Here is a 144,179-nt window from a genome sequence, read left to right as displayed (position 1 = left end):
GACCTATCCACGGAGGCGGTGACAGAAATATTGCGTTTATTGGGCAAAGTATTCCTTCTAGTGTACGATCGAAAACAAACAAACACAACTTTGCTTCTTTAACAAGATCACAAGAAAGGGTCTTACCGTTTTCATCAGACCTTCTGTGTATTAGACCTAAAAAGGATGAAATGTTTTGACATGTTTGAGAGCAAGTTAAGTTCTACTTTCTTAATACTAAAGAATACTGAATCATTTCGACTGTACATTTGCATGACAAAATTGTGACTACATTGAAATAGTATCAGTCACAGACAGGCATTCTTGAGAACGTTATATACACACATGCATACACATTGTATCAGATACTGTAAAGTGTTGCATTAATCTCCAACTTCTTTACTATGAATATACACTGAACCGCAAACGTCACCATGGATAGATATATGAGAAACATTATTTGTCCAAACACTGTTAACATACTTTGAGACATATTAAAAAGGTGAAACTTGGCAAAACTGATCATCAAAGTTGAAATTAAAGTGTCAAATGTTCTTAAAGTGAAAAACAACACTAGTCTCTGAGAAAATGGAATCACAAGTCAGTATCTAGTGTGTCCGCCATGTGCATTGATGACTGCCGTGCAACGTCGATACATGGAATGGATGAGGCGGTTGATAAGGGCAAAGGCACTTGAGCCCACACTCAGGAACGCAGCTCAGCTGCAGTTGTCGGCCTTGGTCGGACGTCATTCAGCCGTCTTTGAATCTCGTCCCACAGGCGCCCCTATTGGATTTAAATTGGGACTGAGGGCAGGCCACTGCATGGTTCTGATGCCATTCTGCTGTTGGGAAGCCTTTTGTTGCTCTCGCAGTGTGGGCACGGGCGTTATCATGCTGAAATTCGTGGTTGCAGCGACGTGTCAAATGAGGTATGGCGTGTGGTCTCAAGATTTGATCAATGAACCGAGCTGTGACACCATTGCCTTTCCCAGGACCGATGTTCTGGAAGACCACAGGGCCGACTCTCTGTGCAAGACCAATGATGCTTGGACGTTGCCGTGATGCGTTTGGGCGATCGGTTTTATTGTCATCTGCTTTGGGTTTTTTATCATCAATTTTCATTTTTCCGGACAAGTTAATGTTATTTTTTAGAAACTTTGACAAAAATTTCCCAGATATTTAAATGACAACTTTTCATTCAATGTTTCTTGGGGTGACGTTTCTTTTGCGGTTCAGTATATTAAGCTAAGTCCTTGTCCCTTCACCAGGTGAATGAATGACAAGAAAAGGAATGTGTCATTCGAACGACCAAGTCGTGTTGTAGTTTTGAAGTACCGTCAATTTTATCCTTCAGCTCGAACATTCTTTCCGCCGTTCTTGCGTTCTCATCTGTTGTTTTTAAAGACCATGAATCAGTTACAGAACCAGAGGTAGTCATGTTACTTTGCATATTCAAGGATCATTTGAAATGCATAAAGACCATTTATACAATTGGTTATGAAACATACTAGATAAACACATTTTTGCCAAAATTGTTCGTTGTAGATGATGATGATGATGATCATCATCATCATCATCATCGTTGACCGTGTTTCGGGGTTGTTTTATGGGAACGAGGCCAAAGTGTTCAGTCAATTATTTCAATCAAGCACATTATTCATAACTACTTTATGGCGAATACATCAAACCTGAATGAATCAAGGTAAATAAGCCTTATAGCTACACATTGTGCAACGTTAGTAACTCACCACTAAATTTTTTCTTCATCGATGCCATTCTTTTGTGGTGCCTTTCCTTCATTCCTGGAACATCCATATTGAATGAAAATTAGTGGCCTGCTCGAAGCAGCACTCACTTACATTAGTGTGCAGTCAGCAATATTTCGGCTATACCCTAGCCCTGTTGAGTAGAGATTGATGATATACAGTACTTAAGTAATACACAAATATCTTGCACGCTTTTTCAGCCCAAAGAAAATAAATTTCAAAAGACAGTTTACGTGAAGACCCGGATTAGGATTGGTCTTCAGCAACCCATGCCTGTAGTAAGGGGCGACCAACGGGATTGGATGGTCAGGCTCGTTAAGTTGGTTGATGCATGTCAATCACTGTATTGTCAACGTCAGAGAATAACTAGTCTCGACTATCCACGGTAACAGATTCCATTGGGCGTAAAATGCAAAATAGTGGTGAAAATTATATGAATGGATCACTGAAAGCTGATGAAGTACCAGCGATGTACCAATATGAATCCGGACTATCTGAATGACGAGTAACTGTTCTGCCAAGAAGGCCACCCAATCAACTTGGTTCAGAGATTATAAACGTACCCTGAAATATCTTCTTTGGAGATCTTTTCACTGATTTCCCCTTGTCTTTTTCCTCGCCCAAATCCAACACCTCTTCATCAACCTTACCAGCTTCTATGTCCTCAGCAGATCCGTAGTCACCACCGTCATATTCCAAATCTGAATAGATAAAATTGGAATCGCCACTTTAACATTTTTATATGCTAGAAGTATTCAAATCGTCGTCTCAAAATCAAATATGAAATGACTGAGTGACCGATGCTTTATAGTCGGCGCTACTCCAGCTGTAAGCCATACAAACAAGTGGATGACAGCTGGAGCAAAGATCCATGCCGCCGGGGTAAAAGGACGCATTATTAGACAAGTCAATCATCGGGTACTGGAGACATATTCTGAACTTCAGAACCTCCACTGAGAAAACAAGATAACAAAACTGTAGTGATGTATTTTCTTTCATCACGTCTCAGTATTGTTGCTTTTTCACTTCATGTCCCAGATCAATCCGTTAAAAGTCATTGAATGAATGGTAGGAAAACATTTAACCTTCTACATGAACGTACATTTCTGTGTTTATAAACTTTTAATTGAAATCCTTCCATGTAAATTCATATTACGTCAACGCCAGAGAGCAAACAGATATTTTTAGGCGTGAAAGGCAAAATAGTAATGACAATTATATGAATGGATCACTTGAAATAGTAATGACAATTATATGAATGGATCACTTGAAATAGTGATGACACCTGGTGTCCAAAAAGAGAGACAGAAAGTACCGCTCTACTTGTAGCACCCTCCACTCACAATTTTCCTTGATAAGAGTAAGTGGTAGTGACTAGGAGGTGGGAAGACTCCATGTAAAAGTCAACATTCGCGCATGGCGGATCATGTTGACAAAAAACAAATATCCATGTATTTGATGGATTACAAATGTAAGTACCACAACAACGCATGCACAAGGTAAAGCGTTCATTATGGTTTCCTTAGTAATTGGTGGCCAGTGTTTACTTCCGGTGGAGAAAAACAACACATGTCATGACAGCGAGATTAGGTGATGTGAAATGGTGTTCAAGGTTATTGCGCTTACATAGCGACGTGCATGCACGTGTGTGCATGTGCCTGATTGTACTTGTCCGGACTAATGCTGGTATTATAGTATACTGAGTTTACATACCGCAGTTTATCATGAATACCCAACTCAGACACAGAATACTGACAGTCCTTGTTTTATCCCCTTAATGCCGCGCGCCAAGCAGGGTAACAACAAGTAACGTCTTTTGGTTTGATGCAACCGGATCTCGAACCACAGACCTTCCACTCTCCGGGCAGGCGCCCTATCCACTAGATCACGGAGGCGGTGACAGAAAGATTGCGTTTATTGGGCAAAGTATTCCTTCTAGTGTACGCTCGAAAACAAACAAACACAACTTTGCTTCTTTAACAAGATCACAAGAAAGGGTCTTACCGTTTTCATCAGACCTTCTGTGTATTAGACCTAAAAAGGATGAAATGTTTTGACATGTTTGAGAGCAAGTTAAGTTCTACTTTCTTAATACTAAAGAATACTGAATCATTTCGACTGTACATTTGCATGACAAAATTGTGACTACATTGAAATAGTATCAGTCACAGACAGGCATTCTTGAGAACGTTATATACACACATGCATACACATTGTATCAGATACTGTAAAGTGTTGCATTAAACTCCAACTTCTTTACTATGAATATACACTGAACCGCAAACGTCACCATGGATAGATATATGAGAAACATTATTTGTCCAAACACTGTTAACATACTTTGAGACATATTAAAATGGTGAAACTTGGCAAAACTGATCATCAAAGTTGAAATTAAAGTGTCAAATGTTCTTAAAGTGAAAAACAACACTAGTCTCTGAGAAAATGAAATCACAAGTCAGTATCTAGTGTGTCCGCCATGTGCATTGATGACTGCCGTGCAACGTCGATACATGGAATGGATGAGGCGGTTGATAAGGGCAAAGGCACTTGAGCCCACACTCAGGAACGCAGCTCAGCTGCAGTTGTCGGCCTTGGTCGGACGTCATTCAGCCGTCTTTGAATCTCGTCCCACAGGCGCCCCTATTGGATTTAAATTGGGACTGAGGGCAGGCCACTGCATGGTTCTGATGCCATTCTGCTGTTGGGAAGCCTTTTGTTGCTCTCGCAGTGTGGGCACGGGCATTATCATGCTGAAATTCGTGGTTGCAGCGACGTGTCAAATGAGGTATGGCGTGTGGTCTCAAGATTTGATCAATAAACCGAGCTGTGACACCATTGCCTTTCCCAGGACCGATGTTCTGGAAGACCACAGGGCCGACTCTCTGTGCAAGACCAATGATGCTTGGACGTTGCCGTGATGCGTTTGGGCGATCGGTTTTATTGTCATCTGCTTTAGGGTTTTTTATCATCAATTTTCATTTTTCCGGACAAGGTAATGTTATTTTTTAGAAACTTTGACAAAAATTTCCCAGATATTTAAATGACAACTTTTCATGCAATGTTACTTGGGGTGACGTTTCTTTTGCGCTTCAGTATATTAATTAAGCTAAGTCCTTGTCCCTTCACCAGGTGAATGAATGACAAGTAAAGCAATGTGCCATTCGAATGACCAAGGCGTGTTGTAGTTTTGAAGTACCGTCAATTTTATCCTTCAGCTCCAACATTCTTTCCGCCGTCCTTGCGTTCTCATCTGTGGTTTATAATGACCATGAATCAGTTACAGAACCAGAGGTAGTCATGTTACTTTGCATATTCAAGGATCATTTGAAATGCGTTTGGGGATAGTAAATATCCTGCATTAGGAATAAACATTGTATTTAGCGATCCTTGGCGAGCTAAATACATAGTGTTTATTTCTAATACAGGATATTTACCATCCCCAAACACACAAGCGTGATAAACTCTTTATCATATAATGTCATTATTTAATTCTATGCTTCAAAATCGCTTTCCCTCTCTCACTTACATTACCGAAACATTGCAAGTTTTCCTGGAAAACGCGCATTGATATTAATTACGTCACAGGGTAAGTGATGTGTCAGTCGGACAGTGACAGTAGCCAGTATAGTTCGAACTGAAATCTGTTTCTTATACAGTGATGAAGCAACATATACGCAAAACAACAATAGTTTTTAATTGCCTTTCGCGGCAATCCATCGATCTGTCCGCTAGAGTAACTGCCCTTTGTCAAAGGGAAGCTACTCTAACCCTAGTCTATGAGACGTCACACGGCCACCGTCAGACGTTGTTGACAGTCGGTCTGTCCTGTCATAGCGTTAAGAAGTGTAGTCAGATGTACACAAAGCGACTAAGGGAAACAAGGTAGCAATTCAAACATATTTCGGCCAAATCCAACTATTTTAATTTTTGGAGAAAGTTTCAAGCCGCAGAGGTCTACAAGCACAGATATAGGGCTACTGATCCCGCTTGGCTAGGCCTCGTGCCCTCGCAAAATTGTTTCGAAATTTATATCTCTAAAGTTGCCCAAACTTATAAAATGCCTTAGCTACGTCACAGTTAGACACTGATTTTCAGTATATTAGACTGTTGTTTGATAATGATAGCAATTATCCCTGTAGTTTATCCAGATTCCCGATGGTTAATTCTGACTCGATCGCCGAATGACAAGGGCGACGCCATGTTTGTTTATAAACACTGAAAGTAGTCCCTACTTGACCTTTGATATTTGCATCTCTATCCGCATATGACCCCAACGGATATCGTTTTTATCCGTTGGCTTTATCCTGCCGAGAAACCTACCCATTATATGATAAAGACCATTTATACAATTATTAAACATACTAGACATAACACTAGATAACACATTTTTGCCAAAATCGTTCGATATTTTCATGAAGTTTAAGGACAATTTACCATCCTTTCACCAAAACATTTTGGTTCCAAAGACGTCTGAAGACTTCATCACACACACGTTCATCGAATTAGGTGTACAATATTCTCCAAAGATAAGGTATTTCTTTTCAATGTTCGGTCGACAAGAAAATACATACAAAAAAATAGAATTCTGAAAATATTTTATGCGATTTCTGAAAAGAAAATGAAGTGGAAGATTATCTGAACACAATATGAAAATGTGTTTTTGGTAATGACAATTCGAAGGGTTTAAACATTATTGATCTGCTTATTTTGAAATTAGTTAACCGATTCATATATATATTAATTGTATTCCACATTCGCTAAATTTTGGGTCCTTTTGAAAAAAATCGAAATAAACATGTCTAATTATATTGTCCATAAATACTGCAACCCCAGTATGATATCTTTGGGAATTACAAATAATTACTGTTTTAACATACCCTCAATCTTTTCTTTTAACTTCGACATTCTGTTTGCTGTCCTTGCGTTCATCTCTAGGAAGTGATAAGATATGATATGATATGATATTGTATGGTGTGGTATGATGTGATATGATGTGATGTGATGTGATATGATGCTTAAGATTATTTATAAAGATCATTATGGTTTAAGAGAAAGGAGAGATACGAGTTTATGAACATTAAAACAATACATATGATGAAATCACAATAATTTTCCAAGTGTAAAAACCCTTTGTTTGTTTACTCAAGTTGTGGCTCGCCAAAGCGTTATCGTAATTTTGCCACCGTAGTGATAATAAAAAGCGACAAAGCCGGTTCCGTAATCTTAAGAAATTTCCACTGAAAGTCCTTCGTGAGACTGCGACCATGTCATACTGGTGTGTTTATGAATCACTTCAAATAGTGATGATACCAGGTGTTTACGAAAAGGCGAACGTTTATATCCTGCCCCACCGATAGTACCTGCCACAAACACATGTAAAAGTTTGTCAGTTTTTAAACCTTGTTTGCATTTTATTTTCAAGAACGAAACACGATAGAACCGCTTAATTTTCTTGCACTACAAGGTAGTTTTCAGTATATTCAAATTTGTTTCGGCTATAACAGTATACCTATAGTCATGTATATTCTTCTGCAATTTCTTGTTCACACCTATGTAAACATTTTTGTGGCTTGATGAGATATCTCTTGTACATGATGCTAAATTAAGTTCATACAGATTCAAAACAATAATTTACAACTGTATCTCGATGTCTTTTTAAAAATAAATAAATTAAGTTGACATTATAAGTTATAGCACTATCACCAGGGGTACACGTGGTTTTATGCGCACCGATTAGGTTTTATACCACGAGCCAAACGTATCAAGCAGGAAATAAGCAGTTTAAAACCTAACGATGGACGCAGGAAATCTCGAGTGATACTGCTACAACGAAATTATCTTACCGACCTATTTTAACATCCCTTTGTAAAACAATTGAAGCGAATTAAAAAATATAGAAAACAGCTGTTCGATTGATGGTTGATTGGTTGATTTGTTGATTTGTTGTTTTACGCCGCACTCAGCAATATTCCAGCTATATGACGGCTGTCAGTAAATAATCGAGTCTGGACAAGACAATCCAGTGATTGACATCATGAGCATCGATCAAAGCAATTTGGATCGATGACATGCTTCAACCAAGTCAGCGAGCCTGATCACCCGATCCCGTTAGTCGCCTCTTGCGACAAGCATAGTCGCCTTTTACGAAAAGCATGGGTTGCTGAAGAGCTATTGTGCCCCGGATCTTCACGGATCCTGTTCGATTGAGCTGAGGTTAACTTGTGGTATGTCACGTGACTATCACTAACTCGAAAATAACCGTACAGCTTTTGGCTTCGAAGCTGGGTAAAATGGATTTATTCCACCTCTCAGAAATCCACGTTCAGCCTGTTTTCTCCGTGGCAGGGTATAAGAGATTTATTCTCTCGCTGAGAAATTTATTTCCCTCCAAGGCGGGATACATCGTATTTTATCATGGTTTTGTGAACCAATCAGGCCCCGGGATCATGAAAGTCGTCTTAGCGCAAAGTTTGCTCAGCACGAATTTTGTCTTAAGTTTTGAATATTTTGCTTAGCTAAGATAAGGTCTAAAACTGAATCTTGAAACGGTCTTAGCAAAATCTGAGCTAAGTCTAAGACCGTCGTCATAGGGATACGCACACGTAATATCGTACTGCGTAAAATCATTGGATGCCTAGGTTATTTTTCTGACGCACATTTTCCTAAGATCGGAAAAGTGAAGGTTGTGCGAGAATTGCTCACTCAGCACTGGATCTACCTCCGGCTATAAAATTACGCAGTGATGTAGAATATTAAATTTCCTATCTGATGGTGTAAATTTAACTGTAAATATTAAACCGGTTTAAAAGAGACACTACTAAGATAATGAAACTATACTATTAGGCATAAAAAAACCCATCAGAAATGATGAAATTGTTCTTCATAAAAAAATAAGTAATAGCGAAATGGATGGCCTTATCTAAACCATAAATTAGTCCTTATATTCCTGATTGTGCAACTGTAATTTGACTAATGTTGCACATTTATAATTGGAGCACTATCGGTATCATAAAATGTAATGAGTTACTAAAAAAATGACACAATTCCATTTGACGTCATGGCTGCTTGTATGTCTTCGATAACCTCGGAGAAAGACGACACTGGTATTTCGATTGATTTATATCTCCCCTAATTTTTGTTCAAGGTATGGAAAAACTCGACGTGGAAAACGGAATTTGACGCTTTTCCGACACAACATAAAAAGAGTGTGTTTATCGTGTAGATAATGTCTTGAATAGATAGTTTATAGTGTATCTTAATTGGACAAGACACGCACCTGTTTGGCATCAATTTTACGTAATCATGTTCTCAAAAGAATATTTCAAAACAAACAAAATTATATTAAATATTGGAAATGTATTTGTTCATTATTATGTAATTATTTCTCATCATCTTGTCTCAGTATTATACAATAAAAGATGCAAAGAGAGCTCTATTGGTATAGAATTATCAGGATAATCATACAAGGGTAATCGTCCACTAACGGGGTACATGTCAGGGGTTATATTTTAAGGTAACAGTTTAATATCATGTGGTCACAATATTAAAAAAGGATGAACCCATTGATTATATAACGCAAAACGAGAGGAATAATTCGTAATTCGTTTGTGTCTAACGCGCGCCTGGCGAATCGTTAAAAAATATATCTTTCAAAGGGCTCTTCGTCGTTGTCCATATCAAGAGAATTGAACCGGTCTCGAAATGTCCGCTGAATTGGTATTTTTTTCCTTTTTAGCCCCTAGGCGACACATGAGGCGAATAGCCTCCGCCATCTTTCTTGCAACAAATTTTGTCTTGAGTCTACTCAGGGGCAGTCTTAGGACTAAAGATCAAATTTTGTCTTTGACTTATGATATTCTCTTAGATTGAGCTTCATGATCCATGATTTCAGACAAAATTTGGTCTTAAGTTAGTTTCATGATCCCGGGGCCAGATCTCATCATTCTGACATGGTGGTAAGACAATGCATCTGTTCAAGATCACGTGAACCAATCAGATCTCATCATTCTGACATTATGGTTTGACAAAGTAGTTATCAAGATCACGTGAACCAATCAGATCTCATCATTCAGACATGGAGGTAGGACAAAGTATTTGTTCAAAATCACGTGAACCAATCAGATCTCATTATTCTGACATGGAGGTAGAACAAAGTATTTTTCAAGATCACGTGAACCAATGAGATCTCATCATTCTGTCATGGTGGTAGGACAATGTATCTCTTCAAGATCATGTGAACCAATCAGATCTCATCATTCTGATAAAATGGTTGGACAAAGTATTTTTCAAGATCACGTGAACCAATCAGATCTCATTATTCTGACATGGAGGTAGGACAAAGTTTTTGTTCAAGATCACGTGAACCAATCAGATCCCATCATTCAGACATGGAGGTAGGACAAAGTATTTGTTCAAAATCACGTGAACCAATCAGATCTCATCATTCTGACATTATGGTTTGACAAAATAGTTATCAAGATCACGTGAACCAATCAGATCTCATCATTCAGACATGGAGGTAGGACAAAGTATTTGTTCAAAATCACGTGAACCAATCAGATCTCATTATTCTGACATGGCGGTAGAACAAAGTATTTTTCAAGATCACATGAACCGATCAGATCTCATCATTCTGTCATGGTGGTAGGACAATGTATCTCTTCAAGATCATGTGAACCAATCAGATCTCATCATTCTGATAAAATGGTTGGACAAAGTATTTTTCAAGATCACGTGAACCAATCAGATCTCATTATTCTGACATGGAGGTAGGACAAAGTTTTTGTTCAAGATCACGTGAAGCAATCAGATCTCATCATTCTGAAATGGTGGTAGGACAAAGTCTTTTTCAAGATCAGGTGAACCAATCAGATATCATCATTCTGACATGGAGGTATGAAAAGTATTTGTTCAAAATCACGTGAACCAATCAGATCTCATCATTCAGACATGGAGGTATGACAAAGTATTTGTTCAAAATCACGTGAACCATTAAGATCTCATCATTCTGTCATGGTGGTAGGACAATGTATCTGTTCAAGATCATGTGAACCAATCAGATCTCATCATTCCGATAAAATGGTTGGACAAAGTATTTTTCAAGATCACGTGAACCAATGAGATCTCATTATTCTGACATGGAGGTAGGACAAAGTTTCTGTTCAAGTTCACCTGAACCAATCAGATCTCATCATTCTGAAATGGTGGTAGGACAAAGTACTTTCCAAGATCACGTGAACCAATCAGATATCATCATTCTGACATGGAGGTATGAAAAGTATTTTTCAGGATCACGTGAACCAATCAGATCTCATCATTCTGAAATGGTGGTATGGTAATTCATAATATCCTTCACTGCATTGAAAAATGTGATCCTTTGCAGAATAACCATGTCTAAAGCCACGAGAAACAGGAAAACGTTATATTTATGTTTTGATAAGATTGATTCACATAGAAATTCGGGGTCAAACTCCCTTTGATATTTACGAATAGGGCAAATACGTCGTTCACTCCAGAACATGTAACAACTGACTTGCACTTTATTTCGGAGTGTTATTTGACAACAAAACAGAAACAAACCTATCCCTTCATAATCGGTTTTATGTTCCAATTTCGTCAAAGATCACACTCCTTGTAGTCTCGAGTCAGAGCCTCTGAAAGGACGTTGTTCGTTCTCCCGCCTTTACTGTTGCCCTTTCTAAGATTCAGAATCTATTTTTACACAGATTGTCGCTAACTGTCTATTCATTCCCGATCTGACTCAGAACACCTACATTTCCCTGCATATCATCATCATCATCATCATCATCATCGCTGACCGTGTCTCGGGGTGGTTTTATGGAACCAGGCCAAAGAGTTCAGTCAATTATTTCAATTAAGCACATTATTCATTACTACTCTATTGCGAATACATCAAACCTGCATGGCCCAAGGTAAAAGTCGACCTGAGGACATCGTTATCTGTTCCCGGAAAGTGAAAGATTGTGAGCACCATTGACAGGATCGCACACTTGTTTATGATTAATAAACGACAAATGGGATTTACGCAGAAGCCTAATAGCTGATTAAAACACATTGTGCAACGTTAGTAACTCACCACTAAGTCTTTTCTTCATCGATGCCATTCTTTCCTGGTGCCTTTTCTTCATCACTGGAACATTCAATTTGGACGAAAATTAGTGGACTGCTCGAAGCAGCACTAATGTAAGTGAAGATCCGGGGTAGAATAGGTCTTCAGCAACCTATTCTTGCCGTAAAAGGAGACTATGCTAGTCGTAACGGGCGGCTAACGGGACTCACTGACTTGGTTGACGCATATCATCGCATCCCAAATGTGGAGATCGATGCTTATGATATCATTCACGGGGGTGGCTCTTCCAGACCCGATTATTTACAGACCGCCGTCATATAGCTGGAATATTGCTGAGTGCGGAGTTAAACAACAAACAAACACGAAACAAATATCAATGCGCAGTCAGCAATATTTCGGCTATGCCTCAGGCCTGTCGTTAAAGTTCATGTACATGCAGGTAATTAGGCCGCTTACCTGTATAACAGATAAGTATGTCAGTGATCGATGATAATGTACAGTACTTAAGTAAGACGCAAATATCTTGCACGCTTTTTCAACCTTTAGAAAATAAATTTCAAAAGTTATAAGAGTTATATGTACTGAACAACTTGTACTCTTGAAGATCCGGGTTAGAATTGGAATTCAGCAACCGATGCTTTTCGAACGAGGCGACTAACGGGATCGGGTGGTCAGGCATGTCAATCACTTTATTGTGTTGTCTAGATGTGATTACATACAGACCGCCGCCATATAGCTTGAATATTGCTGAGTGTGGCGTTAAACAAAACAAAAACCCATCCAAACCAACATGTCCATTTTCTGCTGTGACGGAGATGTACAGTTGTAAGTGATATTTACGTTATGTACAGCTTCTTTAAGGTGGTTAAAATAATAAGCTTTAAAAATATTTACCTTTATGTTGATAAATGGTGACTCCCTCAATACATTCCGATCGCGGCATTTCTGACACGTCCATTTCATGAACAGGGGGGTAAGTTTGGTATTTCCAGAATATTGTCATAAACACAAACAAGTGAAGGCCATTTTCTGTACCTCGGCCTTTGCGTTTATCTGCGTTGCCTAACCTACATCTAAGAGGAACAAAACACTCTCAAAATAGCCTTGTACAATTGACTACGTCATCAAGTTGCGAGCGTGTGTTCGAATCAAGAAATGACTTCATGACAGGACAATGAAATCGTGAAATAAACCCAGTCTCGTTCTTCATTGTAGTTTGCCAGATTTCGCGTAGCTATCTTATATATGATGGTACAATAGTAGTTTACGGGCCTGTAGTTGTTGTCGTTAATGGCAACACCCTTAACAGCCGGGTAAAAGAAAGTAGACACTTGAAAACTGGATTTGACCAAAACATTACTGGGCTGAAAACAGTCGCCGAAACACTGCAAACTTAAGGTCAAAAACACAACTATGATACCCGTATAAATTACATCATCATCGAATAAACATTTCTTGTTTGTTTCATGTTTAGCCACCATCAAATATGGGGGCATACATTCTTTTACCCGCCTGTTTTAAAATTCCGATCGACTCCTGCGAAAAACATGGCGTTCCAATTCCGGAACCAAAAAGAAACAGCGAAGTTTGAGGGTAATTAACTTTGCATATTTCAGTCATCTCAGATAGATGGGTTTTTAATGCCGCACTCAGCAATATTCCAGCTGTGTTTCGACGGCCTGTAAATAATCTGGACCAGACAATCCAGTGACTGATATGATGAACAGCACCCGACGTTGTCGGGGTACGATGACACCCGATCAATCCATTTCGTCACCTCTTACAACAAGCATAGGTTGCTGGGGATCAATTTTTACACGGGATCTCATTATGGACACCTTCAGACAAGAGTGAGTGAGTGAGTGTGGTTTTACGCCGCTTTTAGCAATATTCCAGCAATATCACGGCGAGGGGACACCAGAAATGGGCTTCAGAAATTGTACCCATGTCGGGAATCGAGCCCGGGTCTTCGACGTGACGAGCGAACGCTTTAACCACTAAGCTACCCGACCGCCCCCTTTCGGACAAGCGCACAAACATGACAAAAAACTAAATTTATATTAATTACATTTGTGCAGTGATCTTTTGTAAAGACATTTCTTTCACCTACTTAAAGCAAAGCACATACGTTTTTTTACTTATAATATGTCTAGAGTAATCTGAAACTATCGTCGTTCTATGTTAGTGTAGGGGTAAGCGTCTTTGTGCACGTTTTAAGGCAATTATACTGAGTCAAATCAAAAACTTCAAGTTTTAAAAGTAATCCCATATATGATATACAACGGACAAATGTATCAGAGAAGGTTATTTTTAATCATTAATGTCCAAAGAAGGATTTTAATTAACGGTGGTAACCATAATTTGTTCCAAGCACCTACGGTATTCGGTAATAAACAGTTTAAATCATTAGTCCCAAGCACGAGAATCTGATGGCACACAAGTTCAGTAGCGTATATGGCCACCATGTGCGTTGACAACTGCCACACAACGCCTCCCCATGGACCCTGCGATGCTTGTGAACACAGGATTGGGAAGACGACGCCATTGTTGCTGCAAAATGGTGCCAAGATCTTGCAAATTCTGTGGTTGGTTCTGGAGAGTGCACAGACTTCTGCCAAGAGCATCCCAGACGTGTTCGATGGGATTGAGGTCGGGAGACCTTTACGGCCAGTCCATGACGTTGACTCCACAATTCAAAAGGAAATTCCTCGTCAAAATTGCTGTGTGGGGTCTGGCATTGCCGTGTTGGAAGATCAAACCTGACAAGAAGCCTGGAACGTGCATTGCCACAGAAAGCACCCCACACCATTACACTTCCGCCTCGAAATCTGTCAACTTCCTGTACACAGCACTGGGCGTAACGTTCATGACGGCGCCTCCACACCCTCGCCCTACCATCAGGAAATCAAAGATTAAATCGGGATTCATCACAGAAGACGATTTGATTCCAATTCCATCGTAAGTGTTGCTGTGCCCACAATTGACGTTGACGTTGACGTTGACGTTGAGTCAGAATCGGCCCGCAGTATGGCCGTCGTGCTTGAAGGTGGGCAGTTCTCAGACAGTTTGCGCACTCAGTCTACCCCTAAGCAGTTCATTTCTGGTTGATGTAGCCGTCAAAAATCGGTTACGGAGGTGACGTAAGACAATCTGACGATCCTCTGCATGTGACGTCACACGTGGTCGGCCTGGCCGAGGGCGATCAGCGGTGGTACCCGTTTGCTGTAGACGCGTCTGTAAATCATAAACAGTCCGTCGACTACAACCCATCGTCCTTGCGACTTCAGCTACGGACGTTTCCGTCTGCAACATGCCGATGGCACGTTCACGTTGCAAATTCGAAAGGCGTGGCATGACAAATGGCCGTAAAAACTTTTGTTTTCTTGTGTTTTTCTTTTTTTTGTTAATGACTGCTAACAAGTATGGCTGAAAACACGTGGGGTATTATGGCCACGTGACCAGCTGCACGTGAAAAAACACTTTTGCCACTATAGTGCTGTGCACATGATTTTGATCGATTCACCTGCACAAAAACGGGTGTTATCTGAAGACAATACGTGTCCATTACTGTTTAAATACACAATAAGGGCCCACAATGATAACTGGTCAAAATGTTAAAATTTTAGGATTGTGAAGTTTTTATTTTGGTTCAGTAAGCGTTGGGCGGATCAAGAAGATCAGGGTTTTAAAAACCCTCGCACCGGTTTTATTGCATGTGTTGGTCCATATGATTTTACAAGCAGGGTCATATTTTGCCCTTTGTGATGAATGAGAGAGTGAGTTTTACGCCATTTTAAGAAGTATTCCAGCAAATCCATGGCGGGGGCAACACAAATGGGCTTTACACATTGCAACAATGTAGGGAATAGAGCCCGAGCCTTCGGCGTGATGATCGAACGCTTTATCTACGAGGCTACCCCACCGCTCTCCTTTTGAATGAATATTTTTAACGTGTACAACGTATACAATAACATTAGAGGAGATACGGTAGAATACTTTTCAGTTCATTACTGAACTCTTCTCCTTGGTTCCATGCTTAACGCTTTCTCCACCACCAGTAACTCACCACTAAACTTTAGTTTCATCGATTCCCCGATCTTGTGATGGTTCTTGAACAATCCTGGAATTAAATATATCTCATTGTGTAAATCGGACGGACACGTTTTAAACCATGACGACCAACGAGTGAGATACAAATTTATCCGTCACACACTAGAAACTATTATCAATGACAATGGCTTATCATACGTAGCGTACGTCATACTACACTTGCCCATACGGATGATGCCCACTTTAAGTATTCTACCGTGATGAACCTTTCTCCCAGAGAATTTTTCGGCGAAATTAATTACATTGACCTTACAATTGGCTACAACTGACTTGAATACACCCTGATCTTGAACATACATGTATGGCTTTCACTTTTGTCGGGGGAAACAGAAGAGGGGCAGGATATTTGGAAGAACATGGAGAAATGCGTTGACAGAACTTGGAGAAGAAAGTTGAAAGAACAGTGTTGACAGAACATATTGAACAGTGTTGACAGAACATATGGAACAGTGTTGACAGAACATATGAAACAGTGTTGACAGAACATATAGAACAGTGTTGACAGAACATATGGAACAGTGTTGACAGAACATATAAAACAGTGTTGACAGAACATATGGAACAGTGTTGACAGAACATATGGAACAGTGTTGACAGAACATATTGAACAGTGTTGACAGAACACATGGAACAGTGTTGACAGAACATATGGAACAGTGTTGACAGAACATATGGAACAGTGTTGACAGAACATATTGAACAGTGTTGACAGAACATATGGAACAGTGTTGACAGAACATATGAAACAGTGTTGAAAGAACATATGGAACAGTACTGACAGAACATATGGAACAGTGTTGACAGAGCATATGGAACAGTGTTGACAGAACATATGGAACAGTGTTGACATAACATATGAAACAGAGTTGACAGAACATATGGAACAGTGTTGACAGAACATATGGAACAGTGTTGACAGAACATATGGAACAGTGTTGACAGAACATAGGAAGTGTTTGGACGGACATGGAGAAGACATTTGACAGAACATGGCGAAGAGATTTGACAGATCATGGGGAAGGGTGTTAACTGTAAAGGGAAAAGGCTCCTTTGAAGACAGAAGGTTTCGTGAAATTATGTTGATAAACATCAGTATATGCTAACTTAAGTCTTTAATAATTATATTTTCTGTTTCAAAGTCCGTATTCTATTACTGTATATTTAGATACATAGAGTACAGCTACACTGTACAACATGGCGGCCTGTAAATCACCTGGCTGACCAATGACTGAAAGCATGAACAACAGGCCAGTACCAGCGAATCTTTATTAGTCGACTCTCGCCATAAGCATAGCTTATTTGGAGTCCGTTCTGATCACGCCATACCAACGCAGTATTCAGAGAAGTAAGGTGTTTTTGAGTTGGTGTGCTCCAGTGAATAAGAATTACCATTGCAAAACTATTAAATGTTAAATGAAGAACTGAATAAATACATGAATATAAATCTTTAAAATGATTGTATGAACAAATAAATGAATAATCATGTTGTTTTATCTCTTCTCACTCAAACTACAAACTCACCTTTTCCCCCGAGTAGTGATCGCCTCTTCCGGGGGAGTACATCTGAAACATGCGGGTTTCTCATCAGGCTTTTTCGGAACTTCGCCACACCTACATGTTCATTTTATTTTAAAATAAGAACACTAAGCGGAGGGTGTGATTCTACATGTAGTCGGAGCATGATTTGTGCAAGAAATTCTAGATTGATGGTGTATATAATATAATAGGACAGATTGTAAATTGTTCCAAAGTTTATTGATCTGGTCTCTTCCATCTTCCCGAGGCAAGAGAGTTAGCTGACTTTAAAAGTCCAGTTTCCACCCTTGCCGAACTAGGCTGATATTATGGAGTTTTGGCTTGGCTAACGAGTCTATGCATAGTCCAATCAAAATCGCTCACCGAAATCGAAATACGGTTCGTAAACTGTCGTGCAGATTTCGATCGATTGCAGGATTTGCAAAGCATGAGCACCGCCAACTCGCTGTCAGCAGATATTTTCCAAATCTTTTCATGTTTTTAATCAAGGTGCTCACGTGCGTTGATGCAATTCGCAATGTAAGACCTGATTATCGTCAGGCCGTCTTGACTGGGCGCCGCCATTTTGTTTGAAGCAAATGCAAGTTATACGATAGGTCAAAAGGTGAGGCTACGAAGGGACATAACTGGTAATAGCCACTGGTGGCGCTACGATCGTGGTCAGTAATTCAAGCCTAGTTCGGCAAGGGTGGAAACTGGATTTTTGAAGTCAGTTAACTCTTTCGAAGTCTAGCATTCCGGAAATACATTTGCAATGACTATAGATGAATGATGAAAGAACCATGACCTATGACAGTGGGTTCGAATTCCGGTTCGCCCCAAATATATTTTTCTAGGGTTGTCAACACCATACCCGTGCTCGTGGGTTTCACCGAAGAGGTAAACGTCTGAGACCTGCATCACTTCGGGCTTTGCTCCCAGATTAAGCTGACACGCCGCGATATAACTGTAACACTGTTAAAAGCGGCGTTAAACCCAACTCACTCACTGTAAACCGTTGAAGCCGAGAATAAAAGAATAACAGTCAAATAATCAAATACAAGAAATGTTGAATTTGACTTTTTAATATATCTCACTGATTAATTATACTTCAATGCTAAACTGTTGAGACTGTGAGGGATTTCTCGATATCCCTCTTTAGTAATGTTGAAATTTGGCGCGGTAGCTAACATGTGCACCTTTCTCCAATATGTCTTTATTTGGATATTGCAAAGTTTAGAAAAAACGTGTAACAGAAACATTAAATACTCTCAATACAGACCAGCGGACAATCTACTCGATAAAAAGTCAGAGTTGATGTTCCTCGTTGTGGATGTAGCTTTGGATACTCGTTTGTGGATACTTATAGTGCCACAAGCGTCATGTGAAAGGACATATGTCATCTCCTCGGTATGTCATGGATGCCAATACTGCGTTTGTGACGCTGTTTAACGTTACCATTATAGGCTGCTTAGTATGTCGAATTCACCTGATGCATTTAGTCACCTCTAATGACTTCCTCGTTATCCCCACAACTGTGTGTGTGTCTGTGTGAATGTGCTTTGACCAGCCCAGACTAATGCCATATGAATATTGCTAGCACATTCAGATAGCATACGACAGTTTTTGCTTTACCTGTATGAGGAACAGTTGTGCCTTTAGCTTTCGCAGATTTTGGCTTGGCCTGTCTTGCTTGAGCAGCTTTGTCCTTTGCCAATAGTTTTCCTTTTATCCTGACCCCAAGAATAGAGGTGGCTTCAGACGTGGCGCTTTCTTTTGCAATGGTGGCTTTCTTTAGTTCTTTAACAAACGGATGAAAATAATACATACCAAAACACCTCATCATCAATGTTCGAAATATATTATCCATTTTTAATTAAATCAAAGAAATCAACTAAAGTGTTGAATATGTAATGATGGCTAACGTGCCAGATTGAATCCTATAATAGTATTAAAGACAAAGAGTAAATAAGAACAACATGCACATTGTCACAGTGTAACCCTCGTTATAAAACATCCATCGAGCATGAGTGAGCAATGTGAATGTATATAGGTTTCTCTATCTCTTTTCTTTCCTTTCTGACATTTAATTTAGTAACTGTAAATAAGCATACATGTAAATCTATGGGAGGGGGCGCTCTAAGTTGTGATAACTTGTGGTCAATCCCTTTTTCATGAGAATAAAATATGTTTAAACTAAACTAAAACGTCCATCTACTATACGAACAGTGTACAAATCTATGTCTAAACATACCTGCAATGCACACAGTGCATACCTCTATGTATAAATGTATCTACAGTACATACAGTGAATATTCAACATTGAACTGCATCCTACAATACACACACGATTTGGTGAAAGTAGTCTACAATACACACAGTGAATACCCTATGTTGAAATGCATCTACAATACACACAGTGAATACCCTATGTTGAAATGTATCTACAATACACACAGTGAATGTCCTATGTTGAAATGCATCTACAATACACACAGTGAATACCCTATGTTGAAATGTATCTACAATACACACAGTGAATACCCTATGTTGAAATGTATCTACAATACACACAGTGAATACCCTATGTTGAAATGTATCTACAATACACACAGTGAATACCCTATGTTGAAATGTATCTACAATACACACAGTAAATACCCTATGTTGAAATGTATCTACAATACACACAGTGAATACCCTATGTTGAAATGTATCTACAATACACACAGTGAATGTCCTATGTTGAAATGTATCTACAATACACACAGTGAATACCCTATGTTGAAATGTATCTACAATACACACAGTGAATACCCTATGTTGAAATGTATCTACAATACACACAGTGAATACCCTATGTTGAAATGTATCTACAATACACACAGTGAATACCCTATGTTGAAATGTATCTACAATACACACAGTAAATACCCTATGTTGAAATGTATCTACAATACACACAGTGAATACCCTATGTTGAAATGTATCTACAATACACACATTGAATACCCCATGTTGAAATGTATCTACAATACACACAGTGAATACCCCATGTTGAAATGTATCTACAATACACGCAGTGAATACCCTATGTTAAAATGTATCTACAATACACACACTGAATACGATTTGTTTGAATTAATCTACAATACACACACCGAATGTCCTTTGTTGACATGCATCTACAATACACACATTGAATACCCATTGTTGAAAAAGATATACTGTTAGTCTGTCTAAAATTCGACCATCTAAGAAGTAAATATATAGAAATGCCTTTTTATGTACATCCCACTGAACAAAAATTTATATCGATTATGGCGACAACTGATAAAGATACCCGTATAAAACTATCAATGTTCATTTGTCACGCTATGTTAATTAGAATATGACCCGTTAAACATATCTGCAACCATTCTCGAAAACAGAATTGTACTGTGGGCCTGAGGCCTTTTAGTGCGGAATAAAACTCATCCTTAATTAATGTACAATACACACACTGAATACCCTATGTTAAAATTAATTCACAATACACACACAGATAGAATACCCCATGTTGACATTAATCTACAATATACACACCGAATGCCCTATGCTGAAATGCATCTACAAATTAATATCTCACTGAATACCCAATGTTGAAAAGTGTCTGCAATTCACATACCGAATACCCTATGTTAAAATTAATCTACATGCAATGCAAACAGTGTATAAATCTATCTCCAGTATAAACAGTGAATATCCAACATTGAACTGCATCTACCATACACACAGTGAAATGTTTCTGCAATACACATACCGCATACCCTATGTTGAAATTAAAATACGATGCACACACTGAATACCCTAAGCTGACACAGTGAAATATCTATATCAAATGCATCTACAATACACACAAATCATACCTCTGTACACCGAGTCTACACCTTGCACGTGTGTGTGTGTGTATTCACTGTGCTTTTCCTTTTATTCTCTTAATTCATCTATGTACAAGTACTTCCAAGTGCAATAAATCACAAAATGAAGCAGGCAAGACCCCCCATCCCCATGTCAGAAGGCATGTGAATGGGGCTCTTAGTCTATATCATTGCCTGGTTGTGTTGCTTGTTATTCTTCTGCCATAAACCTACCTTTTATCTTTGCCGCTCTGGAAATACCTGGAAGAAGGTGAAGAGGATGATTTTCAGTTTGGAAACTCAACAGGTACAAGCCGAGTTTTAACATTCAAATCACAACAATAACGAAGAAGGAACACGGGTGATGCACAGGAATAAATGTACATCTTTACTTACACCTAAATGTATCTAAATATCGTTTTCACAAGCATAAACAATTGTAAATATAACAAGTCAAACTTAAATATGGCTTGTTAACCAGTTTAAGCAAATTTACGTAAATTTATGTTTCAGTTTCCAGGCGATATTTTCTTTTGGTGATGGATTAACGTTGTGTTTACAATCCTGTGAAGTATTGAAGATGAAATATTGAATTTCCAAGAATAAATTAGATAGTATCTTGTAAAATTGTATACGTTTAGACATTAATCCATCTCCCTAAATTATGTAATATGTAGGCCGTTGATATATACGTCATAGCCCGTCTGATATGGTCGTTCTCGATCAGGGTACCATCAACATGGACAATGTGGTGTGAAGCTCATTGCTGGTGTCCCTTCGGTGATGTTGCTGGAATATTTCTAAAAGCGGTGTTAAACCATATTCACTCAACTGCATAATCCAGGATGCCTTGATTATAATTACTCATGTCATCATTTATTGAAGTAAATGAGGTCATATTTCATAATGATTTAAACATAACTTTATTCAAAAAGAATATGGATCGGTAAACAATTGCAAGCCGGAGCAATACATCTTCATTCACAAAATGTTTCTATTTTCTATATTTCTTTTTAAATGGAATCATAATGGGGAAAGACGTAAATATGGGGGTGTAAATACCTCTAAACATTTTACATTTTACTGATCATGTCAAGATACAATTAAGTATTGAATGTGTGGACTGATTGTAAAATTTTAGAATCCTGATGAACCCTTGGTCGACAGTATACCGATCGACACTGAAATTCTGTACATAAAGCCCAAGTCCAAGGGAATCTGGTTAGCGGCAATGGATTTGTGGCAAATGTAATTTTACTCAATACATGTACACGTACTACTGTCAAAATCAAATAAGTGTTAATGTGTCGAGCTATATTTGAAATGTCAAATTGACATTTCACATTAAGCCGCATAGAGTGATCGAGTGAGTATGCATGTTCCAGCCATATCACAGCGGGGGACAAGAGAAATGTGGGGATGTGGGGGATAATTGTTCAGCTACAGCTACAAAACCATATTAAAATATTTAAAACCATGAGCCTGAATTCTTAAACAGAAAACTACTTTGCAACAATATTAATTTTCTAGCAAGCAATTTCATTATTTGGCTGCAGTCTGAGGCATAACTATTGTTTTCACGAATTTTGGTTCATAATGCGCCTGACTCCAAATGTGTCAATATATGTGCAACACGTAAAGGAAGACGCAGCGTGCTTTTTATTATTTTCTTTCTACACCTACTCGTGGGTAAGTTTAGATCCAGAAAAATGTCATTAACCCTGGCATAATTTATCCTCGCGCATTCCCGATGTTAGACGATCGTGGCGAAACAAAATTCTTTCAGATTTGAATTGTATTTATTCTTGGCGAACTTTGCAACTTATATTAATCTTATTGTCCATTTCTAAGCAATTGATATATAAATGGATATGCACAGAGTCACAGTTCATTTTCATCCATTTATCAAACACCATTAACCTAAGTGACGAAGATAAACTATATAAAGATTAATGCTCTACAGTACCGTGCGATATGGAATGGTATACGATAGAAGTGTTATCATTCATTACTTATTCCCACTAAAGAATTCTTTATTTAGCCATAGAAGCTTTATTATTTCTCACGCATTTGTATCATTTATCTCTGACTATGTTACACGTCCGAATTGATAAACGAATAAAATCTGTCCATAAACAACAATTAACATTCTGCTTGGATCATAGCTTTACAAAATCTTACTTAAGTAATAAATCAAATTACAAGAGTCGAATTACATTGAGACAGAGTTTTACTGTTATCAGGGGTCACACAGATCGGATCTAATTGCACATTGACCCTGGTCGAGATATGCCCCCAGTAACTCATGTTTGTCATACAAGGTGACTAATAAGATTGGGTGGTGAGGCTTGGTGACTTGGTTGGTTCCATGTCATTATATCTATCAATGGTTGACGGATTCTGACTATTTACAGGCCGCTCTCGTATAGCTGGAACATTGGTGGGTGCGGCGTTAAACAACGAACAAACAAAGATGTTTACGATTTTGCTTGTTTGTTTCTTTGGTGTTTAACAGTATTCAAGCAATATAACGGCGGTGTGTAAATAATCGAGTCTGAGCCAGACAATCTAGTGATTGATATCATAAGCATCGGTTCACGAAATTGGGATACATGACAAGCATCAACCATGTTAGCGAGCCTGACCACCTGGTCCCGTTAGTCGCCTCTTACGGCAAGCATAGTCGCCTTTTACGGCAAGTATGGGTTGCTGAAGATCTATTCTACCCCGGAGTTATCTGTTGATAAAACAGTAATCAAGAGGCAGTTCACTACCCTACTCAAGGGTCTCAACCCAAATTCGCTACGATGATGAGCTGGTTTAACCAAAGAATGGTTTTACCAACGCGTATGCAACCAATCCCACCCCAACCAAACTCCAGCCCGATCACCACCCGATGAGAGGCAACGTGTTATCTCATCGACAATGTGCCTTTATTTAAAGACTTTGAAATCAAAAGTTGCTGCTCACTCTTTTCAGATGTACACTGCCCAATAAGAATTTCTCAAGATCAATCAAAATGTTCAGAAAATCAAAACCGCACGACAGAAATGGGGAAAATAACTCGGGTTGTGAACTTAAGCCCTAACCTTTTGAGAATACTAAAAGCCAGATATGTTTTGATATATCTGAAGAAACCGTGTCTTGTCTAACTAGCAAGGTCATCGCGTTTGGGAGTCACCATGAATGAGATAGCAAACGAAATCACACATATGCTTGTCGACGCTGCACGTGCAACATTCGGAGGGAGACGTTGTTACTGCCGTGATGCGGAAGCTCCAACAAAAGGAAAGCAAAAACCTTGGTTCGGTCACGAATGTAAAAAACAAGGAATTACTTCTAGGCCCAAAAGAAATTTAAGAAAACTTAAAATTCAAAGCTTTTCCGAGGGATATAGGAAATGCTCACACAAACATACAAAGAAACAAAGAAGCGATTTGTCCAATATATTTAGAGCCACTCGAAAACATAGTCCACGTGAAGTTTGGAACGATCTTAACAAGAATAAGAGTATTTTTTACATTTTATGAACAGTAAAAGATATAAACTAATCATGAATACAATTGATGAAATGTCCGAGTTTTCGCAAGCCTTTAGGGAGTTAGACAAGGAGAAAGTTTATCCTTATTACTATTTTCATTGTATATGGATGACCTGGAGCAATCTCTATTGGAACACAAGAGTCACGATGTTAATGTTGATTACGATCCTGAGGATGATGCAACCTTATTTTTACAATTTATGTATTACGTGTGGTGATGATACAGTCTTATTAAGTATATGCCCCACCAATTTTCAGAAAACCCTTGATTCGTGTAGAATATTCTGCACTTAATGGAAATCAGATGTTAACATTTGGAAAACAAAAATATTATGTTTGTCAGTGGCCCTGCTTAACGAAGTAAACCCCAGTTTGTGTTTGGTGGAAAACATCTGGAGATAGTAGATAGCTATGTTTTCCTGGGCATAACATTCCATAGAAATCGAAGGATGCTAAGTGCAAATAAATATATTGCCTCTAATGCCAGTAAAGCCATATACTGTCTCCTTTAGAGAGCAGGAAATATTTATTTTCCTCTCGATTGCCTTATTTTAATTCTATGGTATCACCTGTCTTGTTATATGGTTCAGAAATATGGGGATACGAAAATTACATATTACTGAGCGAGCTCTTTTTAAATTTCTAATATTTGGTTCTGGCTAAAAAGCATTAACTCCAAATTGTATGGTTTATCGGGAAGTATGCAGGGAACCTCTACACATAACTATCTCAAAACGTGAAATAAAATCATGTAAGAACATCGTAAAAACTCTGTGTGAAAAGAAACTTTCACAGATGATTTATCACCCTTTTAAACGGAATCATGATTAAAACTTTATCAAATAACTGTAGACTAACACACATATTCTACAACCCTGTTACGTGTATTACCACATGGCTGGTTGCTATTGTAGGCGAGGTACAACAGGAACAATTCGTTCAAGAATGGAGATGCAACATGGCATTGAGAAGTAAAGGTTACATTTGTCAGTATCTGACAGAAAAACCAAAATTTGAAAGCTATCTTTAAATGACACAAATATGTATATTCCAATCTTAAAGTTCAGCACAGGCAACCATAATTTACCAATTGAAACCGGTCTTTGGAAAAATGTAAAGAAAGAAGATCATGTTTTTCAACTGTGCAACTCCCTTTCAGTTGCAGACGAATTTCATCAACTGTTCAGATGCCAGGCTCTATTGAAACATAGACTTGTACACTTACCACTTGCTGATCGGAATAAATGATCTAATTTGTATACATTTAAGAGGTTACTGTCACAAACGCTGGGATCTTAAGATCCTATCGAGATTTATCGATGAAATATTTAAAGCAGTACGAAAACACAAAACAGAAAAGATATCATATATCCATACATGACATTCTGTCTTCGTGTCACATATTAATATTTTTTTGTGTACATGATAATTCTTTTGTACTGTTTTGTACCTGTTTGTTTCTGTTTCACAATGCTTTCCATTTAAATAGCACTGCTATATAAATAAAGCAGTTTGTGTAACGATGATTTGTTTCATAGACTTTGTTTTCATAGAACAAACCACCTCTGATTCACAATGCTTTCAATTTAATTAGCACTGCGTGGTTCATGACATTTTTGAATGATTTGGAAAAAAGTAACTCACCTTTAAGCTTGTTTTCCAACTTATCAGCACGTTTAGTCATATTCTTTTGGCTTTTCCCTAAGGCTTTCATTCCACCTTGAAGAGTCTTAACTGCAAATAAGAAATAGCATATAAGAAAGCTCCTCCACACCGCGTTAAAGGCATAATAGCACATTAATAGCACATTCTACAACAAAGAAATCGTACATATATATGACAAGGATGATCCAGCCCTGACATAAGTTAGGACCAGAACAGATGGCTAAGTTGGTGGACAAAAATGGTTTCATTCTCAAACATGACTGAATTATTTCATCATAATTTAAAACAGTCGAATCAGTTAACTCAACTGGGTTGACAATTACTTCTTAATATTTATATATGCATAATAAATACACATTTGCCACTGGGCCAAACACAGTGCTAGTCGAAACAAATGTTACTTGGATCAAGACCCTTGCAAAGTATTTCAGGACATGAGTCGATTGGTCAGGATACGGACAGGACACGATGTTGTATTTTTCAAGTCTCTATCACGATTTGATATGATCGCGTTGAGGTCTCTTTCCGGTTGCGCGTCGGATGGATGTCATCTTGTGAGGATACGGTCATTAAAGATTACTCTAGTATTTGGGAGCATAATGTATCAAGTCTTATTACTTGCCCGTGAAGAGATCACCCGTTTAATAAACATACAGCTGTATTACACATTGTGTAATACCAAAACGCGTGCTTATGTACTCTCGGAACACGTTTCACGAACAAATATTGAAAGCTCTCAACATCCCTTGGCTTATTCAACGACATTGCGTGTGGAGATGATAGATCAATGAGAGGAGCTTATGCACACTCGATGACCCCAGCAACCTTGTTGCTAGGTTGACGTCACATGGCATTGTTTCGCCGAAGGATCTTGCAACACAAATCCACAAATTACGTCATCGGTATTGTGACGTCATTGTAAACTTTGAGGTGCAAGGCCCCGTTCCACAAGGCGATCGTACGGTAGCGCAACGACAGTCGGTCTAAGTTAAAGTATATGAGTTGCGATAACCTTAACGCTACGATAATTTTGTGGAACGGACGCCTGAATTCTAAAGGTGGACCGTTGGATGGTATTAAAGTCATACGTTTCAACTTTTGACGTATTTGAAGTATTACTGTGTTAAACTCAGTTGGATTATGCCGTGGATCGTGTAGGTGTCAGCCTGTTTACACTCAACAGTATAATTCTAAAAACGTTATAAATAGCAAGTAATAAATAAAATACTAAACTCGCTCCCGTGTAAAACCAATTTTATGAAACTCGTGAATAGCTGTGGTATCTGACTCGCTTTCGCTCGTCAGATTCCAGAACTATTCACTCGTTTCATAAAATTGGTATTACACGGGAGCTCGTTTAGTATTCTATATTTATCGAACATAAGAGAAGGTGTTGACAGGTATTGTTTCTATCGCTATTTAATAACAAGGTTTTGTCGCTTTTGTTTGCACATTTTGAACTGTAGCTTCTCATGTGTGGTGGCTTCATGGTCTGATATTATCGCGGCCCAGTCGCGTTCCGGTTGCTCTCCGTTTGCATTTGCGCCGCGATTTGGTCGGTACATGCCATTTAGGGGATGTTTCTTTCGAAGAGTAGTGTATTTACTTACAAGTTATGGTCAAGGTTGTTGTTCGTGCAACAAATGTCCATTGGTCAATAAGAATCATTCCCGTGCTTTGGGGTTTTACCAAAGTGGTAAACGTCGACGACTCACGTCATACTATAGTCATGCTCTCCTCGAACTTGCCACGCCGTGACTAGAATGCTGTTTCAAAGTATTTCGCCGTTCATCCAAGAACTTAAAGGCGTACCATGTGTAAAACAGGAAGCTTTTGTGTATCATGGTTGTCATGAGTGTCATGGTTGTCCTGGTTGTCATGGCTAGCATGGCTGGCATGATCGTCATGGTCGTCATTGTTGTTATGGTTGTCAAGGTTGTCATGGTTGTCTGGGCTGCCATGGTTGTCACGTCTGCCATGTTCGTCATGGTCAGGATTGTCATGGTTGTCATGGTTGTCATGTTTGTCATGGTTGTCATGGCTGGCATGGTCGTCATGGTTGTCATGGTTGTAATGGTTGTCATGGTTGTCATGTCTGTCATGTTCGTCATGTTCGTCATGGTTGTCATGGTCAGGATTGTCATGGTTGTCAATATTATCACGATTGTCAGGATTGTCATGTCTGTCATGGTTGTCATGGTTGTCAGGGCTGTTGTGGTTGTCATGGTTGTCATGGCTGTCATGGTCGTCATGGTTGTCATGGCTGTCATTGTCGTCATGGTTGTCATGGTCAATATTATCATGGTTGTCAGGGCTGTCATGGTCATGGTTGTCATGGTTGTCATGGCTGTCGTGGTTGTCATGTCTATCATGTTCGTCATAGTTGTCATGGTTGTCATGGTCGTCATGGTTGTCATGGTTGTCATGGTCAGGATTGTCATGGTTGTCAGGGCTGTCATGTTCATGGTTGTCATGGCTGTCGTGGTTGTCATGTCTATCATGTTCGTCATAGTTGTCATGGTCGTCATGGTTGTCATGGTTGTCATGGTCAGGATTGTCATGGTTTTCATGGTTGTCATGGTTGTAAAGTATGCGGACAACACACTTATGTAAATGATGTAGGAGGAAGTAGTAGCATACATTTTTCCAACTTTTTTGTTCCCCCTTTCATTTGCTCTTGTAGTTTCTTTTGTGATGAAGCAAGTTTTTTCTCATCTTTGTCTCCTGAAATAAAACGTTTATCACTAATGAGCTACATAAATAGTTATTCTTATTTTCGATGCTCATGATCGATGCTCATGATCACTGGATTGTCGTGTCCAGAATCGATTATTTACAGGCCGACGTCATAGCTGGAATATTGCTGACTGTGGCGAAAGAAAGAAAGAAACAAACAAACAACCGCCTCCTTGGTGTAATGAATACAACCTTTGTTCGGGGAGCAAGAGGTTCATTCCCGCGTCATACAAATACTGCGATTCAAATACGGCCATGGTAGAACTTGATATTTTTTACAAAAATTTTAATATACTACAATATATTAACATCAACACCGACACCCACCAAGACGAACTCACACACACACACGCACGCACGCACGCACGCACGCACGCACGCGCGCAAGCACAAGCACATCCACAAGCACAAAGACACCCACATACACACACATACTCATCCACACACATCCACACACACAGTTCTCTCCCCACACACATTCCCTAACACACCCAGATCAAACACTAGTGGACACACCCACCTACATACACATACAAATATTAATACGAATTAATCACACATACCTTAATAACCTTACCTTAAACAAACACATGTTGGGCGACAACAATCTTACTTACCCTCTTTTGCGTTGACGTCCTGGGACGAACCCAACTGAGCCAGAACGACCACCAAGAGGACAAGAGCAGCCACACGAGCCATGGTAAAGTTCTCAAGAAACTGCTGCTACACCCTCTACTGTGAAGCTTATTGTCGTGAAAGTATGAAAACACATTTCACAAAGGCATTAATAGTCGTCAATACATTTTAGGGACCACTGTTAGGTATTTGCTAAGTCTATATTGAAGTGCACAGTAAGCTGAAAAAGGATATTGTTTTGACACCAAGGGTGAATTATGTTCATAAAAAGCAAATCTCTCTCAGAGACGGAGAGGAAAGCATATTCAGCCTGTCAGATGTGTTGATTTGTGAATTTATTGAATATATCTCTACGATTAATCATTTGGAAATATGCTGAAACCATAAAAGTAAAATAAATTGATTGTGTCGGTCTTGCAGTGTGAGAATTGGGCCACCGGTAGCTCAGTCTATATTAGTCTCACAACCTGGGGAACATGGGTATTGCATGGGTCTTTAAGTATAGATGTGAGTGAACAGTGAGTGGACTGTGTTAGAGAGTGGGTGGGTGGGCGTATGGGTGGGTATTTGAGTGCGTGTGTGAGTGGTTTATTTTAACTCCTCTTTGATCTGTATTTCAGTTATATTGCGCTTAATGTGGAGGGGGATCCCTGAGTGATGCTAATAAAAGGCTATGTTTTCACAGTGGCATACGACTCTTGCTCAAAAGGTGTTTGATCAGGGTTAAAACTATCAAGGCCTTTGTCAACCTTTCAAAGGGTTTTATGGCAGACATTTTGAGTACCTTTCCAAATTTGTGATAATCAGTGATAATGTGATGCAATTCCCTATCTTGCTTTGTACCATGTTTTCGTGTTTTAGGTGTGTAATTTAAATGCCTTTGCATGTGTTTGTGACGGGTGCTACCGGTGGGGTAGGATACGCTTATCTTTTCAAGAACATCTGATATCATCACTATTTAATAGTGATTCATAAATACAAATTCGTGGTCACGATACAGTTGGAATTGTACAATGAACTTTGCTTTTAACACTTTTATTTCCGTTGAATGAATATTTACTGCTCTAGTAGTATAGTCAATTATAGGTTCAAATGAAGTACCCGTGCATATAAAGTGACAAGTATTTTACTCTTAGATATAGCGAAATATCGGCCAATGCTATTTCAGATAGGTGCCATCATCATATTGACAATTCAAGAAATATCATTGACAAGCTTACACAGCTTGCATAATATTTCTATAATTACATAACCAAATATGTAGTTGTTTCAAAGATGAAATGTAAGGTAACTTCTATATTTTCACGTGAAAGCGTGCCAAAGGATACACGCCATAGGGCCCGCTGACACGCAAACGACCAAGTCACCAAGCCTGACAAACCAACACCAGTTAAATAGGTTCCTTCAACAAGCTCCGTTTTGCGAACACCCCGTACATTTCGGGTCTCATAACCCCAAGAATATTACTAACGGTAATGATCTAAACGTATTACACAAAGACATCACACCATTCTCTGATAAAATAAGGAAATCATTACAGGAAAAATCATCAGACGCTGGGGTGCGAATTTTCATTCGTGACGGCGCGCGTTACCTCCCGTTACGAGCAAAGGCTCATGGGAGTTTCATGAAACGGGATCCTGGGTCCTGATCCAGAACTGAGGTGCTGGATAGTTATGTTTCTTGTTATATATATTTTGTAAAAGGTCACAACTGAACATTGACTGCCGCATTTTAACTGTTTTTTTGTTCACATGATCATAGGTAACCGGGGTTACGGGTGACCAAGCCGTCCATGGCCGTCCATGGCGCCGTCCCTTATGCATACCATACACACCAGTGGTCGTCGATGTGATCACATGACTACCAGGTTCGATTTGACTAAGGAGGCACGGGTGGCCCAGTCGTCTAAGGCGCCGCGATTCGCTGTACAGAGTTGCGTCCCTTGGGCACGCCAAAAACCTATGATTGTGGGTTCGAATCCTGGTTTGCCCCGATTATGTTTCTAGGTTTGTCAGCACCATACCCGTGCTACCGAAGTGGTAAACGTCTGAGACCTGCATCACTTCGGGCTTTCCTCCCACATTAAGCTGACACTCAGTGATATAAGAGGAATACCGTTTAAAGTGGCGTTAACCCCAACTCACTCACTCACTCGATTTGACCATGGTTCTGTCAATACCATGATGCTCGTTGGCGTTCCCACAGGGAACCTGCATAAATCTGGGCTTTACTCAAATACCGTACAACTGAAACATTGATCAAAGCGGCGTTAAGATCAACTCAGTCACTCACATCCAACTGTGTGCTCAGTTATTGTCATACAGTCATGCAGGACGACTGTGGTTGATCTCTCAATGTTTCGTTAGAAAGTGAGTTAGTTGGGTTGGACTTTGCGATGAACAATGGTTCGGTTGTGCAGTGACGCCTCAACTTGAGTGAGTTAGTGAGTTTGGTTTTACGACACTTTTAGCAATTTTCCAGCAAAATCATAGAATAGGGCTACACACATTGTACCCATGTGGTGAAAAAACCCGGTCCTTCGACGTGAATAGCGAACGCTTTAACCATAGACTTCCCCACCTCCCCTGTCAGGTCGATGTCAGGGGAAAGTCGAAACTGGTATAAGCCTCAGGCGCTATCCATATGGTGAAGCCCATGATCTCCCATTCCTATGATAAGGGCCTGCGTGAAGGCATCCCTCGGGGGTACCATGAATGGTCAAGGACGATGCTGAAAGATTTTCTACATCCTGTGACGACACAGCTTGAGATAAACAACTTCTTCAGCTGCGACTTTAGCATCGGTCAGTTAGACTTCACATTGCAGGATGCCACACAATTGGTGAGGTGAGGTGAAATTGGGTTAACGTCGCGTCCAAGATTATTTTACTTATATAGCGACGTGCACGCACGTGTGTGTGTGTGTGTGTGCGTGTGTGTGTGTGCGTGCGTGTGTGCGTGCGTGCGTGCGTGTGTGTGTGTGTGTGTGTGTGTGTGTGTGTGTGTGTGTGTGTGTGTGTGTGTGTGTGTGTGTGTGTGTGTGTGTGTGTGTGTGTGTGTGTGCTTGTACTAGTCCGGACTGATACCGATTTATAGTGCTAGCTGACTGAGATACCATGCCGCAGTTTAACATGAATACCGGGTGGACGTTCTAGCACTAGCAATTGCATGTGTGCGTGTGTATGTTGAATCCCAGACTCACACGTTTCTGATATAGTCGGGAATCGTACAATGGACTCTGCGTTCACCATAGATTTCTTTTCATTGTGGAAACGGTTTTGACGCTTATTTTTACTGTACCTGTACATTGTCAATAATTTTCACTGAGCATTATAATGTTGCTTCTTGCTGATTTTCTAGCTCGTTGCAGCTGTTTTCATTATAATGCAAACGCATTGGCGACTTATGAAGGCATTGACGTAATTTTGAAGACGTCATCATTGTTCATGGCGTTGTTCAAACAAAAGGCAACAGAGCTGGTGTTTCCTGCGTGCGTGCGTGCGTGTGTGTGTTTGTGTGTGTGTGTGCTTGTACTAGTCCGGACTGATGCCGATTTATAGTGCTAGCTCACTGAGATACCATGCCGTAGTTTAACATGAATACCCCACTCAGACACAGTATACTGACTCCGAGCCGAACAGTCCTTGTTTTTGCCCCTTAATGCCGAGCGCCAGACAGGGAAACAACAAGGACAATCTTTTAACGTCTTTTGGTATGACGCGGCCTGGGATTAAACCCCGGACCGGGCTCTCCGGGCGGACACTCTACGACTAGACAACGCGACACAATTAAGTGAAATACATATTTAAGAGAATATATACACTTTATTCAAACTTCTTTACTATATACAATACACAAACAAATTAATTTAACTTTAATTTTTCAGCTAGTTCAGCTAAAATGGTTGTAGACACTCAAATAATTATCCATCAATGCTGTCTTATTAAAAAGTATTAAATTAAACTCGAGTCGTTTTTTAATATTTTTTTATGAAAAAGCTATGAACATGACTATCAGTCAGACAGGTGTCTTCATGCCGTTACCCTGATCACAGCCTGCAAGGAACTTCATACACTTTTGTGATGATAACGTTACTTAATAGTTATAATTTCAATTAGGAAATAATGTATTTTGTTGATATAACGATAGCACAGGACAAATACAGTTGAACGTTTTGCACGAACAACTTTATATTCACATCATAGTTAAACGAAAACTGAATCGACACCAATATATAAACACAATCATCATTTTCACTGTCCGTAGCATATTTTCATGATGTTGGTTTTTTCCTACACTATCATTTCAGTATTATTCGATACGTAATACATTTTGAGACACATAAATTAAAACCCTGTTTGAAAATTCGTGTGTTCAACGAAATAGACTCGCAGAAAACAACATGGCTGCCGAAACGAGAATGCCCGAGACCGTAATGGCGGCACTTCCGCCTTTTACACTGCTGACACCTTGAGTTTCCTTAGTGACAATATGGGGTTTCTCGGGGGTAGTGACAGCTGGTCTGGGCGTGGTCTGCATTGTGGGTGGTGTAGTGGCAGCCTGGCACATTTGTCGGAGTCCTGCCTGGAATGATGGCTCCTGGAGGCAAGGCTGGGGGAGAATGGTGCACTCGGCCTGGTGCCTCAGATGTGTCTGGGAAGCATCACATGTTCCTCTAAAGGCTTGGAGCTCACAGTTCACCTGGTTCAGTCGCACTCTGTAAAAGGGAGGTCATAATGCAGTGAAAATGTAAAGAGAGCGGTTTTTGTTTTTTCAGATTATTCTTTCCAGACACGTATAAATATAACACGAGGAACACAATATTTCTTTTACAAATATCCGACAGTCTATTTTAGGCACGCACAAATCAATTTTTTAAGTGTGGTCAGAATTTGTAACCCCCTCGCTCCACCCGTTTGAGTGAGTGAGTTTGGCTTAACGCCGCTTTTAACAAGTGTTCCAGTTATATCGCGGCGTGTCAGCTTAATGTGGGAGGAAAGCCCGAAGTGATGCAGGTCTCAGACGTTTACCACTTCGGTGAAACCCACGAGCACGGGTAAGAAGCATTTGGGTTATGTTAAGTTTCTGACTTGCCTTTGCATGTCTTGTGAGGAGGCTCACATTTTTGTAAACACCTGTATCATCACTATTTGATATGTACACATGCTTATGATAAAGTCGGATTATGGAAATGGTTTGTCATTTCATTGCAATTTGGACGCTATAGGGAAATTACGGTAACGTATATATTTGCAGCCTATTTCAATATTCTAGCTATCAGGTTACAGCCTCAGATTGAGAGTATGTTAGTTGTTAGTCATGTATGTCTATGTACACTCACCCGCAGAGTCTGACAACAAATTGCGATGGAGTCACAGATCCTGTTTCCATTCGACCAATCACAACCTCTCTGAGCTGAGTGAAGGTCTGCTGTGCGCATGTCGCAATACCTTGGTTTCGGGTGAAGAAACACTGGAAGGCCCCCAGATAGGCTGAAAAACACAGATGACATTCAGGGTCATTATACATGAAGTCACACATGTATCGTATTTGCTTCACATAACATGCGATGATATTTCCACACATACAAATGTAACTTTAATGCTGTCGAGTGTTCAAAGCCCATTCGTGATGTCTCCCGCTGTAAAATTTCTGCTTTAAGCGGAGTAAGACCTTTAGACTCGCTCAATCAACTCGAACACTCACTTTAACAATCACTCAAACATCCAAACATTTAGCACATTGATAAAAAAATATTTGCAAGGGTAAATCTATACACTTCGATTCATACACTAAACCGTTATTTTATTTTTTCGCGGTGTTATTTCACGGATATTCAAGAGATTCAAACGGTTCCCATTACAATTAAATGCCACGCAGCATTTTGAAATAATGTTCAAAGCGGCATTAAAATCAATTCATTGGCTTACTCGGTGACATTCAACGTCAGTTAAAAACTTACAAGGCCAAGATCGAGTGTAATTATTTTCCGATATTGTGTTCAAGTGTATGTCAGCGATTTCGAATGCGGATTAGCCAGGTCAAGCTAAATGACGTCACATTGCATCATTGCCAATATTTAGGACGTCTCAAATCAATAATGTCACGTACGGTGTTTGAACAATATTTTGACTTCTGACACCTTTCTCTGATGGTTTTTCATACGATTTTTGTGCTGTTTTTCTTAAATGACAAAGTGTGAAAATTAGAATAACCTACTCAATAATCGATATTGTTCCTCGTGAATGAATGTTTGTTTTGAGTTTGATTCGGTGACGTTGTTGTTTTGTTTGTTTGTTGTTTAACGCCGCACTCAGCAATACCCCAGCGATATGACGGCGGTCTGTAAATAATCGAGTCTGGACCAGACAATCCAGTGGTTAATATCATGAGCATCGATCCATGCAATTGGGATCGATGACATGCATCAACCAAGTCAGCGAGCCTGACCACCCGATGCCGTTAGTCGCCTCTTACGACAAGCATAGTCGCCTTTCACGGCAAGCATGGGTTGCTGAAGACCTATTCTACCCCGGAATCTTCACGGGTCCGGTGACGTTGTGCTAATAATAAAACATTCAACTCACTTTCTCTCTCTCGGCACAGGAGATCGGCGGTCCTCTGCATGGCAACGATGTCAATCCCCATTTCGTACAGTCTGGGTAGAGTTGTAGGGCAGCTCTGTCCGACTTGCCTCAGACACGTAAATAACTGCTCGCGCACACTGAGAAATACAAATTCATTGAACATAGTCTTTACTCGAATAAATCGCAATTTTAAAGAGCAAGCAACCAGATCTTATCATTTTGGTACCTATCGTTATGTGCAATGGATATATTTATCGAAGTGTGTGAGTGTTTGGTGAAAGAATATTGAGAACATTGACTCATATACTCTCTCTAATCTGAAATATGCATAATTTGACATTCTCTCTGGACCGGCCCCTCTATAATCCGAACCATATCTAAACAGACCTGTCAATAATATCTCAACAAACCCTATATATTGACATCTCCCTCTGTAATCCGACGCTAAACACAACCCTCCATAACCCAAAACTGTGTTTGTTATTTTACTTCCCGAGTCGGCAGGAGAGATTAAATCATCATGTTGAAGGATGTGTGCTTGTTTGTTTTGTTTGTTGTTTAACGCCGCACTCAGCAATATTCCAGCTATATGACGGCGGACTGTAAGTAATCGAGTCTTGACCAGACAATCCAGTGATTGACATCATGAGCATCGACCCACGAAAAATCGGATACGATGATATGTATCAACCAATTCAGCGAGCCTGACAACCCGATCCCGTTGGTCGCCTTTTTTTGGACAGTAATAGTCGCCTTTAACGGCAAGCATGGGTTGCTGAATACCTATTCTACCCTGGAACTTCCGGGTCTTGACGGATGTCAAAGATACGTACTTGCAAAAACGCTCTGTGTCGGCGCTGGTGTTGCCAATGAAGGAGAACTTGTCTCCTGTCATGGACGTGTTCAAGGATCTGTCGGGGTTGATCTGAGCTGACACGAAGCACTGGGACAGACTCTGCATGGCGTTCCGTTCACAAGCTGAAGCAGGACATATTAATTTCTCATTAGTTCAAACACCAGTCAGTCAATGTACTTGTGAGCATACTTTGTTTTGTTTGTAGTTGTTTAACGCCAAACACCGCAATATTCCAGCTGTATGACGGCGGTCTGTAAATAATCGAGTATGGACCAGATAATCCAGTGATTGATACCAAGCAATTTGGATACGATGACATGCATCAACCAAATCAGCAACCTGATCACCCGATCCCGTTAGTCGCCTCTTTCGACAAACATGGGTTGCTGAAGATCTGTTCAAACCTAGATCTTCACATGCAGTCAAATTTGAAATATATGTCGTTTCATGGACATTAAACTGTATATTAGTGTTGAATGTTTGACTGAAATATGAAAATACTAAGTTCATATTTATAATACATAATTTTGATGTTGCATAAGATATAATTCAATCACTATAACATTCAAAAAATAAATTGACAAAACCTTTCCCATATTCCTAAGAAATGGCTGCCAAAAGCAGAGTCGACTGTACCATTCCGACTATATCATGAGTATGTGTTTATGAATCACTATCAAATTTTGATTTGAAAGATTTCAAACCAAGGATGACAAACAAATTCAAATTATGACCGAAATATTAACACGTAAGAGTCCGTTACTTACGCTCCATGCACAGTTGTTCCAGGATCATCAGTAGTGATCTCCCGCTTGTGTCGATCATGGTGACCTCATCCGCAGTACATGTAGCATTCGTGAACTGTGCCTTCAGTTGCAATACGCAGGGAATTATAAAATCCAACTCGGCGGGTCTGCAAACAAAACGCTTCAGTATAACCATAATGTCAAAATCTAGCATCGTAAATGGTAAATATAAAAACGACAGAAAATGACCAGTCTCGATTATCCACCGAAATAGATTTGGACGCAAAAGGGCAAAAAGCGGCGAAAATGATATGTATGGATCACTGAAAAGCAGTGATGACAACAGGTGTTTGCGAAACAATGCTTGTTTAATTGATACAAAATCATATGCGATTCGCTACACAGTATTTTTACTTAGGAACTGCCCACTTGTCGAGTTCTAAACGATGTTATTGGTACTATGTGTGAAACTGAGAAACAATATTTGTGCTATTATGGTTACAAGTAACATTAAATTTGATATTCATCATCATGATAAATAGATGATGCTTCAACAACATGTGTTTGGGATGTCAATTGACCCGAGGTGGTCTCCCTTTAAATTGTAATCAGAAAAGGATCTGTTCCAATTGCTCCATGTTGAAACATGCGTTTCTTTTGTCCCTTCCTGGAGACAAAATCAGGAACCTAACGGAATGGAACATTATGGGTTTGTGTCTTCACAGTTGCTTTTCTCGTGGGTTGGAATTCAGGGAAAATATGAAGAGAAATCTTCGAGTTTGGTTCACAAAAAATCGTGCTTCCAATCCTTACGATTCCTGGTCAATCTGAGCACTATATTAATTGGTATGTATCTGTTGTAGAGCGTGGGTTGTTACATACCTGCACACTTTCTGCCTATAGGAAGGGACAGTTTCCCCTGGGGGTAGGCTCCCGGACACGTTCTGGGTGATGAGGAACAACACCCCCTGGAAGTCCAGTCCCCTGGGGTCAAAGCACCGTGGACTGAGTTGCTGGTCAAAGCTCTGCATGCACTGACCGCCCTGGGGCGGTTGTTGCTGGGCCAGTGTGACAGACACCAGGGAGATGGCGACTGAAAAAGAAATTGAATTAAAAAATAACTTGATATTTTATAACTGAAAGCACCTTCTGTGGGGCTTTCCTTGACGTTAAAGAAAATATTGTTGTGAAAGTGTATCAGCTTGTGAAAAAAAGAAACATCTGTCATTCATTCAAACCTTGGATGTCAGGTGACCAAACACCATCCGCCATGTTTGATTTCGTTTCAAATATCCCTTCTTTTTAGATTGTTCAAGGATTGACTAAACCAATGTCAATGGTAGGACACAAGACACACATTGTTGAGTCAAAGTCCTTGGTTCTGATGTATTAAATACATAAATCGCTCTGAGGGTTTGGTTGAAGCTGTAACATGAGGGACTCCGAGAGTTTTTAACCAAATCCGAGCTAAAATGTTTTATCTCTCTTATAAAATGAAAGAAAAAACTCATGCAAACAGTCGTAAAATGTCTTTTGTTTTCAAGCATTGTGGTTTATCAGCACCTACGAAAATTGAAAGTTCGATCTCACTGAACTATATGGATCGATTTTCGGCATTCCGCACATTTCGTTAAGTTAACAATGTAACGTGTGAGTAGACTGTATTCCGATGCAAAATATATCTCAAATAAAAGACATTCCTCAGAATATTCCTTGGACAAATTCTTCTCGAAACAAATAATAAGAAATGACATCAAATACGCGGATATATTTGAAGATATGTATGTTGGTGCAAAGTACGACATTAGTAATTTCTTTCCCTTATTTAATCCTGTGTTTTCGTATTGTCCGGCGAAGCTAATTCCAAAGTAAATAACTTTACTTATAAATCGTCAAGTGTTTTTCCGATTCATTTTGAATGTCTTGTAATCATTATGTCGTAAATTAAGTATTGTTTGTGCAATCTATTCCGGGTTTTCATCAGGAAAATATATTTATGTCAACATCTGACCATTTTACAAGTAGCAAAAAGATGTGTTACAAAATATGGGTATCGATGACCGACCCTCGGGAAGGGCATCTCTATCGCGTGAATCAATTTGTTCACTCCCTATTAATTACGTGTGTAATTATGCCCATGGGCAGGATATCAACATGATCAACGATGTTGCCCCTGGCCACTTAACCCGGTAGTACGTTCAAGGTGGAAGGGTGTCGTGTTGTAGGTATTATCGGATAAGCTATGAGAAAGCATGTTTTTTACTTTTGATTATTTTTAAATGTTTCTTTTTCAACATACTCAAAAAAGGTCTTAAAATGAGACACAGTGGTTGCTTTGTTGGACAAGGAGACCATGAACACGACTGAGTTAGTGAGTGACTTACAAAATTGTTTTTTACGCAACTTTGAACGATATTTCGCTTAAAACACGATGTGTCAGCTAAATGTGAATGGAAATCCCAAAGTGATGCAGGTCTGAGATGTTTATGTGTGAAGCCCATTTCTGGTGTCCCCCACCGTGTTATTGCTAGAGTGTTGCCAAAAGCGGCGTAAAACTCACTCACTTCATTAGCAAGAGATTTGTGATGTCAGAAAGCAAAATCAGGAGGAATGTGGCAAACCAGCCCCAAGATCATTGGATCCTGGCTCGCCCATGGGACCAAACTCTGCAGAGGGAATGGCGGCCACCCATTCCACGACAAGATCACAAACGGGAAGGGGAACATTAACAAACACGTGAACATGAGCGTGGATATTGAAATATGTTCGCCAGAATACATGACAACCAAGATTGTCTTTTGTCCAGATATTTTTCATTTTATATTCTTTGAATGTCCCTGAAAATTCACTTAAGCTCACATGTACCCCCATGTCCGATACTACTTTCATCTTGATTGTACGTAATGATAACATTTTCTGTTGAATTCCATATTCTCTATATTTCAGTAGGCGTTTAGCATACTTTTGATCTCACCATTCAGATACCTGACACAAGCTCAGATTCTCGGTAATCAATCCCACACAGCTAAGCAAGCCCTACTGGTCACTGTTTATAAGTAAATGCGAGGTATACGACTAAGAAATACATGTAAACAACAAGTATAATTCTAGGAGACATATTAAAGTGAGTGAGAATGGTCTTACGCCGCTTTTAGCAATATTCCAGAATATCATGGCGGGAGACACCGGAAATGGGCTTCACACATTGTACCCATGTGGGGAATCGAACACAGCCTTCGGCGTGACGAGCGAACGCTTTAACCACTGGGCTACCACAAGGGCCGGAGATATTAAAAGAATTATGGTATCCCGTGATTTTATATATCAATGTATTTCATCCGCCTGGCATAAACTTTTGAATGAACTTTGCCTATAATATAGCAGCATCCGGGCATAAAATCTGTATATGTCACAGTCAATGTGTAAAATGGCTAAAATATTTCCACTCAGGCAATTTACAATAATTTTTCAATTTATTATATTATGATAACAAATTTCAAACATTTTAATTCCAAAACAAATATAACTAAGAGTAATAAGATCACTAACATGATAAACAGGTTCTCATTGCCGAGCTGGTGGTAAATCTGGGGGAAAGGATTCCTAGTTTTAATGTAATTACGTCGTAATAAACATTCTGAACCTATTTGAAGCTTATTTCTTCAAAGATGTACAACACGAACATTTGGAGATCGTAATCGCTGAGGCAAGACCTTTAATTACGACTGGAAGTGGATTCTTGGGGCAAAGTGTTCTTAATGCCAATTTTCATGACATTGTTTAACTAAAATTACTTTTCAAACGTAAAGCTGTCGGTAAGAAATTACGACGGCATGACGCGAAAACTTGATTAGACTTTCAAACGCTGATAATTTTCACTCATGACAACTGAGTAGATCAGGCAATTCCACTTCTTGTAGCAGACATTACATCTTTGTTATACAGAAGGAAATTCAAAACTAAAGCAGATTGTTGATGTTAACGACATTTGAGAAACCTACGAGGACAGATCTTGTTGACAGGTCAGTCAAACGATATCACACTCTTAAAAATGAACATATTTTCACATTCCAAATCCCAGTATAGGACTAAACAATAACAACAATCCAGTATAAATACATTGGGTACAAAAGCAACATCAACTCGCTGTACTTACCAAGTGCAAATCCAAGAAATCCTATCGTGGTCTTCATGATGATGTATGTTTGTTACCGTTGCGATACAAGTAAACCGTATTCTACTGTTACACCGGCTAAATGACTCGGCATATATAGTCCGGGACCATTTTGACTTAAAGCGCTGACGTTATTACTCATGTCTGTGACGGTGTGCTGATGGGTGCAGTCACGTGATGTCAGAGGAAGAATACAAGATGGCCGCTGGGTAAATGATTGATTGACGAGTTGTCAAACAGAGAAGCTCCGATCTATATGAATTGAAAACCGATCGTCCCGGAGGGAGTTAGGCTTGTACGGTCAGTCCCAAAACAAGGAAATTTTCCTCAGGGTGTACTTGATTTGTTTCGGTAATGCCTTAAACTTTCTTTATCAGCTTGAAGGTGTGTCCTGCAAAGGGGTTAATCAATGTAGTTTTGCGTAATTAGTTGTTTAGTCTCACTGACCACCCTTTGATGTAAAAGATAAAGTGTTAAATTGCTTCCTTATTTAGTACGGCGGGGCATCAATGATGGAAGCATCTTTAGGTTGGTTCCCGTCAATCTACTGCATGTGTGTAAGTGATATCATATCTGTTATGTTCGTATTACTTCCGGAATTTACCTGACCTTGGAAGGCTTATTTTTCGGGTTGCTGTACCAATATAACTGTTGTTCTTATGACTGTTTCATTAATTAATGACAAACTGTAGATACAATAAACACAAATATAAATAATAGTGTGTAATGAATCCCCGACAGTAAATATATTATTACAGCAAAGAAAATGTGCAAATCGCGTGGAAAAAGCATCAGTAAGTAACTCATGAACAAAATAAATAACGGAAGGCGTCATCAGACAGTGGATTAAACTTCTGCATTCTGGCGCAACAGTAATACATTTTGTGTTTCAGTCGGACTTCCTGTCACATTCTTGAAGCAAATACTTGTACCAAAGATGTTTTTCCACAAATTCAGCTGACAGTGCAAAGATTACAGGTGCAGATTAATTGTATCAGTGATTTCTGGAGGTTTACCTGCACCTTCAGTAACGAAAATGTTTGATACAATGATTCTACCAATTTTAACCCACGGTTCAGAATTATAGGAACTACAGTACTGTGAACACGTAGAAGGGATACAGACTAAATACTTCAAACTTATACTGCAGTTGCCAAACAATGACGATGCCGTACTAGGTGAATGTGGAAGACATAGACTGTATGTACACTATATCATTAGGTGTATTCCAGACCCGTGAAGATCCGGGGTAGAATAGGTCTTCAGCAACCCATGCTTGCCGTAAAAGGTGACTATGCTTGTCGTAAGAGGCGACTAACGGAATCGGGTGGTCAGGCTCGCTGACTTGGTTGATGCATGTCATCGATCCCCATTGCGTGGATCGATGCTCATGATATTAATCACTGGATTGTCTGGTCCAGACTCGATTATTTACAGACCGCCGTTATATAGCTGGAATATTGCTGAGTGCGGCGTTAAACAACAAACCAAACCAAAGTGTATTACATAAACTACTTGCTATGAAATCAAATCGATTACCTAAGCAAACGTATCTAATGTTGTATGGACTGGATGAAGTTGATCATATACCTTGGGCTACTTACGTCAAGAACATTGTTTTCAAATACGGTTTTGGACATTGATAACAACTTAAACAAAGAGTTCTGGACTGTGACTTTCAAGAATCAAGAACTTATAATCAACCATTGAACCGGAACTCAACTTAAAGTACATTGACTGTAAACCTTACAGGATATCTTTAACTCGTTTCCGTTGTGGTTGTCATAAGCTAAGAATGGAGACCTGTCCCACCTAGAGTTTATTGTAAGCTATTTGATGCCCAAATACAATTTATCCTTTTATACGGCTCAGAACTTTGGGGTTTTAAAAATTATGAACCAATAGAGAAAATACATTCATATGTATGTAAAACGTTTTTGAAGACAGGAATAAACACTCCAAACTGTATGGTTTATGGCAAATGTGGAAGATATCCGATGTACATTAAAGCATATATCCGTTGTTTAAATATTGACAATCGTGGGTACACAACATCGGCATCAAATATTCGTTATATGCTATGTTATCACGGTTTCGGTTATGTGTGGTTGTATCAAGGTGTCGGTAATAAACATGATTTTTTAAGATTATTCCATAGAAAGTCACTAGATATGTTTCAGCCGGATTGAAGATCGACTCTTGAAAATAATTCAAGATATGTCATGTATAGATCTTTTAAATCGTTGATTGAACCTGAATTGTATTTAAATGTTATAACACACAAATCTCTTCGCAAAATTGTATAGAGGATGAACTTCATATACTGCTTGTTTGTACTGCTTGTTTGTACTGTTTATACTAAGGGAAGCATATATTCCACAGAAATACCTGTATTCATGTAAATCTCTGTTGAATTCTAATGATAGAAAAACAATTCTAAGGTTAGCACTTTTTGTTCATCATGCACTTTCTCGGCGCAAGATTCTTAATTTTATCGTGAAGTCACTTCGTAAAATAATTGTATACATTCACTTTGTAACATTGTCTCCACATGTGTATTGTATGCAGCAGTTGTACTCACGGTTATTATCTCTTTGTTCTTGTTTTGTATATGGGCCGGAGGCCTTAAGTACAATAAAACCACTTGAACTTGACATGAAGACTGTTAAGGCCAGTGTTAAATTTAAACATACATTTTCTGAAATGTTTCAGTGTCCAAGAGGAGTACGTCAGGGTTGTGTATTAAGCCCCCTTTTATTCTCGATGTTTATTAACGAACTAGCTGCTGAAGTTGAACATAATTCTGGACCAGGAATACAACTTCATCCTGATATTACAGAGATATTCCTGTTATTATTTGCAGACGATATTATTTTAAACGCAGATACTATAGGTGGACTTCAGAAGCGTATTAATGTTCTAGAAAAATATTGTAATGATTATGATTTAGATGTCGATTTGGATAAAACCAAGGTGGTTGTTTTTAAGAAAGGTGGAGTGTTGTCAAGAAAAGAGATTTGGTACTATAAAGGTCTAAAGATGGAGTGTGTGTCTTCCTATAAATATTTGGGCGTTACTTTTACGAGAAGCCTGTCCTGGTCAAGTCATTTTTCTAATGCTGGTCTACAGGAGAAAAAAGCAATGTTTGGAATTTTAAAGTCATTGATAAAATTACATCCTCTTCGATATGACTTTAGAATATTTGATATGAAAATAGTCCCAATTTTGCTCTGTGGTTCCGAAGTCTGGGGTCTACACCAGAATGATGAAATGGAAGCTATACATACATTGGCATGCAAGCGCTTTTTAGGTGTCAAATCGTCAACACCCAACAACATGGTTCGAGGTGAATGTGGGCGGTATCCATTATATCTTTATGCATACAAAAGAGTTACTGGTTATTGGATAAGGTTATTGAGTATGTCCGATTGTCGTTTTCCAAAGAAATGTTATTATATGATGCTTCGGGCAGAAAGTAATGGTAAAACTAATTGGGTCTCAAAATGTAAATCTTTATTGTTCGGTTTGGGTTTTGGCTTTGTATCCTCATTCGTTTTTGACAGAATGTACGTCGCGTCTGAAATGTAGTTATAAACAGGATTGACATAGTCTTCTGGTAAAGGGTAGTAAATCTTTCTCTTATTCTCAATTCAAGGTATCGTTTGGTACAGAGTTGTATCTTAGCTGTGTGACCATCAGTAAATTGAGAGTGGCGCTAGCTCGGTTTAGATGTTTTTCGCATCAGCTGTGTGTTGAAACTGGGAGATATGCTGATACCCCACGTAACAGAAGACTATGTTGTGTTTGTAATGCTGGTTATGTGGAGGACGAGTATCATTTTTTGTTAGTTTGCTCCGGTTATAACAAGCTACGCGTGGATCACTTACCACAATTTTTTTTATGAATATCCGACCATACAAAAATTTAATATCATTATGTCTACAACTGATTGTAAATCAATTGAACGTCTAGCTATCTATATCTATCAAGCGATGTCACTTCGCAGTACATTATTGTCACAACAATAACAGCTGTGTACATCACGTCCATAGTAATACAAATGTAACTATGGGCCGATGGCCTACACTTACGAAAATAAACCGAATTGAGTGTCAAATTGATTGAGTGACATGAACACATTATGGTGAAGACAATGAAGACAATTTGGATTGGACTATGTCGAAAATGAATACCATTTCTTGTTAGTATGCCAACAATATTTAGAATTACGAACTCGCTATCTTGATGGGCATTATTTCACTAATCCATATTTAAGCAAGTTTGTAAATCTTTTGTCTTCAAATCGTTAACGTACAATGAATCAATAGTGTCAACATATATATCACGCTATGAATATAAATTGTCGCTCCACGTGCAATGTTTATTAAGAAGAAGAAGAAGAAAAGAGAAGAAGAAAATTGTTTTATTAAAGTGTCACATGCTGCATTACTAAATATATGGACATATAAACATTTCATTAAAAAACAGCACGGCCTACGAGACACTAATTACATAATGGTACATTTAAAATATATAAAAAAAAGAAAGGAAAAATTAGTTGCAACTTTGTATATTACTACACCCACACCCACACCCACACCCACACCCACACCCACACCGTTACACCCACACACACATCCGCATTAAAATCCCGCTCAAAGCATTCAAACAGGTAAGCATACAAACAGGTAAGCATACAGGACGCTCACAGCAGTCTCATACAGGACACTAACAGCAGTCTCATACAGAACACTCACAGCAATCTCATTCAGAACACTCACAACAATTTCATACAGAACACTCACAACAATCTCATTCAGAACACTCGCAGCAATCTCATACAAAACACTCACGGCAATCTCATACATGTCATACATCTATACACATATGCGTCCATATACACACAACTTAATTCATCAATCGTGTATACTAACCTACATGTATAACCAGCATACATACTAACATACCAACCTACATACATACCTATATCCATCAAACATAAATCAATCCGTATTATACATACACAGGTCCATCCATACCTAAGTCCGTTCAAACACACCTCAATCCAAATATACTAACACACATCCATACCTATATCCATTCAAACACACCTCAATCAAAATATACTAACACACATACACACATACAACCATACCTATATCCATCCATTCACACCTCAGTCCATATATACATACACCCATACAACCATACAAGTGTCGTACTGAATACAGTATGAACATACATTAAATACAACAGATGATATAAATGAGAGGCACTGTGTACTAACGTACATAAACACACACCCCTACACACCTACGTGCATATATAAGACAATGCATAACATTATGGATGGGATAAAAAGTAATTAAAATAAAAGCTAACAGTTTATATAAAGTTTACGGCGCCTGTACATTCTGTAGACAAGGGAGGCTAGGGATTTACTTATACATGTAGTATTCATTAGATAACAGGTCTGTTGCAGTGGAGAAAAGGTCGGGAAGGAGGGCTCCAAGGAGGTAATATAATTCCATAAATCATATCTTAAATCAGAATAAAAGGTACATTCAGTTAGAAAGTGGATTTCATCTTCGATTGCTTCAGAGTCACACATTTTACATATCCTTTCTTCCAAGGGGACAGTCGGTCGTGAAAATCTCCCGGTCTCTATTTCAAGAGTTAAAGTTCCTGTACGTATTTTGGCGAGTGTACTTCGATAAGATCGGTCCTTTATAAGTTGAACATATGGTTCAGTGTTAAGCGAGCCCTTAAAGAGTCTATATGTTCTAAGTTTGTTACCGTTTATAAGCCCTCGATCGTTCCACAGCTGACGTAGCCAGTCGTGGTAATCATTGGATATAAGCCAAGTCTTTATGTAGTCCATGTCAGGAGGTGTTAAATTAAATATATCCAAAATAGGTAGTTGCCACGACTTGATAAGTGTAAAAACCTTATTAGTCCATGATTTACGATAATTACGTGACCATAGATGGACTTTACTACTCACTCGAATGTTGTCACAGTTTTGTAGACGATACCATAGTTGTAAAATTTCTAACTTTTGCTTGGTATAAGGCGAAGTCCAACCCATATCCCCTCGAACTGACAAGTTTGGTGACTTACAGCCCACTCCGAGAAAGAATCTACATGCTCGATTTTGTACAGCATTGATACAACTGAACTGACGTGTGCCCCACACAGCAGCTCCGTATGAGAGAATCGGTTGCACAAGGTTTTCATATAACTTATTAAATACATCGTAAGCCATTCCTCCACTGGCTTTGAATTTACACACAATCACACCCAAGGCACGCTGAGCAGACTTGGCTATTTCCTTGGCTGTGGCATTAAGTTATGTGTATATATTCATTGCTATGCCAAATGTTATGCCAAATGTCTATAGGCCTGTGGCCTAAGAATTTCTGAATACACTCTCTCGCAGTAAGTATGTTTGAACAATCCAACTGATTTCGACCATTTAACTGTTTTGTAATAGCAATGTAATACAGTATTCGAAAACGTCCTTATTTAAAAACGATTAGTTTTATGTCACATGTGTTAGGAGACTATGTGAGAATGAGGCGCTTTTATAGGTTTCTAATAAATAATAGCGACATATAACAATTTCCATAATAATGAGACATCTCTGCTGAAAACGACAGCCTCCGTGGTCTAGTGCTGGAGCGTCCGCCCGGAGAGTGGGAGTCCGGGGTACGATCCCCGTCTGCATCATACCAAAAGACGTTAAAAGATGGTACTTGTTGTTAACCTGTCTAGCGCTCAGCATTAAGGGGCTAAAACAAGGACTGGTCGTCTCGGAGTCAGTATACTGTGTCTGTGTTGTGTCTAAATGGCGGCATGGTGTTTCAGTGAGTTTGCACAATAAAATTGGCATTAGTCCGGACTAGCACACACACGCACGCACGCACGCACGCACGCACGCACGCACGCACGCACACACACACGCAAGCACGCACACACACGCACGCACGCACGTACGCACACACGCAAGCACACACACACACACACACACACACACACACATATATATATATATATATATATATATCACAAGATAAAGAGTTTGCCAGTCTGATTTCTCACAGCTCAAAGATGTTATCGATGAGGAAGTCCAGCATTTCACATATTGTTTTCTCAGTAAACTTTAGATGACAATCGCTTTCATTTGAGACAAGTTGTCCCAAACCCATGACGACTGATATATTACTCCATCTGTGGTTTTCCCTGACGTTTGTCGTGTGGAATAGGGGTGTACAAAGTTGAAGAGATTGGAAAAATTCAAGCAAATCCTTTGACCTTTTGAGAATCCACATGACATTAATTCCACACGTCTCAAATACTTTCGGTGAATATGAAGGGAGTCCTTCCTTGATTGTATTAACGGCTATGTTTTCTCTTTGAAACAGTGATTTCGTCATACATTTGCTGGATCCAGCAATATATCTCTTTGTGCGGATTCTTATGGAGCTTTGCAAATCCAGTACAAAAGAGAATGGGAAAACTTTCAGGTTTTAGAGTTGGTAGTACTGATGCTTGGTTTTGACATATTACTTCCTCAGTTAACGAACTGGCATTATTTGACACGTTGCTTGTTTTATCAAACAAAAAATATGGTATTGCTTACAAATAATATGTTATTGGAGGCATTGTCAGTGGCATGGACTACACACTTTTCAGGTAGGGGGTATTCCAATTCTGTTTCGTTTTTTTTTTCAGTTTTTGCATTCTACCAATGATATCACGCAATGGCCCACTATGAATGACATTTAACAGGTTCCTCTTTTGGCCCATTTTGAGCATATACTTCGACAGCATCCATAATGATTTTAAAGTTGAGATTTTAAGAGAGTCTGGTTCTTATTTTGTGCAGTCCCAACAGTTTTCAGCAATCAAGTCTGGACCAGACAATCCGGTGTTCAGCATCATGAGCAATGATCCACGACGTCGTGGTACGACGTCACGGTGTCAACCCAGTTACCAAGTCTTACCAGTCAACCCATTAAAGTAAGTGTGTAAGGAGGTGTGGAACTCCTATTGACGGTCACGGTATGGGACAGCGCCGCGCATCGCATTGACAAGCAACGTATCACATTTGGTAAACTACTCTGAATGTCTATTAAAAAAAATGAAAATCTTTACCAGGTTTTGGATAAAAAAAACTCAATTGAGAACCAAGCTGTTGGCAAAATCTGTCCATGAGATATGAATAATAAATTATGTCCCAAAAGGACTGGGAAACGTTGACGCCATAACCTGGAGCTGATGGTATATTGGCCGACATGAAGCGGATATTTGCGATGCAGAAATCGAAATCATCCCTCTTGTCATACGGGTTGTCATCATCATTATTTCTTTATGAATATGCAAAGGGATTTGTCGCTCTTAGGTGCATAGATGCGGACACGACACTGAATATGGTTTCTTATTTCTCTGGTGGATAGGCGACTTGAAGATACTCATTTTTCTTGGCTTTATTGAAAGAGATGAGGTCATTTTTAAAAATATATTGAAATAGCGAACCGTATTTATTAGGCACTTTTTGTCTGCAAAAAAGGGCTCATTATGTTTTGTCTATAATGAGCGGCACGGGTTAACAATTTTCAGTAAAACAATGACTTGATTATGTTTTCAGAGCCACCACACTCCCTCAAACCATCACCCACCCAAAAGCTAATGGTTCTTCCTAAAGTTGCAATGGATCTATACTCAGATGTTCTAACTATTCCACAAATACTATAAAAATAATCATGTTCCCTTTTCTGACAAATGATCGGCTTACCCTTTTGGCGAACCCCTTGTGTCATCACTAATCTTCAGTGTTCCATTCATATGATTATCGGTTGAGAGAAAAGGTCCCCAGCAACCTATGCATGTTGTAAGAGGCGACTAATGGGATCGGGTGGTCAGGCTCGCTGACTTGGTTGATGGCATGCCTTTGCATCCCAATTGTATGGACAGCGTTCATGATGTCGATCACTGAATTGTCTGTTCCAGACTCGATTATTGACAGACCGCCCTCATATAGATGGAGTGCGGCGTTAAACAAACAAACAAAATCATATAATTTCACCACTATTTTGGCTTAAACACCCAGTGTAATCTGTTACGGCAGAGGACAGAGATTATCGCCTAGCTTTGACGTTTTGAATCTGTATGTTGGATAAGTTCCCATAATGCTGTTTACAAATGAAATTTTAGTCTCTGGTGTTATGAGTGAGTATGGTTCTTCGCCGTTTTTAGCAATATTCCAGCAATATTACGGCGGGGGACACCAGAAATGGGCTTCACACATTGTACCCGTGTCGGGATTCGAACACAGGTCTTCGACATGACGACCGAACGCTTTTACCACAAGGCTACCCGACCGCCCCCAGTTTTGAAGTTGCGGGAGTTGCGAGCAATGTATCAGTGATGTCATTAGCAAGACAGTTTGGCTACAACGACCAAAATGCACGTGCAGTACGAATATACGGGTTAGCACGGACATTGATGCACGAAGTGAGTGAGAGTGAGTTGGGTTTCACGCCGCTTTTAACAGTATTCCAGTTATATCGCGGCGTGTCAGCTTAATGTGGGAGGAAAGCCCGAAGTGATGCAGGTCTTAGACGTTTACCACTTCGGTTAATCCCATGAGCACGGGTATGGTAGTGACAAACCTAGAAACATAGTCGGGGCGAACCTGGATTCGAACCCACAATCATTGGTTTCTGGCGCGAGTTGTTTTATTTAACTTTTGTAACTTACAAGCTGTATTTTAAATGCGAATGTAGTCAGAATCATACATTAATGTTTGCTCTCAGCAGAAATTATTATGTTTATGGAAAGCGTTTTGTCGTGTTTATTAACACTATCACGATAATATTATAATAGCGAATCAACTGCTGCAATATTATCCCAGAAGTTCACGATATTATTGCAATAGTGGCTCAGCCATTACAATATTATCATAGTGGTGAGTAAGTATGGTTTTTCGCCGTTTTTAGCAATATTCCAGCAAGAAATGGGCTTCACACATTGTACCCACGTCGGGAATCGAACCCGGGTTTTCGGCGTGACGGGCGAACGCTTTAACCACTAGGCTACCCGACCGCCCCCTTAATCTAATTGAGTTTCAAACAATCATGATATTATTACAATAGTGATTCAACTAAGCAATACCATATATCCCAATAGTGATTTACACAATCACGATACTATTGATATAAGGGTACAGCCATTGCAATGTTATCTTTTTTGGTGTTTCACGCTATCATGATATTATTACAATAGTGATTTAACTTTAGCAATACTGTCACGCACAATACCTTTGCAATAATAAAATGTCCCAAATAGTCACCCAAATCGAGCGATAAATAGATATTCTACAATGAATTTGGAAAAGTACTCGATTCTGATTGGTCAATCAGAGGTGTCAAATCACAATGAACCCCTATTTGATTGAAACAGCCGTTTTGACGCCCGCATCACCACGGAAGCTAATGTTTTTAGTATAGTACTTCTATTACAGTCATGTCGGTAGGCATATGTAAATAATAAATCTACAATCGTTGGCTACAAAATGCAAAGTTACGGTTACTATAATATTCAGAGGATTTGTGGCAAAACACAAAGAACAGATAACACGTTGAGGACAACAGAGAGCTTACTATTTGGTGATTTTCTATACACCACTGTGACGTCATAACCTTAGCGTCATAATGAGCGATATCTCCTAATAAACATTGAAAAAAGACAACATATGTGAAATATATTTATTTTCTTGAGTTATAAATTTACAAAAACTAAATATTCTATCATATGAATGCAATACATTCAACATCGTCCTGCAATGCTACAAAGGAAGTGAACAATGGGAGCTGTTGAATGATAACATTCAGTTCCCCCGACAACAAAACAACCTTGACCAATGGTCTCAACACAAACATACACATCTATTTATGAGACAGTTCTCCCAGCATTTAAGAAAGCAAAAATAATGAAATGAGACGATGTGATGAATATGAAGTGACGTTGAAGTGCAAACGTTACTGGTGTTTGCAAAGTACAGTCCTACACCATTGAGAAAAAATATATAACTCAAATATCAGTGTGAGAGAAAGGCAGGAATCACGGCCGACATGATGGATACTGAATGGTGTACAGTGAAACCTTGTTAATCCAGACCCCGTTAATCCGGACACCCCATCTTCTGGACGATTACCCTTTGGACTGTGTCGGTGTCGTGTTACGCCGCTTTTAGCAACAGTCCAGCAATATCACGACGGGGGACACCGGAAAATGGGCTTCACACATTGAACCCATGTGGGGAATCGAACCCGGGTCTTCGGCGTGACGAGCCATAGCTTTACCCACAAGGCTACCCCGCCGCACCTACTCTTTGGAACGCTACCATGTGTCCAACAGGATGTTACCTCGTATACATGACTAGTTTATCTGGTCATTCGCCACTTCGGTCATTTTCAAATTGATCGTATAATCATATTTCCTTCGTTCAAAACTTCCATTTGTCATGTCTTAAAAGTGTTCAATTTGAAGTCTTATGGCCGAATCATGATTAATATTACAGTGAAACTCTCACTGAATTCGTCAGGATTAACGGATCACAATGAAAGAGTAAAACCTTTAATTTGATGTTGGCGCTCCTAACCAAATTGTCCGACTAACAAAGGGGGTCCGGATTAACGAGATTTCGCTGTAACTTTCGACTCTGTGGTTCATTATTCGTTATGATGCCAGTTGTATACAACAGGATAGTTCCAAATCTATATACAATGTCACACTAAGTTGGTCAAGGATGAAAGCGTAATCCACGTGAGCACTATATACAAAATGGAACTAGTTGTACATCTGGTGGTACCGTTGCCATAGTTATCCCTATGTTTGGTGTTAAATTTATCATCAGCACACACCATTTGATACTGATCTTCTAACGCCATTTTACATTCTGCCGGCATGAGTTTACAGTCCAGCTCCGTCTTCATACCTATAACCGCTGGGTTGCAGGTATCTAGGGTATGCTTCCTCCACGCATCTAGGTCGCACTTGACATGCTCCAGACGAATTCTGTTGAAAAAAATCATTCTTAGTCAGGCGGATGACTTCAATCTATTGAAATACCCATGATATTGTCATGTGACCAACCTCACCCTCAATTTCATAAACATTTAAAACGTGAATTGGTTCTGGTTTCAATGTGTCTGTTGACCTTTTGAGAGTGTACTACCATCTTGCTTCAATGTGGATGAGATGGCGCTTTCCTTCTGGCGTCAGTGTATACTGATTTGTATGACTGCACCTTCTGTCCGGCTTCAAAGTGTATATAGATTTGTGTGATGGTACCTACCATCTGGCTTTAATGTATCAATTGATTTGTGTGATGGTACCTACCATCTGGCTTAATTGTATCGATTGATTTGTGTGATGGTACCTACCATCTGGCTTAATTGTATCAATTGATTTGTGTGATGGTACCTACCATCTGGCTTTAATGTATCAATTGATTTGTGTGATGGTACCTACCATCTGGCTTTAATGTATCAATTGATTTGTGTGATGGTACCTACCATCTGGCTTAATTGTATCAATTGATTTGTGTTAAGGTACCTACCATCAGGCTTAATTGTATCAATTGATTTGTGTGATGGTACCTACCATCTGGCTTTAATGTAGCAATTTATTTGTGTGATAGTACCTACCATCTGGCTTAAATGTATCAATTGATTTGTGTGATAGTACCTACCATCTGGCTTTAATGTATCAATTGATTTGTGTGATGGTACCTACCATCTGGCTTAAATGTATCAATTGATTTGTGTTAAGGTACCAACCATCTGTCTTCAAAGTGTCGGTAGACTTGAGAGATTTGCCTACCATCTGGTTTCAATGTTTCTGTTAATTTGCGTGATAGTACGTGTACCATTTGGCTCTGCAGTGACCAATGAGTTGTGTCCATTAGTCATTGAGATTGAACCTACCGACAGAAGTTGACGAGGAACTCATTCTGGGGCATCTTCTGCTGCTCTGCCGTCAGACCCAGCTCCACCACCTTCTGGTTCTGACTCTGCATGCACATCTGGACATCCCGGGTTGGGGATGAGAAACACTCGAGACTGTCCAGGTACACTGAAAGACAAGAGAACCATTCCTGGGGTTACGTTCTGTAAATCTAGAAGGTTTGTGATCAGGAAAATAGTGCTAAAACTGCGAGTGACACAAACTCGCAATAGTTTCACGAGGCAGTTAGTATTGCAGACTAACAAAAGTATGGCAGGATAATTTAAGACAAGAGAACCAGTTCAGTGGTTAAGTATAATGAGACGTGAGTGAGTGAGTGGGTATGGTTTTACGCCGCTTTTAGCAATAGTCCATCAATATCACACAAGAAATGGACTCCACACCCATGTCGGGAATCGAACCCTGGCCTTCGGCGTGACGAGCGAACGCTTTAACCACAGGGCTACCCGATCGCCACTATAATAAGGGAGGCAATAGAACCATGTCAGCGGTTAAGTGCAGGGACACTGATAGACAATAGAACCATTTCTGAGGGCTTACGGGAACGACCAGTTGATATTCTTTGGGGTTAGGGTGGGGGTATGGTAGCGATACTGGAAGAGAATGGAACCATTCTGGGATAAAGAGTAAGGAAACTGTTAGAAAATGTCGGTTAATTTCACAAAACACTCAAACTACAATGCTCAGCAAGAGACACTGGCAGTGGAAACCAGAATGTAGGGGATTATAGTACAGCGACACAAAGATGACCGACTGACATGAAGGCAGACCACTGATGGAGAGATGCACGCGAACCCTATTCGCCCAGATATTTATTCCTGCTTTGTCCTACCCTGGCCGGTGTCACCAAAGTGGTACACGGCTAAGACCTGCATCACTGAGGGCTTTCGCCCAACGTCAAGCTGACAAGCCGTTGTGTCATTCAATTACAGTCCAAAGCGGCGTTAAACGAAACTCACAATCATGGGTCAGTAACACGGGAGTTTCAAGTCAGTTGATTGATTGTACAGTATGATAGTACACACCTTCATTATGTATAAACTTAATGTGGAGAATACCGAATGAAAGTCTCCTGAATCCCGATGATTTCAACATTAATCATTTAACTTGTATCATTCATTCACTTTACCTTTTGGGTGGAGGCAAAGGACGTTGACAGTTTTATCGAGAGAATCAAGGTCAAGGCCGATGTTGCGCATGACAATTGGAGATTCAGGACATACTCTTTGTTCTCTCTTCATACACTGAACAAGCGGGTTTCGCATTCTGTGAAAGAAAGAACTCTCAAGCATATATCCTGACAAATGATAGTTTTGGAAGATCAGTGTCAAGTTTATGGACATAAAGTCAAATGTAAATATATGTTAATACATATAAATTTTAAATTTTAAATTTCTACAGAGGGGAGCAACTCGTTGAATAAGCATGTACTTTTTTGCAACCCCCTCAGTGTTAATTTAAATTGTGCACACCTCCTAGTACCTTATGAAATATTAACATTTTTGGTATGATTTTACTTAAATGATTGTTCAAGATTTGAGTCCGGGCAGTTGGAATTCAAATGCCACTTTGTTTAACTTGAATGTTTTCACTCAAATTGTATGATGTACTTTAGTCTATAAGTTAATGATGACAGAAAACAAGAATTATCACGTCGATAATGAGGTAGGAACAGATCACCAGACCTTTGAGCACATTTTTCTTTGATACACTACAACTTGCCTTTTTTGCGTCCATGTTTAGTTATTCTGATAAAGTCAGTTTGTCCTTACTTGCAAAACGCATCCACTTCCACCAAAGTATCTCCCATCATGTTGCCCCCGGGCCGAGAGTTGTTGGGCATAAACAGATCCGCATCCAGATCGGATTCGGAATAACACCCCCTCAGTTTGTCCACGAGTGAAAACCGGCATGCTGCACAAGATGAGATATCATTGAGCCATTTAGGTTTGTTGTCCTAACCATGCACTGGTCGAACTAATTCAGCGTTCAGCTTTTTAAACTTCTAGAGTATAATACACAAGTTTTGTTATATACTATTTTTACAAAACATGTCTTTCTTTGGCGAAAGTGAAAGTCTTATTCCGACTGAAGACATGTAATCGTTTTAGCGCCTTATGTTTATAATGCACCTCACTGGTATCAAATCTCCGTTTGATACCCTAAATAAAAAATAAACACATTCAGTTTACATCCGTCATGAATATAATGGTAATTCAATTTGCTACCCTAATAAAGACAGGAACATAATATCTTCCTTTAGTGAACGATGTCAGCTTGAGCCTCGTGATGTTGAGAGCTCTCTGATTTGCCTCATGGTACTAAATACTTACGGTGGGCACAGAGAATGTCGTACGGCTGGAATATACTACCGAAGAAGTTGGTTATGGAACTTTTCTCCGCCAGGGGGCAGGCTGAGTTATTGAGTAAAGTATCCCTGACTCTGAGGGAACAGTTGAAAATGTTTGACTGATGACTGAAACACAAGCATATTTAATTGGAAAGTTATTTGATGTAACATTTCATTTAAATGGAATGTTGATCATGAGACGACGAGAGAATGGGTGTTATTTTTGCGGTATAAATTGAAGTCTGAAACAGGCGAACCAGTGGTTGATAACATGAGCAACGATCCAGGTAGGCACACGGTGACCTAGAGTCATTCAGGTCATGCATGACCGCCTGATCCCATCAGTTGACTCTTACAAGTCGTTACAGTAAACTACGGTTATAACGAACTCAAAGGGGCCACTAATATAAGTTCGTAATAACCGTAGGTCGTTATATGCATATATGCATCATATATTTAACAAATGGCCGGGACTAAAAAATAAGTTCGTCATATCGGTCAGTTCGTTATAAGCGTGTTCGTTATAAACGTAGTTTACTGTATATCCCTATGCTTCACATTGTCGCCTTCTGTATGACTTGTGCCAGCTTGCACAAAACGATCTTAGCGCTGCGGCTGTCGTATCTTTCTTAAAGTATAGGAGTTACTGTCGTGGAAGCGCTAAGATAGCTTTGTGCAAGTTGAAAGTATGTTGATGCTTATGCTGCTATGCAATTAATTTTCTGTGTTCAGTGGTCTCTGTGATATATGTTAAATATTGCTGACCGAGCCGAAAACAACATTTAATTGCAGCCTCTCTAAAAGGACATAGAATAAAAATGCGCACGCACCTGCAAGCTTGGTCCTGAAATACAGCCATGTCTGGTGGTTGAGTGCCAACTGTCCCGTTTCTTGTGAAGTAGAGTAGATGTTGTGGGTTGAGCGTGACGTTCTGTATACACTGGTAGAACTGGGTTAGGAAAACTGTCTGACATTGTTGCTGAGACTGGGCTACCACAAGGTTAAACGCGGACACTGCCGCTATCACTGTTGAGAGAAGAAGGTATTTAAATAACAATCGTTACGCTTGGCACGGTTAGTCTTTCATACCAAAGTCTTGCATTAAGAGCTTTTTATGACTTGCTTGTTATAAGTAATCTTTTTTCGTGATATATATATATATATGTTATAATTCGGGAAAGATGCGTCCCTTATGCGTTCCTGTTTTCGTGGGTTCGAATCCCTGATTGGCCCTGATAATGATGATCAATTTATCAGCACCAACAAGTGTTTGAGGGATTTTCCAACATGGCAAAGTCGAATAACTGCTTCACGTCATGCTTTCGTCTCACACTGGTTTGACACGCTGTGATAATGTAACTATTATACTGTTTAAGTCTGCGTTAAACCCAACTCACTCACTTACCCACTTAGCACTACATCTGATGTTAATTCTACAAGTTGTGGGGGGCACGGGTGGCCCAGTCGTCTAAGGCGCTGCGATTCGCTGTGCAGAGTTGCGTCCCTTGGGCACGCCAGAAACCTTTGATTGTGGGTTCGAATCTTGGTTCGCCCCGATTATGTTTCTAGGTTTGTCAGCACCATACCGTGCTCGTGGGTTTCACCGAAGTGGTAAACGTCTGAGACCTGTATCACTTCGGGCTTTCCTCCCACATTAAGCTGACACGCCGCGATATAACTGGAATACTGTTAAAAGCGGCGTTAAACCCAACTCACTCACTCACTCGCTCACTCACTCACTCTACAAGTTGTGTTAAATCCAACCTTCTCTGCTATTAATTTCGCTTAAAACAGAATATTAAAGGAAATCAAGTTGTTTAACAGGATATATATTGGTGGAAATTAGTATGCGAGACGATACTTTGGTGCTTCATGAGATAAAAGCGCAAAACATTTTTTAGTTCACATAATGTAGTCAATTACGAAAAGTTGCAACAACAGAACACAGTCTCCACTTGAACACATGGACAGGAACATCGGTTCTCCACATCCCAATAGGACCATCACCAGGACATTTGTATCACAAGAACAGACACTTGTTGATACAGTCAACAGTTTTATGCATTGTGTATAGGTCTTTGTTTGTGAAAATAAAAAAAATAAAAATTTCACCACCAATTCCTTCTTAAGTAATTTTGGTACAGTAAGTTACAGACCGGTAGTTCTGAGTTAGTGAGTGTGGCGTATATTCCAGCAATAGTACGGTGGGGAAGACCAGAAATAGGCTATACTTATTGTACCTTGTTTTTAGATAAAATAGTGACATAAAAAAGACGAAAAATATGAACATGAACCCTTTGCAAAAATGTCGTCAAAATAATAACTTAAGAGGCTAGGCGGAATTTTGTTGTTGTGATTGTTATGTCCATTTTGGCCCCCAAAAAGTCCTGCTCGAAGTTTTTATCTGACTTCTGTATTTACTGGTCTTATCGCCTTAACAAAATACACTCAGACTTGACACATATATATATATATAGCGCAATAAGGGTGCGGTATGTGTAATAAAGAAACAATTAATTTCCAATACATTTAACGTACTTACCAATTAGCACCCGCAGCATGTTGATGACCATGAAATGTGTGTACGTGATCAAGATTTACAACCTCAGTTCTGATTCAGGCTATTTATGTTTTCCATAGATTAGCATTATGATTCGTATCTGAACACGAAACGTCACATCTTGTGAACCAATGAAACTTAAAAGATTTTTAACTCCAGGGCCTGTCATGTAACGTGTATGATTGAATAGAAAAATGGGGTTGCTGTCGGGTTAATGTATTGATTTCTTCCGCATTAGATAATAGCCTTGAGGAAAATATCATCTGGTCACGCCAAGGACTAGGCGCCCGTCTTATGTACATGGCTGTAGGTATCAATGATTGTTGAAGCTGAACGCTTGCGATGCAGAGAAATAAAAAAAAAATTGCGTGCTTTTTATAGAGAGTGTTATTGGACAAGGTTATAACGCTATAAGGTTATCATGAATCATAGTTTAATATTTTTTAGATGTCAGAGTATATGATGATATGTATTTCTGTAATACATTCCTGAAGATTTAAGATAGTAGAACCATGTTGCGGGTTTGCTGTTGTCTATGCATTGTTGTGAGTGAGTGAGTGAGTGAGTGAGTGAGTGAGTGTGGTTTTACCCGCTTTTAGAAATATTCGAGCAATATCACGACGGGGGAGACCAGAAATGGGTTTCACACATAGTACCCATGTTGTGAATCAAACCCGGGACGGCGGCGCCAAGAGCGAACGCTTTAATCACTTGGCTACACTAGACCCCAAATGTATTGTATGATCTAAATGACCGCTTGGCATTGCAGGACTATTTGGCAATATACCAGTTCCACTTCGCATCAACCATGTACAATGGATCAAACAGATGAACAGGGATATGTCGAAATGACTTGCATACAACGTCGTCCAACACAGTATTTAGTTTTTCTAGTACCAAACATCCACTGATTAACGAAAATATTATGTTAGCCTACCACTTATATGTCGTGCGATTGTAAGTTATGACTCTTTTGTTAAACTTGTTTCAACAGCAGATGTTGACCTGTCAAAGTGTTTATCTGATTTCATATATCATGCCTTTTTTAACATGAAAAAGACTGTTCTTGATGAGGGGGTAGGCAGTTCACGAATGGTATAATCAACGAGCAATTTCCATAATCATAAGAAATCTCTATTTTACGATCCCGACTTAATCATTTATTAGTCATTATCAAATCATGATAAGACCAGGTGAGGAAATGTTGAGGCTATCCTGTCCCACTGTTGGCACCCGTCAAAAACACATGGAAAGCCAAGTCAATTGTTCGTCTGAAGAAAAAGTCATAATAGTGAATTGCATTAGAATCATGTTTGTCAATTATACGTTAAATTTAGAAATGTCCTCCACATGTCTACCATAATTTTTTTTTGAAGCTTTACTGAGGCATTGAATGTTGTTACCCTGATCAAACAAGTTTTGAGTAGTGTCGTATTACGCTTTTTTTAAATCTTGGAAGAAAGAGCATGTTCAAACAAAGGGTAATCAGGGTGACTGTTGAAATCAAATCGCACCCTGTCACAGCAAAGGGAAGCAACTTCACATAGAAGACGAGACCAATGGTTCCCGGATCATGTTAGATAACTTAAACGATAGAAAATGATTCATGTCCATGATTATGTTATAACTGAAGGTCGTAGAAGTTAATAGTTTCTCATTCCTGCGCCAGTGAAGTACTACATCACCTTACATTCAGACCTTGAAGCCATGACCCCAGCCACAGGAAATAATGTCTATTTAAGTGAACATTACCGGAAATTTTATGATGCACAGAGTGGATTTCGCAATAAACATGATAAAGAGTCAAGAGTGATGTGTTTTAGTTTGCCATCATCTACATTTTAATGGGTTTGCTTTTCCTATCAGCGACGATTATTGATAGGAGTTTGGTATCACGATAGTGTTTGATATCCTAAGAGACACTATAGACATATCTAACCTAACTTAAGAACATTAATTGATGAAGAAGTAAGCATATGCTCCAAAATGCTGTGTTCCTTATAATAAAGAAGTTGACATCCATAAATTCTCCTCCGTATGTGTATCACTTCTAAATGCCTTTCAAAACCTGGAACATCAATTGAGATAATATAACGTAAATGAATGTTGAATCTATTTGTGGGAGATATGAGGCAAGTGGAGATTTTGACAGGTACAGTTTCGCTTCACTTAAAATCATAAAACCAAACAAAATACGTCTTTGGTAGGCATTTAGAAGTTGGGAGAACATGAAGACGCGGAACCTTCCATGGATAACACCTTCAGTAAGCTTTGAAACGACGTTTCGTGGCTACCTTTTGCCCCTTCATCGGATGAATACTGAGTGAGCTGTCGAGTACAATACTATTACTCAGTATCCACCTTCATCGGGTGAATACTGAGTGAGCTGTTGAGTACAATACTATTACTCAGTATCCACCTTCATCGGATGAATACTGAGTGAGCTGTCGAGTACAATACTATTACTCAGTATCCACCTTCATCGGATGAATACTGAGTGAGCTGTTGAGTACAATACTATTACTCAGTATCCACCTTCATCGGGTGAATACTGAGTGAGCTGTTGAGTACAATATTTCTACTCAGTATCCACCCGATGAAGGGGCAACCACTAGCCATGAGCCGTCGTTACAAAGAATAAAGAAGCTGATTAAATACGTATTTTCATTGTGCAGTTTTTCTTCTGGTGTGGAGCATTCAAACTGACCATGTGTTCGCGAAAAAGGTAGGCATATCCTGCTCTACTGTTAGCACCAACCACTCACATAGTTCGCACAACAAAGTGGCCATAAACATTCGACACCCGATTTAAAAAGCATTTAGTTACAAAACTCGAATAGTGAGTGTGTGAGTGAGTGAGTTGGGTTTAACGCCGCTATTAACATTATTCCAGTTATATCACGGTATGTCAGCCTAATGTGGGAGGAAAGCCCGAAGTGATGCAGGTCTAAGACGTTTACCACTTCGGTGAAACCCACGAGCAGGGGTATGGTGCTGACAAACCTTGAAACATAATCGGGGTGAACCGGGATTCGAACCGACAATCACAGGTTTCTGGCGTGCCCAAGGGACGCAACTCTGCACTGCGAATTGCGGCGTCTTAGACGACTGGGCCACCCGTGCCCCCACAAAACTCGAATAGGTCATGGGACATGTACGTATATGACTGACAAATACCTTATATCATTCTATCACCCGACTTTTGGGATTGCTGGTGGAACATAATCTAATCATGGTGAAGGCTGTTACCCAAAAGGAATTTTCTGGATATGTTTATATCCTTTTCCTACACATATTGGGAAAGATCAAAGACTTGGTGATGTTATAATCCATTACATGAAGTCTTAAAAAGAAGAAACGCCCATCTTCTTTCTTATGAACACATCCAATAATCTTCACAAAGAGTTCTAAAAGTTCATTTATTTCTAATTATGCAGCTTTGAATAAAATATGACACACTGTCCTATATAAAGGTCATCAATCGATGCACGGAATATTTCTGCACAAAGCAAAAACCAATACCGTTTCGAAACCATGAAGGAAAAATGAGGTGTAGAGAGGATTATAATATGACCACAAATGAATTCAGGTATGACCAATAATTACTCCTCAGATTTAACAAAAACACTGGGCCAATGAGTCGCTCTTGATCAAACCATGTGAAGATCCAGGTAAGAATTGGCCTTCGACAATCAGTGCTTGTCAGGAGAGGCGACTAACCGGATCACGCGGTCAGGCTCGTTGATGTCATTATATCCCAATAGCGAAGATGGGTGCTCCATATGTCACACTCTGGATTGTCTGATCCAGACTCCATTATTTACAGACCGCAATCATATAGATTGAGCATTGTCGATTGTGGCGTTAGACAACAACAAAAAAACACAACCTTTTGATTAAGTAAGCGTAAATTTGCCAATTAACAACGTGAAAGACTTAGGGACCAGTCATAATCGGGGCGGTCGGATAGCCTAGTGGTTAAAACATAGCGGTCACGCCGAAGACCCGGGTTCGATTCCCGACAGAGGTATAATGTGTGAAGCCCATTTCTGGCGTCCCCCGCCGTGATATTATTGGAATATTGCTAAAAGCGGCGTAAAACCATACTCACTCGCTCACTCATAATCGCATCGTTGTCACAAGAAAAGGAACAGTTTGCCCCATGGCTGCTACGTTGTCATTCATTATGTAATCCGATGCGAATTCAGTCCAACCTTCCTCCTCCACATCCACTCGTCAGCTCCTCCACTTCACACTACCTTGGGGGAGGTGGTGGGGTGTGGGGTGTGGGACGTAGCATTGTGGGTAAAGGGTTGGCTCGACGTGAGGAAGACCTGTGATCGATTCCACGTGGTTATTATGTTTGATTTTCATTCTGTGTGTCTATTACAGCAACATAAACTGAACATTGCACTCACTCACTCTCTCGTCTGCCACTGGTGTCAAAAATGTAGGGATGGAGCTATTTTCTTCATGGAAATATACACACCATGAACAAGTAGGGCATGTCCCGTTTAGTGATTGGTGACTCAGATACCTTATTGGAACCTAACTGTTGCCGAAATGCGGTTGTAAATAAGTTTTGATTGGCACCAGTTGGCGGATGGATCATACACACAGTTTATGGCGTGAGGGGTGACGAAGAGAGATCTTTCACTTGTGTCGGAAACTAGAACAAGTAGTGTTAACTACATCAAAATGTCAACACACAAAATTCCACATAAGGGGGGATTTTATTGTGTATGTGGGGCGGTCGGGTAGCCTAGTGGTTAGAGCGTTCCGTCGGCACGCCGAAGACCCGGGTTCGATTCCCGACATGGGTACAATGTGTGAAGCTCATTTCTGGTGTCCCGCGCCGTGATATTGCTGGAATATTGCTGAAAGCGGCGTAAAACCATACTCACTCATTATTGTGTATGTAAGAACAAGTCAGACCAAGTTTGCGTAATTAGGTCTTTACATACCACGTGTTGTGTTTTGCATTGGAGACTTGTGGATGCTGTGTAAACATTCAAGTTGAGTATGTATGTTTTTACCCCGCTCTAAGCTATATTCCGGCAATACCATGGGGGTGGCACCAGAAATGGGCTTCACACATTGTACCAATGTGGAGAATCGAACCTGGGTCTTCCACGTGGCGAGCGAGCGGTTTAACCACTAGTCTAACCCACCGCCCGTATCAGGTGAGAAGGACAAAAATATAGTATCCAAACTTTATATTCTGAGTAAAACGTAAGCAATATTGATAGACACATAAATGATGAATCAGAAATAGACGAGGAAAATCTCTTCTTGTAAATAAACTATTTCTAAAAAGAGCTGACAACAAATTTGCTCTGATATAAATAACATACATTAAACAGGCACAAATTTAGACCTATAGTTATAAGAGTGGTATCGTGTTTACTTTGGAAACCCTTTGTCTACAGTATCCATGACAATAAAAGACAAAATACCCATTTCCATAGTCATAAGAAATATCTGCTAAAAGCATCCCGACTGTCATGAGCATGTGTTATACCAAGTGTTCGCGAAAGGATCAGCGGATCCTGCCTCACCGGTGGCACCCGTCACAAACACATGCAAAGGCTAGTCAAGTTTACCTAAAAAAACAACAACACGCGAACGTATGGTACAGGTCCAAATAGGGAATTGCATCGGATATCATTTTTGAAACTGATGCGTCAAATTTGGAACTGTCCCCCACGTGTCTACCATGGCACAATTAGTGACATACAGACATCAAATACATGTCTAAAGTATTGATCGAAACTGGAAATAGTGTTTAAGACAGTCTGGAACTGAAGGTAACTGCAAAATGTTTAGATAATTGTTCTATCTCCAAACAAACAAAATCTGTTTTCCAGAAAATGTATGATCTTTTCGAAAGATTAACATGGACTTGTCACTTGAGAATACATGTGTACATCTTCGTGCCAAATACAGTGTAGACTGAAAGACATCTACAAACAATACAAGCATGACAATTTTCAAATCGTTGTAACTAGAAAGTTGTGTTTTTGGAGTTGGAACAACCTGTTTTCAGGGCACGACATGTTGAACGCTTTACTGGGGCCTTGAATGTTGTAACAACTTTTGCGTACGATGGTTATGACGTATTTTGATATGCTGGAAGAAATTGCATGCTCGATTGTACCTAAAAAGTTGTCATATGTAGACACCAAATCTTGGAACTGCTGGAATATTGCTCGACATAAATGTCATGTTGTCAGACTTGTGGATAGTGGTTTGTCACTCTGAATCTTAAGATCTACATATGACACAGACAGACGAGGCGAGGCAGTCTCACTGGCCTCCATTGTTTCTGGTTCAGGTGGGTAAATTAGTTGCCGGGAATTGGATATCTGATCATCCATATACGTGAAGCTTCAGTTAAACTTCTTGGCTTTATTATTTTGTTTTGAACTTTACCAATCTGAGTAGAAGTTCAGATTCATATGAAAAAGAAACAGATAATCTACATGGGGGTGGGTGTGTGTGTGTGAGGGATGGGGTGGGTGGGGGGTGGGCAAAATTGGTGCCTATTGGGATGCCTACTGTCTACTATATTTCTTCTTTTTGGACAAATTGTCACGAACCTCTGAAGATAGATATGTAACTATATCTCTGGACACCACGTTTGGTAACAAGTTCCCCATGGAAACTTTTTCCTCAAGTTTGTTTTGTGGGATAGTGGTGAATGTTATGAAATTGGTTCTTTTCTGAGACTGCAAAACGCAAAGCAAGTCCTTGAAGTCCTTGAGAATCCACATGGTAATAATTCCAATTGTACTTTCTGTCAATATTTCCTCACAGTATTAAGGATTATTATTCCCTAGCGTTGATGTTTTATAGTATATCACGCACCTTAATTGTCGGGCAAAAGAAAGTACATACTTAAAAAATGGTTTTGACAAGAAAAACAACACAAACGTTATCCAAACGTTACTAGGCTGAAAACAGTCGCCGAACACTGCAGACATAAACGCTGCTTATTGTCTTGAAAGATGCTTGTCTTCGGTCATGAAGCCAGAATAGTGTTGGAACCCGGCGGGAATTCCGTGTTTCCAAATAGGTGTCCCAACTGCACTTGGCAAGAAAAGTATACTCATGTTAGGTCGATAAAAGGCCCGAATCGCCCTCTTGTCGATCCAGTATAGGTACAGACATTCGTCTATAAACTGTCCAATCAAGAAACTCGTAGACCGATCATGCCTGCCATGTTCATGTACCAAACAAGAGCAGATAACTCAAATTCAAGTGCAAAACTAATCATGAAAAAACACTTGTAATTTGCTCCACTATCCCACAGGAAAATCCCACATGAAAATACCATTGGTGTAGTTATCTATATCTTCAAAGGTTCAGAACAATTGTCAAAAGTGGAAGTAATTATCATGTGAGGTTTACTGAGAAAACAGCATGTGAAATGCAGGGAACATAACATTTAAGCAGGGAGGCATCCCCATGGGCACCATTTATGACACACACACACCCCACACACACACTCACACACACCTGCCCCTTGCCCCCACCCCCCACGATCATGCAAAACTTGATTATGACAGAAAAATGACTTCAGCTTTTTATAAGTCATCGTTTCCTTTATATCGAGCAAAATTCCAGCAGTCCCAGCCTCTTCGCAACTTTTGAGGTACAATCAAGCATGCTCTTTGAATGAAGATTTCTAAGAGCATCATATAAATTGTTTGTCAGGGTGAACATATTCAAGGCCTTAATAAAATATCTTAGTTTTGAAAAGTTTCATGGAAGACATGGGGAGGACATTTAATCATTAGACGCATCAGTGAGAAAAAAGCTGTCCGATGGAATTCCCTATTTTGACCTCTACCACATGATCCAGTGTTTTTTACTTGTCTTTGCATGTGTTTGTGATGGGTGCCACCTATGGTGCGGGATACACTTTTATTGAACACCTGATATCATCATGTGACAGTGATACATAAACACATGTTAATAATTCAGCCGGAATTTGCTTGTTGCTAATAGATGTTTTGAATGCCTTGAATCAAATTTGGTGGAACAGTCAACTAGCCCGAGCATAGCACCAATTAAATGATAAGAATGTAACAGATAGATTCTTGATAGTGACGACTAGCACAGTTCAAGATTTTAAACTAATCATAATATAATACACAATTTAATATAAACATAGGGCTGACACATTTATGACAATCATTTGATATTTATTCCGTATGTACAGGTAGGGGTGTGATGTGACACCTCATGATAAACAGTACAGCAAAAGTTAAGACTAGCAAACAGGCATTTTTCTTACAAAGCAATGTAGGATCTACTGCTAGTGGACTTAAAAGCTACGGATTACGGTACAGATCCTTTGAATATATGCTATCATCTTGACAGTGAACAACCACTACAATACAAGACAGACAACGGAAGGTGAACGAAAGGTTCGCACCTCGGTCGCAATGAAGAGTGCATTTGTTTTGCCTTGCAGTACAAAACAAAAGTGCCTCTATTTTGACATTGGCGCGATAGATTCGCGCATCGTTTGTGATCAAGGAACAAACGTGCTACTGGCGCAACCGTGACGAAGAAGTTCCGCGCCGCAGTCTCTTTCAAGAGGGAAGTTTATTTTGAACACTTGTGTATACGACCGTTATTGTATCCAACTAAGGTAAACAAAAATGGTTTTGAATTTAAATTTATACCTAGTTTGAATACAACACTATTTACAATGGGACCAAAGCACTACTGTACCAGAAGCAGACAATGTAAGAACAATTGTATGTGCATTGTAAGGAAATTTAATTCAACAATTAACAAACATAAATACTTTGTACTTCATATAAGGAGTATAAATAAAATATTCATTAAATAGTATTTTCTCTTTTAATGCGTTTTATGTAACGCAACACTTCACAAATAAAACACAAACAGTACATTTTCCTTTTCTCCGTCATTAAGACTTCATCAGGATGTTTGTTTCTGTTTTAACCATCACTCTGCAGTATATTTTTTCAAACAGTTTTCGGTGAGGAGTGACCAGTTTAGTAAATTGAAATGGCAGCCATCAGCACAAACGGAAGTGTTGCCATTGAGACGTAAGCGGAAGTTGCACCACCACCAAGTCTTTTGTCTCGCTTGAAGTTGTCGACGTGGCATATTTTGTCAACGGTGCTTTTCAGACTCTCTTGACACACATCAGGGAGCAGGTTGCACTCCAGCTCCGTCCTGAGACCCATTACAGCAGGGCTACACGACTTGTGCTTCTTTTGGCCCCAGGCGTCAAGGTCACAGCCTACATGGTCCACGCGAATCCTGAAATTAATAGGTTATGATTCATAATCAGTCAAATGCGCCTTGTGAAAAGTAACATACAGTATTATATATCTTCATATTTCGCTTTCAACCATTTTCAGCCTAATGAAAGTCATTCCAAGCCAATTTTGTTTACCTGTAAACTCAAATTATATTTCTCACAACACACTAGTTGTGAGACAAAGTCTCAGTTTTACACAGGATCGTATAACAATAGAATTAGAATTTAGTCTGGGAGTAGAATTTGGTCTGGGATCGAGAATTGTCCTTCTTCAACACTGTAAAACTAACATATCGTTTTTTTGTTTCAAATAAGTCAGTAAATGCACTATCGAGTCCCTGGATTTTGTGATCCTTCGCCTGATCGTCTGTTTACAGCCCGCCATGGCATGGCAAGTGTGCTGCTGAGCGGAATCAGGCGACAAACAAACACTTTTGTATGCAAATTCTGTCAGTGGCGAGTGCTACCGGTACGTCAGGTTGGTTGGTCCGTTTGTTGTTTTACGTCCCGCTCAGCAATATTCCAGCTATATGACGACGGTCTGTAAATATTCGAGTCTGGGCCAGACAATCCAGTGATAAATATCATAAGCATCGATCCACGCAATTGAGATCGATGACATGCATCAACCAAGTAAGCGAGCCTGACCACTCGATCCCGTTAGTTGACTCTTACGACAAGCATAGTCGCCTTTTACGGCAAGCTTGGGTTGCTGAAGACCTATTCCACCCCGAATCTTCACGGGTCAGGGCCTGTCCTTTCCGCGAACACCTGGTGTCATCCATTTAATTTCCGCCTCTAATTTGTCTTTTGCGCCCAATGGAATCAGTTTCGGCGGATAATCGAGATTAGTTATTCTTTGGCGTTGACGTTTCATATTGTCCTTTTGCGCAGTTCATAGCATACGAAGAAGGTCCTAGGCACTGTCGACGTTGAATATACCAAGAGTCAAAATTGTTTCTTAGCATATGTTATTTTAGAATAACATTGCACAGTCGAGAAAACAGTGGATCTATCTACTTCACAATTCCGTGGTGTGCCAGCTTTTTTAATATCCAATGCGATAACGACTATTGTGATTACAGTAAGCGTTACAGGCCACCGAAGTGTCGTTTACACATTACTGAAACGTAGGACACCATTGATTCATTGACTCACTGTCCTTATGAGTGTATGACCAGGTCTCAAAGTTTATTTTTGTTACCAAGTAACCGTATGGCTACAAATATTTTCCCCCAGGTAGCCAGTGGTAAAATTTAGAAGTCAAACCAATAGTGTAGGTTGCCAAAAGCATTTGAACTTATCTTTCATTAAATAACTATTATCATATATTAGTGGAAATTGTACTTGAGTACTCGAACAATGATGCAATTTATGTTAGTAGATTATATAGGTATTTCCTTGCTTATCCAATAAACTATCAACTAAAATAAAATACTAATTACATTAATATTTATGTATTTCGGTTCATTGCTGACTTAAAGAGGAATTATTTGCGAGTACAAGTGGTAGCAGACATGTTTTTTTGTGTCTAAAGATGTGTAGCAATAGAATTTAGTCGCCACAAGATATTTTTCAAGGTAGTCATTTGGCCACCTCAGAATTTTAGACAGTAGACAAATTAAAAATTAGGTCGCATTGGCGACCGTTTTAGCCGCAAATTTGAGGCCTTAAAGACGTGTAGCTGCATGATTATGTGCATGTATATGCATGTGTATGACTTACTGGCAGAATCTGTCCATAAACTGCTGCTCCTCCAGGTTCTCTTGCTGGGAGGCCAGCATAAGCTGCACAGTGTCCTGGGTCTGTTTCTGCTGACATTGCAAAACCGACTCGGTCTGCTCCGCGAAGCAGTCAATACCGATAAGGTACACTGAAACAAACAATACAGAAAACTTTCAGATTAAGGACGGTGAGTAGTCTCGTGGTAATCTTTCGTAGACAGTGTCGAGAAGCTGGATTCGGTTCAGCACGCTGAAATACGTGTGAAGTCCTTCATTGGATGTTGGTTATTGGTTATTTACTGTGTGTTCATTATTTTGTCTGCTCACTCAAACTGCAATCATCTCCCGAGATCCCGAGTTAACATCTCGCGTTTACATTCATTGGTTATAAGCTTTCGTGACATGGTGTTGTCGTTCATTTCTTCGGGGAAACAACAGAGAACCCCATCCATGCATTACACCTCATCCAGTGTTTGTGTGTTTGTTGTGTAATGCCGCATATTCCGCATATACGAATCGAGACGGGACAATCCAGTGATTGACATTATGGCCATCGATCTACGCAGTTGGGGTACGATGACAAGCATCAAGCAAGTTAGCTATCCTGACCACCCGCTTCCTAAGGTCGCCTGTTTCGACGAGCATTGGTTGGTAAAGACCAATTCTAACCCGAATCTCTCTCTCTCTCTCTCTCTCTCTCTCTCTCTCTCTCTCTCTCTCTCTCTCTCTCTCTCTCTCTCTCTCTCTCTCATATGTTTCGTATTTTTACATATTCATATTTGAAACAAGACTCCAACCAGTCTATGACGTGGCCTGTCTCGGTGGTTTCGGTCCAAGGTTCTACTTACGATCAGTATGCTTGCACAAGACTCCAACACCTTTCTCCATGGAGTCAATGTCCAGACCAATAGCTCGCAGCACGATGGGAGACTCGGGACAGTCGTCTCGCCTCTTTTTCATACACATGACGAGAGCGTCCTTGTTTCTGGAATGAGACTTATGATAAAATCCCCGAACCCTAAAACATATTTCAGCACTATCGACAACGATCAAGTCCTAAGCCACCCGCCTCTGTAATGTGGCGTCGCCTGGTGGTCCTTACGTTTGTGAATTTACGCGAAATTGGTCTGCTGGTCGTGAGTTCGAATCACAGGCTAACCCCCATTGTTAGTCTTGGTTTGTCAGCACCACACCGTGCTCGTAGGTTTCACAGCTGGGGTGTATACGCTCATCTATTCACGAACACTTGGTATCATGCCAATTTCAAAGAGATTCATAAACACATGCTCGTGATATCGTCGGAATTGTACAATGGATCTGTCAGCACATTTTCTATGATTATGGAAATGCTTTCTGTCGCTTTTATATACTTATTATTATGGTTATTCTTATTTTTAAAAATTCGCAAGACAGTCAAATGCCTTCGACCGATCTAATGCAATTTTGTGTTACTTTCCCCAAATAAGTTTGAACGCCATGATGTAACTTAAATACTTTCCAAAAGCATGTAACCCACTCCACCATTAGAAAACTATTGACTTCGTAAGCAAGATATGCTTAAGTATGAAAATCAAATTTGAAAATATATTTCGTCCTTGAAACAATTGGAATCATTTTTGGCAAATACCCCAAAGACCAAATATTTTCGAACCAATTTCGATATTCCTAGTTATCAAAGTGCTTGCGTTGTGTGATTACGCCTTTGACCTCCAGATTATTATTCAAAAGGGTGACTCACTTGCAGAATGTCTGGGCCTGGTCATCTGTCGTCCCGATAACGGCGCCACGCCCCATTGTGGAATTGGACAGGAAAAGATCTGGGTCGAGGTTGGATTCAGTGTAGCAGTTACGTAAGTCTGTAGTCAGCGTTTGACGACAAGCTGCGGGTTAGCAAGAAAGTCAGGTGAAATATTGATCATAAAGTATTTCAAAGTTCCATAGTTTGCAGAAATGTTTCCATAGTTTGCAGAAATACTTCCATAGTTTTCAGAAATGTCTCCAAATAAATGTTCCACAAGTGCATTGTGTAGAAACATATCCTTGCTTAGAATTACAGGAGCTACAATATTCCTTGGTGTATGTCTTTCAATTATTACATCACGGTTATTTTTTAAAATGACAAGGAAAACTAAAGAGACAATTAAGCAGTATATTGACAATGCAATGAAATCATGAATGACTGTTTTAACTGACTCGGTTTAACAATTAAATTAGTTGACTAAAATGTAAGACAACGCATCCTTAAACCAGCAAAACGACCCACAAGAAACACCTATCCCTTCACGATTGACTAGTTGCGATGCGAAAACACCTTTGTTTCAAGTGGACGTGTGTGAAGCCCATGTCTGGTGGCATAACTGGAGTATTGCTAAAGGTGGCGTAAAACCATACCCACTCACATATATTGAACTCAGATATGCAGATATTAGATATAATGAGTATGAATTTACACCTCGGTTTATTTTAACACTATTCCAGAGCGCCAGAAATGGGCTTCACTCATTGCACCTATGCAGTGAATGCAACCCAGTGCCCTGTTCCACAAAGCGATGTTAGCCCTACGACTACCGTAAGCCGGTGTTAAAGTATGAGAGTTACGATCATCTTAGCCCTAAAATCGCTTTGTGGAACAGGGCCCTGGTCTGTGACGAGCGGACGCTTTAACCACAAGGCTACCCCACCGTCCGAGACATGCTGGAGACAACAACGCAGTTTCTGCCTCATACGCCAACCAGCCATTGATGCGAGCTGTTCAGGTCAACAATACAAAGGATGTGGCACTTACGATGGGCACAGATCTGATCAAATGATCCAAACAAAGCCCGGAACTGACGGTCAATGAGGGGGCGCTGGTCCTCGGGCTGGGTCGGGCTGGGACTGCACATTGAGGCGTTTATCAGTTCCCTCATGAACTCAATGCCACACTTGACAAGGGCTTCTTCTTGACTGAAACAAAAATCATACATTCAGACTGTTGGATACACGGGTTAAAACCCAATAATGATTTAACAAAAAAAGAATTGCTATCGTGTGTGGCAATGGCTGCTTTATATACTATTATTGTTAAACATATTTCGTATTATCGACCACTGGTTTACTCGTTTCAGATGTCAGTCCACAAAATCACAATAATGATATTATTATTCTACAGATTAAAAGAATTAAATGCAGCAAAGAGGATTTGGGTGATCATGACACAGTCAGGATGGTTAGGCTCATCATCAGCTCAGGGCCCTTGCCCCCTCTACACGCAGCCCAGACAGCGAATGGGACTTCCCACAGGAAGCGCTGCCTAGTCAAACCCAGAACCTTTCGGAGAATGTGAAGACTCCCCAACACTGCAGCTTTTTGCATTACCCAAATTGTCAGAAGGACTGTATTCCTGGCAGCAGACCGTGGTCAGACAATAGATTGGGAGGTGCCAAACCTAAGGCACCGAGAACAATAGGGAGTCGGACAACTTGGTACTTGGGACGTAAGCGTGACATTTCGAAAGCGAGGTTCGCACATTTGCCATGATTTTCATGAATCTCATCAATCACAATAGTGACGTAAAGAACAGTAAATTCAATTATATAAATTCTTTCGTTGGATTTATCAAAAAGGACAAGATCAGGTTTGTTGGCCTGGATAGGTCTGAGGCTGTATACGGGCCTATTCAAAAGAATTATATATCATTTTCCATGATGACCACTACATATTCTGGGTCGTACCATGGATGGACCTCTGTGTCGAAACCACAAGCATGGCGAAGACGGTAATATAAGAATCGAGCCACTCCATCATGTCGCTTAAGATACAGTGTTTTTACCAAAGCTGGGCATCCACTGACAATGCGTCGGACAGTCTCATTAAATTCATTGCATAATCTACATTTCATGTTTTAATTTTGATGCAAAATCACACATTGACGGTTTCGAGCGGGAAGTAACTGGTCTTGAACAGCAAACAGAAAGCCTTCTGTTTTACTTTTTTTAGGCCAGCCGACTTCATCCACGCGAGGGACTCTGCAAGGTTGATGCATTTCTCAACACACTGCACATTAACTCGATGCAGTGTTCGTTCAGATAGCCTCTCCCTGTAAAAACTGAGTCTGGTCTGATTTGATATGGCCCTTCGCTTGGGTGACACTCAGCACTTCAGAAACATCAACAAAATCAACATTGACATTGAGATTATGTCCCACATCCTTGGCTCGGTTAAGAAAACCTTGTTTTCATCATGAGTCTTGACATGTTTCAAAAGAGGATCATCAGACAAATAAATGTGTGCAAAAGTGCAAAATACAATTCTATCACGAAGAGCCTCCACGTTCTTCAAACCACACCCTCCCATTATGATTGGTAATTATCAGCGATTGAGGGAAGAGCGAGGGTGGTTGGATCTATTGTTTGACATGATTCGTCGTGTCAAGGACGGGTCCAGCATAAGTATATGCGGCTTTGACTTCATTGCGACATCCCCCAGTTAGGACTACCCCCCACCCCCAGCCCCACACCCCGAAGCTGGTTAACACTTGGTTACAGAACGCAATGGAGAAAATCATCTCTCAACTCCGCAGCCCAGCCAGCCTCCCTCCGGTATACAAACCAGCCAAAAAGGAGATGGTATTTGCCCCAGGGGGAGGCGCAGAGACCATCCATGAATATCTTGGACGTACAACTCAACTCCACACTTCTTGAGTGTGCGAAAGCATCAGGATGTTATTATTATTATTGTTTTGCTGTTAATATTATTATTATAAATAGGTTACCCAGTACTCACCCACAAGCCTGTGTTTTGAAGGTGTTGGGATCGGTGTTGTTTGGAGCTTGACCATTGGTTCTGTTTGTGACCAACCAGAGAAAGTTGTTCACGTCCATGTTGCTGCTGCCGACACAGGCGTACAACCGCTGCAGAAACGTTTGCTGGCACGTGGTCATTCCAGTGGTCTGCGCGGTTGCCATGGAGATGAGTGTCATGACAACACAACCTAAGTGGTGATTATGAATTGAAAATTTGATTTTTATAATATAAAATGTAATTAACATTATTAGTGAACAGGTTCTGCCGGCACTACGCTCATGGTGGAAACACGTGACGGGACGCAATATTTACAACGATCTGTCCTGCACTGCCGAAATACGTGTGACACTATGACCTTCAAGCATCACTATCATTTTCATGTACGTCGCACATTTGGTTGAAATAGAAACGTCAATGAAAATGCTGCATGGAAATAGTCTGTACAATTTTTACACAACCGATACCAAGGCATATATTGCTGGTAGTATGATGATGATGAATGTAACCTTATTATGTGACCACAAAATCCAATGACATCGCATCAGCGTTATTTTATCTTTCCTTTTCGATCTATTTCTATGTAATATAGCCTAGAGCATTCGTAAATAGGTGGTTGACAAACATTCATAAGGTGGATAAGTGTAAAATACAGTTCTAGTTTTGTATAGAGTATTTCAACTACTTGTTGTACGGATACTTTCTTAATGTATTAAGATATAATGTTATCACATTGTAATATACTGTCATTTACATGTGATTAACATAGGTTCCTTGTGGAAAGTTAAAATGTACTTGTGCTCAAATTAAACTTTTGAAACGACGCATGCACTGGTTGGAAAATGCAAATTAAACAAAATTTAGCGCATTGAAACTTTTGTCGAACAGGTAAGCATGTCCTCCGCTACCGGTAGCTTCCGCCACTCACAATATTTGAATAACAGTAAGTCTTAAAGTTCAAGCACTGCTTACCTGTTATGAGTTTTGCCAACATCTTGGTGTATCCTGTGGAGTGTTGGCGTTTCCAACCCCTGTGAAGCACTGGACTAAAAGAACATAGATACTTTCATTTAAAGATTTTAATGTGTATTCCAACAGCCTGTGACGTAATTGAATGAAAACGGAGGCAACCAATCAAAGTAGAACATAATATGACGTCACTGATCCTGAACGTCAATCGTGAGAGAGGGCTGACAGCTGATGAGTCTGATTGATTACTTCTGGGTACTGGGGATGACCTGAGGCAAGGCGACACTTGGGATAAGAACTGGATATGATAACTTATGTAGCATTTATAGATTTAATAAATCACACAAATTAGTTTACTTGAACATTATTCGAAATATATTTTCTGACAACTTCAGGTGCATCGAACATTGCAAAATGCAAATCAGAGTAACATGTATTATTAGTAACTATGTATTACAATGCATAACGTTAACCATGAAATACGCTGCATTCAAACATAACGGGAAATATAATTTCATATTGACATGTCGCAATCAATCATTTTGTTCTAATCCAGATTATTATTATTTTCACAATCAATTCAGACTTATTAACAAAACAGATGTCATCCTCTGCAAAACGCGACCAATTCTGAACGAATCCGATTTTCAAAATAAATCAAACTTCTTTATCTGTCGGTTTCATGCATTACGCACCTGCTTATCATGTAAAAACAACGAAAAACATCACGACACAGAAGTGTAAAAATATTTTTTTTAAACTACAGTAAACTACATATAACGAACACGCTGATGAGGAACTGGTCGATATAATGAACTTATTTTTTAGTCCCGGCCATTTGTTGTATATATGCTGTATTTATGCTTATGACGAACTACGGTTATTACGAACTAAAATAAGTGGTTCCTTTGAGTTCGTTATAACCGTAGTTTAATGTAAAATCAAGGATGGCATCAAAAAAGTTTTATATGAAAACAACGATAGATTACAGCACTGTTTGCATAAATTGTTTAAACTAGCTCGTTTTCTTCTTACCGTAATCATGAAGTAACAAGGAATTATCAAAATAAACTTGGATCCCGATCATGTTAATATTTTTTAAGTTATTGAATTATTTCCAATGTCTACCGCACATATACTTTTTCTTATAAGTATTTCCTGACACAGGAAACTGAGCAATATAACCATCATAATGTATTTCTAATAAGTTCTTGTTTACATGGTTTCTCTGTTCGTCCATGTTTTGGTGGATCGATGTCTCCAACGCGTCATGGGTGCAACGACACTCCTTGCTGTCGCCTGAAGGTAATTAGAGGTCATTTAGAAGTTTCTCACGAAACCTTTCGGTTCTAAGCTATAAATACGGAATCAAATCATTCTGGTCCAAGAGAGCAATGGTTGCGCACATGTTGCGCACATTGACTACTGTTAATTTTAAAGAATTTTTTAATGTGTATTGGGCACGGAATGTAATTCTGATAATATTTTGCGTATTTTGCGTACATCATTCTTTGGAGTACCTCCTGTCTTGAACATCTAAACCTTACTTCATCAATGTGATTTAGTGATGGCCTTACGGTAACTATCAAGAATAGCAGAAAACGTCATTACTTTCTGTGCAGTGGTATGACGTCATTTTGAATCCGATCTTTTGAGAACAAGTTGCACTGTGGGAAATATATATACATAATTTGGGGCCATGGCATCCTTACCATACATGTAGATACTAATTATTTTATAACAATTAAGGGAAATACAGATTATGAATTAAATCAAAGACGTATGTACATATCTCTATCTATATATGCCTTTGATTAAATTTATTATAAGCGAAGCTAGAATTAACACAACATAAATGTTGTCATTTCTGTGGGCTCTCACCCATACCCCACGTGATACCCATACAGTGAATGCCCCATGGCTATCGCTGACTAGTGTGTAAATTGTGTGTAGAGAATGTGTGACACATCACCTGGATACGTAGATGCTGACACTGATACAGATGACCATATGCCCATAATCTGTCTCCGTCCCTCGAAACAGGATGTCAACACTTGCATACCTTCATGGATAAGACTTTTCACTTCCTTGTTCAGTTGCTGGATTGTTGGCTTTATTGGTGTAAATAGAGTCGATAAAACCCTTCCACAATCATAATAATATTAAACCTAAAAGCCAGATAATTACCAGTATCGATTATCCCTCGAAAGGCAAAATATAGGTAAAAAATATATGAATGGATCACTTAAAATCAGTCATAACATCCTGTGTTCGCGAAAAGAAAGATATAAAACAGAATTTATTGTATGATTCCGGCTGTGTTAAAAGCATGCATTTATGAATCACTTCAAAACATTGACGATACTGTCGCCTTCTACTCCGGTGGCACTTCTCACAAACACACGCAAAGGCAAGTCAAGTGTTCACTTGAACATCAACATCAACCATTTTGTATTGTAACGATCATAAAATATGTAAAAAATGACAACAGGTGTTTGCGAAAAGGGAAATGGCTAAATATCTCAATTCATATGATATTTATGGTATTCAACAGATAAATAAATCCTGTGAAGTTATATTCTTCCGATGTCTGGGTTTATTCCCTGGTAGAATGCATGTAATGATTCCAGGTTACGTTGCCGCTATGGTGCATATTTTGTTACATTTGCGGAAATGGCAGCAGTGGGTTTGATGATCATGTCGCAGTATTTGTATTCAGAATACAGAAGATTGGTGCTCTTTCGTATGTGTGTTATTGTATAAGAGAAGACCACTCTGCAGTGCTATATAAAGTATCAGACATGTCAAGGAAGGACATACACTGATTACGTGTCATCAGTAGACATACTGTGTCATAGAAGCACTTGCTGTCATTTTAACCACAAGAAAATGAAACGTTAACAAAGATCATAAATGTATTCTAACCCGCTTTTTTGTAGCTAACTGTTCTGTTTAGCAACTTAAAATGTTACATGTCTCTGGTTAAGATAACCATCAGAGACTAAAATAGACAAGACACGTAAGATGGTTTGTGGGATCCCAGTTGACAGCACTTTTAGTGAAATCCGGAAGTTGTACTTTTACTTAATTCATAGCTGGGATCCGGGCGTACTCCATACTGATGCCACTGATGATTCCTCTGAGTAACTTGAATCAAGAGGTGAGACGATGCATACCTATAACCCAGGGGACTACACATGAAGACTTTACGTTTGTTCATATGGTATGCAAGCATGTTTTTGTGTCATTAGGAAATGTTTGAAACACTGCATTATTTTTGTGGTCATGACCATGTGGTTGCGTGTATGTTTTATATGATTATGGTGATGCGTGCATCACTGTTTAACCATGTACTCCGAAGATTTCCACTGAAATGAAATTGAAGACCAACAACTTGTTTATGAACAAAATATATTTTTATTAAAAATAGTACTACACTAACGGAATCATATTTACATGTATTGCATATGCACGGCATCAATTAAAATAGGATTTAGGAATGTACAAGAATATTGTATGTTCTTGATTTACGAAAGCAAATGAAAGCTTGGGAGATCGATGGGACATGAAGCTATGTACAACAATGGGTTGGCGATCCTGGATTGTCGGATTGTATTGTGGTAATGCCAAATAAAAGGAGAATGAAATTCTTCATGGCCGTCATAAGCCATTTTTCTGTCAACGCTGATCAACTTTGTCAGATTTCGGGCCAGATTTGATGGATTTACTTGAACTTAAAGTCATTCACTCGGTTGAGAAAATTCCAGCTATGACCAAGATGGCGAGAGTCGACCACGTGACCATGACGACTCCGGCGCTTGCGTATTGCTCACGTTCGTTCAGGTGGAAGTTCATTGGATTGCAGAGTCTCTGGTATTGTTGCGGGTGTGTCTGCATACAGAGACTAGGGAGGATCTTGCATTCTAATTCGTTCCTCAGACCAATGACGGCTTTGTCACATCTGTCGTGCTGACGGCGGGCCCAGGCGCCCAACTCACAATCCACCTGCTGAAGACGAACGCTGGAAAAACGAACAACACTCTTGTTAGTTTCTTTATCAATGGGCCAAAAAATAGTCTATCAATTTTGAGGGGATTTCGATAGATCCCGTGGAAACAATTTATTTTACTTCAGAAATAATATGAAACAGTTGTATTGTTTGTAAGAATTAAAGAAATGGAATCAGGATCTTTTGAACAAATGTACTGAAAAAGCTGGAGGAATAGACTGATGTGTTGTTCTAACTAATAATGTTCCATGGTATCAGAATGTACTGCTAAAGGGTCGTGCACAGTTGACAGATACCACCTGACTCCAGACAAGGTTGTTAAACCCTGCCCAGTTAATACGAACAAATGATAACAAGCCAGTGAAAAAGAAATCGGACATTATTTGAGTTATTTTGAACAGTAATCTATACATTATAATAGCATGTCAGTTTCATGTTGGAATAAATCCCGAGGTGAATCAGGTTTTAGACGTTTAACACTTTGATGAAACCCAAGAGCAGGGGTAAGTTGCTGACAAACCAAGAAACATGATCGAATCTGGTATTCGAACCCATGATCATAGTATTCTGACACGCGTAAGGGGCGCAACTGTGCAAGACGACTTGGTTACATGTGCCCCCAATTTAGTAATAGATAACGAATTATTGCACTAATTCTCCGAGGTACATCTGTGGACAGGGACGCACCTGCAGGTCTGCATCTTGAACTGCTGTTCTTGCATGGTCTGTTGCAGGAGGAGCTTCATGTTCTGCATCTTCATGCTTCCGTCCTGGAGGCACATCTTCACCTCGGGGGTGGGGCTGGTGAAGCACCCGATACCGGCCAGGTAAACTGAAGGAGGAATGCTTTAGTTGAATAATTCAGAAACGACACATCATAAGATAAAATCAGAGACCTTAAAAGAGACATGTGATCTGAACTACAGTACGTGAAGCGCTGGTAGCAGTATCACACAGCCTGAACTCTTCAGCGAAGTGTTTACATGCTTTTGTCCAAGAAGACATTGACCGTTGTGAAAACACTAAAGCACTATTGCCCTACAAGAATGTCTTGAAGTTGTTAGATGCGGTTAAACTCATCGGTCGACCTCTTGATTCTTATATATTAAATTTCAGTTTGTTTATCAATGTTTTGCACTGTGAACAAAGAATTGAATAATTGTTACCTCTTGGTGCCTGGCAGAGCGTCTCAATTCCCTTCTCCATTGACAGGATGTCCATTCCTATTCTGTAGAAGACAGTTGCGGCATCGGGGCACATCTGGGACTTCTGACGAATACACTGCATAAGCATCTGTCGGTTGCTGCAAGAAACAGGCGAAGGAAGATGAAGACGAAGGTCAACGTCAGTCATGATGGTTTGACGATTGACGTTTATTCTTACTATTCAAATTAAATTATACAACAATAGTTTTTTTTGTGAAAAGGTTTTGCGATTGAGGGAAATAAAGTGAAGTTTATGCATGAAATGGATTGTTAATTTACTTTGGGATAAAGTTAATGAAATACTTTGGTGGAATCTCATGTTTTGCAGTTGAAAGTGTTAACTGACGTTATCCATCCAAAATGTACAGTGATATTGTTAGTGTACATACTTGCAAAATTTGAAGACCTGATCTTCATTTGTACCAATGACTGCTCCCTGGCCCCACGCACCATCAACGAAGGTCCTTGGGTCGAGGTTATTGTAACTGAAGCACTGACGAAGTTCATCCAGAAGCGTGTATCTGCAGGCTGAAATGGAAGATCATTTTAACATTCTGCTTGTATTTTCCTAACGAAGATAAAGTGATTTGAATTTCATTCTTATACAATTTTGTTTATGTATTGAGATGTTTTGCTTTCATGTTGAATCATGCTAAATAATTCAATGGAGGTAGAGTTTCAACACCGAAAGTATTTTAATAGTGATTTAAAGCAGTTTGTAAGACTCACGATGGGCACAAATCCTGTCGTATTCCCCAAAGATATTCTTGGCCTTGAGCATCAGCTGTTGTTTGTCCAAGGCGTTCATGCAGAGTGAGCTGTTGACCAATCTTGACGAAACCAACTGACCACACTGGTCAATCTGAGGACGGAGGCTACGAGAAGAAAAAAATGTTTATTGAGTGGCTGAGTGATTAGGGATGATGCTACAGCATTGTGCCGGCCACATCACCGCAGGGAACACAGAAAAGGGATATCACACATTGTCCCCAGGTGGGGAATTAAACGCGGGTCCTCTGTGTGACAAGCGAACGCGTTAACCACCGACCTACATATGCTCCCCCATTCTTTACTGATTTAAGACTTATTGGAGTTAGATTGTCTGGCATTGCATGCAGCATTGTTGCATTATTGTAGCCGTATTTGAGTATAGAAAACAGATTCTGGAACCAGGAATATGGAATATGGAACCGAGACATTCTTTGCAAAAGGAGTTACCAATATACTTCTCTAACATTCGAAGGAAAGTAATATGGGATCATAATGTTTTTCAAAACATATACATGGAGGATTTCTGTTGATGATTTCGAATACGGTGAAATCTCATCACTCCTGATCCGTTTGTTCGGTAGATAACTATGAGGAACGTCTACATATCTACACTGGACATTAACACAGACTCGTTAATCCGAAGATTCGTTATTCGGACGATTATACTGGGAACGGTACCGTCCGGATTAACGGGTTTCCCTATACATGAGACATATGCCGGTTCTGACATTGGATGGGGCACCGATAAACGCAAGAGATGTAGTCAAAGCACACATACTTGCAGGCTCGGAGCTGGAACTGTTGTATTCCTTCGGGGGGCATTTGGCCGGAGGTGCCATTGCTGGTGATGTAGGTCAGGTGGTTAAAGTTGATGGACCCGTTCTGGACACAGCTCATCGCGCTTGCCAGGAACGTTCTCTGGCATTGTGTCGCCTGTTGGTTTTGTTGGCCCCGGACTTGTGTCGTCACGGCCAGGAGGACCAGGGCTGGAGATGCAAGTGGAGAATTAGTGAGTGAATACGGATATATTTTGGAGAGAGCCATAGATAGGTTCATATAATATACCCATCTGTAAAAAGTGAGTGAATAATTCTGGTTTTACGCTGTAGTTATCAATATTCCAGCAATAATATGATCGAAATCTATTTCACACGTGAAATGTGAATGGATCGGTATGGAGTCACACCGTATTTAGTCATATGCCAAACAACTACACGTAGAAATGGGTTTAGCACATTGTACTCTTGCCAACCTAACACCAAACTAGGATGTTTTTCTTTTTCGTATTGTTCACAAAATATAGATATCATATTTGTAGAGAGTTCAGCTATTTTAGGTCTCCCACTGTTCTTTCCAAAGTAGATATGTTAATGCTTAACGTTTGTTTCAGCAAGTGTTTGGTTATTGAAAGTGTTGGTAAAGTAGAAAAGATTGATATAGGTGTTAAACGTTTAATTGAAAAATTGTTAATGAAAGTTACCCTTGAATATCAAAACTGTTGAAATATTTCGTATGGAGATATAGTTATAGAGCTCAGTACCACTCGTCCATGTGAAGGGTTTTTCTTTACGAAAAGATCAAACAAGTCAGTTTCACTCACCAAGTGCGAATCTGTAATCCATTTCACCGTTGTTGTACAAGAGACCACGAAGTTGGAATGGTCATGTTCAGGTCATGTGAGGCTTATATACCCATGTGTTAAATGTACGGAATGTTAATCATGCGTGAGGTATTTCTATTGATCTATATGCATCATTAACGAAACAGACACGTGTGTCATCGAAACAGAATTAATCGGGTGAAATATGGCTGTATTAATTAATGACTGACGCGTGCTCGTTACCACTAATCACTCTGCTGTACGATAATATCAGAAGTGTGCCCGCTGTAGTCCACGATTGCAATTATTGACGTAACTTTCGGTATGCCGTTGTATCCAGCGGGCTCTGTGTTGGATCATCATAACTTTAATAAGAAATGGCGCCTGTTGTTTTGTTTTTGTGTGTGTGTTTTTTTTCGGACAGAATTTTATTCTTAGCCTGAAACCTTATACACCTGTCTCAAGTGGAGTTTTCTTTACATGTAAAGATTTAAAAATAATATCATATCCGATTTGATTTCTTTTCTTTTTAGTTTGAAATTTAATATTTCTACATTTAGATCGCCATGCAATTAATATGTTGATAGTAAGAAATCATATTGATATGATATGTTGTTCTGGCAACCGATACAATATACAGTAAAGTACGGTTATAACGAACTCAAAGGGACAACTAATTTTAGTTCGTTATAACCGTAGTTCGTTATAAGCATATATACAGCATAACTACAGCATATAGTCGGGACCAAAAAAGTAAGTTCGTTATATCCGTCAGTTCGTTATAAGCGTGTTCGTTATAACCGTAGTTTACTGTAATATGAAGTGATATGATAAAAATTCTGGTGTTCTGTACTCAAAGTGTGATGAAATATTAGATCGTTACCATTCCCCCTTGGATATGTATCGCAGTTTTAAAGAAACAATTTGAACGGATACTATTTTTGTGTTGTCACATAATCCATGTCATCATAATTGTTGTGGATCTTTTCGCTACAGCTATCTTTCGTCACAATTATATTTGTTCCAGCATGTATACTATCACTCGGTTATTTCAAGAAATATGTCCTTTTTCAGTATTTTCATATACAGTAAACTACGTGTATAACGAACACGCTTATAACGAACTGACGGATAAAATGAAATGTGTTTTGATCCCGTCAATTTGCTGTATATTTGCTGATTGTATGCTGTATATATTCTTATGACGAACTACGGTTATAACAAACTAAAATTATTGGTCCCTTTGAGTTCGTTATAACCGTAGTTTACTATATTTGTGGTCTTATTAACAGTTTCTGGGGGTTGGGTACAATGGTGTACCTTGTAATTAATACAAAAACAATACTTTTCTGGATGATTATTCACGCCAATAGTGTTTGTCATGGCTATCTGAATGGTGTTTGCAGGAATGTTTTAATTGGATTTTAAGTTCTCAATTATTTATTCATTTCAAACTATCTTCTTTAATGTATGTGTACCGAGTGATGTGGTGCTGGGAAACCTATGAGACAAGGTTGCTGTGACAATATAATACTGTAAGTGAGTGAATATGGTTTTACGTCTCTTTTATCAATATTCCGGCCGGGACACTAGAAATTGAACCCATGTGGAAAATCGAACGCTGTCCTTCGGTGTGACGAGCGAACGCTTTAACCACCGGGCTTATCTCGCCGTCCCAGTACAGGTACAGCTTTTGGAAACAGGAGGGGTGCGTTTTGCTACAAGTTATACTTAATGAATGCCAATGAACCCCGAAGCTGTTTGTGTTTTACAGTTGCGTTGTATTTGTGTGTTTGTTTTCTGGATCACCGTTAAAACAATAAAACTCCTAAACGTCTAAATATCTGGAAGGTTCGAAATCACCCCTGCACGCCGTCTCCCCACCCCTGCACCCCTCTCATCACCCTGCACCCATGTAACCCCTACACCTTCGCACCTTATCTACCAACTACTGAACCCCCGCAGCCCCCCCCCCCACCCCTCCCCCCTCAACGACCACAGTGCTCTCCTCACCCCTGCACGCCCGCACCCGCTGTCCCCACACCGCTGTCCCCACCTCCCACCCCCAGACCCTCTCTCCCCACCATTCCTCGCCTACGCCGCTCTCCCCACCCCACCTCGCCCACATCCGCTCTCTCTACCCTCCACGCCCACACACCCTCTCTCTACCCTCCCCTCCCGCTCCAGCTCTCCCCACCCCAAGGGATCCGCGTTTGTTGTGGTTTCAATTTGCTTATTCTCCGTGTCATCACTCCTCAATGCGTACAACAAACAGTGCATGGTTACTGGTGCAGTTAATGTAAGTTACAGCGTAATATCTATTATACACGGGATAAGATGTGACCATAAGGTGTTGACTTCCTCTGTCGTATTGTCCAATGCGACTTAATCATACCCAGCCGGGGGCACGTGCATGGGGCAGTCCCGGTCCCGGGGGGAGAGGCGATGATTCAGTGTCCTCTTTCTATGGGCACGTGACTGTGATGAGTCAAGTAAGTCCTCCAGGTAAACATTCTAAGAAGTTAGAAAATTTTAGTCTAGAAGAATGAATGCATTCCCTGATTATGACGTACGGTTAGTCATTATAAAAGAGCTCTACCAGTACAGCGATGCCTCAGACACGGATACAGGGGCGGTCGGGTAGCCTTGTGGTTAAAGCGCGCGCTCATAATGCCGAAGGCCCTGGTTCGATTCCCCACATGGGTACAATATGTAAAGCCCATTTTTGGTGTCCCCTGCCGTCATATTCTGGAATATTGCTAAAAGCAGCGTAAAACCATACTCACTCACTCACTCAAACCCGGATATCCCGGTAGCTGTCCCCTGATGTACATCCATATATATCAAATAACAATAAATTAATAAAATATTGTCTACAAACTGCCGGGCAAAAGAAATTATATACCCATGTTTGATGTTGACCAAAATGTAAAACAAACTGTTGTTTCTGTTTAAGTCTAACCTATCCGCGTCGTATCTTAGAATGTATCGTCATTCAAACGCTCATGTCGTGATTCCTCCAGTCCGATAAGCACTTGATACAAGTGCACCTATTACGGCCACCCGAAGTTACAGTAAATATACATTGCGTGTTTGTTTGGATCATGATACTCACACACGTGGTGTCGGAAGGTGAACAGCATACCATGATCGTTTAGCTAGCAGGTGCTCATAAAAATGTTCATCGAAACACAATGTCAACAATGTGGTGTCATTGTCATATTGCTCTGAAGGAACTACTTGTCACAGTGTTATTGTCATGATGTTATTGTGATATTACGATATAAGAACTATTTATTATGTACACCCTGATGAGAGTGAGCCCTGGGTGTGTATCCACATGTTATATTAGAGTGTCACTAAACACGGTTGTTGGATTTGCTGTTCAGTTCACCGTTTCACTGTTCAGTCTGAAGTAGTATTAACATTCCAAATAATGTCTATTCAATTCCCTATTTTCACTTGGACCACATGTTCCCGTTTTTTTCAGTTAACAATTGACTTTCCTTTGCATGTGTTTGTGACCGGTGCACCAATATACAGTACAAATATTAACATAACAGAATATACAGAAGATATATTAACATAACGGTCATTCGGCGTATAAACAGTGAAGATCTTAACAAAACTATCATCCGGCGTATATACAGTTCAAATATTAACATAACGGTCACCCGGTGTATATAATGTACAAGTATTAACAAAACGATCATCCGGCGTATTTACAGTACATATATTAACATAACGATCATCCGGCGTATATACAGAACAAATATTAACATAACGGTCATCCGGCGTATATACAGTACAAATATTAACATAACGGTCATTTGGCGTATATAAGTACAAATATTAACATAACGGTCATTTGGCGTATATAAGTACAAATATTAACATAACGGTCGTCCAGCGTATATACAGTACAAGTATTAACATAACGGTCGTCCGGCGTATATGCAGTACAAGTATTAACAAAACGGTCACCTGGTGTATATAAAGTACAAGTATGAACAAAACGATCATCTGGCGTATTTACAGTACATATATTTACATAACGATCATCCGGCGTATATACAGTACAAATATTAACATAACAGTCATCCGGCGTATATACACTACAAGTATTAACAAAACGATCATCCGGCGTATTTACAGTACATATATTAACATAACGATCATCCGGCGTATCTACAGAACAAATAATAACATAACGGTCATTTTGCGTATATACAGTACAAATATTAACATAACAGTCATCCGGCGTATATACAGTACAAATATTAACATAACGGTCGTCCGGCGTATATACAGTACAAATAATAACATAACAGTCATCCGGCGTATATACAGTACAAATATTAACATAACAGTCATCCGGCGTATATACAGTACAAATATTAACATAACGGTCATTTGGTGTATATACAGTACAAATATTAACATCACAGCTATCCGGCGTATATACAGTACAAGTATTAACATAACGGTCATCCGGCGTATATACAGTACATATATTTACATAACGATCATCCGGCGTATATACAGTACAAGTATTAACATAACGGTCATTTGGTGTATATACAGTACAAATATTAACATCACAGTTATCCGGCGTATATACAGTACAATTATTAACATAACGGTCATCCGGCGTATATACAGTACATATATTTACATAACGATCATCCGGCGTATATGCAGTACAAATATTAACATAACGGTCATCCGGCGTATATACATTACAAGTATGAACAAAACGATCATCCGGCGTATTTACAGTACATATATTAACATAACGATCACCCGGCGTATATACAGTACAAGTATTAACATAACAGTCATCCGGCGTATATACAGTACATATATTTACATAACGATCATCCGGCGTATATACAGTACAAATATTAACATAACAGTCATCCGGCGTATGTACACTACAAATAATAACAAAACGATCATCCGGCGTATATACAGTACATATATTAACATAACGATCATCCGGCGTATATACAGAACAAATAATAACATAACGGTCATGTTGCGTATATACAGTAAAAATATTAACAGAACAGTCATTTGGTGTATATACAGTACAAATATTAACATCACAGTTATCCGGCGTATATACAGAACATATATTAACATAACGGTCATCCGGCGTAAAAACGGTACATATATTAACATAACGGTCATTTTTGCGTATATATAGTACATATATTAACATAACAGTCATCCGGCGTATATACAGTACAAGTATTAACATAACGGTCATACGGCGGATATACAGTACATATATTAACATAACAGTCATCCGGCGGATATACAGTACATATATAAACATAACAGTCATCCTGCGGATATACAGTACAAGTATCAACATTAACGGTCATACGGCGTTTTTACAGGACAAATATAGACACAACGTCGTATTCACAATAAATAGAAATAAGTCTCTTTTCTGACGTCGCAAAGAATGATTTTATGCATATTTTTTTTCTATTTCCATCGACGGATGTCAGCAATAGTAAGTATATCCTCAGGGTATCATAACACGTACATAGAATAACGCCCTAATCAATTAGCATTACAGCCAAATTAACGCTTAGATCATACTCCCCCTTAAGGAAGGCGTATGCGTCACGAGAATACATTTGGTGTCTCTTTGACCTTTTGGCTTAGTTTCTGCAGTCTGCGTATGGGAAAACAGGTGACATTGATCTACCACTTCGTCTAAAATATTGAACTTTAGGTCAAAGTGTTGACTGGATTGTCCAATCATGTATAAGGAATATTATTTCCGTAATTATGATAACAACTTTGAAAACTTGTAGATTGATATGTCATATCAGTATGACTCTTCACATTCGGAGGATCAGTGTAGGCGTCTTGTTGTGGTAGTGTATATGAAGTGTTTGATAGGCATTGGTCAGTTGGAAGAGAGCGTGAAACTTGTATGAATATCATTTTTATTGTTTGTAACGACGATTGGGGGCTTTTTCTGGGCCCATCGTGATTACAAACAATAAAGACGTTGTTATTCATAAATATTTTTATGTTTTTCAAGAGATATAACCCTATGGGAACACTTTGTTATGTTATTGTGATATTACTATACAGAAAGTATTTGTTATGGTGTTATTGTGACATTACTATACAGAAAGTATTTGTTATGGTGTTATTGTGATATTACTATACAGAAAGTATTTGTTATGGTGTTATTGTGACATTACTATACAGAAAGTATTTGTTATGGTGTTATTGTGATATTACTATACAGAAAGTATTTGTTATGGTGTTATTGTGACATTACTATACAGAAAGTATTTGTTATGGTGTTATTGTGATATTACTTTACAGAAAATATTTGTTATGGTGTTATTGTGATATTCAACATAGGATCTATTTTTTATGGTGACATTGTGATATTACGATATAGGAACTATTTGTGATGATGTCATTGTGAAGTTACGATATAGGAACTCTTTGTGATGGTATTATTGTGATATTACGATATAGGAACTATTTGTGATGATCTCATTGTGAAGTTGCGATATAGGAACTATTTGTGATGGTGCTATTGTGATATTGCTCTAAAGGGACTATTTGTCACGGAGTTATTGTGATATTATGATATAGGAACTATTTGTCACGGTGTTATTGTGATATTGCTCGAAGGGAACTATTTGTCACAGTGTTATTGTCATGATGTTATTGCGATATTACGATATAGGAACTATTTGTGATGGTGCTATTGTGATATTGCTCTAAAGGGACTATTTGTCACGGTGTTATTGTGATATTATGATATAGGAACTATTTGTCACGGTGTTATTGTGATATCGCTCGAAGGGAACTATTTGTCACAGTGTTATTGTCATGATGTTATTGCGATATTACGATATAGGAACTATTTGTGATGGTGCTATTGTGATAGTGCTCTAAAGGGACTATTTGTCACTGCGCTATTTGGATATTTCTCTGAAGAGGTATTTGTCACGGTGTTATTGTGCTATTACTCTATAGTAACTATTTGTCATATTAGTATATACACCCTGAGGTGAAGCCCTGAGTGTGTACCCAAATGAAACATTAGAGTGTTACTAAAACACAGTTGTTGGATTTGCTATTCAGTTCCCCGTTTCACTGTTCAGTCTGCCGTAGTATGAACATTTCAAATTATGTCTGTGGCAATTCCCTATTTTGACTTGTACTATCTGTTCCCGTCTTCATTTCAGGCGAACAATTGCCTTGCCTTTGTGACGGGTCCCACCAGTGAGACAGGAAAAACTCACCTTTGTGCGACCACCTGGTATCATCACTGTTTGATAGTGATACATAACTACATATATAGTCGGAATCGTACAATCGAATCGTTCTCTTATGAACATGTAAAGGGTTTTGTCGCTTTTATTATTTTTGATATACGTGTCGCTGTGGTATTGTAAACTTCCAAGTACAACCTCATTAAATTGTTGACTATCGTTCGGGAGCCAGGTGATCAATAACTCGGACAATGTCGGACAAAAGTAAAAATGAAATTGTATCAAAATCAATTTGGATTTTTTTATATAGTTCACCTCTTCCAGTCCCTAATTTTTCTCATTTAAAATAAACCCGCTTTCAGAAATATACCAATTTCGTTGCACTTCTTTTCACATTTTATTATAAACAATCTTAAAAAATTCATGTCTCCTCTCTAACTTTAATTTAGTTCAAAATATTTATAGCATTACTGTATGTAACTACATTTGACTAAACCTAACAAACCCTTGTGTTCTTTTCGTATTACGAGAAACAAAATACGAGAATGTGAAACTTCATCTCCCACGGTGACGATGAGTTAAGAGAAGGAACAGACACAGAAGATGGAGTTGTACACCTGTTTTATTTTCCTCCAGCTGCGTAGGAAATTAGTTACAAACAAACATATACAATATAACAGAAAAAAACACATATTTCGGTGTTTTAATTAAATATGTAATAAAATAGAATTGACCCTTTTCTTCCTTCCGAATCATTCAACTAATATCAATAAAATATACACCACCTTGATTTGTGTGTGTTGTTTAAACACATCATTCTCTCACTTCACTCCTTCCTATTTTACTGGCAATAAAGCCTTTCCAAAATAGAAAGAGGCATGATTTTGAAATTGTATATTAATCTTAATTAAGACGAGGGATAACCTGAAACACCCGCAAGTAAAGAAAGAGGCCGGAAATGACCGAGGTGTCTAAGACGTCCTTCCGATAAAAATAATCTACCACCTGAACTAAAATCTGGTTGCTCTTTTGTGAACACCTGGGGTTATCACTGATTTTCATAGATCCATTTATATAATTTTCACCGCACTTTTGCCTTTTTCGCCCCGTGGAATGGTTCGGTGGATAATCGAAATTGGTTATTCCCCTGCGTTGACGCGTATATTAACAATAAAAAATGAATGAAGAAATAAAAACAGGTACTCGAGAAAAGGAATGCTACGAGAAATACCGTCAATGGGCACAACGTATTTGATGTTCAGAGTTGCCTCCCTCAGGCGTTCCAGGATCCCATGATCATGGTTTGTGATCCAAGATTCAAACTTCAATATTCTTTTTTTTGTCAGCACCATACCCGGCTCGTAGATTGTACCAAAGTGTTAAAAAACGTCTAAATATAACACCTGCATCACATCGGGCTTTCCCCCCAACTTAAGTTGATACAATAAGCGTCCTTTTACCCACACGTTGTCATCACCCAGTTAACATACACATACTTGAGTTAACTGGAGCATACTTACAGTGATAAAGTATACCAAAATTGTTTCCGCGGTTAAATACAAAAGTACTCCAATATATGTCTGTACACACAAAAAGAAGGAACGTTTCGTTTATGGATTGACTGTATCTTTCTCGGTTCATTGAGGTATGATTCGAAAAACCGATGTGCAAACTGTATGAATACGCTCACGTTAATCAACGTAGAGTAGGATCAAAACAATGTTCATTGGACCTGTCAGTTACGGCAAGAGGCGAAAAGAACTGTAACAGTCAGACTGTAATGAACCGGAAGAAATATGTCCGGGAGAAGGCGGCTGGTTCAAATAACATGGTCAGTTACCGCCAAATTCAAACATTACTTCCCTGATTATGGTAAAACACAGTTGGAAAAATGCTAGTTAGAAAGGAAACCCGAAGACATGAAAGTTGAACCGAGGCGTGTGGGGAAAAAACATAGCGAGTCTGCACGCTTGCTGTTTCATTCATTTTCGGCCTTCGGTTTCAAAGGGTAGTTTTGACAATGAATATGCATGAAAGTCGCTAAATGTCCTCTGCATGACGATACACGTGAGCAGAAAGGGAATTCCCTCGACTGTAATATTGGAATTCCCCGACATTCCGCAGTAATAAAAGTAGTGCGACTCGGTGGGCGTGGCTTAATTGGGAAATGAATGCAATAACACGTGACCAATGCAGGTAATCAGAATGCAGGAATTTCAATGAACACAACGAAAATTTAATTGTATAAGGATGAACGTATGACTCAGGGCTACTTGAGCAGATGACGCAAAAATAATGTGTGAATTACATCAACGAATGTCTAAAGTAACATCAAATATGTGTACATAGACATACAAAGAAGGAATATCTAAAGTAACAAGCAAACGAAGGTTTATCTGTAGAAATGATCAAATTTAAGTAAGCACACATACAACGAAGGTACACCTGTAGAAATGATCAAACATGTGTACACATACTCGTATACATATAGAACGGAGGTACGTCTGTAGTAATGATCAAATGTATGTTAGCACACACACAGCGAAGGTACACCTGTAGAAATGATCAAACGTGTACATATATACATATACAACAGAGTAACATCTGTAGAAATGATCAAATGTGTACAAACATAGTGACGGTACATTTGTAGTTATGATAAAAAATAAGTACACACATGCAACGAAGGTACATCTGTAGTAATAATCCAATATATCTTTAGTTACCTGTGCAGATAAGTCCTTAAGGATAAGATTAGTTGTAGAGAAAGGTTCTGTAGCTCGCCTGGCCATCCTATTAATATTGAAACACTATTCAAAGTTTTGTGGACTAAAGATACAAAGATCGTGCCAAAACTAGAGCCCTGGATGTACAATGTAAAAGTTGCAAAATAAATACACATAGAAAACATGTATTTACTTATAATTGCGGTATATGAAATTGTGTCTAAATTTGCTTTTTATAACTTAGTTTACAGATTTTTATCATGGATGGCATGAAAACAATATTAAGTATCACGACCATCCTTTGGCCTGCCATGACTCCAGATCTACAAAAAATGGAACTCATCTCATACATCCTGTGCCGCAAGATACAGAAGCTGGATCCATCAGTTGCTAATATACAGCAACTGGTACAAGTACTGCACCGACAGTGGCACCATGGCGGCTGTACACATCATGTCGGTGACATAATGGGGACTTACCAGTCACAGCTGTCAGCTGTCAGCTGCAGCTCCAGATGTACATACTGACAGCCCCAATGGGAATACACAAGTAACAATTGTATTTCACATTTGTGAATTTGGAGTTGGTGGATCCGAAAACCGAGTAATAAAACAAACAAATATCTGAGTATGCTTGACAACATTGCTGGAATCACTCGTGTATATCACCTTAGGCTGATGATTCGAAAATTGTCAACCTCAGAGAATTCATTTTAAACCAATTCACAGTTGGGTCATTCTGTACACTGATTTTGTCACTTGGAGACAGCTAACATCTTGGATCAAAATTCTCTGCTCTTCCTAATGTTCGTGGGCATCTTTCATTCACGCAACCTCTTGACTGTTCACAGCTGAGAATTTCAACCTTGGATCCACATGAAATGCATTCATACCTTTCCAAAGCCTTTACATTGAAAGCCTCATATCCATTGAAGAAGCTGAATCCAAGATGAAATTCTACTCGTACACCAGCGTTAATGGGACCTTCAAATTTGTATGCAGTGGAACAAAGAACACATGGACTGGAACATAGTTGTTGCCCAGATCGAGTTCGATAAACCCAGCTACTTTGTTCTTGTTTGGAGGACGGATGGTAAGTCAACATACATTTAAAAAAATCACAGTTGGGTCATTGTTGTTCACTGATTGTGTAACTTCGAGAAGATTTTGTAACATCGTCTAGCATCAAAATTCATCGCTCCTCCTAATTTGCTGTTGGCATCTTTCATTCACGCAAGCTTTTGACTGTTCACAGCTGAGAATTTCTACCTTGGATCCACATGAAATGCATTCATACCTTTTCAAAGCCTTTACATTGAAAGCCTCATATCCATTGAAGAAGCTGAATCCAAGATGAAATTCCACACGTTCACCAGAGTTAATGGGACCTTCAAATTTTGTACGCAGCGGAACAAAGAACACATGGACTGGAACATAGTTGTTGCCCAGATCAAGTTCAATAAACCCAGCTACTTTGTTCTTGTTTGGAGGACGGATGGTACCCTTACATACAACCAGAGAACGCCGTGCATTTGATACTTTTGTGACCTCTCCTTCAGAATTACCAACATAAACTTTGTTGGAAATCAAACATTTGATTCTTTTTCCAGTGTTTCCCAACCACTCTCGGGGATATCGAGACCTGGTTACTGAACGTCCATATTTCCGTAGTTCCTCTTTCAAATTCTGGGCCTCAGACAGGCACTCAGGGTTGCCATTCCCCATATCTGCGCCAAACCCAATGATGCTTGAGAGAACAAAGAGATAGAACTTTGACATTGGTGAACTTAGCATTGAATGCCACTTTCTGACCTGGCTGAGGACAGTTTCGAAACTGTAGTCCACAGATAGACATTCATGTCTGATTGCATTTAACCATTCCTGGAAATCAATATCAAGTGTTTTCCTATTTTCCACGCCTCTGTTGAATGCATCTTCAAAAATATCTTCAAAAGAAGCAACAATTTCTTTAATGTCTGCTTCGGATCGGATGCTGTCAAGTTGCGCATGTCCACCATGTTTCAACTTTTTGGCAGCAGTTTTGAACCTTTTACTGCCAATAGTATCAGGTAAGTGTAATGCCTCTAAGCCTTGACCATATTTCCCAAGCAAACTTTGATGCCAGGTGACAGCATCATTGAAAGAACTATCAATGTCAGCTGGATCGACAACTGTCGAGCATTCAATGATAAGGTCATCGATGGCTGTGATACTTTTCTCTATGAAGATGGCAATTTGGGAACCATTTTCTGAGTTTATTTCTTCAGCAATGTATTCATGCATATTTTCATAACCACTGTGCCGAATTACAAAGTCACACACCCGTAACCTGACCTTAATCTCCCCTACATATCCAAAGCTGTCTTCATGGCCTGGTGGCTTTGCTTCTCTGCATTTGATAAATAAATTACAAGCTAACTCTGCTAGTTGTAATAAATCTGAAGCTTCCACGTCAAAGATCTTGCTTGAAATTTTCTTGCTTTTAAATCTGTGAACCTGTTGTCCATATATCATACCATACATATGATAGATATGGGAAAGTGTTATTTTCAATCTTTCATTTTGTTCTTCTGGGTTTTTTCCTTCCATTTTCTTCTTACAAAGTTTCAAAGCTGTTTCGAAAGCATTTATTGCCTTATCCTCTTCATTTGGCCTGCACATTGCATAAAACCGTCCTAAGTGGGCATGTACATTTGGTTCCTTGGGAAATGCTTTAGTTAGCTTTTGCAACACCTGAAGTCGCTCAGTGTATGGTGGTTTAGAAGTAATGTCCACCAGCAATTTCGCTAATGAAGGACGTTTCTTGGACTGTGTTTCACTTTCGCCAGTGTCTTTGATGTCTCGGGAGATGAAGGTTCGAACAAGCATATGCATTACTGCCTGCAGGGATACAGCTAATTTCACTCTTTTCAGGCTTGCATCATCAATGAAGGAGATTGCAAACTTGCCCAACTTGCTACACGCCTTTGCGGAAAGTGTCTCACTCCGCTCACTTCTGCTGGTGTGTCCCCCAGTAAGGAGTTGTTCTAATATTTCCTTTGCTATGATGTAATGACATGCCCTCATTTCATTTGATTTGCCATTTGAAGTATCAATGACAACAAATTGTTTAACTTCATATGGAAAATCATCAATGGACACAACATAGTTGGAAGGTTTTCCAAGCATATGAGCAAAGAACTGACAAGGAATTGAGGTTTGTCCATAATAATAGACAAGGGAAAAGTAACCCAATATTTTCTGCCATGGCAGAAGTTCTTTTGGGGCGTTCTTGGCTAAACGGAGATATCCATGCACATAGGACTGAATGCCATTAAATTCATGTAGATATGCAGTGAGTCCAAACTCATATAATTGATGCTCAACTCCTTCCCTCACCCCCTTGCTCAGAGATTTAAGTGCATCACGTCTCTGTTCTTCTTTGCAAAAGCTTCCAAATTTTGTGGCAAGATTTCTTGCTTCGTTTTGGCTGACATTTCCCTGAAGCCAGAAATTCTTAGATGTATTCTCTTTCTCAGACATGCTATATGGATATCTCTTCACATGGAGTACAACCAAACATATCTGCCTCACACTTCGCCTCAGATAGCGGACAATCTGCTCATCCTCACCATCAATCAATGCAATGATTGGTAGGTGTGTTCTCTCATACAGATACTCAAGGCGACTTACTATGTCCCCAACTGATACGCCTGAGTGGAAGTGTATTTGGACACAAGGGGATGTGTCCCGTAATTCCCATAGAACACGTTGTGCCAAAGTAGATCCACCCGATCCAGGTGCATGATGAAGGGTATATAACCCAGATTTAAATGACAGGACCAAGTTCTTTATTTTCTCAACGATTTGGCCCAATGCATCTCTTTCAACATCCAAGTATTCTGATCCACAAAGAAACCTTGTCGCCCATTTCAGTGTTCCACCTTGAAAGAAAACACGTGCTTCTTCCTCGATGAGCTCAACATCTGATGAAGAGTCCTCAGGAAACTTCCTGCAGATTACCTGGATGTATTCATGTAGCCATGCAAATCCTTGCTTGTCAACCGAGTTCCCACAATCATCTGCAGTTGGTATTTCAAACAAGTCATAGTTTCTCTTTGAACTGACACCTTTATGAATGTGATCACATATACCCAGAAAGAGATCAGGTGCTGAAATATTGATAACGGCTATGTTTTCTTCAACTTGATCACACATGTGTGTGAAATTATTTTGGGAGCTCTTATCACTGGATTTGTCATCTCTGCATATGATGATCTTTATACTCTGTTGTATGTTTTCATCTAACTTGCAAACAATGTAGTCAAGGTACTTAGAAATGTCATCATTCCAAATCACTACAACTTTCAGGACAGTTGTATCTTGGACAAAACTTGCAACGTTTTCAGAAAGAGTTGTAACAGAGGCATTGACCTGCTTGAACCATTCTCGGTATCCCTTATCAAATCTTGTTTCTGGAATTTCTCGATAACCTTGGATGAAATACCAAGTCGTAGCCATTTCAGATATCTTGACCTGTTCTCTCCAGCTGCAAATATGCAAGGATCTTGCAATTTTAAGCGGTTCCTCTACCCTTGCCAGGAGACCTTGATCACGGCTTTTTTCATCAAAATCAAATACCAACATCCATGGAATGGCTGTAAGAACTTCAACCGATTTTGAAAGAGTGTTGCCAGTCAGATCCCCAGTCACCAGAACAAAGTGACCTTTTTTGAAATTGTCAACTTCTTTCATGAACGTTTCAAAAGCTGACTGCGTTTGATCTACCTGGTGCCTGTCCATTGGCTGTTGAAATGGAGAAGATGGTAGGCGCATTGTATTACATTTGGCTTGAGTTGGGTTCACTGAAACCCTTTCTGTTCTCTTGCTTCCTTGCTTGGGTGGACCTGAGAGTACACTTGCATATGTATTTCTTACCACTTTCTTTCCTGTTTTTTTTGTAGACGCAGAGTCGATGACATGTTTCGCCTTAGTTCCTTTCTTCCCCCCAACAATTGTCCATTCACCATCTGTTTCTTCTTCGCTTGTGTCATCTGAGCTAGTTACTGAAGTGGCAGCTGCTTCGATTGCCTTTGTGCTTCTCTGTACAATCCTTGCTTCATTTTCAGACACACGTGATTGCTGTGGTCCTTGAATCACCTTGAGTGGGACTGCCTGTACGAACCAGTTTGAGTTTTTCAAACTTAGATTGAACTTATCCGGGATACGTCTTAAGAATGGTAGTAAATTCAAACCTGTGATTTCCTTGAATCTCTGTTTACGTCCAACATTTCCATAAAGTTTGTTGAAAGAGTCTTCAAGCTTTTGCAAACATACTGGTTGTGCATCTGCACTATGTGTTGGATTGAGGATGCTATTCAACATTGCCACAACAACCTGATCAGTTGTAAACCCGTGAGTGGATGCCTCTGAAATAAATACATAAAACTGTCACCAATAATAAAAACCTGACAACCCAAAAATTAGTCATGAATTTTTGTGAATAATCCATGTTCTGAGGTGTGCACCTGAGTCGTAGGTGACTTGGTGTCATCACTTGAAATGTTAGTGGTCAAAGTCATCATTGTTTTCTTTCTGTTAACGCCACAAACCACATTTCCAAAATCATAAGGATATTCTAATAAAAGAAGAGTCGATTGTACGATTCCGACTTTGTCATAAGCATGACTGGGTTTAAGAATCACCATCAAATAGCGTGTTCGCCAAAAGAAAATATGTCCACAATCTGATGGGGGCCTGTAAATAATGGTGACCAGACAAACCAGTGTTTGTTATTATGAGTGAGTGAGTGAGTTTTGGCTTTACGCCGATTTTAGCAATATTCCAGCAATATCACGGCGGGGGACACCAGAAATGGGCTTCACACATTGTACCCATATCGGGAATCGAACCCTGGTCTTCGGTATGACGAGCGAACGCTTTAACCACTGGGCCGCCCCTTGTTATTATGCAACATCCTTTGAGTGATACATGTGTATAAAGGTATATTTACCAAGTGGTTGCTCCAGCAGCTGAACACCATCGTCAAACACGGCAACCTGTTGATTCTGATTTCCAATCTGCACCCCAGAGCAGTCATTCAAGTAATAATTGTGGACGTTCGTGTACTTCTGACCTGTTATTGAACCATTCGTAAAATCGTATGAGTTGACATAAAAACATTGAAGCACTATTAAAATATTTCTAAAAACTGTGAAAAGGGTCTCCTATTTTAAAATACACCTTGTGTGTCTCATCTCCAGCACCTCCCAATACCTTCCCGCTCAAAAACAATGTTTTACATGTTTGCCCATTCGTCCGCTAAATATTTCCCATTCTGAGAAAAAAATGAACCAGTTTCATGATATGAGCCTGGCTGCATTTTCAAAAAAAGCAAATGTAGCGACGTTTCTTCTGTTTCGTAATCTCAACACTGACACTGTACCATGAGTAAAGAATAATAAGCAGATTATGAGCTAACACACTTTTGAAAAATATGTTCTAAAACTCTTCAGGATTCATAGCATCAACCATTTCTGCACAAATATACAGACAACGTGCCAACTGTTATTCTCAACCAAAGGAAATTTCTATTTTCTTTTCAGAAAATTATAATTTATTCCAACCACCAACTCCCTCTGAAGCTGAGCATGGAGATCACACACATATGAAATAACATGGCTAGCAATGATAGAAACTTATGTGGACATAAAGTTTGCATTTTATTGATACAGTTATGGTAAATGAAAATTAAAACAATTAAGAATTGAGAGTACATTAAGTATACCCTTTTCAGTCGTGCAGGTGACAGCTTTCTTTCCTTTCCGCGGCGCCGCCATTGCTGATAATATCCGTCACCACCAGGAGGTACTGTTGAACAACTGAAACACATCACTGACAACATTCAAAGAAAATATCATCAATTATCACTGGCATTTCGTTTAGGTAAAAACGTTAAATTCGTTTTCTACAATAATGTGTATGTTTAAAATGCGCGGAATACAAGGGCTACATCATTAACCAGGCCAATAGATCAGTGTGTACTCGCATTTTATTCTGTGAAGGTGAAGGTGTAAAGATGATAAATGTCTGTAAAATTAATTTCGGGCGTGTGGATCAATATCTGGTATGTCCCCCATGTTGGGCGATACATAAACGACACCTTGATGTCATACTGTTGATTAACGTGCCTATGGTTGCCCTTGATAATGACCGCCATTCCGCCTTAAGATCTACCCCAAGATGGTCCACGCTGTCGGGTGCTGGGACGTACACTCCCTGACCGAGAACATCCCACAGAGGCTCTATTGGGGGCATGACAGGGGACTAAGCGGGCCACTCCAATGTCCGTATACTTCTCGTCAGAGATTATCAGTTTTGAGCTGGGCACGATGTGGCCTGGCATTGTCATCTTGCAGTTCAAAATTGAACTGGACGCATAATTTCGTCAATATATCGCAGGCTAGTCAAATGTACATTCAAAATAACCAAATCAGTTACGTGTGATACCAACCCACACCATGGCACAGGACGCCGTGCTTTCAGACGGACTACACAGAACCGGTTTATAACGGTATACTACCACTGTTACTCAGAGTTGTGTCCCTTAGGCGTACGAAAACCTATGATCGTAGGTTCGAATCCCTGATTTTACCTTATGTAAGCCTGGGTACCTATCTATTTTTTTTCATTATCAGGGGCGGTCGGGTAGCCTAGTGGTTAAAGCGTTCGCTCGTCACGCCGAAGACCCGGGTTCGATTCTCCACATGGGTACAATGTGTGAAGCCCATTTCTGGTGTCTACTGCAGTGATATTGCTGGAATATTGCTAAAAGCAGCGTAAAACCATATTCACTCACTATTTAATTATTATCATCGTCAGTTGTTCCAGAAATACTAGGAGTGGTTACAGGGATGGCTATATTTGTCCAGTGTTAGATGCAGTATTATTTGGCGTAGTAATAGTAGAAGTAGAAGTAGTAGAAGGAGCAGAAGTGGTAGTTGTGAAAGTAGTATACGAGCAGTAGTAGTAATACAGGCATTAGCAGTAGTAGTAATACAGGCATCAGCAGTAGTAGTAATAAAGGCATCAGCAGTAGTAGTAATACAGGTAGTAGCAGTAGCAGTAATACAGGCGGTAGCAGTAGTAGTAATACAGGCAGTAGCAGTAGTAGTAATACAGGCATCAGCAGTAGTAGTAATACAGGCAGTATCAGTAGTAGTAATACAGGCGGTAGCAGTTGTAGTAATACAGGCAGTAGCAGTAGCAGTAGCAGTAATACAGGCAGTAGCAGTAGTAGTAATACAGGCAGTAGCAGTAGTAGTAATACAGGCAGTAGCAGTAGTAGTAATACAGGCAGTAGCAGTAATACAGGTAGTAGCAGTAGTAGTAATACAGGCAGTATCAGTAGTAGTAATACAGGCAGTAGCAGTTGTAGTAATACAGGCAGTAGCAGTAATACAGGTAGTAGCAGAAGTAGTAATACAGGCAGTTGTAGTAATACAGGTAGTAGCAGTAGTAGTAATACAGGTAGTAGCAGTAGTAGTAATACAGGTAGTAGCAGTAGTAGTAATACAGGCAGTAGCAGTAGCAGTAATACAGGCAGTAGCAGTAGCAGTAGTAGTAATACAGGCAGTAGCAGTAATACAGGCAGTAGTAGTAATACAGGCAGTAGCAGTAGCAGTAGTAGTAATACAGGCAGTAGCAGTAATACAGGCAGTAGCAGTAATACAGGCAGTAGCAGTAATACAGGCAGTAGCAGTAATACAGGCAGTAGCAGTAGTAGTAATACAGGCAGTAGCAGTAATACAGGCAGTAGCAGTAGTAGTAATACAGGCAGTAGCAGTAGTAGCAGTAGTAATACAGGCAGTAGCAGTAATACAGGCAGTAGTAGTAATACAGGCAGTAGCAGTAATACAGGCAGTAGCAGTAATACAGGCAGTAGCAGTAGTAGCAGTAGCAGTAATACAGGCAGTAGCAGTAATACAGGCAGTAGCAGTAGTAGCAGTAGTAATAATAGAAACAGCAACAGCAGTCTAGTGTCTCTTTGTTTGTCTGGCGTGCCCAAGGGACGCAACTCTGCACAGCGCAGTGACGAATGGGCCAACCGTGCCCCACAATAGTAGTAGTAGTAGAAGTAGCAGTAGTAGTGATAGCGGTAGCGGTAGCAGTTGTAGTAGCAGCAGCAGGAGTTGTAGAATTTCCAGCAGCAATAGTAGTAGTGGTAGTAGTAGTAGTAGTAGTAGCAGCAGCAGCAGCAGTAGTAGTAGGAAGTAGTAGCAGCAGTAGTACTAGTAGTAGTAGCAGTAGTAGTAGCAGCAGCAGTTGTAGAATTTGTAGTAGTAGTAGTAGTAATAGTAGTAGTAGCAGCAGCAGTAGTTGTAGTCGTAGTACAAGCAATAGCAGTACCGATAGTAGAAGTAGTAGTAGTAGTAGTAGTAGTAGTAGTAGTAGTACCGGTAGTAGTAGTGGTAGTAGTACAATCAATAGCAGTACCGATAGTAGTAGCAGTAGTAGTAGTAGTAGTAGTAGTAGTTCCAGTAGTCGTTGGAAGTAGTGATAGTACCAGTAGTAGTAGTTGTAGCAGCAGCAGTTGTAGAATTTGGAGAAGTAGTAGTAGTGGTAGTAGTACAAGCAATAGCAGTACCGATAGTAGTAGTAGTAGTAGTAGTAGTAGTAGTAGTAGTAGTAGTAGTAGTAGTAGTAGTAGTAGTACAAGCAATAGTAGTAGTAGCGGTAGCCGTTGTAGCATTTGCAGTAGCAGTACCAGTGGTAGTAGTAGAAGTGGTAGTAGCAGCAGCAGGCAGCAGCAGGCAGCAGCAGCAGTAGCAGCAGTGGGTGAGTCAGGGTATGGTGAAATCTCATTAAAATCAGACCTCAGATCTCGCTACCGCTAAACAAAGATCTGAGGACATCCCATTAGGGGTCACGTCAGAACGACCTTTCATCCGACCAATCAGAGCATCGCTTACCAGATTGTGAAAGTGACAGTCGGAATGTGATTTCTAATCATGCAGCCTCGAAAACTCTGAACGATAGTTACGGGTTTAACGACTGAATCCATACAATCTAGACCATCTATTAGCCATCCCAGAATGTTCATTTGTTCAGGTTTCAAATTTGTAATCGAGAATTTGTCAAAATATGTTTTGAAGCGTAGTCGCCATATTGAAATTAGTGCCGTAAAATACGAGAAAAGCTGCCTTCTGATTGGTCATTCCATTGGTCGGTCAAAGTTCGCGCAAGGTCGGTCTAACGTGACCCGTAATGGGATGTCCTAAGATCTTTGTTTAGCGGTAGCGAGAACTAAGATCTGATTTTAATGAGATTAGGTATGGTGCTGACAAACCTTGAAATATTATCGGGGCGAACCTGGATTCGAACACACAATCATAGGTTTCTGGCGTTTCTAGTAGTAGTAGTAGTAGTAGTAGTAGCAGCAGCAGCAGTAGCAGTAGAAGTAGCAGTGGTAGTGCTAGTGGTAGCAGCAGTATTAGCAGCAGAAGTAGCAGTGGTAGTGGTAGTGGTAGTGGTAGCAGTAGTATAAGCAGCAGCAGTAGCAGCAGTGCTACTTCAAGGGTCTAATCTGTTACTATTCTATTACACTTAGACAATATGTTGGACCTCATTACCACTGCCATAGATAAATCACATTAAATTTTATATAGTATATATATATATATATATATATATGTGTGTGTGTGTGTGTGTGTGTGTGTGTGTGTGTGTGTGTGTGTGTGTGTGTGTGTGTGTGTGTGTGTGTGTGTGTGTGTGTGTGTGTGTGATAAAATAATAAAGTCCACGTTACGTTTCTTTACATCAGTTATATTTACAGATTGTCTAAGTGTAATAGAATAGTAATAGATTAGTTCCATGAAGCCTTGCTCCAACCGGCGGTCTAACGTAAACACACTGGGCATTCCACTTCAGGCTACATAACAGTGAATGTCATATTGCTGGCGAGAGTCGGTTAAGGACGACAACTGTCATTGTGAAGGAAAATGTGCTCACTGACTCCAAAAATGTGCTCGTCCAACACGAGTCCAACCGCCATTGAGTGCTAAACCTTCACAAAGTGGATGTGTGGCTGCATTGCCGTATGCACAATGAATGATGTAACACACCCAGCGGCCACAGAACAGTTGCATGACGATACTAAAAATACACTCGTGTCATGTTGTATTGTGTATGGCCGAATTCATTCCATGGAAATGTAAATACATTTCTTTAATCGAGCAAAACATGGAAGAAATATCGTGACTATCGATGCGAGGAGTATGATTTATCTATTAATTGGGTTATGTAAATGTACATTTATTTACCTATTCAATATTCCGCAATGTAGTTTGTAAAGACCTGACAATATGTCTACTTGTCAACGTGTCTTCTTTTCTACTTGTCAACAACAGGAATGTTCATTTTAAATTGTAAATGCATGTATGAATAACCATTCTCAGCAATTAGATATCATATATAAGTATAAAGTACATACCTTATTCTACAAACATAACAACAGGTGGATATTTACACCAAGGAAGTAGGTGTCATAGCAGTTGCGTCCCGCCATTTTGGCGATCATTAAAAAGCTAAAAATAGGTGCACATGTGATGAGGAAACTTTGTATGTCAAGCGGTTAAAACCGGTTTGATCCGCCCTGGTTCTACACAAAAGCATTGATTTCTTATCAATTTACTTTACTCATAACAGAATGGGAACGGAACACATTTTATTGGTATTATACATAGTTTAATCCATTATACAATCTTCAGTTTCATACATATCTTTTTAAAAATATATATTGACATATTCTATTCTCGCCCACGCAATTGATTGGATCGGTTGGACGTTAAAATACCTCACTTCATACCCTCTAATCGCACACCGTATTGGATCACCATGGGGGTTGCCACCTGTCCGGACTGTGAAAAAATGTTTTCAAGGAGAGATGTCATGTTACGACACAGGAGAAATAAACATAGCATACCGCCGCCGTTACAAGCCCACCCACCCGCCGCCGCAAGTCCACTCGCCATTACAAGCCCACCCGCTAACGCCGCCGCCACCGCAAGTCCACCGCCGCCGCTGCGTCAAGCCAACCCGCCGTTACAAGCACATCCGCCGCCGCCGCCGCCGCCGCCGCCATCGCAAGTCCACTCGTGGCTGCCTCATTTACCATGTATATCTGATGTTCGAGAACAATTCAAGTTCCTGATTCCCTCAAATGCGCTCGTTGTGGGACCCAGTGGTTGTGGAAAGTCTGTGTTTACCTCTCATGTACTCCGGCATGGCCTGATCCAACCCCAACCTTCCCGCATCGTTTGGTGTTATACACAATGGCAGCCATTATATCAGGACCTCGGTGAGCAGCTGCCTCAGCTGACCTTTGTAAAAGGAATTCCCTACGATATCTTGGACGAGGATTACTTTGATGCTCGTCAACAGAACGTGTTGGTTCTGGATGATTTCCTGGCCGAAGCAAAGCACGACAAGCGTATTTCGCGGCTGTTTACTCAAACCTCACATCACTAGAATGTATTGATCTTTCTCTTGATACAAAATCTGTTTCCGAGAGGTAAGGAATCGAGAGACGTTGCTTTGAACGCGCATTATGTCACCCTGTTTCATTCCCCCATAGATAAACAGCAAATCAAACTCTTCGCTCGTAGAATTTTCCCCGAACATATGGATCACTTTATGGCTATGTATGAAAAGGTTGCTGAAACACCCTATGGACAACTCACCATCGATCTAAAACCTACCACCAAAGATAAGGATCGACTGCATGTTAACCTCATAAATGAGGAAAACAGGAGAACAACAGCACAGTCTGAACCTGATCTGCGTAGGGAGAAGTTGACTACAACAGAATCTCTGGATAATCCTCTGACACAAGAAGAGAGATTGCCCCAACATCAGCTCACTCCAATTGAAACTGATTCAGACACGAGTAGTGAGACATAATTGACTATGGCCACGGCTTGCGCAGATTGCGGGGTGCTGATAGATAACATGCACGATCTACAGCGACATATCAAACACTGGTGTCCGGCTTATAGCCTTCAACCTAAGAGAAAGCTGCCAGACTTGAGAGTGATGACGATGACAGTGACTTTGACGACCTAGCCTCTTCCCAGAAAGGCAGTGGTCTTGCCGTCAAACCTCCACGTGGGAAGTCAACATTCACTAATATGGAAGCCGAGGAGTGGCAAAATGTAGGCTTACAACGCATCTGGTGTACGATACGTTTCATGACAAGATGAAACTGCAGAAAAAAACAGTACAAGCGACAGGGACGAACGCAAGAATGGATTGAGAGAAGATTGAAACTGAGGTGGGAGGATCTAGTGCGTAGTACTCTCAACTATGCGATGGAATATACCACGTACTTTAAAGAGGCACCTCTGTTTCAAAACATGCTATGCAACCTGGGAGACATGAATCCTTCCACGGAACAATCCGTTCTCAAAAATAAAATCAAACTCCTCCTAAAACCCAAGATGAAAGAGATCCTGCCTTTGATGGATATGCCGGAAATAGAAAGTGAGACTGAATCTGATAGCGTTGCAGAGGATAACGACGGTGATGACGAGGAGGAGGATGACGATCGTGAGCAGAACGATTAGGCATAAATACCCATCACTACTATATCAGTCTAACAGTCTGAAGAGAATGCCGAGTCAACGCCACGCGTCTAGTTTGATTCATATTTTGAAAACACCTCGTAAACTGAGGCGTTTGAACGATAAGAAACGCCGAATTTCCCTCTACGTGAGAGGAATTGTGAAACTGGGACCTCCTGTACGGAAATCGTTACAAGCAATGGATAAAGCATAGACTATAGACAACCATTCCACCTTAAAACATTCAACAGTGCGAAATGTGTTTCAAAACATGGACTGGCTTTTTAAACAATAGGGCCTTCGAGCAGCAGCAGCATGTGTATATGAGTGACTAAATAATGTTCCAGAGTGAATACTATTGTCCATTCGTATATAACGGCTTTGTATGGAACCGATTGACTCGAATCAATAAATGATACGAATGAATTGTTTGTTTTTTCTCAGTTTTTGCATATTAGTATATAGTCTTCGTCATACTACACCCGTGAAGGTCCGGGTTATAGATCGACCTTCAGTAACCCATGCTTATCGGCGACTGACGGGGATCGGTTGGTCAGTCTTGCCGACTCGGATGACACGTGCCATCGGTTCCTAGTGGCACAGATCGCTGCTCATGCTGTTGATCACTGGATTGTCTGGTCCAAGCTCGTTTATTGACAGACCACCGTCCTAGAGCTGGAATAATGCTGAGTGTGGCGTAAAACTAAATTCACTCACTCACTGATACCAATACATCTAAAAAGTAATGTCATCGTTTAAATGGTGAGTTTAAACGCGTATTTTACCCTTACAAGGACGAGTGCATTCCACGCACCCTTCCTGTTATCAATGTGTCACTGTTTACAGTTCGGGCGAACATAACCCTATAGACATGTGTGCGGGCGAGTTCATTCGTCAGAAATCTGTCATTTACGATGTGTTTATAAATATGAACTGCTAAACACGCTCATAGTCATGTTGCGTGTCGTGGTTAGAACCGTAATTGATCTAATGAAAGGTGTCATACATTCGTGTTCGGATATAGGTACAACATCTACACGCACGTACTTTCCTACATCATTCAAATGTAGTAAATACCGGATACGTTTAACAGACACCAACGAAAGAAAGGTTTAATGAGGGGAATACCCATATATATCCTCTCTGAAATAACTCCCTTTTAACATAACAAATGTACAACACATCTTACCTAACATATCATAAATACGGGACACTGGTCGCACAATTTATGAATGGGAAGCTTCAGGCGAGGCTGGTATGTTGACATTAATTGTAAGGCCGGGGTATGTTGACATTGTTATGTTTTTTTTTTCTATACAGGTTGTCTAACGTTCATGGTGTACAACGTGTAGACCGTACAAGATGAATTTGATCCAGCTAGACGTAAAATTTTTTCCCTACATTACCCGGTGTATATCGTGTTGACACAACCCGTCTCTATTGTGGTATGATGTACTTTCAACACACACCCTGTATTCATCAAACCAGGTCGCACGCTCTAGCGAGCGCGGGTTAAACGACGAGGCCACGTCAGTTGTCAAGCGCGCTCAATTCAAACTGGGCTGACGGGTACGGTCTGTCTATTCAGGGCAGCTCGCTATACATTTAGCTCTATTCGTAACCCTTTACTTTTGTTTTCTTATGAATTCTTTTCTGCCTAAACACACACCTTTCATTCCCCCTCACCTGTGACGCGCTGTTGATGCATGAGTCATCCTATCCGATCCCGTGACTTGGATCAACCAATCACCTTCCTTATTTTCACTCAACCTCCCTCAACCAAAAAAAGGTTCCTGCGGACCCGTTTTATACTACTTACGCGTATTTGATGCCTAGGGATTAATCAAAACCGATCGAGTGCAGATGTTTATACTTTAAAACTATCGTGCATCAAATACATGCCAGTTAATAACACTTGCATATGGCATTAACATCAGGTTATACACTCTCCAAAAAAGAAAAGCATAGGTAGTATGTAGTTCATTGAACCTGACTGCACAAATAAATCCGGTATATAAATTGAATATATGTTATTGGAAAATGTTGGCGGCCTTACATTCGACAAACGGTGCGTCAAGACGCAGCCATTGTCGATTTGCAATGTCTTAAACGGCATGGTTTTTACACTTGTAAAAAAATATCATAGAGGAAAACAGTAAAGCAAAATGCACGTGCAAGTTATAGCATTCGTACTCGTGGTAGTGGCTGTAAAAAGGCAACCATAAGCCAATAATTTGTCATTCAGTTGCCAACATTTTTCAAGTCTCAGCGCTGCCGATCGGAACATCTCCATAGGACGTATCCAAAGAGGGAAATAGCAACGAGACTGGTTATTCTCTGGCGTTGACGTTATCTTTAATAACATGGAACCAATTGATTGCCTCCTTTTTAACACATTAGTAATCAACAATGCGTGATATAGGTAATATATACCTATGAATTCTTACTTCCAGGTACACGTGAAGACGTGTATTTGCTGTCCTGGTTGTCCACGCGAAAGAAGTTGATGGCTCCCTGTACATGACCCTAGAAGGGGCTCCACAATGACATAATTTACACTGACGTGGTGAGAGAGTTGTCTACGCATTCATATAGTCTAGGAAAGCTTTTGATAGTGTAAATGGGGGACACCTTATTGTAGTGAGTGAGTACGTTTTTACGCCGCTTTTAGCAATATTCCAGCAATAACACGGCGGGGGACACCAGAAATGGGCTTCACACATTGTACCCATGTCGGGAATCGAACCCGGGTCTTCTGCTGGACGAGCGAACTTAACCACTAGGCTACCCGACCGCCCCCGCAACAGGAGTGATTATAACAGTAGCATTAGCATCAGCAGTGGTAGTATTATAATAAAACATTTTTTTAAAACCTTTTTTGAATGAAATTCCACTATAGCAGTGGTGTTGAGGTCCAACAGATTGTCTCTGTGTATAAGGAATAGTAAAGATAAGTCAACGAAGCCTTGCTCCAACCAGCAGTTTCACGTTGACCCACTGGGTCGTCGGTTAACTGTGATTGCGGAGAAATTGCACTGACTGGCCGTGACACACATTTGCCGCATGCACAGTAAATGATGTGATATGATACGCCCAGCTGTCACGGTATAGTACCATTACGATACTAAAAAATACACTCATATCATGTCATATTATATATGACCGAATTCAATTTCATGTAAATGTGAATAATCTTCTTTAATCTGGCAAAACATGGAAGAAATATTATGACTATCGCTACGAGCAGAATGCGTTTTCTATCAATTTGGTTACATACATATAAATTACCAATGCAATATTCCGCAATGTTGTTTATGAAGGCCTGACAACATGACCGAGTTTTCTACTTATCAAAAACATGAATACTCCTTGTAATTAGTAAAAGCGTGTATGAATAACCATTCTTAGCAATTAGATATTAAATTTGATAATAGGTATAAAGTACATAACTTATTCTACAAACATGACAACAGGTGGATATTTACACCAAGGAAGTAAGAAGCGTCATAGCCGGTGCGCCCCGCCATTTTGGCGATCTTTGTTAAGCTATTAATAGGTGCACATGTCATTGGGTTTTCCAAGTAAGCTGTTTCTAGGAAAAAATGTATGTCAAGCGGTTAAAACCGCTTAAATGACTGACAGTTTGGTAGCTATTAGCTCCATTCGGGATTCCTGGTGAAAATAGGCACCAAGCAATACAAAAAGATAGTATTTACCGTACGAGGCGATCGGGTGGTCAGGCACGGTGATTTAATTGATTTACATAATACACGCTAATTGATCGTGTCCTTATAAGATGCCTGTTTGTTGGTTGCAAATACCGCCTTGTAAGATGCCTGTTTGTTGGTTGCAAATACCGCACTCATTCCAGCTATGTAAGGTCGGCCTGTAAATAATCGAGTTAAGACTAGACAATTCAGTGATCGATATTGTGAGCAACGATCCACTCCTTCGGGTTATCATGACACGCAATCAACCAAGTCACCTGACCACCCGATTGATATGGTCGTCACTTACGAACAGCATGATAACCCACAATGTTTTGTTAGTACGCCACACACAGCTATATGACAGTGGCCTGAAAAACTAGTGATTGATATTATCAGCAACGTCCCACTCCGTCGGGCAAGTAATGCTTTATACAACGACACCTCGTGAGTCCGAAAACTTCGCCTTCCTTGCGATAACTGTTTTTGTTAAAAACATGTAGATTATACAGCGCTGAAAATATAATCTTGGCGGACCCTACTGAACGTACAGGAGACAGTTTCACTACAATCGACTTTAACAAAACCTCTGATAAGGGGCGGTCGAGTAGCCTAGTGGTTACAGCGTTCGCTCGTCACGCCGAAGACCCGGGTTCGATTCCCGACACGGGTACAATGTGTGAAGCCCATTTCTGGTGTCCCCCCGCCTTGCAATTGCTGGAATACTGCTAAAAGCGGCGTAAAAACGTACTCACGCACTACAATAAGGTGTCCCCATTTACACTATCAAAAGCTTTCCTAGACTATATGAATGCGTAGACAAATCTCTTTGGGTGTGGGCAGAGATTCAATAACCCAGGGCTAACAAATGTCACTTTTTAGCTATTCTTGGCATTGGAATGGCTGATATGCGGGTGTTACGCTTATTTGATGCCTAGGGGGTACGGGTGGCCCAGTCGTCTAAGGCGCTGCGATTCGCTGTGCAGAGTTGCGTCCCTTGGGCACGCCAGAAACCTATGGTTGTGGGTTCGAATCCCGGTTCGCCCCGATTATGTTTCTAGGTTTGTCAGCACCATACCCGTGCTCGTGGGGTTCACCGAGTCTGAGACTCGCATCACTTCGGGCTTTCCTCCCACATTAAGCTGACACGCCGTGCTTTAACTGGAATACTGTTAAAAGCGACGTTAAACCCAACTCACTCACTCACTCAATCACTCACTATCTGATGCCTAGGCGGGTTATTTAAAACCGATTGGGTGCAGATGTTATATTTTAAAACTGTCGTGCATCAAATACATGGCAGTTCATAACACTCGTATATAGCATCAAAATCAGGTTAGACATCTGGAAAAAGTTACACACCGCGTTTACTTAATATTTTCAAATGAAACAGCCATTTAAAAAATCCTATCCTGTATAAATTGACGAAAGAAGAAAAGCATTTGTTTTTCTTACACAGTGAATTACTCATTTTGAAATGAAGAAACCGACACTGATTATCGAATAAGATGATTTTAACTGTTAATAGTTCTCTTTCATTTGCACATTTTACTCAAAGACACAGTACAAAACAAGATCAATTTAAACTCTTCCTTAACATGCACGGAAGTTTGGGTTATATGGAAAATTAACAATGAACGTGTGGTGCACAGGTCTTTTTGCAGGTAAAAAGTATAGAGTGAGTCACTGCAGTTGTATTTATACACCAGATAGGAATGGGTGCGAGTAGTTAAGTACTGCGGTATGGAACACCTCAGGATTATGGAACCACTCAGGATTATGGAACCAAGATGGCGGCACATCCTCTGTGACGTCACTTCCGGTCACGTGACCTGCGCAGTGCATGATGGGACTCTGCGCGTGCGCCTCCAAGATGGCGTCGCTTCCGTTTCCGGTGGCGTGCGCCTCCAAGAGGGCGTGGCTTCCGTGTCCGGTGGCGTGCGCCTCCAAGAGGGCGTCGCTTCCGTGTCCGGTGGCGTGCGCCTCCAAGAGGGGCGTCGCTTCCGTGTCCGGAGGCGCGCGCCTCCAAGAGGGGCGTCGCTTCCGTGTCCGGAGGCGCGCGCCTCCAAGAGGGTGGCGCTTCCGTGTCCGGTGGCGCGCGCCTCCAGGGGGTGGCGGTGGTGGAGGGAGGGAGGGAGGGAGGGAGGGAGGGTGGTGGTGGTGAATTGAGGGAGGGAGGGAGGGAGGAAAGGAGGAGGAGACGGGTTCATGGTGTGGGTGGGAGGGTCGTCAAAGCAAAGGAGGAAAGTTGTCTTTCGGGAGAGATGGGTGGCCCTGAAAAGGGCCGTTTTGATATTTACATGCATGTGCATGCCATGGTGCAAAGGCACGGGTGGACTTTCATTTGACGTCTGACAGGACACCTACTGGTGTGCGTTAACCGACGCACGTAGGTGTCCTTGAGGATGGTCTTACAGTACACACATTCGAAAGTCCCATCCCGTGCCCTTGTGCCAAGGGCGTACACAGGCAGGCCCCCTTGGCATCTGTCGCATTGCCATGCTGGAGACCATGGTGGTGGTGGTGGTGATGCTTCTTTCCACCCGGGCAAAGGTTGTTTCACTGTGGCGATTTCTAAATCCCAGTTTTCTTTCATGTGGTAGTTGTTGCTGTTGCTGTTGCTGCTGCTCATCATGATGAATCAATTTTACAAGTGACACTGACCCACTCGAATCCACTGTTGTTTTATAGGAGAGGTACTGACACCCACCCTCCTGGTTGGTTCGCCAGACCGCAGCTCCGATTGGTTCGTTCCGGGGCCTGGTCAGCACCTCGGTTTTCCAAAACGGACCGACCCCTGTGTTTCTTTTCCATAGGAAATGGATTTTACCATGGGAGAGAAAGCACAACCCCGGTTCGGCCAATCAGAGCCCCACCTGGTCCGAGCACCGCTTCTGATTGGTCGACAACCCAGGCTTCGGATTGGTCCCATTTCGATCCGGTTTTTTCTTCTTGGGTAGCCTTGGTATTTTTTTTTGAGGTAGACGGTCGTCTGAATGCTAAAGGAAGGTGGACCTTCATCGGTAGACATGAACGTGGGAATGCCTACGTGATGTACGTGTGTGTCACTCCCATGCCAATCGGAATGTCATGTGTGCATGTGTGTGTGTGGGTATGTGTGTATGTCTTCAAACAGACGTTGACGTTGATGTATAGAATAGCGTGTGGTCAGGCAAAACGTAGTGTCGCGATGTGAACGTCATGTACACGTGGTGTCCTGTGTGTGTGTGTGTGTCTTCAAATTATTATTATTATGATTATTTAAGGATACCGAGGTGTTGACACCCGTGTAAGTCGACAGACGTACTGTGACACGTGTTTTCATGCACACGTGATGTTTGACGTGGTGTACCACGTGTCTCTATTGATCTATTTATATTTATATCTATTTATTTTATTTTTAGACGTGTGCCTCCAAGAGGCCTAGGGGAGGGTGTGGGTTCTTTGTTTTGGATTGTCATTGTTTGGCAAAGCAAAGGTAGAAAGTTGTCTTTTGGGTGAGATGGGTGGCCCTGAAAAGGGCCGTTTTGGGAAAGAAGAAAACTTTTCTGCTGCTGTCCAAGAAGAATGATCATGTCCAAGCTTATTGACAAGACAAGGATCGTCGAAGGGGTACTTGCTGCCATCTGGGTATGTCATCGGGGTGACCACCGTGACACCACTTGTGGGTCCAACAAAGAAAAGTTTGTTGGAAACAGGAAGCGGAAACAGATTGAACCATTCACAACAACAACTGTAGACAAACGGGAACTTGAACGGGAACTGGAACGGGAACTTGAACGGGGAACTGGAACGGGAACTTGAACGGGAACGCAGGACACGGGAAACGTCGTCCTCCTAGGCAGCCGGCTCTGCTACGTCATTCGTGTACCTCTGTTTCTCTTCGCAGAGATAGTGTAGTTGTAGTTGCTTCTGGTGTTTCACCAGCCCGGTTAGCTTGAGGTAATCGCAGTCTGGGGACCACTTGTGATGTGCCGCCCAAGGATTGTCGTGGGGTGCCCATTGTCTCAGCCGCACACCACATTGGAAACAGCACACACCATCGGCACCCTGAGTGTAGACAAAGCCCGCATGAGCCATCTCCTCAGCAGTCTGATACATTTGCGTGGGCCACGTCTCAAACGAAGCGAGCCTTCTTTCAAAGCGCAGATAATAGTGCGATGGTGTTTGACTGAGCAGTGACACCGCCTCCTCGGCATGACTCTTACTCCAACATGCACGAGTATCTGTACCCTCCATTCCCACATCTTCGCTACGCGTCGTCGTCGTACCACTCTTCTTTGTTTCAGCCATTCTTGATTTTATCACATCAATTTTACAAGTGACACTGACCCATTCGAATCCACTCTTGTTTTATGGGGGAAGAACCGGATCGAAATGGGGTGCTTCCTGGTTGGTCCAAAACGCAACGCACCGATTGGTTCGTTTCGGGGCCTGGCCTGCACCTCGGTTTTCCAAAACGACCCGACCCCTGTGTTTCTTTTCCATAGGAAATGGATTTTACCATGGGAGAGAAAGCACAACTCGGGTCGGGTGCTGCCTTCTGATTGGTCGAGGCTGTCTTCTGATTGGTCGACAATCCAGGCTTCGGATTGGTCCCATTTCGATCCTGTTTTGGGGAAGGGTTGTCCATCCATCAGACGTTCAGACCCTCTTAGAGTACAGGCGTTCATCAGACACACATCGTTATCATGACGAGCAACCAAAGTACGCCCTATCGTTTGGAGAGGAAAGATACCACCCGCTCCAGACGGTTAAGAACTGCTAATCATACCTATCGTTTGACTTTCAACCCAGACTACTTGGACACCGTACCACCGGAACGCGTCCCCCTGGAACTGCCAGCTTTATTTGACAGGGTGATCGATGACTTTTATGAACAGATGTCAGGTCAGAAGGGAGATCGTATTGGTCTAGGTATCGATCATCCCGCTTTGAACACCCCCATACGGATTCCCTTTCGACGTTTTGAAGATCTCCATGGGCCAGATATTTTGCAGGCCGTGGAAAAAGTCCAACAGTCCAACAAAGACCTGAACATCGATGACACCATGGATGTGACTTTAGTACACGTCGCAGATCCCGACAGGCTAGGATCGGGCAGTGGTGCTCCCCGGGTGAAAAACGTGATTGGACTCGAAGCTTTTTTAACACGCAAAAGGTGCATCGTACGGATCAAGAACGAAGATCAATCCTGTTTGGCACGGGCCCTGGTGGTGGCACAGCATTATGCCCACAAACCCCATCCTTTGACCCCAGCATGGAAAGCCCAGTTAGTGAGACTGATGAGAACGAATCGCGTCGACGTTCAAGGCCTACGGGCACGGGCCTTGTTTCGACGCCTTGGCCTGCCTGAAGGTCCCTGTCGGGGGCTGGACGACCTCGCACGCGTGGGACGGGCCTTGACCCACCTGCATTATCAACTGAAAGTCTACAGTCAAGAGGTGGGTCAGAGACTGTTGTACAAGTGTGATGAGGCTCCACCTCACGCCACGGTGCTGCATCTATACCATCATGATCAGCACTACGATGTCATCACTTCCATGTCCGCTTTTTACGGGTCTGACCATTACTGCGAACGTTGCGACAAACGTTACGACCATCCCGAAAAACATCCCTGCACCAAGGAATACCGCTGTCACCGCTGCTTCTACTCTAGCTATTGTGGACCCCAGGAAGAGCTCGGGATCCCTTGCTTGACATGTCAAGGTTGGTTCCCCAATCCAACGTGTTACACCCGACATCTCCAGTCACCGTCAGAGGGAAAACCCAGCGCCTGTCAATCGATTCACAGGTGCCCGAACTGTTTTCAGCTGGTCCGCGTCTTGGAGACCCCCATGGTTCACCACGAGTGCTTCGACGAAGAACATCCCTGCTTGGTGTGCCGAGAACCCATGACCCCAGATCATCGCTGTTACATGACGCCTCTCCGTGAAGAAAACGAGGAGGGGGAGGAGGGGGAGGGGGAGGGGGAGGGGGGAGAGGAAACGGAGAAGGAGGGGGAAGAGGAACAACATCACGTACGAGACGACGTCCAATACGTCTTCTACGATTTTGAATGCATGCAAGACACGGGGGAACACATTCCAAATTTGTGCGTGGTGCAACTAGGATGTGGACGATGCATCAGTGAAGTGAGCAAGAACTTGTGCGAACACTGCCCATGGAGAGAAGAAGGGTATGGTCCCAGCCGTGAGATCGTGTTTCGAGGGCCCACCACGCGACATGATGTGTGTGTGTGGTTGACCACGTTGTGTGAAATACCCAAGAAGAAGCCCAACCCGGAGGAAGAGGAGGGCAGCACACGCAAGGGCACAACAGTCCCCCTGGGGAAAAAAAGAAAACGGGATGGCACCCCCTCAAGAAAGGACGCTACCAAACGTCAACGGCATGCATCACCCCAGCAGGAGGCGGAGGAGACGGAAGAGGTGGAGGAGGTGGAAGAGGTCATGGAAGTGAAGAATACAAAGAAGCCAAAGAACAAGAACACCTCGTGCCATACAGTCCCGAAGGAGGATCGCATTTATGTGATGGCCCACAATGCACGATCCTATGATTTACATTTAATCCTGAAGGGGCTGTCCCCCCTCCTGGTGACGCTCCCCACCAAGATTCGACATGGCCAACAAATTTTGCAGATGACCCTGGGACGGCTGTGTTTCGAAGACAGCTTAAATTTCATCCCTTACCCCCTGAAAGCCTTTCCCAAGAGCTTTGGGCTGAAAGAAATGAAGAAAGGGTACTTTCCACACTTTTTCAATACGAGAGTCAATCAGACCTACAGAGGTCCCTATCCACCAGCCGTCACGTACGATCCCGATGGCATGTCTCCCGCGGAACGCTCAGCCTTCCTCCACTGGCATACCCAAAAAGTGCAAGAAGGAGCCTTGTTCGACTTACAAGAAGAACTTTTAGCTTACTGCCAGAGCGATGTGGACATTTTGAGACGGGGATGCGCCGACTTCCGACAGAACGCCATCCACTCGGTGGGCATGGATCCCTTTGTGGAAGTGATGACAGCTGCTGCGTTCACCATGAAATCCTTCCGAAAACACGACCTGAAACCCAATACCATCGCCATTCTTCCACCTCAAGGCTACCAACCCAAGAGAAACTATTCCCAGGCCTGTATGCACTGGCTCCACTCTCTGATGGAAAGGGACCCCCATCTGCACCTCCAGCACGCCAGGAATGGCGGTGAAAAAGAGTTCACCTGTGGAGAGGGCCAACATCGGTACAGCGTGGATGGGTACGATCCAGCGACAGGCACCGTCTACGAATTCCTGGGCTGTTTCTGGCATGGGTGTCAAGCCTGTCACAAGACCCGACGTGGAGAACCGCATCCCGTCCTGGGCACGTCGTTGGGAGCCCGTTACACCGACACCCACTACCGCTTGAGTCTCTTGAGTCAACACCCTGAGGTGAAACGGATCGTCGCCCTGTGGGAGCACGAGTTTACGAAAATGCAACGGGAGGACTCCGCTCTACGTGCTTTCTTGCAGGGACCCCACTGTCGTCACGTCCCCGGACCGCTCAACCCTCGCGACGCCTTCTATGGAGGACGCACCAATGCCACGCGATTATGCTACGAAGCCCAAGAAGGTGAAACCATCAAGTACATCGATATTTGTTCCCTTTATCCCTACATTTGTAAGACCGGAGCGTTTCCCACGGGACACCCGACCCTTCTCCATCAACCCCCTGTGGACACGTTGTTTGAACTGAAAGGCCTGATCCAATGCCGTGTCCTACCCCCGAAACGACTCTACCATCCGCTACTGCCTTACAGATCGGGTGGCAAACTGCTCTGTCCTTTGTGCCGTACGTGTGCCGATACCCGGTCAGACTCCCCCTGCGAGCACACGGACGAAGAGAGGTCATGGGTGGGGACGTACGCCACCGTAGAACTCCAGGAAGCCGTGAAGAAGTATGACTACCGGGTGCTTCAGATCTACGACGTTTGGCATTTTGACACCTTTGCACAGCATGACCCCGACACCCAGCAAGTGGGACTCTTTGACACTTACATCGATCGACATTTCAAGGAGAAGCTCGAAGCCAGCGGATACCCCGAAGGATGTACGGATCACGACGCTTACATCCAGGAGATCTACGACAAAGAAGGCATTCGGTTGGACAAGGACCGCATCGAAAAAAATCCAGGACGCCGCACGATTGCCAAGATGCAACTGAATTCGCTCTGGGGCAAGTTTGGGCAACGGGTAGACTACAGTCAGAACGTCTATATGAACGATCCTGCACAGTACTTTGCCTTGTGGAGGGATGATCGCAATACCATCGAGGATGTGACCGTTGTCAACGAACACATGGTGGATGTGACCTATACCCAGCGGAAAGAATTCCAAACCCCTCATTCTCATTTCAATGTCGCCATCGCTGCTTGGGTCACCGCCCAAGCACGTCTCAAGCTGTACGAGACCCTTGCCCTGGTGGGCCGCAGGGTCTTGTACTTTGACACGGACAGCGTCATTTACATTCATCGACCCCACGACGCGAATCCAGAGCTGGGTCATTCGTTGGGTGAGTTTACGGATGAACTGGACGGAAACACCATCAAGACGTTTGTGTCAGGAGGTCCCAAAAACTATGGCTATGAGTTAATGAACCCCAGACCCGATGGAACGCGCACGACCTGCAAAGTGCGAGGGTTCACTTTGAATTACCGAAACCAACGCCATCTCAACTTTGACACCATGAAAGGACTGATACTGGGACAACGGTCTGGGAAAGAGGAGGAGAAAATCAGTTTGGATTACCCTCATCAGATCATTCGAAAAGGACCTCGGCACGAAAACGCACTCGTGACCCGCCCCACCCGAAAAGACTATCGTACCGTGTACGACAAGCGACGTGTGGTCTACGACGACACCACAGGCCTACCTGTAGACACGCTCCCCTTTGGGTACAGAGACGACTTTCTATAACTTTTTTTTTGCATGACAAGGGGATCGAAACTGAATCGACATGAACCCCTTACAGAAAAAAAAAAAAAAACGGATCGAAATCGGACCAATCCGAAGCCTGGGTTGTCGACCAATCAGAGACCGTGCTCGAGCCATGGTGGGCTCTGATTGGTCGAACCGAGGTTGTGCTTTCTCTCTCACGCTACAAGCCTAACCCTATGGAAAAGAAACACAAGGGTCGGTCCAGTTTGGAAAAATGGAGACTCAGACCAGACACCGGAACGGACCAATCAGAAAGCAGGACCTCCGTGGCTTTTAATACGCCCGATGCTCTCCGGTCATCACTTTTCACTGAACGGACCAAGCAACCACATCGCCCCCCTCTGATTGATGTTCCTCACGTTGTGTTGGTTGTTGGCGTTTTATCTGGAAGAAACACGTGTTTGGAGAGAGTACCATCAAGTGTTGACGCACCTCCGTGAAGACTTGGAAAGAAACAACAACGAACAGAACATCCGGACAACATCATGTCGAAACGGTTGAATGACAAGACACGAAGCGACATGAGTGGCCAAGGAAGCAGTGGAGATGGGAACGGTGACATGACTGCTGAACTGTGGGGTGAAGTGTACGACTTGCTGTGTTTAAAGATGAAGACCGACGACGCGTACGCCAAGTTACGTGCGAAGGGCGACAACCTGATGTGCGAACAGATACGTTCAAAGATGAGGAAGCTGACTGAACCCGAGAAAGGCACATCGAAGAAGACGATAAAGAAGATCCAGAAGAAAAAGACAAGCAAGCCCACAGTCGTTGTGATCCCCACAGCAGCAGCAACACCCACCACCACCACCACCACCACCACAGCAGCAACAGCAACAACGGCTGCAGCGACCACAGACATCGAAACGATGGGGACATCCTTTTTGAAACCTGCAACGCCTGCAAAAAGACGATCACGGAAGAAATTATCTCTGAAGATCTCTCCTCAAGAACAGCTGTAAGTACCCTTGCTCTTCTTTGTCTCAGTCATTCTTGATGTGATTCATATTCATGACCTATTCCTATGATAAATGGACTCTGTCCTATGATTGACAGGACCCCTGATGTCAGTTCAACCCAGGCCGTGCTAGAACAGTGGTGGGAACAAACCCCTCGGGAGCCCACCTATTCACCGAATGCCCCTGCTGTGACGATGGCGACGGGTGACCGTGAGGATCATGAAGCGCTCAAGCTGGCCACTCTCCCTTCCATGGATCTGGACACGCTCCCCCTGCTTGAGGCTTCTTGGTCACCAACATCCCCGGAAGATGTTCATGTCTACTCCTCAGGTACGCCCCTGGTTTGCGACGATGATGAAGATGATGATGATGATGTTGATGACAACGACGTTGACCTGGATCCTTATGGAGAAGCTCAACTCACTCCCCTACAACGCGGATGTCATATTTGCCGACACAACAACATGTTAAGATACATCAGTTGCAACAGCGGGCAAGTGATGTGTCATACCTGTGGTCTGGAGCTCATAGACTGTACTTGTAGTATGTTGACCTATGACCGCATAATGACACATGATGACATGCCTATCACATCTGCTGAGGATCACATCTTATGGTGATCCTCCTCTTCACTCGAAGAACTTGTCAACACGTAAGCTGCAACCGTGATCAAGTGATGTGTCATGTCTGTTTCAGGGAGACCATAGACTGTACGTGTTGAACGGATGGACCTCTCACAGGGTTGAGGGAGGACCACCTCTTATGGGCTTGAAGATGGAAGAGGAAAACGTTGTCGCGTTATTGTTGTTGTTGTAGGGACATGCAAAGCACTCCCTCCTCCATTGACTTTTCGTATTTCCGTTGTATCTGGTTGTGATTGGTTTTTTTTTCATGATTAAACAGTGATTGATTGAACTGACTCTTTGTGTCTTGATTGATCTCAACTCCAATAGAGTGCCGAACCGAGGGTAGAGGTTGAGTTGAGATGTCGTTGACGTTGTCTGTCCGTCTGTCTGTCTGTGCATCTGTCATGTCAGTGCACACCCAAGTGTAAAATTAAAATAAAAAATAGATAAAAGAGAAAGGCCATGCTTGAAAGATCAGCTGCCTGGTGTCGGTCATTCCAGTACGCATCGATCCCCACACCCCCTCCCCGTGTACCATGTCATGTCATGGATCATGTCACGAATCATGCCGTGTGTCCGTCAACCCAAACACAGGATGACGTCACGTGATGAGGTGAAGGAGGTGGAAGCTAAGGTCATGACCTTCCGTGGAAGGGAGTAGGGTGGAGAGTTTCATAAAAGCAGGCGAACCCTCAGACCTTCTTTCAGTGAAGTCACCGTCATCATGGAGCAAAGACGTTCTATGAATGCCATGTCATCCTCCCGAGATGTCGTCACCGATTCCGAGTGGGTGTCTGAAAAGGCGAGAGAACAAGAAGCGAGAAAACGTTCCCTCTTTAGGGACGACACGTGGCGACTCAGTGACATTCTGGAGGGACCTTTTCCTTCTTACACCCTGTGTCATCCTTCTCATCCTCACTATGATTCATTTCAAGAACGTCTGAGATCTTTTAAAACGTGGCCTCAACAGATGACCCAGACCCCGTATGACATGGCCATGGCTGGCTATTTCTATCCAGGACAAGGTGATTGTGTGACCTGTTATTGCTGCGGTGTGGCACTCCGCCAATGGGAAGCCACAGACCAACCCTGGAAAGAACATCTGAAGCACGCCAAAGTGCCCTGCGAATACTTGTGTGTGTTTTGTCCTGATGGAGAAGTGAACGAAAAATACAGACGTTTGGTGTCCCAAGAAGCACGGAAGAGAAGAGTCGAGTGTCTTGTTCACCCCAAGTGACAACGTTTCTTTTTTCAAAGTGTACAGACGTTCATACCCCCAGTGTTCACAAAAGTCACAGGGACGGTCCCCCCTCATCCTGTGACTTTTTGTTTTGCGGTGTTGGTTCATGTGAGCGAGGGGATTAAATTTTTTTTAAAAACTCATAGTCGTGTTCTGTGGTCTGTAGGATGAAGAAAAACAAAACAGGATCGAAATGCACACCCCGATAAAAAAAACCGGATCGAAATTGGACCAATCCGAAGCCTGGGTTGTCGACCAATCAGAGACCGCGCTCGGGTCATGCTGGGCTCTGATTGGTCGAACCGGGGTTGTGCTTTCTCTCCCATGGTAAAATCCATTTCCTATGGAAAAGAAACACAGGGGTCGGTCCGTTTTGGAAGACCGAGGTGCAGACCAGGCACCGGAACGAACCAATCGGCGGCGCTGCCTGGGGAACCAATCAGGAAGCAGGGTGTCAGTGACTCTCCTATAAAAAACCAAACAAGAGCGAAGCGACTCACACACTACATTCTGTGAAACCAACCATGCCACCTCGATACAATTGTATGAAGTGCCAGACCGACAGTCACAGTTACCTGTACTGCCCTGAAGTGACATGCCTCGAGTGTGGCACTCAAGGTCACCGTCACTATGTCTGTCCGAAGATGAACAGTCAAGAGAAGCAGGAGAATCGGAACCTGGGTCCCTGTTACAACTGTGAAGCCATGGGTCATTTCGCTGCAGATTGCCCAGAACCCAGTCGAAAGAAGACTTCCCATCGCCTGGACCACTGTTACAACTGTCAAGCCCTGGGTCATTTCGCTGCAGATTGCCCAGAACCCAGTCGAAAGAAAACGTCAGCAACACCGTCCACGTCGACACCCGTGACACCCGTGGCACCCGTGACACCCGTGACACAAGTGGTTCATCTCATCGAAGACGTGCACGTCGATGTCCTCGACCTAAAAGAATGCCTCGCACAACTCCGGGCGGACATCACACCTCTTGTAGAGAAAAGAAAACGGGCCAGAAGCCTCTCAAGAAAGCACGCTTCAAAGCGCCGACGACACCTTCAGTCCGAGGATGAGATGGAAGTAGAGGATGAAGAAGAGAGATCATCTGAACAAAGTGACTAACGCATGGGGCCATGCTACCCCACTGTTTTTTACCAGTGTCCCATCGTTTGCAGTTTTTCCAGTGTTCCAGTGTTCCTGCCGTTTCCTGTCGTTTCCAGTTTCCAGTTTCCAGTTTCCAGTTTGTTTTCCAACGGCCCTTTTCAGGGCCACCCATCTCTCCCGAAAGACAACTTTCCTCCTTTGCTTTGACGACCCTCCCACCCACACCATGAACCCGTCTCCTCCTCCTTTCCTCCCTCCCTCCCTCCCTCAATTCACCACCACCACCCTCCCTCCCTCCCTCCCTCCCTCCCTCCACCACCGCCACCCCCTGGAGGCGCGCGCCACCGGACACGGAAGCGCCACCCTCTTGGAGGCGCGCGCCTCCGGACACGGAAGCGACGCCCCTCTTGGAGGCGCGCGCCTCCGGACACGGAAGCGACGCCCCTCTTGGAGGCGCACGCCACCGGACACGGAAGCGACGCCCTCTTGGAGGCGCACGCCACCGGACACGGAAGCCACGCCCTCTTGGAGGCGCACGCCACCGGAAACGGAAGCGACGCCATCTTGGAGGCGCACGCGCAGAGTCCCATCATGCACTGCGCAGGTCACGTGACCGGAAGTGACGTCACAGAGGATGTGCCGCCATCTTGGTTCCATAATCCTGAGTGGTTCCATAATCCTGAGGTGTTCCATACCGCAGTACTTAACTACTGGTGCGTCAGTGTGGCTCGAGATGGGAGGTGGGAGGTCGAAGGCGCTTGTTGAAGGTTCAAATCGTGTAATACTCTGCATAAGTATTATTGGCGTTATTGATTTTGATGAAAATATTGACTGTTATGTTACGCCAGTACACGTTAAATTCAAATAAATAGCAGAAAAACTAGGTTACAAAGTAGATATCACAGGCATCTGGCATACGAAAACTATAAAGTTAACATATAAAATATGAATTGCTTATAATGGTCCATGTAGTGGTCAGGTCGGTCGGGTAGCCTAGTGGTTAAAGCGTTCGCTCGTCACGCCGAAAATCTGGGTTCGATTCCCGACATCCATTTCTGGTGTCCCCTGCCATGATATTGCTGGAATATAGCTAAAAGCGGCGTAAAACCATACTCACTCACCACGTCACTGTATATTATGTCATTATGGAGCCCCTTCTGGGTTCATATACAGGTGAGCCTTCAACGTCTTTCGCATGGACAATCAAGGACAGCAAATACACGTCTTCGCGTGTACCTGGAAGTAAGAATTATGATTCATAGATACATATTGACTATATCACGCATTGTTTATACTAATATGTTAAATAGGAGGCAATCAATTGGTTCCATGTTGTTAATGTAAAACGTCAACGCCAAAGAATAGCCAGTCTCGATTATCCAACGAAACGGATTCCATTGGTCATGAAGACTCATGCTGGTCACAGCAGTTGAAGCATGTACTTAGAACAGAAGTAGAAATAATGCGTTGACATTAATATGCTTGTTAAAAAAGACAATGCACGCAGCTTACATCACTTCGGGCTTTCCTCCCACATTAAGCTGACACGCCGTGATATAACTGGAATACTATTAAATGTGGCGTTAAACCCAACTCACTCACTCACTCATACTGGTCACAGCAGTTGAAGCATGTTCTTAGAATAGAAGTAGAAATAATGCTCGCAGCCCTCCGCCAATACCCATATGCCAAACAACACCACCACGATATATGATGCATACAAGTTCGCCCCACAACCCCTGTAGCTGTAGCTGTTCCTGACCGTAAAAAAACTCAACGTAACAAAAATGTATATTGATAAAAAGGGAAAGCTTGAGACAAGTGTCATCGCTACAACGATAAATATACCCTAGCTGAACATAAAGCTGAAGATTCTGTTCTATTATCCCCCCAAAAGGAACTACTTAAACCCCATTATGTACACTGAAATAGAAATACTGACAAATCTCATAATTTAATAGATAAGTTCGCTTAAAGGCTGCGTTCACACAGTGCCGATGCTGGCTCCAGTTTGAGATCAGACAGCGGTACGACACGAAAAGTGAAAAACTCGGATTACTATCCTCAATGATCTGGAATGTCCTATCATTGTCTGAACGCAGTCGTATCCAGAGAGGTCGGCCAAGCACTCCCGACATTAGGTGCGTCCCGTGACATTCGGGAAACTCAGCCGATGTTGTCTTGTCGGATTACGGGACGAATTCGGCTGGAAACGGCTGAATCGGGACACTTCCTGAACAATATCTGATTGTTGTGGTTAAAAAGATGTTTTTACAAATTTGTGAATTTCCCGCCACAAATCACGGAATCTTGATAAGACTTTTGACGACTTTTGCAGAAAAGATCCTGAATGAGTGACTGAGCCCTAACGCCGCTTTGAACAGTATTTCTGTTATATCACGGAGTGGCAGTTTGATGTGGGAGTGATTCAGCTCGGTGTCGTTTACCGTTTTGGGGAAACCCAACACGAGGACCAAGTGTTCCATCTTCTCGAGGCAAGAGAGTTAAATGACTTTAAAAGTCCAGTTTCCACCCTTGCCGAACTAGGCTGGAATTCCTTGGCTCGATCGTAGCGCCACCAGTGGTTATTATGAGTTATGTCCCTTCTGGGCCTCTCCTATGGACCAATCCGATTCCATCTCTTGCATTTGTTTCAAACAAAATGGCGGCGCCCAGTCAAGACGATCTGATCGATAATCAAGATCTATATTGTCACAAAACGGGTCTTACATTGCGAGGTGCATCAAATCACGAGAGCACCTTGATTAAAAACATGAAAAGGTTTGAAAATATCTGTTGACAACGAGTTGGCGGTGTATATGCTTTGCAAATCCTGCAATCGACCGAAATCTGCACGACAGTTTACGAACCGGATTTCGATTTCGTTGCGAAAGTTTGATTGGACTATGCATAGACTCGTTAGTCCAGCCAAAATGTAACTCCACAATACCAGCCTAGTTCGGCAAGGGTGGAAACTGGACTTTTAAAGTCAGTTAACTCCCTTGGCTGGGGAAGATGGAAGTGTTCAGGTGTAACACCAAGAAACCCGTCACCATGTTGGCTGGGAGATAAGCAGAGTAAGGAAGATCCGATCTGATCTGGTGGTGCAGTATGTAAGAATATTTTATCTACCCTGACTGCGTCGGTTGTGGATCGTGCAGTTTGTCTTGAATACTCTATACACAATTAGCTCATGTTGCAATGTTTCCATTATAAATAACACAACCAAACGCAAATATTTCGAGGGTTTTATATTTACTGTCCGCATTTGTATATTAAACCAGTGCTCACAAAATGCATCCCTCCATTTTAAATGTTGTATACGCGGGTAAAGATTCAGTACATCGGTGGTTCTGTGTTTTTGAATCATACATGAAATTATTTCCGATTAGGGCGTCACATCTGTAGTTAATGCCAAATCAATTCTCAAACCAACCAATAGAGAGCTCCGCACAGCGAAGCCGACAATGAAAGCGCTGCTCGTGTGTTTTTCTTACGAATGAGTTACGAAATACTAATGGCTAGCTTGAATAGATGCCAGTCTTTATCAGAGCCTAGATTTCAATATAAATATGCCTTGGTCGTATGAGGCCAACCCAGAGTTTCTTACGACCAGACTAGAACTTCTGCACAGGAACTCGTTATTATTCAGTAAATAAAAATATATACCCCCTATACTTACATATATGGGGTATATATTTTTATTTACTGACCAATAACGAGTTCCTATGTACTTCTGTCACATCGTCACATCACACAGTCCATCCATGTGTTTTTCAGTTGTTTGAATGAATGGATGGATCATGAATTTATGGGTGGGCGAATGGATGGATGGATGGATGGATGTTCCCTAAAAAACACCCAAACCATCAGGGCGCAACTTGGCTGATTTTAACTGTAAGCAAAACTATTTTTTTCAATTAAAATGTTATTATAGATATATTAGTAATATATATACGCCCCCCCCCCCCCCCCCCCCCCCCCCCCCCCCCCCCCACCACACACACACACACACACGTTTCGACTTTCATTCATTCAAGAAACAGCCGTGGTGACAAACATTAAAACGATGTTCCTGATGTGTGTTTTTACATGTTCAATTGTGTGCGTAAAGATTCCGATTTTCAAAGTAAACAAAAATATCATGTTTGGGCGTGTAGAGACTGAATTAATAATTTACTGCAAAGATGATAAATTGTGGTTTACTTATTTTTAGGTGTAAGCAGTTGCTTTTCTTTTACTTTGATAGTTTCGCTCCTGGATATCAAACATTTCACTGAGCGTTAAATGATTTTCAGGCCAAATCCTCAACATTGAACCGAAATATGTGTATGTCCTCTCATTTGTTCTACCGCCAGTAATCATATCAATGATAAAATACACACATCAAAAACGTTGCAGGCATTCGATTTTCATCTGATCGATAATTCAACACATGCATGTGAACGACACCAGTAACGGGAATGTGTTTGATTTTTCTGTAAACCAATGGAACGGCCTACATTGCATTCATATTTAGCTTCTTCGATCTCAAGATAATTCTTATTGAATGGGAATATTTCAAGTGTACAACCTGTTGCCGTCAGTCTGGAGCAGCAGTCGCGCATCGTGACTTGAGGGTCTGTATGGGGGTGAAAACATGTCGGCATGGACAATGTTGCTTGAGCACAGACACATAGATTGTAACGCATTATTCCGTATACTTTACTGTGTATCAATGTATAATGAAATTATCGTGCCAACTATAAGTATTGCATGTACTATGGTTGTACCGTCCCTAAGGACGTTCTGTACAAGACATTTCTTCTTCACTAGGCAATTAGTGACGGGTTGTTGTTACGTTGTTGGATATTTTATACATCCTGTCGTTTCTGAGAGCCATCATCTACACGTATAAGTGTGTACTATCGAAGGTATATTTGTGTTCTGTGGAGGTTTTCTTTTGCCGAGGTTGAAATTTCCGAATCGAGGTGGTAAATTAGAGAAGTTGAGCCAAATCGTCTTAGAAAGCTGACAACCTTCATTTAGATTGTCGGGCAAAGGTCGCAAAGAGACGTTATCAGATGTATTGTATGGAGTAAAAGGTACTTCACTTATCCAACGTGTCTGCTCAAATGCGGTATGTAAATATGTTTCCCCGATTCGTACGCATTACAGTTATCAATCTCAACTCCCTGGGATGTATACAACCCATGCTGCCTACAGGCGCAAGAATGATTCTGAGTGACACGTTTTGAAACTAGTGTTTCGGTAAGGGGAGGTAAAATGGGGTTTAACGTCGCGTTCAAGATTTTTATACCGTTTGTACGTAGGCTATCCGTGTTTCCACAATCTGTCATCTTGGCGCAGTAACAACACCGTAAAGCCCTTGAACCAGTGTTGGTCCATTTGCTGAATTACAACCTGGTCCAAAGCGGGATACGATTTCAGCACCTGGCGCTTGCCAGCCTAGTATTTTTCATCGCTTGCCCACTCCGCCCCATTTTAATGAGATATTGTTCTCTTTTTCTTGTTCAATGTATGCACCCCCAGATTTTGAGTCCGGAAAGGACTTGGAATGGAAAAATTTGGGGAATTTATTCAGATTAGGCAGGGTTGGTTGGGCACGTGCCAAGTCAAATATATGGAAGTTTCTCCAGAGTTATGTCCCTTGCGTTGTACAAAAAGTCGGAGTAGACGAACACGGTGGAAAATGACGTTCTGGGGGCGGAGCAGCCGTCAGGATGGAAAGAGAATGGCGGGAATTCATGAACATTCTATACTAATGTTGGTGTAACTCAAGTCATTATTACTGATTAATATATACACCATCTTCTAATTTAATTTAAAATTAAATGTATACAATACAAAACACATAATAGGAATTGAGCACCGCATCCGTTAAGACCCTCGCATATTTCACATTCGCCGTACATCATCACGAGCGTGACGCCACCAAACCACCTCACCCTGACACAACCGCAAGATGTATCAGATTGCTTGTGCAGTGATAGTCCTCACCCTCCTGCCCCGAGGGGGGTCGGGCGATGCCGATGATGCATTTGCAAAACAAGACTGTCGCGTGGATGCATTTCCAACACAAACGGACTTCAGCCCTACCGCGTACCAAGGGCAGTGGTACACTGTGGCGATCAACCGTTACTGGATGGAAATTCCCTTCCTGACAAACTGGTTCCCTCCCCGTGACGTCCAGGCCGTGTACACGCTGAGCGACGACGGCAACATCGGAATACAGACAGGTGGGCATGACTGACGGTTGTGTTTAAAGGCTTGAATATCACTAGCCTTGCACAGGCTCTTGTTTAATATATCGCGCGCCTAGTTGTTGGCCTGTCCTACAGACCCTGAAACAAATATATCCAATGCAGCCCATGCACGTATATAATATTTGGCAAGTCTAGATTACTGCTGTGTTTGAAAATGAAGACAGTCTCTTGACTCCTTCAGTCTCCTTGTTTACCTGTAATTTGTAAACTGTTTTTATATATCTTTATTTCAGAGATTAGATATGTAAGTCTATCTAGTTAAATGTAGGGGTTAAAACGTTGTTAGATGCTATAATTACAAAATAATAAAATGAATAGTTACATGAGTGGTAGTAGCCGCGACAGTAGCAGAAGTAGTAGTAAAAGTAGTAGTAGTTGGCGCGACAGTAGTAGCAGCAGTAATATGCCTATCAATAGCCGCGACAGTAGCAGAAGTAGTAGTAACAGTATTAGTATCTGTAGTAGTAGTAGTAGTAGTAGTAGTAGTAGTAGTAGTAGTAGTAGTACCGGTAATAGCAGCTGTAATAGAAGTCGCAACGTTAGTGTTTTATTTGTTTTGTTTGTTATTTAACGCCGCACTCTGCAATATTCCAGCTATATGACGGCGGTCTGTAAATAATCGAGTCTGGACCAGACAATCCAGTGATTAACATGAGCATCGATCAACGCAGTTGGGATACGATGACATGCATCAACCAAGTCAGTCTGACCACCCGATCTCGTTAGTCGCCTCTTTCAACAAGCATAGTCGCCTTTACGGCAAGCATGGGTTGCTGAAGACCTATTCTACCCAGGATCTTCACGGGTCCCGCGACGTTAGAACTTGTAGTAGTAGTAGTAGTAGTAGTAGTAGTAGTAGTAGTAGTAGTAGTACCGTAGCCGTGACTGTAGTTTGTGTCGTGACAGTAGTAGTAGCAGTCGTATGCCTATTGTAGTGGCATCCGTGACAGTAGTTGTAATAGCCACGGCAGTATAGAAGGTACCATGACTGCAGTAAGTAGTAGTAGTAGTAGTAGTAGTAATAGTAGTAGCTTAGCCATGACAATTGCAGTAGTGGTGCCTGAATGTGTTTATACGTGCTTCTTACTATTTTAACAGGTGGCTCAGGTTTTCTCGGATTTTTGTGTTCGGGCACAAAAGGACTTGGTGTGGCCCCGAACAAGGATTTTCCACAGAAGAACATTGTGACATTTCCGGGGACTCTTTTTGGGTGGTTCATCGGCGCCAAACCGTATTGGGTTCTCCGCACAGACTACACGGGATTTGCTGTGGTGTATGCATGCTGGGCACAGGCGGACGACGGGACGTGCAAACCGGGCAAAGAGTTTGTGTGGACTCTGAACCGGAACCCAGAAGGACATACCCCCGACCAATGGCAGCAGATCAACGCCATCATCAAAGACGTGTGTATTGACCCATCGAAGATGAAGCCTATTAAACAGACTGGAAACTGTAATATTAAAGACAAGAAGTTGCTCAAAGACGAAGTCTAGTTTCGATTGTAAGAAAAGGCTTGCTAGAATGTCAGTGGATATACAGCGAAACCCTGTTAGTCCAGAAACCTTGCTTTCCGAATAGAAGTGTGAGTAGCGTCAACAAGTGTATGATGTCCATTACACCATGGTAGAGACGGGATATATGTTCTGTAAATGCTTCAAGGCATGCACTATTGTGCTTCTCAGGAAGGAAGGGCCAACAATGTCAGGAGGGCATTAAAAGTCCTGATTAACGGGTTTCTATGTTTAATGAGAAAGGGAAACATGGGTTAACATGACATTAACTGGAGTGAGTAGGTTGTGCTCTGAGCCGGAACATAACTGAAAGTTGGCTAGCAGAGTATTGTAATATCACATGACAACATCCAACAATGTTACGGACAGATAGATAGATTCCACTATGTTACAGATAGATAGATGTCAGCATTCCACAATGTTACAGATAGATAGATAGATAGATAGTTAGATTCCACTATGTTACAGATTGATAGATGTCAACATCCAACAATGTTACGGATAGATAAATTCCACTATGTTACAGATGGATAAGTGTCAACATTCCACAATGTTACAGATAGATAGATGGATAGTTAGATTTCACTATGTTACAGATAGATAGATGTCAACATTCCAGTGTTACAGATAGATAGATGGATAGATCGATGACAACATTCCACTATGTTACAGATAGATAGATAGATAACAACATTCCACTATGTTACAGATAGATAGATAGATGACATTCCACTATGTTACAGATAGATAGATAACAACATTCCACTATGTTACAGATGTTACAGATAGATAGATGTCAACATTCCACTATGTTACAGATGTTACAGATGTCAACATTCCACTATGTTACAGATAGATAGATAGATAGATAACAACATTCCACTATGTTACAGATAGATAGATAACAACATTCCACTATGTTACAGATAGATAGATGTCAACATTCCACTATGTTACAGATAGATAGACAGATGGATAGATAACAACATTCCACTATGTTACAGATAGATAGATAGATAGATGACATTCCACTATGTTACAGATAGATAGATAACAACATTCCACTATGTTACAGATAGATAGATGTCAACATTCCACAATGTTACAGATAGATAGACAGATGGATAGATAACAACATTCCACTATGTTACAGATAGATAGATAGATAGATGACATTCCACTATGTTACAGATAGATAGATAACAACATTCCACTATGTTACAGATAGATAGATGTCAACATTCCACAATGTTACAGATAGATAGATGGATAGATAGATAGATGACAACATTCCACTATGTTACAGATAGATAGACAGATGGATAGATGACAACATTCCACTATGTTACAGATGTTACAGATAGATAGATGTCAACATTCCACTATGTTACAGATGTTACAGATGTCAACATTCCACTATGTTACAGATAGATAGATAGATAACAACATTCCACTATGTTACAGATAGATAGATAGATGACATTCCACTATGTTACAGATAGATAGATAACAACATTCCACTATGTTACAGATAGATAGATGTCAACATTCCACAATGTTACAGATAGATAGACAGATGGATAGATAACAACATTCCACTATGTTACAGATAGATAGATAGATAGATGACATTCCACTATGTTACAGATAGATAGATAACAACATTCCACTATGTTACAGATAGATAGATAGATGTCAACATTCCACTATGTTACAGATTGATAGACAGATGGATAGATAACAACATTCCACTATGTTACAGATAGATAGATAGATGACATTCCACTATGTTACAGATAGATAGATAACAACATTCCACTATGTTACAGATAGATAGATGTCAACATTCCACAATGTTACAGATAGATAGATGGATAGATAGATAGATGACAACATTCCACTATGTTACAGATAGATAGACAGATGGATAGATGACAACATTCCACTATGTTACAGATAGATAGATGGATAGATGACAACATTCCACAATGTTACAGATAGATAGATAGATAGATGTCAACATTCCACAATGTTACAGATAGATAGATAGATAGATAGACAGATGACAACATTCCACAATGTTACAGATAGATAGATCGATAGATACATAGATGACAACATTCCACTATGTTACAGATAGATAGATATGTGACATTCCACAATGTTACAGATAGATAGATGACAACATTCCACTGTGTTACAGATAGATAGATCGATAGAAAGATAGATGCTATTCCACAATGTTACAGATAGATCGATAGATAGATGACAAGATTCCACTGTGTTACAGATAGATAGATCGATAGATAGACATTCCACAATGTTACAGATAGATCGAAGATAGATAGATCGATAGATAGATGACAACATTCCACTATGTTACAGATAGATCGATAGATAGATGACAACATTCCACTGTGTTACAGATAGATAGATCGATAGATAGATAGATGACATTCCACAATGTTACAGATAGATCGATAGATGACAACATTCCACTATGTTACAGATAGATAGATAGATGACATTCCACTATGTTACAGATAGATAGATAGATAGATAGATGACATTCCACAATGTTACAGATATATCGATAGATAGATGACAACATTCCACTATGTTACAGATAGATAAATCGATAGATAGATAGATAGATAGATAGATGACATTCAACAATGTTACAGATAAATCGATAGATAGATGACAACATTCCACTGTGTTACAGATAGATAGATCGATAGATAGATGACATTCCACAATGTTACAGATATATCGATAGATAGATGACAACATTCCACTATGTTACAGATAGATAAATCGATAGATAGATAGATAGATGACATTCAACAATGTTACAGATAGATCGATAGATAGATGACAACATTCCACTGTGTTACAGATAGATAGATCGATAGATAGATAGATGACATTCCACAATGTTACAGATAGATCGATAGATAGATGACAACATTCCACTGTGTTACAGATAGATAGGTCGATAGATAGATAGATGACATTCCACTATGTTACAGATAGATAGATCGATAGATAGATGACAACATTCCACTGTGTTACAGATAGATAGATCGATAGATAGATAGATGACATTCCACAATGTTACAGATAGATCGATAGATAGATGACAACATTCCACTGTGTCACAGATAGATAGGTCGATAGATAGATAGATGACATTCCACTATGTTACAGATAGATAGATCGATAGATGACAACATTCCACTGTGTTACAGATAGATGGATAGAGAGTAAGAATTATAATTATTTGTGTTCGCGCGAGTGTGTGTCTCTGTGTGTCTTTTTGGTGTGCGTGCGTGTTTGTGCGTGCGTGCGTGCGTGCGTGCGACCTCTTTACCTGAATGTGGAGACGACTCCATGCATCACATCATTTCACCGACAGGAATTGTTTCTGTTGACTGGGCAGGCATTCATCTTGACTGTGAATATACTCCATTTCGTCGATTTGTATTATGTTGACATTTTGCATTGTTGTGTAGAAACATGTTTCAGTTGTCGTTTAAATAAAAAACGAGAAAAGAGGGTTATTTTTTCTTTACAACGTTTCCTTCATTCATAACTACAAGGCCTATTATTACGGGCAAGAAAACGCCTAAAGCAGTAGTAAGCAGTGGGTTCCGAATGCATACAAAACTATGCAAATTGCATTCTTCCAAAAGCAGAAACTTTTTAGTGTTAAAATGATTCGTTTGCTAAAGGTAACATTGATAACGGGGTGTTCGCCAAACATAACATTGATAACTTGATGTGTTCCGCCTAACATAACATTGATGGTGTACGCCAAACGTAACAATGATAACGTGAGATGTTCGCCAAACATTCGCCAAAGGTTTGTTTTAAAATAGCTTCAACTACCAGAACGGGACTTTCTGGTCTAAAATATTTGGTAAATACTCTGGATGATTCAAATTTCAAAAACAATTATTTGGTTCAATAGAACACTTACTCGCTGTTACAATATATTCTCTTCACATGACATACGAGTAAAAAAAGCTGTTGTTTACGAGCAAAATGGATTGATTATTGGGTTGAAGCGTACATAAAATAACGATAGTGTACCACACCGACTGAAGCTTGCCACACGAAGAAACAACTTCCCGAGCAAGACTGTACTTTTCTGTGTATTTTTTATGCTTTGTTAATACCACACAGTCTACCTGTTTATACATTGTCTATGCAGTCTCTACTACGGCTCTGGCTGTGGGGAGGAATACATTCCATGACTGACCCAGTTGACTACAACAGTCTCCATTTTATTAAAACAAAATGTAAACAATGCCTCACATCACCATACACAAGTAAACAGAAAGTGATCACATAAACAAAGTTCCAAATACAAGTAATAAAGAAGCTTTTATTCATTCGGAATTCTTGGAACACACCTTTCCGTTAATGTACACCTGGAATTAATGGAACTATATTTATATATATTATTTTACAAGGGAACGGATATATGGTCTCTGGTTTCATATTTTATCAGAAAACGTGTCGCCAGCGCTGATCGAACCCAAATATTATAATATGAGGGCGTCGACCTCAGCTAGTTGGCACATTACAGAATGTTGTGAAGTTCACTGTTAAATATATTCAAATATCTATGTTATCCTTAAAAGCTTAAAAATAATAGATTCCACGGGCTTCATAATGTTAAAATATATTTCAAATTTGGTTTAAAAAGTTATCGGGGAAGAAAACAATATAATCTGTTCAGCATCTTAACATTCCCAAATCATCAAAAGGAACCTTTCACCACTAGACAGATCTGTATATCAAATTACATCTGGAAATATTCGGTTTTGAAGTTCTGCTCCTTAAACGAGCTCACTGCTCTCATTTCCAACTTATTGTCATGAAACATAAAATAAAATTAATTACAAAAAAATTCCAAAAGGCACGAGTTCTCCACTAGAACTGTATAATATATGATATATATATATATATATATATATATATATATATATATATATATATATATATATATATATATAATGCGCGAACCACAAGTCGAGCCAATCATAAAAGGTAAGATAATACTTTTAATTTGTTATACACTGTACTTCTCATCATAAAATCACTTTGCATAATTCTAAGATCTACACTGTTTTTTAGCAATTCTTAAAAACACCGTGATTGGATAAAGAGAATATTAGGTCGATTAAAACGAATCTTTAAAATATGTTGGACTTAGAAACTGAGAATCACCCCGATATTGAAAGTCCAATAGTTTTCTATGATGTTTTAACTATTTTGATCAGTATATTTCTATTTTGAATAGACAGGTTCCCATACCAGCAATGAAACGTATAATTTAGATTGGTCTGAATAAATGTTGTTTTAAAACAAACTTAAGAGCAAAATGGGTCTGTCAATGTCAAAATCTCTTTACCGCCGGTTACCAGATTGTTGACTGGTTCGCGTATTTTCCGCTTGGTACCGCTTCTCTTCCTCCCATTCTGTCGCGGAAACGATCGGGAACCAGTCTATCCAGTTTTCTTCATTTCTTCCTCCACCTCTTTCTGCTGCCGCCGAAACTCCATATGCCATTGGTTCCTCTTCTTGTACCTCTCAATCACGTGACTACAGGTGGCGTTATACTTCTTATAACTCCACTCCTCGGGGCGAGCGATGTTACAAATTTCCTCCCGTTTTTCTCCACAGTGTTCTATAAAAGACCTGTACTCGTTAACAGTCGTCTGGTCCACCGTAGAAGACGCGAGAAAGCCTCGAATATTCAGTTCAAGCCTCTGCCAGCCGGCTCCAGCTTTGTTGTAGTCCCTAGTCTTCCGTTTCAAACTTGGAAGGAGATATTCTGCCGCCTGTGAATAGGCCACAGCAGCGGCGGAAGCACCGAGGAGTGCGATCATTCCCAGTTTTGTCACCTTTGACCCCAAACCAGTCATGGCCTGGGCTGCGGGGATGACCTTGGCGGCGGGCAACGTGGCGATTCCTGCAGCGATGCTGGAGACGACGGACACACGGAATTGGAGGTTGTCATAGTGACTGGACAGCTCATAGTTCATGATTGCCGAGTTCATGCAGCGGAACTCCATTTCCTTCAAGATGCGGATGCATCTCTTTTTGGCGGTTTTGTCATCCTGCTTGTATTGGATTTCCTCAGGGTCGGTGTTGTCACTGAAACAAAGGTGGATGTCAGAGTATCGTGTATTCACTGATGTAGTTGTAATAATTGTTGCTGCTTCAAGTGTTAAACAGGTCGCCATCTGCCTGAGCAATTTCGGCTGACCTGTCCCTCTTTGGGACTCATGTGTGTGAGTAGGGTACACATATTTATTGTGAGTTTGGTATTCACACAATTGCTGTTTTTGCATTGACATGATTTCTATTTTCGTATATTGATATAATTTCATTTTTATCCTTGGCTGCTCTGTTTATATACGTTCGAGTAGCTGTCCATCTCCCAGAAATAGAGTTAGTTTGGCCTTCGCTATTGCATCTCTTGGTTTAGGAGGTCTATGACAGATAGCGGATCTAACTGCAATTCTTGTTTTAACCTAGACCGGGCTGGGGCGTGGACATGACATTCTAGTATCACGTGAGCAATGGATTCACCAAATAAGTTGTTTCTGCTTCGTGTGTTAAATAGGTCGCCATCTGCCTTAGTAATTTCGACTGACCAGTCCCTCTTCGGGACTGTGATTAGTGGATAGGGCTTGCGTGCTGACGCTTGAGAAGGGGATGGGACGGATACGAGAGCTGAGAAGATGAGATGTGGATGCTATAGAGCTAAGAAGGGGTGATGCTGGGATGCTAGAACAGAGAAGGGGAAGAGACGGATGCTAGAGATAAGAAGGGGGTGACATTTGAATGCTAGAGCTGAGAAGGTGGTGAGGCGGATGCGAGAGCTGAGAAGGGGATAAGGCTTGGATGCTAGAACTGAGACAGGGGCGAGAATGGGATGCTAGAGCTGAGAAGGGGATGAGATTTGGATGCTAGAACTGATAAGGCTTGGATGCTAGAGCTGAGACGGGGGTGAGAATGGGATGCTAGAGCTGAGAAGGTGGTGAGGCGGATGCGAGAGCTGAGAAGGGATGAGATTTGGATGCTAGAACTGATAAGGCTTGGATGCTAGAGCTGAGACGGGGGTGAGAATGGGATGCTGGAGCTGAAAAGGGGATAAGATTAGGATGCTAGCGCTAAGACGGGGATGAGACTTGGATGCTAGAACTGAGAAGGGGATGGGAATGCGACCAGGATTGTTTCATAAAATATATGCTCTTGGGTCTTTAAGAGAAGCAGCTTCCGTTGATCCTGGCACAGCACGCAGGATGTAACTCCTGGTGGATGCAGACTCCTGGTGGATGCAGACACGCCCAACGAAATGCACATAAACAGCTGCCACCACACCCCTTAACGCATGTACATTAGTGTATAAATGTAACCCCAATGCTGTGTGTACATGCAGGTCCATCTACGTGACGTCAGAATGTTTGTTTTTTCCTTTTCAAACTGTAACAGTTTCTTAAAAAGGGACGAGATTATAGCCTCGCCTAGAAGTAATTATGCTTTGTGTCCAATCAAAGCATAGTCTCTGTTATTCAGGTGTGTAAATAACTGCTAAATGTTTGTCTTTGTGCATTATATTACAGAAGCATCAAGACTGTGGGTCTTTACAGGATTTTTGTCATCCCCAGCTGAAATAGAATCACGAAATATCGAGGCGATTAATTGACGAAAATAGTTCCATGTGTGTTCATACTTATAACGTGGAAACAAGCCATTCGCCCGAAGAGAGGAATATTACTTACAGTTACGACAAATTGCAAAGTGCGCTTTTCAAGAAATGTCCATTTTCTTAGCGATAAACATCATCATTGAGTTTTCATCACGTGGTTTCAATCCGCGAAAGCATCGACAGTCATGTGACGGTTATATTTAGCAGTGACTTTGGTCAATAACGCTCTTAAATAATACATCTGCACGTACATTTCGTGCTGGTACTGTACGTACGCTGCACATACTGCTAAATATAGTTGCGCACTCACCTGACTGCCGATCCTCTTTCATATTGCTATTAAAGCGCTATTGACCAAGGTCACAGCTACGTACAACTGCTCACACGTGTATGCTATAACCGAGCTTCATTCAACCAGTAAAACAAAAGTAAAATAAACTGCCTGGCAAAAGAAAGCTGACTGGATTTGACCCAAAATTACAAACATTACTTGGCTGAAAACAGTCGCCGAAACACTACAAACAAATTGTGAGTGAGTTGGTTTAACGCCACTTTTAACAGTATTCCAGTTATATCACGGCGTGTCAGCTTAATGTTGGAGGAAAGCCCGAAGTGATGCAGGTCTCAGACGTTTACCACTTCGGTGAAACCCACGAGCACGGGTATGGTGCTTGACAAACCTAGAAACATAATTGGGGCGAACCACGATTCGAACCCACAATCATAGGTTTCTAGGGACGCAACTCTGCACAGCGAATCGCGGCGCCTCAGACGACTGGGCCATCCGTGCCCCCACTACAAACAAAGGCCCACCCTTATCAAATACATCACTATCGAATAACCATTGTTTTTCTTCTTTGTTCCATTGTTAGCCACCATCAAACATGAGTGCACGCTTTCTTTTGCCCGTCAGTTTCCGTTGTATACAATAGGTAATCATACCCAAGGCTAATGTATCATTGTGATCTCCTTGAACAGAACACGGATAGATGACACACTTTTCTTAACAGCCGAACGCTTAACGTCGAGAGTTTTTGATAAAAGGTAGACGCGTCTTATTCTATTTATAAAAACAAGTCACGCATCACTGCTTTGTTTTTTCAATGGTAAAACAAATGGTTTAATCATAGTCCGACATTTTTTTCACATGAGATACATATGACCCTTCAAGTGGTTCTTGGTTGTTCTAAGATGTGGACAGTCCAGACATTTACAGATGTTTGTTTGTTGTTTAACACACAGCAATATTCCAGCTATATGACGGCGGTCTGTAAGTAATCGAGTCTGGACAAGACAATCCAGTTATTAATATCATGAGCATCGATCCACGCAATTGGGATCGATGACCTGCATCAATCAAGTCAACGTGCCTGGGTCCAGTTCCACAAAGCGATCTTAATGCTACGTTGATTGTAAGTCTATGATAAAGTATGTGAATTACGACCAACTTTGTACTAAGGTCGCTTTGTGGAACGGGTGCCTGACCACCTGATCCTGTTAGTCGCTTCTTACCACAAGCGTAGTCGCCTTTTACAGATGTAGACTTACGGGTCTACGGTGACCCATACCCGCCAGTGGTGAGATCATTTTTCACTGTATGCCTCTATATTTTATCTTACCAGTGGAAGTATCTGGCGGCCGCCAGATAAAATATAGAGGCATAAAGTGAAAAATGATCTCACCAGTGGCGGGTACGGGTCAATTATGCGATAACTGGAATGTATCACGGAAACCATCTGTGCATCTTACCTGTCTGCCATGCTAGAGAGGGGCCTTGTACACAGGAATAACGTAATCCAGTGTGTACCCTATCGACTACCCGGCGTATATGTGGCTGTGGTGGTCCTACAATCCATGATTTACAACTCTTTTTTGACGTTTGAAGTACGTATTCGTTTTCAACTCGGGTAGATATGGAATACTGTAAGGGGCATTCTCGCTATCTGGTCCTTTGGAAAGAAGCTAAATATAAGTGCGAGAATTCGAATCTGCCCAAAATGTACGCGATGTCGAACTCTCGCACTTTTTGGCATATATAGTTAGCTTGTTCCCAAAGCTAGCGATCGCGAGAAAGCAAGAATGCCCCTAACAGTAATCCATAGGTAGGCGGTTGTGCAGTGTGTAAGCTGTGCATGTCATGAATTTAAACGTCAGGCAAGGAGTGGCAGAGGAGATAAGCTGTATAACGAGGTGGTGAGGTGAAATGTGGTTCAACGTCGCGTTCAAGCTTATTTCACGTATACAGCGACGTGCATGCACAGTGCAGCAACCATGAGATATCATGTCCCAGCTTTACATGAAGAGTGAGTGAGTGAAGTTTTGTGGCGCTTTTACAATATCACGGCGGGCGACACTATAAATTGGTTTCACAGTCTTTAGTCAATAAGACCAGTTTGCTATCCGGGCGGTTTTTTAATGTCTAAGAGATTTATTTTAGGGATAGGCCCTCTGTGTTTGTTTCCCGCTATTTAACCCAACCGAGGTTATTCACTCAGTAGTGTTGAGTTAATTAACTCTTAAGTGTTCATTGGTCGCGGCCGATTTAATTGGTTGTCTCTGCATGTTGTCAATTATCTTGTTTTGATTTGGCTACGTACTTTGTATAACTGTTATACAGTTGCTTAGCTAATCAGCCTGTATATTGGCTCTGATTTAATTAATCAGTGATCGTTGTTTTTTATCCTTTTTATTGTTAACTCTGTTTACAACTCGCTGATAACAGTAAACCCGTGGACCTAGTGCCACTTTTTTTATTATTACTTTATTCTTGATTAATGACACCACATCTCCGTGACAGTCATGAAAACCAAAAAGATAATTAAATAAATAACAAGATCTAAATCACCCAAAGGAACCGCTTCATCACTAGAACCGTATGATGATATGATGATCAGAGTGTATTCAAACCACAAACGGTCACTACTCAGCGCACAGCTTTGTGAGCGAACCACCAGCAGAATCAGTCATAAAAGGTAAGATAATTGATTTGTTATACATCGTACTTCTCATCATCAGCAATAGTGGACAGAACACGTGACATATTTATTAATTAAGTGAGTATGGTTTTACGCTGCTTTTAGCAATATTCCAGCAATATCACGGCGGGGGACACCAGAAATGGGCTTCACACATTGAACCCATGTCGGTAATCGAACCCTGGTCTTCGGCGTGACGAGCGAACGCTTTAACCACGAGGCTACCCTACCGTCCTTATTAACAAAAAAGGTATGACACTCGCACAAAAGCACGAACTAGATACATAAAATCACTCTGCATAATTCTGAGTGCTAATCTGAAATAGTAATTCTTTAAAAGATCGACGGTGTCACTGAAACCAAGGTGGATGTCAGTGTACCGTGTATTTACTGATGTAGTTGTTGCTGCTTCAAGTGTTAAAGACGTTGCCATCTACCCCAGTAACTTCGTCTGACCCGTCTCTCTTCGGGACTAATGTATGTGGTTAGGTTGGTCGGTTTGTTGTTCAACGCGGCACTCAGCAATATTCCAGCTATATGAAGGCGGTCTGTAAATAATCGAGTCTGGACCAGACAAGTGATTAATATCATGAGCATCGATCCACACAATTGGGGTGTGCTTAGGGCACTGTATTGATAAGATTTCTATTTTCGCATTGATATGATTTGATTCTTTTATTTCTTTGGCCGCTGTGTGTATATAATGTTCGAGAGGCTGACCATCTTTCAGAAAGAGAACTGGTTTGCCTTGGATATAGGAGATCTACAATAGGTAGCGGATCTTGTTATAAAGTAAAAACAAGCCATTCTGCCTGTGAGGAATATTACCTACATTAACGACAAAACTTGCAAAGTACTTGTTACATAGTCATTGAAGGTGGAAATCTGTTGACCATCTGGACCCT

General features: G+C 40.9%; 10 protein-coding genes across 11 annotated transcripts in view; 2 read left to right on the top strand and 8 right to left on the bottom strand.

The window, feature by feature from the left end:
- LOC139471967 (eukaryotic translation initiation factor 5B-like) overlaps positions 1 to 30,005 on the bottom strand; it is a 36,825-nt gene extending 6,820 nt beyond the window's left edge. The window contains exons 1-11 of the mRNA XM_071254474.1: positions 29,924 to 30,005; positions 29,211 to 29,294; positions 26,550 to 26,639; positions 21,599 to 21,625; positions 19,101 to 19,265; positions 17,472 to 17,561; positions 15,907 to 15,960; positions 11,847 to 11,900; positions 6,628 to 6,681; positions 4,947 to 5,000; positions 3,752 to 3,781 (exon numbers count right to left, since the gene is read on the bottom strand). Of these exons, the coding sequence (XP_071110575.1) occupies positions 3,752 to 3,781; positions 4,947 to 5,000; positions 6,628 to 6,681; positions 11,847 to 11,900; positions 15,907 to 15,960; positions 17,472 to 17,561; positions 19,101 to 19,265; positions 21,599 to 21,625; positions 26,550 to 26,639; positions 29,211 to 29,294; positions 29,924 to 30,005 (784 nt within the window). The remainder of the gene's footprint in view (positions 1 to 3,751; positions 3,782 to 4,946; positions 5,001 to 6,627; positions 6,682 to 11,846; positions 11,901 to 15,906; positions 15,961 to 17,471; positions 17,562 to 19,100; positions 19,266 to 21,598; positions 21,626 to 26,549; positions 26,640 to 29,210; positions 29,295 to 29,923) is intronic.
- Positions 30,006 to 34,318: 4,313 nt separating this feature from the next.
- Positions 34,319 to 42,326, bottom strand: LOC139471543 (uncharacterized). The gene is made up of 7 exons (XM_071253920.1): positions 42,290 to 42,326; positions 39,016 to 39,226; positions 38,155 to 38,300; positions 37,365 to 37,509; positions 36,532 to 36,668; positions 35,286 to 35,436; positions 34,319 to 34,661 (listed from the first exon to the last, which is right to left on the bottom strand). Exons 1-7 carry the CDS (start codon positions 42,324 to 42,326, stop codon positions 34,319 to 34,321), a joined length of 1,170 nt encoding a protein of 389 aa, XP_071110021.1.
- An 11,773-nt stretch (positions 42,327 to 54,099) lies between these two features.
- On the bottom strand, positions 54,100 to 60,262 carry LOC139471668 (uncharacterized). The gene is made up of 7 exons (XM_071254114.1): positions 60,232 to 60,262; positions 58,520 to 58,715; positions 57,673 to 57,815; positions 57,112 to 57,253; positions 56,469 to 56,605; positions 55,300 to 55,447; positions 54,100 to 54,388 (listed from the first exon to the last, which is right to left on the bottom strand). Exons 1-7 carry the CDS (start codon positions 60,260 to 60,262, stop codon positions 54,100 to 54,102), a joined length of 1,086 nt encoding a protein of 361 aa, XP_071110215.1.
- A 9,019-nt stretch (positions 60,263 to 69,281) lies between these two features.
- Positions 69,282 to 77,053, bottom strand: LOC139471582 (uncharacterized). The gene is made up of 7 exons (XM_071253960.1): positions 77,032 to 77,053; positions 76,042 to 76,249; positions 74,063 to 74,223; positions 73,016 to 73,157; positions 72,126 to 72,262; positions 71,279 to 71,426; positions 69,282 to 69,552 (listed from the first exon to the last, which is right to left on the bottom strand). The coding sequence occupies exons 1-7, from the start codon at positions 77,051 to 77,053 to the stop codon at positions 69,282 to 69,284; spliced, it is 1,089 nt and encodes a 362-aa protein (XP_071110061.1).
- A 3,501-nt stretch (positions 77,054 to 80,554) lies between these two features.
- LOC139471528 (uncharacterized) lies at positions 80,555 to 84,635 on the bottom strand. The gene is made up of 7 exons (XM_071253903.1): positions 84,614 to 84,635; positions 83,792 to 83,999; positions 82,972 to 83,117; positions 82,632 to 82,770; positions 82,204 to 82,340; positions 81,725 to 81,869; positions 80,555 to 81,049 (listed from the first exon to the last, which is right to left on the bottom strand). Exons 1-7 carry the CDS (start codon positions 84,633 to 84,635, stop codon positions 80,773 to 80,775), a joined length of 1,074 nt encoding a protein of 357 aa, XP_071110004.1. The 3' UTR covers positions 80,555 to 80,772.
- Positions 84,636 to 92,513: 7,878 nt separating this feature from the next.
- LOC139471633 (sterile alpha motif domain-containing protein 9-like) lies at positions 92,514 to 106,150 on the bottom strand. 2 transcript variants are annotated; one of them, XM_071254032.1, is made up of 4 exons: positions 106,071 to 106,150; positions 101,367 to 101,460; positions 100,593 to 100,715; positions 92,514 to 100,008 (listed from the first exon to the last, which is right to left on the bottom strand). In XM_071254032.1, exons 2-4 carry the CDS (start codon positions 101,416 to 101,418, stop codon positions 95,786 to 95,788), a joined length of 4,398 nt encoding a protein of 1,465 aa, XP_071110133.1. In that variant the 5' UTR covers positions 101,419 to 101,460; positions 106,071 to 106,150; the 3' UTR covers positions 92,514 to 95,785. The 2 variants fall into 2 exon arrangements, with proteins under 2 accessions (XP_071110133.1, XP_071110134.1); XM_071254033.1 differs by lacking the exon at positions 106,071 to 106,150 and adding an exon at positions 105,590 to 105,639.
- LOC139471966 (ATP synthase subunit a-like) lies at positions 102,983 to 106,145 on the bottom strand. The gene is made up of 2 exons (XM_071254473.1): positions 106,107 to 106,145; positions 102,983 to 103,657 (listed from the first exon to the last, which is right to left on the bottom strand). The coding sequence occupies exons 1-2, from the start codon at positions 106,143 to 106,145 to the stop codon at positions 102,983 to 102,985; spliced, it is 714 nt and encodes a 237-aa protein (XP_071110574.1).
- A 15,176-nt stretch (positions 106,151 to 121,326) lies between the features above and the next one.
- On the top strand, positions 121,327 to 122,702 carry LOC139471789 (uncharacterized). The gene is made up of 2 exons (XM_071254281.1): positions 121,327 to 121,829; positions 121,928 to 122,702. The coding sequence occupies exons 1-2, from the start codon at positions 121,357 to 121,359 to the stop codon at positions 122,448 to 122,450; spliced, it is 996 nt and encodes a 331-aa protein (XP_071110382.1). The 5' UTR covers positions 121,327 to 121,356; the 3' UTR covers positions 122,451 to 122,702.
- Positions 122,703 to 130,758: 8,056 nt separating this feature from the next.
- LOC139471835 (purpurin-like) lies at positions 130,759 to 132,883 on the top strand. The gene is made up of 2 exons (XM_071254335.1): positions 130,759 to 131,032; positions 132,158 to 132,883. Exons 1-2 carry the CDS (start codon positions 130,759 to 130,761, stop codon positions 132,550 to 132,552), a joined length of 669 nt encoding a protein of 222 aa, XP_071110436.1. The 3' UTR covers positions 132,553 to 132,883.
- A 4,826-nt stretch (positions 132,884 to 137,709) lies between these two features.
- On the bottom strand, positions 137,710 to 142,280 carry LOC139471782 (uncharacterized). The gene is made up of 2 exons (XM_071254275.1): positions 142,049 to 142,280; positions 137,710 to 138,738 (listed from the first exon to the last, which is right to left on the bottom strand). Exons 1-2 carry the CDS (start codon positions 142,057 to 142,059, stop codon positions 138,087 to 138,089), a joined length of 663 nt encoding a protein of 220 aa, XP_071110376.1. The 5' UTR covers positions 142,060 to 142,280; the 3' UTR covers positions 137,710 to 138,086.
- Between the last annotated feature and the right edge of the window lie 1,899 nt (positions 142,281 to 144,179).

The sequence above is a fragment of the Haliotis cracherodii genome, unplaced genomic scaffold (genome assembly GCF_022045235.1).
Source record: "Haliotis cracherodii isolate W230 unplaced genomic scaffold, xgHalCrac1.p SCAF_23, whole genome shotgun sequence".
NCBI lineage: Eukaryota > Metazoa > Mollusca > Gastropoda > Lepetellida > Haliotidae > Haliotis > Haliotis cracherodii.
Note: the sequence above shows the minus strand (reverse complement) of the source record. Positions and strands in the feature narration are given on the sequence as shown.

Bases quoted from the DNA above. Each gene is read 5' to 3' on its own strand.
- LOC139471633 (XM_071254032.1), bottom strand. From the start codon at position 101,418: ATGGCGGCGCCGCGGAAAGGAAAGAAAGCTGTCACCTGCACGACTGAA. The intron at 100,716-101,366 runs GTATACTTAATG...GTTCAATAACAG, and splicing joins CACCTGCACGACTGAAAAGG to GTCAGAAGTACACGAACGTC. The intron at 100,009-100,592 runs GTAAATATACCT...TATTTATTTCAG, and splicing joins GCTGCTGGAGCAACCACTTG to AGGCATCCACTCACGGGTTT.
- LOC139471668 (XM_071254114.1), bottom strand. From the start codon at position 60,262: ATGGTCATCAACATGCTGCGGGTGCTAATTG. The intron at 58,716-60,231 runs GTAAGTACGTTA...TTCTCTCAACAG, and splicing joins CATGCTGCGGGTGCTAATTG to TGATAGCGGCAGTGTCCGCG. The intron at 54,389-55,299 runs GTAGGTTCAATC...TTTTTTCAACAG, and splicing joins TTCCTCGTCAACTTCTGTCG to AATTCGTCTGGAGCATGTCA.
- LOC139471528 (XM_071253903.1), bottom strand. From the start codon at position 84,635: ATGGATTACAGATTCGCACTTG. The intron at 83,118-83,791 runs GTATGTGTGCTT...TTCTTCTCGTAG, and splicing joins TTCCAGCTCCGAGCCTGCAA to CCTCCGTCCTCAGATTGACC. The intron at 82,341-82,631 runs GTATGTACACTA...TGTTTCTTGCAG, and splicing joins CAGGTCTTCAAATTTTGCAA to CAACCGACAGATGCTTATGC.
- LOC139471582 (XM_071253960.1), bottom strand. From the start codon at position 77,053: ATGTTGGCAAAACTCATAACAG. The intron at 74,224-76,041 runs GTGAGTACTGGG...TTTTTGTTTCAG, and splicing joins TTCAAAACACAGGCTTGTGG to TCAAGAAGAAGCCCTTGTCA. The intron at 69,553-71,278 runs GTAAGTCATACA...TATTAATTTCAG, and splicing joins TTTATGGACAGATTCTGCCA to GATTCGCGTGGACCATGTAG.
- LOC139471835 (XM_071254335.1), top strand. From the start codon at position 130,759: ATGTATCAGATTGCTTGTGCAGTGATAGTCCTCACCCTCCTGCCCCGA. The intron at 131,033-132,157 runs GTGGGCATGACT...CTATTTTAACAG, and splicing joins CAACATCGGAATACAGACAG to GTGGCTCAGGTTTTCTCGGA.
- LOC139471543 (XM_071253920.1), bottom strand. From the start codon at position 42,326: ATGAAGACCACGATAGGATTTCTTGGATTTGCACTTG. The intron at 38,301-39,015 runs GTATGTAACAAC...TTTTGTTTGCAG, and splicing joins TATAGGCAGAAAGTGTGCAG to ACCCGCCGAGTTGGATTTTA. The intron at 34,662-35,285 runs GTGAGTGTACAT...TCCCTTTTACAG, and splicing joins TTTGTTGTCAGACTCTGCGG to AGTGCGACTGAACCAGGTGA.
- LOC139471789 (XM_071254281.1), top strand. From the start codon at position 121,357: ATGTCGAAACGGTTGAATGACAAGACACGAAGCGACATGAGTGGCCAA. The intron at 121,830-121,927 runs GTAAGTACCCTT...TATGATTGACAG, and splicing joins ATCTCTCCTCAAGAACAGCT to GACCCCTGATGTCAGTTCAA.
- LOC139471966 (XM_071254473.1), bottom strand. From the start codon at position 106,145: ATGGCGGGACGCAACTGCTATGACACCTACTTCCTTGGT. The intron at 103,658-106,106 runs GTAAATATCCAC...TGCGCTGTGCAG, and splicing joins ATGACACCTACTTCCTTGGT to AGTTGCGTCCCTTGGGCACG.